General features: G+C 41.5%; 6 protein-coding genes and 1 pseudogene across 6 annotated transcripts; 2 read left to right on the forward strand and 5 right to left on the reverse strand.

Moving 5' to 3' along the window:
• Nucleotides 1-372: 372 nt before the first annotated feature.
• Nucleotides 373-17,013, reverse strand: LOC146615411 (sodium-coupled monocarboxylate transporter 1-like). Its single transcript, XM_085376113.1, has 17 exons — nt 16,725-17,013; nt 16,243-16,362; nt 16,003-16,068; nt 15,841-15,892; nt 15,681-15,748; nt 14,815-14,853; nt 14,273-14,388; nt 14,045-14,185; nt 7,858-7,987; nt 7,677-7,765; nt 7,441-7,550; nt 7,247-7,314; nt 3,657-3,743; nt 1,379-1,593; nt 916-1,013; nt 694-782; nt 373-611 (listed from the first exon to the last, which is right to left on the reverse strand). The coding sequence occupies exons 1-17, from the start codon at nt 16,947-16,949 to the stop codon at nt 507-509; spliced, it is 1,818 nt and encodes a 605-aa protein (XP_085232239.1). The 5' UTR covers nt 16,950-17,013; the 3' UTR covers nt 373-506.
• Nucleotides 17,014-18,661: 1,648 nt separating this feature from the next.
• On the reverse strand, nt 18,662-23,492 carry LOC146615412 (sodium-coupled monocarboxylate transporter 1-like; annotated as a pseudogene).
• A 17,638-nt stretch (nt 23,493-41,130) lies between these two features.
• LOC146615413 (sodium-coupled monocarboxylate transporter 1-like) lies at nt 41,131-48,377 on the reverse strand. Its single transcript, XM_085376112.1, has 17 exons — nt 48,057-48,377; nt 47,817-47,936; nt 47,154-47,219; nt 47,003-47,054; nt 46,822-46,889; nt 46,402-46,440; nt 46,014-46,129; nt 45,479-45,619; nt 44,563-44,692; nt 43,264-43,352; nt 42,976-43,085; nt 42,801-42,868; nt 42,581-42,667; nt 42,000-42,214; nt 41,725-41,825; nt 41,544-41,632; nt 41,131-41,463 (listed from the first exon to the last, which is right to left on the reverse strand). Exons 1-17 carry the CDS (start codon nt 48,273-48,275, stop codon nt 41,344-41,346), a joined length of 1,830 nt encoding a protein of 609 aa, XP_085232238.1. The 5' UTR covers nt 48,276-48,377; the 3' UTR covers nt 41,131-41,343.
• Nucleotides 48,378-50,498: 2,121 nt separating this feature from the next.
• On the forward strand, nt 50,499-74,242 carry utp20 (UTP20 small subunit processome component). The gene is made up of 61 exons (XM_085376111.1): nt 50,499-50,805; nt 50,985-51,065; nt 51,161-51,227; nt 51,331-51,463; nt 51,552-51,740; nt 52,004-52,085; nt 52,486-52,623; nt 52,734-52,889; nt 52,966-53,118; nt 53,229-53,363; nt 53,496-53,573; nt 53,651-53,829; nt 53,911-54,075; nt 54,928-55,016; nt 55,423-55,528; nt 55,659-55,809; nt 55,966-56,028; nt 56,108-56,275; nt 56,969-57,045; nt 57,296-57,375; nt 57,494-57,749; nt 57,839-58,021; nt 59,205-59,295; nt 59,430-59,515; nt 60,072-60,197; nt 60,737-60,903; nt 61,346-61,554; nt 61,671-61,814; nt 61,903-61,982; nt 62,079-62,314; nt 62,856-63,000; nt 63,135-63,222; nt 63,385-63,528; nt 64,786-64,839; nt 64,988-65,140; nt 65,246-65,401; nt 65,512-65,652; nt 65,734-65,871; nt 65,972-66,111; nt 66,198-66,280; nt 66,370-66,662; nt 66,755-66,894; nt 67,000-67,156; nt 67,504-67,602; nt 67,717-67,884; nt 68,974-69,140; nt 69,260-69,407; nt 69,515-69,631; nt 69,722-69,892; nt 69,970-70,101; nt 70,196-70,306; nt 70,391-70,540; nt 70,671-70,853; nt 72,003-72,134; nt 72,221-72,353; nt 72,440-72,621; nt 72,731-72,802; nt 72,911-73,198; nt 73,298-73,424; nt 73,529-73,674; nt 73,764-74,242. The coding sequence occupies exons 1-61, from the start codon at nt 50,755-50,757 to the stop codon at nt 73,917-73,919; spliced, it is 8,433 nt and encodes a 2,810-aa protein (XP_085232237.1). The 5' UTR covers nt 50,499-50,754; the 3' UTR covers nt 73,920-74,242.
• Nucleotides 74,243-74,329: 87 nt separating this feature from the next.
• Nucleotides 74,330-80,450, reverse strand: arl1 (ADP-ribosylation factor-like 1). The gene is made up of 6 exons (XM_085376438.1): nt 80,367-80,450; nt 78,921-79,058; nt 76,251-76,332; nt 75,760-75,871; nt 75,408-75,586; nt 74,330-75,315 (listed from the first exon to the last, which is right to left on the reverse strand). Exons 1-6 carry the CDS (start codon nt 80,368-80,370, stop codon nt 75,285-75,287), a joined length of 546 nt encoding a protein of 181 aa, XP_085232564.1. The 5' UTR covers nt 80,371-80,450; the 3' UTR covers nt 74,330-75,284.
• A 639-nt stretch (nt 80,451-81,089) lies between these two features.
• On the forward strand, nt 81,090-93,507 carry LOC146615416 (DENN domain-containing protein 11-like). Its single transcript, XM_085376248.1, has 9 exons — nt 81,090-81,477; nt 85,943-86,042; nt 86,255-86,413; nt 91,184-91,340; nt 91,432-91,570; nt 91,881-92,012; nt 92,154-92,304; nt 92,940-93,008; nt 93,287-93,507. Exons 1-9 carry the CDS (start codon nt 81,090-81,092, stop codon nt 93,480-93,482), a joined length of 1,491 nt encoding a protein of 496 aa, XP_085232374.1. The 3' UTR covers nt 93,483-93,507.
• A 2,520-nt stretch (nt 93,508-96,027) lies between these two features.
• LOC146615417 (FYVE, RhoGEF and PH domain-containing protein 4-like) lies at nt 96,028-106,155 on the reverse strand. Its single transcript, XM_085375879.1, has 16 exons — nt 106,035-106,155; nt 103,410-103,550; nt 102,718-103,282; nt 102,117-102,594; nt 101,762-101,907; nt 101,375-101,531; nt 101,156-101,294; nt 100,914-100,972; nt 99,618-99,761; nt 98,377-98,549; nt 98,227-98,257; nt 98,037-98,120; nt 97,771-97,896; nt 97,535-97,678; nt 97,296-97,436; nt 96,028-96,327 (listed from the first exon to the last, which is right to left on the reverse strand). The coding sequence occupies exons 1-16, from the start codon at nt 106,153-106,155 to the stop codon at nt 96,028-96,030; spliced, it is 2,949 nt and encodes a 982-aa protein (XP_085232005.1).
• Nucleotides 106,156-113,216: the final 7,061 nt, after the last annotated feature.

Genomic DNA, 113,216 nt, shown 5'->3' on the forward strand with positions numbered 1-113,216 from the left:
ATTTTACCACGTTAATGTGTGTTGCGGGGCGTGGTCTGCAATGCCGCTGCAGGGGAGGCGGACGCACCTGAGCGGCACCCGCAATGACGCCTCGCCGCCCTTAGCTTTGTTGACATTTAGGTTTCCTTCCCACTGTAACCAAAGTACTTGGTAATATGGGGGTCATATTGTAGGGTTTACCTTGCAATATAAAGCACCTTGAAGCTGTTAGCTGTTGTTGTGATTTGGCGCTGTACAATAAATTTGAATTGGAATGTTTATCATGTGGCTTTTTATTAATAATTTGTTAATCTAAACAATAGAAACATGCAATCATCATGTACACAAGTAGATATTTGAAAGAAGTGCTTTCTACTTTTTACTGAATCACTGGAAAAATAAAAACATTATTTTCTCGCTGACAACTCAGTTCCTTTGGTCTCATTTCTTATGAAGTCAGATGAGTACAATCCTGGATTTGAGCTTTACAGCAGCTTTGTTGTGAAATTCTTCAGCTGTATCGGTCATTAAAAAGATGAGACACGGGTATTGTTGTCAAATTTCCCTACTGCAGGTTTATTGATTCCATCCTCCTTGTTTGGCTGACCAACATTGTCTGTTCCTCCCATGACCTAAGGAAGGAAAAGTACAAGACAGAATTGAGCGCCTGTCATCAGTCGGTTGCTTTTGATACCTTTGCTCTTCAGCACGTACCCCATCTTTGACACGTTTGAACAGGTGATAAGAAAGAGTGTCTTCTTTCATTAGCATAAGTCTTGGGTCCACCGTCTCCCTCAATCCCCCTGAAATGATAAGTGGAAGAACAAATACAAAAAGTCCTTATGAAATAATAAGAAAATGAGATCACAGATCCATTCCCAAGTACAGGTAATTAATGACAAAATCTTTATTTATTTTATTTCATTTGTTTTTTACCTGTCAAGAGACTGATGATTATTCCAACAATAACAGATGTTAAACCTCCAATGACACCGAAGTAAAGGTAGGATGGAGAGTGCCACTGAACCGCATGTCTGGTGGTGAGAGATTAGTAGATATCTTGTTAACAAATGTCTTATTAATGTAATTACACCATATTATGAAAGTATTCTGAAGGCTACAAAGGAATTTGTGAAGACAGTTTGCAAATGAAAAATATATTCAACAAGACTAGGGCACATTTATGCTTTCCACCAGGTTTTTTATTATTATTATTATTATTATTATTATTATTATTATTAATGACCTCACAACATTGCCCCTTACTATATCACTTTTTTTTTAAATCATATGGCCTTTTTTTTATTTTACTATACTTTCGTTCATTATAGGAAAGCTCCGTCATCCCATCTCACCAGATAATATTTCATTCATTCAAGACAGACTGAACCACACTTACATGTCATCAGTATTCTGTCCTGGGGTTGTGGTAAAAAGACTTGGTTCTGTTGGCAGTGGGGTAGTCCAATTGAAACTGCTACCAGTAGTAAAGTTACAACCCTCAGTGCTCAGAAAGAGAGGTCGGGTCATCTCAGGAGGAGAAGGGGATATCATCCCTATAATGCTCACAGAGACAGCTGCAGCCAATCCTGTCACGAGACCACATAGACCTCCCTGTGGACAAATATCAGAATCAGAATCTTTATTGCCATTGCGCTTTTGAACAACAAAAACTGCATGTAAACCCATTCAGTACAAGTGGAAGGGGGCACTGTTAAGAGAAACAAGTATAGATGTACGATAAATTTTAAACAAAGAAAAAAAATAGTATGTACAAGTCTGTCTGTGAAGGTTCTCAGTCATCCAGGTCATCGTAGTCAAAGGAGCTTGCAAAGAAAAGCGTCTGGACTTCTTTAAGTTGCTTGAAGACGTTTCACCTCTCATCCGAGAAGCTTCTTCAGTTCTAAGGTCAAATGGTGGGGAGTCCCAGATTTAAACCTAGTGGGAGTATCCCCCCGCAGAGGGACAAAAGGACCCCCTGATGATCCTCTAATCGCCTGAGCCAAGGTGTGAAACTGGGTGTGGGTCCCAATCAGCCAGGGTTTCGGGTGAGCTCGTTGCACCGGCTACATAGGGGATGACAATGTTGTTGCGTCTGTCCTTCTTATCAGAATCTTATCGGTGTATCAGAAAAACTCAGGAGAGTTTTCTCCAAGCATGACATCCCGGTGTATTTCAGACCCAGCAACACGCCCAGACAAAAACTGGTTCACCCCGAAAGACAACACCCCAAAACACAGACTTAACAATGTGGTGTATGCTGTACAGTGCAGCGAGGAATGCCCAGACCTCTACATTGGAGAGACCAAACAGCCACTTCACAAGCGCATGGCACAACATAGAAGAGCCACCTCCACAGGACAAGACTCAGCAGTCCATCTGCATCTTAAGGACAAAGGTCACTCTTTTGAGGATGCCAATGTTCACATTTTGGACAGAGAGGACAGATGGTTTGAGAGAGGAGTGAAAGAAGCCATCTATGTCCACTGTGAGCGACCATCTTTGAACAGAGGCGGTGGTTTACGACACCAACTGTCTGCCATTTATAATCCAGTTTTGAGATCCCTCCCCAGACGCCTTAACGCCCACTTACATCCTGGGCCATCTGACCTCAGGAATTCGCATGATAAGGTGGGGCCAGGTTTCACAATGAACTCACCCGAAACCCTGGCTGATTGGGACCCACACCCAGTTTCACACCTTGGCTCAGGCGATTGGAGGATCATCAGGGGGTCCTTTTGTCCCTCTGCGGGGGGACACTACCACTAGGTTTAAATCTGGGACTCCCCACCATTTGACCTTAGAACTGAAGAAGCTTCTCGGATGAGAGGTGAAACTGTCACGGTGTCCTTCTGGATGCTGTAGGCTTTCCTGTGGCAGCAGGACCTGTACACCTCCTCCAGGGAAGAGTACAGCTCTTGATCACAGCTGATGATCCTCTGTGCTGTGTTGATGACCCTCTGGAGTGATGCTTACTCCTAAGCAATACTGCTGGCAAACCACACTGGGATGCAGTATGTCAGTGTACTTTCAATGGAGCACCTGTAGAAGGACACTAGCAGCTCCTTGGCTAAGGCGTTGTTCTTCAGGACGCTCAGGAAGTGGAGTCGCTGCTGTGCCTACTTGATCATAGCTGTGGTGTTTGTTTTCCAGGATAGGTCACTACCCAGGTGCAGGCCCAGGAGTCAGAGACCCTCTCCAAACAGTCCCCATTAATGTGTATGGGCTGGGGGTCAGGTTTGTTCCTTCTGAAGTCAACTACTATTTCTTTGGGGTTTTTTTGGTATTGACGACCAGATTGTTTCAGCTGCACCTTGATGACATATTTTCGACTTCATCCCTGTATGCAGACTCATCTCCCGTCATGATGAGCCCAATCACAGTTGTGTCATCAGCAAACTTGTTAAAGTTAATATTTACAGCATACGAATGTTGGATGGGTGGGTGGGGGGTGCAGTCGTGAGTGTATAGAGCGTACAGCAGGGGACTCGGCACACATCCCTGAGTTTGGTCATTATTATTTTTATCCTGCTGTTAACATTTTTTTTAAAACATTAAGCATTTAATAAAGTGTTTTTTAATACTGTTAATAAGAAAAATGCTCCCGTACTATGTTATACGATGATAAATTGATGTTAGGTTGATTTAGGAAAATACCAAAATGAGAATGGACTTACTTTGGAGTTGACAAATGGACAGAGGACACCCAAACTGAACAGACCGAGTAAAGGACCCCCAGTGACCCCACCAATGATGGACACTGCCTGTTTGAAGAGACCTGCAGCTCAAAAAACACTTTAAGAATGGTCGTATTTACTGAGGTGAAAAATTTACTTATTTACGTAACTAACATGCTTTCTAATAAACAACAACAACGTTCCTGGATGTCACGGTTTGCGGGGGCAAGCCGTGTGGAATATATATAGGACCAAAAGGCGGCAGCTCTGGTGCAGGTGAGTGTTTATTAACAACAAAAATGCAAACAACAAAGGCGCTAGGAACATGAAACTGAAACCTAAACTGGGTAAACTAACAACACAAACCAAGAATGACGGTGCAGGGAGGTCCGGGGAAATACATACAGGGAGACCGAGGGGAAACAACACAGACGAACCAGCAATTACTAAGACAGAAAATACAACTTAAATACACTCAGAACACAGGGAGATTACACACAGGTGGGAAACACAGCTGGGAGTGATTAACATAACGAGACTAGGGAGGCAAACTGAAAACACTCACAAAAGACGCAGACCTTCACAATAAAACAGGAACACACGGGCAGAACAGAGTAAACACTAACAAAGGAAGAACAGAACCAAAATCGAAGAGAAAACACAAAATGCTGGGTCAAAAGGACCCAGGATCATGACAGTACCCCCCCCTCAAAGGCTGGCTCCAGACAGCCCAACAAGAAACAGCCAGAAAAAACAGAAAACAACCCGACCAGGGCGGGCGGCGGGGGCCCAGGAAGGAGGGCTCAAAGCAAAACAAAACCGGAGCACCAGAAGGCCAAAAGACAAAAACAAAAAACGAGCCCAAAACCAAAAGAAACGAAGCACACCAAAACACAGAAAAAAACAGAGTCCAAAACAGAAGAGTTCAGGGGGCCGACAGCACAGGAGTCCAAAACAGTTCGGGGGGGCCGGCCAGGGGGCCGACAGCACAGGAGTCCAAAACAGTTCGGGGGGCCGACCGTGCGGATGGCAACGGCGGCGACGTGGATACAGTTCGGGAGGCCGGCCGCGCGGACGGCAACGGCGGCCACTCGGGCGATGGCGGTCCGGGGGCCGGCCGCGCGGAAGGCAACGGCGGCCACTCGGGCGATGGCGGTCCGGGGCCACTCGGGCGATGGCGGTCCGGGGGCTGGCCGCGCGGAAGGCAGCGGCGGCGCCCAAGTGTCAGGCGCACCGGCCGAGGCTTGGAGGGCACAGGACCAGGCGTAACAGAAGCACAGGCTGGACCAGGCGTAGCAGAAGCACAGGCGGATGCAGCTGGACCAGGCGTAGCAGAAGCAGAGGCCGCAGGACCAGGCGTAGCAGAAGACTCGGATGAGGCCGGACCAGACGAGGACGAAGACGAAGACTCGGATGAAGCCGGACCAGACGAGGCTGCAGCTGGCGATGAGGCTGCAGCTGGCGATGAGGCTGCAGCTGGCGATGAGGCTGCAGCAGGCGATGGCTCTGAGGCTGCAGCAGACGAAGGCTCTGAGGCTGCAGCAGACGAAGGCTCTGAGGCTGCAGCAGACGAAGGCTCTGAGGCTGCAGCAGACGAAGGCTCTGAGGCTGCAGCAGACGAAGCACAGGCTGGAGCTGCAGCTGACGAAGCACAGGCTGGAGCTGCAGCAGACGAAGCACAGGCTGGAGCTGCAGCTGACGAAGCACAGGCTGGAGCTGCAGCTGACGAAGCACAGGCTGGAGCTGGCGTAGCAGATGGTGGCTGGATGGGCTCTTCGGGCCCTCCAGCTGATGTGGCATGGTGCTGGTGCGGTTCTCCTGAACCCCCAGCTGACGAGGAAGGTTGCTGAACGGGCCCCTCGGACCCTCCAGCGGAGACAGGAGGCTGAACGGGCCCCTCGGACCCTCCAGCCGACGAGGCATGAGGCTGGTGTGGTTCTCCGGAACCACCAGCTGACGAGGAAGGCTGCTGGACGGGCTCCTCGGGCCCCCCAGCTGAAACAGGAGACAAAGGCCGGAGCGGTCCGTCGGACCCTCCAGCGGAGACAAGAGACGAAGGCCGGAGCGGTCCCTCGGGTGGCTGCTTAAACTCCAGGGGTCCAGAATCAGCTGAGGACTGGGACCTAGCCTCTGGGGAAGCCCTGGAGCGGCAAACTGTGCCAAAGGCGGCTGAACTACAAAAAGCACCTTGAGGTAAAATTATACTTTCTCCCTGCATGGAGTGAGTATGTGAGACCACTATTACTGGAGCCAGAGTTACGGGTAGCGGGGGCACTGGAGCTACTGGGGCCTGCGCTACAGGCGGCACTGGAGCTACTGGGGCCTGCGCTACAGGCGGCACTGGAGCTACTGGGGCCTGCGCTACAGGCGGCACTGGAGCTACTGGGGCCTGCGCTACAGGCGGCACTGGAGACTGAGCTGAGGGTGGCACTGGAGACTGAGCTGAGGGTGGCACTGGAGACTGAGCTGAGGGTGGCACTGGAGACTGAGCTGAGGGTGGCACTGGCTGCGGGGGAGCTAACTGGGCTGAGAGTGGCTGCGCGGGAGCTAACTGGGCTGAGAGTGGCTGCGGGGGAGGTGATATGCTGTTCACAAAGTCATCTGCCGCACAGAACACCGCCCCTGAATGAACAGTCATACAGTCCGCAAATGGAAAACAGTCCTCACTCACCACAGCCGGCGAATTAGAAGTCCGAACGTCCAGCTGTGGGGTGGCGCGCTTGCGGCGCGATCGGCGTCTCCTCCCCGCAGACGGCTCCGACGGGCCGGGCAAGATCACATCCGGCGAGTCGGGCAGCGAGGCAGGAGTGGCTGAGAGAAGGTGCGGTGTGAGCCGGAGAAAAGCCTGCATGGTCGGAGGAAGCGAGTCCAATAGCCATGGCAGGCCGGAAAAGAGCCGTTGCAGCCGGTCTTCTGCTGCGCGGCGAAGCTCTTCCGGGGGATGTTCCAGCCATAGGCTGAGAAGGATCTCCACATTGTATGTGATGTCGTCCTGGAGCTCCTCGGACGGATTTACTGCCGCTGGGTCCATGGTGGCTGGTTCGTTCTGTCACGGTTTGCGGGGGCAAGCCGTGTGGAATATATATAGGACCAAAAGGCGGCAGCTCTGGTGCAGGTGAGTGTTTATTAACAACAAAAATGCAAACAACAAAGGCGCTAGGAACATGAAACTGAAACCTAAACTGGGTAAACTAACAACACAAACCAAGAATGACGGTGCAGGGAGGTCCGGGGAAATACATACAGGGAGACCGAGGGGAAACAACACAGACGAACCAGCAATTACTAAGACAGAAAATACAACTTAAATACACTCAGAACACAGGGAGATTACACACAGGTGGGAAACACAGCTGGGAGTGATTAACATAACGAGACTAGGGAGGCAAACTGAAAACACTCACAAAAGACGCAGACCTTCACAATAAAACAGGAACACACGGGCAGAACAGAGTAAACACTAACAAAGGAAGAACAGAACCAAAATCGAAGAGAAAACACAAAATGCTGGGTCAAAAGGACCCAGGATCATGACACTGGATGTGTTTGCCTGAACACATTGACAGCTCTGCATTAACAGATCCCTCTACCTGCATCATATGTCCCATGAGTGATGCCAGTCCAGCCATGGCAACGCATACAATTCCAAAAAACACACCTGCAAAAACATCACATCACAAAATGACATTTTTATCGACTACCAGCCGCATCCATGTAGCAGTAATTAATCTAATATAACATGCAGTCTGTGTTATAAACAAACAACAGGAAACTCGTTATTTACTCAGCCCTTTGGAGATTAAGAGAAGCTTTTTCTCAGATAGTTTAATGCGTGGTTTGATCAGGTCCTCCGTGGTCACTGCAGCCATTGCGTTGATTGAAGTAGAAACTGTGCTGAACATGAAGAAATGAACCATGTTTACTCTGGACTAATGGACATAACTGACACTTCAAATGTGGCACAGCTTTAAATGTTACATGCAACATGAATAAAAATATATCAAATTATGTTGTATGAACCTCAGAGAGGCACTATAGACTGCAGCAAAAAATAGTCCTGGAAGACCTTGGTGATCTGCCAAGATATCCATCACCAAATAAGGCAACAGCTGTAAAGGAAAAAAAGATTTTTATTTTAAGATCATAAAATAACTTGAATAAAAACAAACATCCTGTGGTTTCTTTGTTTATGTGTATGGACCTGATCAGGTGATGAAACTTGTCCAGCTTTCCATGGGTCACAGTTCTTATAGAATGAATAAAGACACAGCCCTGAAATCACTGACGATGTCAGGGTGCAAGCTAGGCCTAACACGTTGATGAAGAGAGCTCTGAAAAAACACAACACGAAAAAGTGACGTATGCAAACAAAAATCAGTGTAGCATAGCAAACGAGATTATATTTCTTATCACTGTATGCTGATGATGTCTAAAACGATAACTCAATATGAAGAATGTGAATGAAGTTGGAGTTAATTGAATAAGGATCCATTATTTTTTGTTTCATTTATTTTATTTACTTATCTTTTCTCCTCGTTACTATGTGGAGTGTAGGGCCGTGCAGAGAGGTTTAAAGGGGCGGATGCTCAAAGTTAAAAAGGGGCACATTGAACCAGGTTGAATAACAACAACACACATTCATCAAGAATCTAATATGGGAAGGGCAGGGCTGTGTTGATCTGAGACTGTAGACATTAAAAAGTCCATAGGAGAGATGGTAGCTGATTAAACAAGTGTCATGAGATAATAACAAAATGCAAAGATTGGTGACAGCGCTTGGAACCATAAGGCAACAAAAAACTGTGAGAAATAATTTAGGCTCTGCCTGTGATTCACTCTTTGCTTCTCTTCTTCCTTCCATCCCATCATTTCATATATCACTCTCCACTTGCTGTCTATCTGAGAACAAGGCACAACTTGCTATTGCAATAAACTATAATCTAATTATCCACACCTAACAACTCTTGCACTTAATCTATAATAAAATGATGACAGAAAAATGTTATAGCACTGCCTTTAGTAGCCTCACACAGCTCCTGCTGTTTCCTCCTCATGTCCTTACCAGGCATGTCTGGACAATGTTATATCATGAGTAATATTTTTTTTAAAAATCCATCTAAATGAAACACACACATGCACGCACACACAATGACATTTTAGACCTTCTTCAGAATACTGTATATACTATGGGCATCATGGTGCTGATCCAGAATCTTTTTTTTTAATTTATTTATTACTAGAGCTACAATAATAAAGCAATGAGGAGGGGGAAGTAATAAATATGAAATAATGTCATTATGATGATTCCATTTGTTTCACTATCCACTCTGTGCAGGGGCAAAGCTTATTACATTTTTAAACTGTAGAGATACAATCATTTTACTGCTGTAAAATCCAAATTTTGTCTTATTTAAAATATAAATCTAATATAATCTGCTTCTTAATGTATGTTCTTTAAAATACAGCGTGTGTTTTTTTAATGTATTATAATTATTATAATGCATAATTATGTGGACATGCATATTAGATCGTTTTTTAGTGAAATATAATCCCTCCAGAAAGGCAGGAAAAGCCCAGAAACTTACTTTAAAACTAAATATGTTCTAAATACTTTAAAACTAAATATGTTCCCTAAAACGGTGACAGAGCTACAGACCCATGACAGCCTTACACAGGTAGCCAGCAGCTATGACCAGCACTACTTGTGCAGTTAATAAAAGGACAGGTAATGTTTGTCGCGCTGTTGCACACACAGCACGCTCGTTTGTTTCAGTTCGTCATTTGACACAAGACATCTTACCAACGTGTACGTAATAAGCTAATACTCCTGGGTGCTACACACTACAGTGTACGCTGTACACCTACTTACTGGTTTTGTCGCATCAGTCTGTGTCTCTGAGATAACTTGTGTTTCTCCTACAGCTCCGGACCGCTAAAAATGCGCGTGCTCTTTGTGAGCTCGTTCCCGTCTCGTAACCAGCGCGTTCTGCCGTCGAGGGCGATCATTGGTTAAATGTGATCATGTGACTGATGCAAGCCAGATCCTTTTATTTAGCAAAACTGTGATTAATAGTTAAATATTATTGTTGAGGGGCACAGACAGGACTCCACACGCACACACACATAAAAAAAAAATAATTTTTTTTAAAAAGTTGCCTTATCAAAAGGGCACTTTGGGCACCCATCAGGAAAGGGGCGGGTGCTCAAGCCCCTCTAGCCCCCCCTCTGCACGTGCCTGGTGGAGTGGTATATTCTGATTGTAAATTTGTTGTTTGGTTTGAGTTAGGACTGGAAATAAGTGTTAATTGTGTGGATGCTTTAAGCATCCACACTATTGAGTTCCTCTTGATACTTCCGTACACTTTTTGGCACTTAACTACTTCCACAATTTTCAGCCGATTTTCACCGTTCAAATTTTAAACTATTCTGCTATTTCTGCTAATGTGTGCTATGTCTTTTTGTATTTTTCACTATTATACTTTTTAAAATATTAAGTTTAATTTGTCCCATTGAAATGAATGGGAAACTTCTGCAATTCTGCTAAAATTTTCTTGTTTTTGAAACTTAACTACTTCCTCATATTTTCACGTAGAACAACCATTCAAACTTTAAAATGTTCTCAAATTATTGGGCTATTCAGGTATAAATCAGCTTTTTCAAATCTTTTACCGTTTTACTTTTATGCCTCTTAAAGTTTTCACTTGCAAAATTGTGATTTTTCACAAAATACATGCATTGTTATGGTTGCTATGCACTTGGCTTCCAGTGTGCCACTGAAGGTTTTGCAGTCTTCTCTTCATGTCCGAACAACTTCTTGCTACTTGCTCAATTTTCACTCAACTTCCACAAATTATACATCAAAACGTAGGTATTTTTGCTGGCTTTCCGAAAATGTCACTATCATTGTTGTGGGATTTATAGAATTTTGGCAAATCTCCTCAGACCAACACAAAGTCGCAAAACTCTCCATAGAAAGTCAATGGAGAGTTTGTTCAAAATCACCGCTTGATTTCTGTAATGAGAGGCATATTCGAATCGTCATATCTCCTTAATGAAGCAAAGTTAAGACATAAGGCTTGTCCCAGTATATCTTCAGACACTCCTGACGCTCACAATTCAAGAATTATTTTCTCACCTATTACCGTTCTGAAATGAGTTAGACTTGTTTGACGGTAGGAAATTCGTCCTTCGCTCAGATTTCTTCAGATTTCAAACTCTGGAAATGAACCACTTATTTCTCTCGTCATATCTTTTTAATGGATTTCCACAGAGACCTGAAAATTTCCATGATTGTTCACCAAAGCCTGCTGTCTCTTACGGTGAAAGAATGATATTGATACTCCAAATAGATTTAGAGTTAGAAAGCGTTGTTTGAGGGCAAGTCAAGGCAGTTTTTGCTTTGCTCTACTCAGTTATGGTGCATTAGAAGTCAAATATCTTTAATAATTCATATTTTAATGATAAATTGTCAACACTTTAAGATTCCCCCATCTCTTCTGAACAAAACGATGTAAGAATGACTGTTCTAGCCCCTACGGTTAGGAAATTATGGTCATTTGTTTGAGGGGAGTCGTCATTATGAGAAATAGACTGCAAAAATCCTGTGTCTCTCTGTGCTGCGTGCACCTGTTTTGGCGGGAAAAAGTGCACAGGCTCTCTGATTGGTGGATTCAAATTCAGCAGCTCCCAGGCTGCTTGACTGAGCTAGAAACTTACTTCTCTCTCCCTCTGTGTGTGTGTGTGTGTGTGTGTGTGTGTGTGTGTGTGTGTGTGTGTGTGTGTGTGTGTGTGTGTGTGTGTGTGTGTGTGACAGAGAGCGAGAGAGAGAGAGAAAGTCTTTTAATGGGATGATCTCATTGTAAGATTCAAATTCAATATATTTAGAGTGGTTGACTGAATTGGATCTTGTGTGTGTGTCTCTGTTATATTTTTTTTTGCCGATTTTTTTCATTTAACAAGCATATTTGAGGGACCCTCAGCATGTTCAGCATTTTTTCAGCTGTCCATTTTGCTTTTCCAATTTTTCTGTATAAGATATTACTATTGTGCTAAATCATACTATTTCTGCTATTTTATAAGATTTGTGCTAAATATAGTATTTCTGCCAAATATAGTATTTCTGAATAATTATAGTTTTTCTACCAAATCACAGTATAGTATTTTTGCTTTTTATAGGATTTTTATAGGATATTTATATTGCTTAATATAGTATTTCTGCTTTTTATAGTATTTGTGCTAAAACATAGTATTTCTACTAAATGTAGTATTTATGCTTAATCATACTATTTCTGCTTTTTATAAGATTTGTGCTTAATATAGTATATCTGCTAAATTTTAGTAATTCTGCTTTTTATAGTATTTGTGCTAAAATATAGTATTTCTACTAAATGTAGTATTTATGCTTAATCATACTATTTCTGCTTTTTATAGTATTTGTGCTAAAATATAGTATTTCTACTAAATGTAGTATTTATGCTTAATCATACTATTTCCATATATTACTGCCAGGTCCCCAGGCAGCCAATCCTCTGTGAGGCCTGAGACATTCAAATTTACATATCAGGGCCTCCACGGCTTCCCAGCCAGCCAATCATATATGTGGGCTGAGGCATTCAAATTTGCATATTGGGGCCTTCGTGGCTTCTAAACCAACCCGTCATCCATGTCATATATCTCAAAAAATTCATATTTTAATGATAAATTGTCAACACTTGACGATTCCCCCATCTCTTATGAACAAAACTGTGTAAAAATGACCGTTCTTGCCCCTACGGTTAGGAAATTATGGTCATTTGTTTGAGGGGAATCCTCACTATGAGAAATAGACTACAAAAATCCTGTCTCTGTGCTGCGTGTGTGCACCTGTTTTGGCGGGAAAAGTACACAGCCTCTCTGATTGGTGGATTCAAATTTATCAGCTCCCAGGCTGCTTGACTGAGCTAGAAACTTGCTTCTCTCCCTGTGTGTGTGTGTGAGAGAGACAGAGGCAGAGAGAGACAGAGAGACAGAGAGAGAGAGAGAGAAAGACCCTCTTTAGGGCAGCATCTCATTGTTTGACTGGCATAGACCCTGTGTGTGTGTCTCTCTCTTTACATTTCTGTATTTATTTATTTGTATTTCTTTTTTTCCCCACAGTTGAACAATAATTAGTTTTGAGACAGCTTAAGCATGTTCTGTTTTTTTCTCAGCTTGTCACTTTAGTTTTCCAGTATTTTCACTTAAGTTATAACTATTCTGCTCAATCATAGTATTTGTTCTAAATCATTGTTATTATGCTATATTGTAGTATTTCTGCTAAATCATACTATTTCTACTATATTATATTTTTCTTTCTAAATATAGCATTTCTGCTATATAATTGTATTTCTGCTATCTTATAATATTTGTGCTAAACCAGAGTATTTGTGCTGAATCATAGTATTTCTGCCAAATGATAGTATTTCTGCCAAATTATAGTATTTGTGCTAAAACATAGTATTAATTTAAAATTACAATATTCATAGTTCATCACAGTGTCTCTGGTAAAACACAGTATTTCTGCTATGTTGTACTATTTTTCTAAATCATAGTGTTTCTGTAATGTTTAAGTATTTTTGGCTAAATATATTCTTTCTGTTATCTTATACTATTTCTCCTAAATTCTTGTATTTTTTGAGAAGTTGTCATGTTTCTGGTAAGTTACAATATTTCTGCTAAGTTCTGCTATGCTATTGTATTTCTGCCAAGTATTATGTTTCCTCTAAGATATTGCAGTTCTGCTAAGTTATTACATTTTAGCAAAGTTCCTTTGCTTCTGCAAAGTTTTTACAATTTCTGCAACTTTTCAGCTTTTTCAGCTAGTTTTTGCATACAGCTTCAGCTTTAAAGCATCCACACTGCATTTTCGCAGGAAATGCAAATTTTTCTAGTGTTAGTTTGTTCCTTGACTTTTGGTGCCCACTTGCGAAATAAGTTGGATTGTAGATAGGGGGCAGGGTTTAATAAGAATATATTCTTCTGCCTGCTCCTTTTCACACGTGGTTGCAGTGCTTTACTGACAGAAAGTGTAGTTGGTTTGTTTGAAAGAACTAACTGTGGAAACTGTTGACCAAGTGTGAAATAAATAATTAAATTAAATTAAATTAAATTAAATTAAATTAAATTAAATTATGTCATCATTTATAATAGCTTCATAGCTATCTTTTCCGAGTTTATGATAAGAACGTGTCATTTGCCAGCAAACCCCACCAATGTAGTGTCTTTGGCTGAATCAGAATTTACATAGATGTGGAAATAGACGTGTCATATATTGTTGCTTTTTTTTAAAAAAATTTTTATTATTATTATTTTAATTATTAGTTTTGCAAGCTAAACAGGAAGGAAGGAATACATTCCTTTGAATCACTCACAATCTGGCATGTTTAATGCTCTTGCAGGAGTTGTATCTCTGAACTTGAGGTTGGTAGGTCCCATAAACTGCACTCCAACCAACTGTCCCTCCGATGACTAGTGTCCAAAAAGTGTGTCTTCTCAGAGGGTTTATGTCAAAGCTGGGATTACACAATGAAAGGATGATTTTAGTATAACACACACACACACACACACATACACATACACACACACACACATATACTCACTCCACAAAGTTAATTCTTCCTCCTTCTTGGGCATCTGACAAGATAGTGGAGATTCCTCCTTTTAAGATCACACTTTTGATTATAACAGACATGTAGCCTGCAAACATTATTCCAATCTGGAAGAAAAATCAGAGATTTGTTTGGTTGGCAGATCTGTATTCTGTAACTATGTTGACAGATTTTGGTCCCAGTTATCAAATTCTTGCTAATTTACATGAATACTGCAAAGAATCAAGACATGACTCAAACGTGGTTGTGGTGTCGATAAAATTAGACTGAAACCTGATTGCAATTTAATTCAGTTTTACTTACATAGCAATGGAATATATTTATATGGTTCCAAATCATAACAAAAGGACATTATATTGTAAGATAAAGACCCTACAATCCAGAGAAAACGCCAGCAATCAAATGGCAGTGTGAACCAAAAAACTCCCTTTTAACAGGAAGAAACGTGAACGTCAGGAAGGGGCAGCCATCTACCACAACTATTTGGAGGCATTTGTGTATTTTTTTTCGTTTTATTTGATCCAGAACCCTACCTGAACAACATCTGTCCACACCACAGCTTTCAGGCCACCCTGTAACAAACGCCACAAAACAAGAAAAATCTCTGTCAAAAAGGTTAGGAAGCTGTATTTATGAACAGAATGCATAACGTGGAAATATGTGACCGTATTCTGTAGTAGAACATTTTCAGAAAGCACAAGTGATGGGAATAACGGCGTCACTAACGACGTTACTTTTTTCAGTAACAAGTACATTAATAAGGGGGGGACAGGACAATGGACAGGCGAAGGAAAAGTGCCAGAGATTAATAACAACTAATGCATCGACAGACAGCTGTATACCTCTGTTTAATCTGCAGTGGAGCAAAGTGAAAATTTGTCCTGTCTGAAGAGTCACATTTTTTGTGGAGACTGTTGAAAAGCTGAAGTCCTAGATTACCCATGAATGAGAAAACACTGTGCTCTGTAAACTACAACAACTGGTTTCTAAGCTTTCAAATGTTTGCAGACTTTTAGAAAAAAAAAAAAACAGGTGACGCAACACATTATGCAATCACGGTTTCAACTTTTGACCCTTAGTGATTGCAGGTGAAAACATCAAATTTTAAAAATGGGCACATATTTTTCATGAAACAAAACAAATCATTTGAATTAAATCATCCAAATGAAAACGTCAAGAAATCAGAGGTGATGTTAAATGAGAGATATTTTGTTTTAAAGGGTAAATGGGAAGGGGACCTCGTGAATTTTAGGAAAATGTAAATATTCTCATTTAATCTCTGCTGAATGTGAAAGTGGGGGTCTCTTAAGGTTCCTGGCTTAGTGATGCTCGATGAGGTTCGACTGACAATGTGATGCACTGCAGTGTGTGTGTCGTATGTAATAAATGTTTTACTAACCAGTGCACAATACAAAGTACAAACAGTGGCTGTCGAAATAATCCCACCCCACAGGTTCATACCAGTCACTGCAAAAAGAAGGGAAATTCATTAACAGGGGAAACACTCTTGTTCAAGATCCCTTCACGAACTTAACTGCTGTGAACTGGAGCTGACATACCTTGGTTCAAAGCCAGAGCTGGAGCATAAATTACAAGTCCAGTGTAGAGCAACTGTGGCAAAAAGTTAGAAAGTCACAGCAACAACATGTCTCTGCTGATACCAACGTAGTTTTATGTGCAGAAGTCAAAGCACTACAAAGATTGAACCACTGGCTTCTTACTGCGTTAAAAAAGAAGATCACCATTCCCAGGAGACGAGTGGCTCTGCTGAAACGCAGCTCCAGATACTTGGCAGAGACCAGACAGAGAAAAGACGCATATTGATACTGATACATGAAACTTCTAGTTCCCCTCACTCCCTCCAATTCAAAGCTAGTACTTTGTACACTTACTGACAGGTGTAGCCCAGCCAACAGTTTAAAATATAGCAAAAATAATGTTGAAAACAAAACCACAGTTACCTCATATGTGCTGTTGATGGCCAGTCTGTAGAAAACTGGGAGAAAGACTTCGGATGTGTACACCACTGCTATTACATAGGAAATACTTAAATAGCCAAATATGGCTCCGTAGCGATACACCTACGGACAGGTTGAAAAAGATTTATGGAAACACAAAATAGCAAAACAGCTGGTTGGCTGGTGAAACTTTGCCGGAGATCATTTGAAACGCTGATGCTGCTGATACTGAACGAGCTTTGGAGCAACATATGAACAGTGCTGAACTCTGGTGAGTAACACGAAAACTTTAAATTCGTTATTTGATTTGTTTGAAATTGAAAGCGGTGCACTCAAAGTAATGCTCGGTTAGCTGACTCCAGCCGTCTTCTAATGCACAGAAATCACAGTTTTACGCATTTTATAAAATTCTAATTTAAGCTCTGAATAAATGTTTGTGCGCTGAGGAAGCTGAGTGCAGATCCAGGACAGTCCCGACACGTTACCTCGGCTGGGTTGGAGAGCACAGTGACGGATGACATGTAGCTGGCAGTGAGGGACATGGAGACAGCCAGGGCATTGAGTTTTTGGCCCCCAGTTAAAAAGTCCCTGGAGGTTCCTTGTTTCCTGCTTCTCCAGGCGTAATAAAAACCAACAGCAGCAGACAGGAGCAGAACGACAGCAAACACCACATAGTCTGCTGCCACGAGCAAGTGAGCATCCCCAGACATTTTATCAGTCGGAGCAAAACTGAAATAAAGCTAAAGCGTTTATCAGGCAGTGTTTTGTAGATCACTGGGAAGGCGGTGTCATCACCTCCAGGTAGTCAATTAAATTGTAAGATAAATTATTCCAGGCGGTGCGCGCACGTGTCCTTTCAGGTTAAGCTCAAAGTTAATGAATAAAGTTTAGAATTTCGAGTGTGAACCCAAACACATAAAACTTGGGTAACAATAGTGCTTTGTGCCACCACCAGAAAACTGGATGCATGTTTAAAGGACCTCTTTCTTGTGCTGTGGCTGGTGGATGTCAGATAGGGACGTGCTCTTTGTCCTGGGATTTGGGTCGTTTCTGCAGATTACGCTGTGTTTGCATTTGGAACACCATGTGTATTTGTTCTGGGCCCTCTGTGATATTGTGTTAAAGGTTTGATAATCAGTTATTGCAGACACACTGTTATAGTGTTAAGGTTCAAAATTGAGGAAGGAGAATACAAACCACCCATGGTCCAGGAGCTCTTGGTCAAACAATGATTTTAATGAATACACACGTGTGGGAAGAACACTCTGTACGCCGACAGCAAGTGATCTCCGACTTCCTCAAAGCATACACAGATTTTATACCGTCAGGGCTTGTTTACTGACGCCCCTTCATGCGTCACAGATACATTTTATACATAGATCAGATCAACACCACAATGACTTTTAACCCAGAAGATCATCTTCTATTTTCATGGCTGGTACTTTCCGTTCTTGTCTTAAAGTGAATTGTTCCTCTTTCTTGCCGAGACATGACTAATCTCTCCTCTAAATAAATCTAACTCATGTGTGTGTGTGTGTGTTGACCCCACATGCTCTTTGTGTCACCTCTTCACCTACTAACTGTCTGTGTCTCGTCCTCAAATGCTCTTTCTTAATTCACCTGTTGCACTTCTGACCTTTCACTAGACCAGAGGCTCACGGAGACTATGTGTATGTCTTCTACTAAATAAATGTTTTAACCAAGAACCTCTACTTAAACCTTAATATGAAATGACCTGATATATAAGTGTTTTGTAAGCATGTATTGCAATTCCTTCTATGGCTCCAAATCACTTGCACAATAGATTGTCCGGACATCGCGCCGAACAAAGCTTCCAACCCCCAATTAATTGACCGAGCTCCAACTCTTTAATAAGCACAGATATGCATTGTGTATAAAATAGTCATAACTGCACCTGAAATACAAAATTAACATCATCATAAACATCTTAAGGCCATCTTAAAGCTATCTGTTACATTGTTAAAGCCTCGTCTTAGCCTGCTGCTCAAAATAACTTCCTGCTTCTGCAAACTCTCTGCAAGCCTGTTTCCTGTCAGCCTGTGACTTTTAGCCTTTCTGAAAGACACACTGTTCAACCCCTGAATGCAATATAAACTCCAGATTATATTATTAATGCAATGGTAATGATGACAATTATTTAACAATAGCAGTAAAATAATTTCCCTGCTCCACAATAGCCTCCTAAGCGCCTTTATTGAACGTGTTTAAACATTGTGCTTCTCCGTAAAAGTAAAACAAACAGACCAAACAGGACTTCCACTGACCTCACCGATGATTATTCTTCATCAAAACATCCTAAGTGAAACCTTAAATGCTTTATATACACACGCACATGTTTAAAAAGTCCAAGTGTTTGGTAGGCCACATTTAAGATTTATGTATTTTCATGTTGTGACTTGTATCAACAGATTCTCACTACCTGAGCAAGTAGTCCCATAAGTGATGCCAGGCCAGCCATAGAAACACACAACCCTCCAATACTGCAACCTGCAACAACTTCGTGTAAAAACTGACATTTTAATCATGAAGATTTATAACTAATTCAGCTTTAGCCTCAGTCACATACCAGTGCTCAAAGGACAGAGTTCACCATGTACTGTGAACAGATCAGGTACGTACTCAGTGCTCTGGAGATGTAAAGCAATTGTCTGTCAGTCAGTGTGACATTTGGCTTGATCAGGTCCTCTAGAGTCACTGCAGCCAATGTGTTGATGATTGATGAGACTGTGCTGAGCTTAATAAAAGTTATTAAAAGGTCTGCAACCATTCACGTAACATTTGACAATCATTTAACTGATGGAACCAGCTAGGAAACAAGATGCATTAAGTACAGGATGAGGCCCAGCTTTTGATGTTGGAAACTGCAATACTTTATTAGCAAATAAAAGTATAAAACCTTAAGGTGCCACTGTAAACTGCTGCAAGAAAGAGTCCTGGGAGGCCAGGGTAGCTTTTCAGGATATCCATTACCAAATATGGCAGCAGCTATGAAGAAACAAAGATCAACTTGTTGCTTGTAAAACCACAGGCAGATCCACTAGTACTTTAAGGGAATAAGTTATGACACAGAACCTCAATACCTGATCAGAAAAAGAAATTGTTCCAGCTGTCCATGGATCAGTCCTTATAGAAAGAGTAGAGGCACAATCCTGAAAACACTGCAGATCCCAGGAACAAAGAATAACTTACCACGCTGATGAACACAGCTCTGAAAGAGACCAGGTGAAACAGTTGAAAGGATAAATTTCCATTCTTGCCAGGCTGGCATTAAGAAAAATCTACACTTGTTTATGGATGCACTGTATCCGGGTCCCATTAGTTACAAGACTGAGGGTCCTTAAATCATACCAAGTCTAGACTTTGAGTATTCTATGGTCCTGCTTGCAAGTACACTGCACTTAATAGATTAGACAAGCAGAAAGTTGACTAGCACATTTTTACACTTCCATATGCAAGCCTGAAAATTTTCCACATTTTAAGTGATATAGTATTGTTTCAGTTATAAAATCCTCCCATTAAATTATGACTCACATTCTGGCATGAGTGATACTCTTGCAGGAGTTGTATCTCTGAACCTGAGTCTGGCTAGTTCCACTGGTCATTGTCCAGCCGAGTGTCCCACCGATGGCTATGGTCCAAAATGTGTGCCGCCTCAGAGGGTTCAAGTCAAAACTGGGAAAACCGTATACCTATGAATCATCTAAAGTGAAGTGACAATTGTGCAACTTTATTCATATTTAAAAAACAGTAACTACAGACCCTAATGATTTCACGCAAATGCATCAATATGACCCGTAACTCCTTATATGACTGATGATGGATGACTAAGAGCCTACACAGATATGTCAATGAGGTTTCCAGGAAAAACTGGCCTGGTGTTTGTCACAAGACAATACTGTAGTGAAAAGGCAGAATAATATTTGCTCAGAAAAGTTAATGTGATTTTAAACCCCAGCACTGTAACATATTCAGCATCTTTGCAATCTATCCAAATAAGCCCGAGTAAGAGTAGATTAGAGTACGCTAATATGGTCAAACATGTCAGAAGTTGCTGCAGGGATGTCAAAGCCTTAGCACTGCAGGAGACATGGGCTGAACCAGTCACTTCCTTTCTGTACAGTTTAATTATACATTTAAATATAGCTGCAAATCCATCAATGGACCATCTTAAAATGTAAGAAATGTGTAAAGTTTAAAAATTGTTGGAGGTCTTTACTGTTGACCCACTTTTAAAAAAAAATAATAATAATTGATTGTTCTTTCTTATCTACTTTGGTCAGAGTCTCTGGTAGACCAATTATGGCCCCTTGGCCTTACGTTTGACACCCCTGGGCTATTGAGTCGTTTTGACTTATTCATTTAGAGCGGTTTAAAAAAAAATAAAAAAATGTTTGCCTTTACCTGGACAATCACTCCCTATATTGGGGTTCAGCCAGAGTTCTTTGGCTTATTTTCAGACTATAGTACAGAAGCAATTTGTTTCCAGAAGTTCAGTCTATCAACGTGCCTAGTTCAAGTACTGTGATTTAAATCCAAGTAAAGAAAGCAGTGCTTTTGTTGCACTCAGTTCCAACAGTGGGGCTCAAATACACACTTTAATGTACTGTACATTTCTATCATTTGAATTATGGTGCAAAATTGTACTCAATTTGCCAAAACAATTCCTCAGTATTGAGATGCAAGGGTTTGAATATGCAGGCTCTTAAAGTTACTTTACTTTCTTCCCTTATACTCACTCCAGAAAGTTCAGTCTTCCTCCTTGTGAATTGGACAGAATAGAGACTCCTAAGGAGAGACACTTGGATATGACACAGAAGGCCGGCTAACATTATTCCAACCTAGAAGATAAAAATCGGATTATATCAAGACATTTACCCCACTGCTACAACTAGAATTCAAGTTTAATTGTGATTTAGAATTAAAGCCAAATGTCCTGGCACTCGAAATTGACTCATTTGATATTCTTCTATGTAGGCTATGTAGCATTAACAGTAATCTTGCGTGTCGAAGCCTACCTGGAAAACATCTGTCCAAACCACTGCCTTCATTCCACCCTGAAATAATGAGCCCATTTAAATCCAGACAGTCAAAGCAAGAAACAGTTCAGTTTAAGGGAAATGTATAGCAGAGAGAGAGATGACTTTTGCAGCTTTTGTTGTTCCATACCAATGCGCAGTATGCCGTACAGACCATTCCTGTTACCACGATTACCACCCACAGATTCCACCCAGTCACTGCAGAGAAGTGGGAACATTTAAGATACTGGTCACTCAAGTACCCACAAGTTTACTTGTGCAGTAATGTTTCCTGAACCTGTCAGCTTTGGCCTGACTATACCTTGATTTAATGCGAGGGCTGGAGCATAAATTGCAAGTCCAGACAAAAGGAGCTGTGGTAAAAAAAAAAAAGGACAAATGGCCATCTGGTTACAGATATGTGGCCCTAGCCAAACACGTCTTAAAACTTGCTTACTGCCATACTCGCTGTTTGAATAATAGCGAGGAATGTTACCAGCAGACGGGTTACTTTGTTATAACGCAGCTCCAGATACTTGGTAGAGAAGACAGTTACTCATACAGCATCCAAACAGACTTTTTTTAAAAAACAAACAAACTAGTGGTGCATTTATTGTACCATAGAGCAGTCTAATTAAAAAACAAACAAACATTTTATTACACAATAAATCATAACTGGTTTAACCAGAAACCAAATAAGCTGATATCTTCCCTTTAAATTACGGACGCGCTTCTGGTTATTGTACACAATCTGCAAAAAGCTACTACACATACCTGAAAAGTGCTGGTAATGGGCAGCCTGTAAAAGACTGGGAGAAAGATCTCACATGTGAACACCTGGGCCAGAAAATGCCCGAAGCAAGCATACCCTATGATGGCTCCATAGCGGTACACCTACAGACAAGCAGCGTTTCCAATTTAACAAACAGGAAAATGAGCAAGACCATGACACACATGCAGGTTTATAAAGTTTTAACAATTCACACAGTCGGGCTATTGGAGTTGGTGCAGTAGACTTGAAATACTAACAGGAGTCCAACCCTGAATAAATGTTTTTATTACAGCGTGGATATTAGATATTTTAGTATTATGGGAGCATTTACTGGGTACTTTTTTTGATGATATTAGACAGAAGATTCTGTGACTCAACAAGGCTCTTTATGTTAACCGTCATTTTCTCTTGCTGTGTCAACTGAAGATTTTATGGTGTGAAAGTAGATACTAAGGTTTGAGGGAAAACACCAACAAATCACTCTTTTACTGATCACTCCCTTGCAGAAGATGTTTATGTGAAGACCATCTGGGTTGTGTCAGAACTCACGGATGTAGGAGACCTCTGTATAAGATTTATAGGCCTTGTGAGTGTATCTTTATTGCCCTTGCTGAACAAAGGATTCCAACTGTCGAAGGACACCACCCCACCCAGTGGGCAGGGTCTGAACTGAAACCTGTTGTCTGCCTATAAAAACTGCTGCACAAAAGAATAAACCGAGTTAGTTTGGGATGACAATCTAGAACAGTCTCCACGTCTTCTTGTTCTTCCAAACTGCTCCCGGTACTCCGGCCGGTGCCGTAATTAACTGTTGATCATATTTGAGTGTTACTTGAGAATATTCTAATTGTTATAGGTTAAAGGCTGAACTCTGATGATGAAAGCCCAGGCCTCAAAGAAACCCAGAATGGAGTTTCTTAAAATTATCAAACTCATTTTTCATCGTGGGCCAAATGGACTGGACCAGTTAAACTACCGTCAGTGTAAAGACATGTAATGCACATTTCATCTGAGATATTTTAAATATAAAAGTCATACTTCCAATAATACAGCTTGGAATATTTTATTAGCTAACAGAATGTTTTTACTATAAACTCAAAGTTCTATGCAATTAGTTTTTCTGTTACTTAAATGTTGTATTAATTGCCATGAGGAAGGTCCTTATACTTATGCAAGTACAGTTTAAAGTCAAATATTCACGGGGAAAGCCAATCACAGGAAAAAATGAAAGTGCAATGAGAGAATTTTAATCTGAGGCCAATCCCGCACATTACCTCTACCAGAATGGATATCAGTATGATGGACGACAGGTCGCTGGCGGTCAGTGACAGGGAGACGGGCAGAGCGGTGAGTTTTCGATCTCCGGTTAAGAATTCCTGGGTATTTTGCTGCCTTCTTCCGATCCAAGCGTAGTGTAAGCCGATGGTTGCGGACACCAGCAGCATCAACACAAAAACTGCATAGTCCGCTATGTGCAACGAGTCAGCTCCAGCCAAGTCCTCACACATTTTGTTACAAGTCAGAGCAAAACTAACTATAACGCCAGATAGGCCTTTACAAATCACTGCGAACCCTGCTCTCCATGACGCACAAACTCGCTATGTGTCCGAGCTCTTCAGCTTATATATTCCTAAACACCTATAGTTATGTTCGTTGTTAGCCACAACCTCCACAGGTGATGCTGATTAAGACTCCTGATTAAGGCCGTGCACTGATTGGAAACAGGCGGGTAATGAGGGAGAACATGTTTTGTTCGTTTCTACATGAGCTTTGTGTGATTTGATAAGTATCTGAGGCTGAGACCACAGGACTGTAAAACATGATTGCTGGGCTTCATATCTGTACTGAACAGTCATATAAGTAGTGATGGGCAGATGAAGCTTAATGAAGCACTGAAGCTTTTCATCCAATTGGTTCATCCCAGCGCAAAGCTTCTTGAAGCTTCATTTGCTCTAGTAGGAGACCTACTGGACGTAAAAATATTAGTTGGCATGAATTTGAAGAGTGTGGCCTTTTGCACACAGCCTGTAAATGTCAACAACACAAGGAGTGTGTAAAACATGTATATTGTAGTGATGGCAGCATACTGTGTATATTTATACTGGCAGTATGGAAAATGATTATTTGGAAATGCTTAAAATGGAAATGATCATTTACTGTGAGGTGTGGTTGGGGTGTGGACAGTAGTTGTGCTCCTCTTCTTAGCTGGCTCCATTCTCTCCTGACTTTCTCTCCTCACTCTCATAAACCTCCAAACTGTCTCCAAACGGTCTCCAAACTCTCACTAACCGCAACTCTCCATCAAACACCCACATTTTTGAATGAAGTCTGAGGGGTTTATATCGCTGTCATATCTCGCGGCAAAGTTCGAACCACTTCATGAACCAGTCACGTGGTACAGCCGGGCAGCGAGGCTTCGGACGTCATCATTTTCAGCTCCTCCCATAAATGAAGCAAGGCTCGATACGCGCATCGCGGAAACGCCCCCTCAATTACTCGACACAGGCTTCGAAGCCTCGATACAGAACGTCACATCACTACATATAAGATTAGCTAGTAAATAACAATTAGTTAATGTTGTTCATGTTCACTAAAGTCAGTGTAAATATGAGATGACCAATACTATAGTTATTATATTAATCATTATAGGTTATTACAGCAGTGAGTTTGAACTCTCAAATCAAATCACTTCTATTGTGACATCACATGTGCAGGTACACTGGTACAGCACATGTGAGTGAAATTCATGTGAGTGAACTCTGTGTCAAATACTGAGCTTCAGTAAAGATTCAAGTTGCAGTTATTTATATGTCCTGTCACCTTAAATCTTCACTCAAAGACAATTATCTTTGACAGTGTATATGTATATGTATTATATTTAACCTCCTAAGACCCGAACTCTTCCATGACATGTATTTTTAATTTCTCTTTGATATCTGGGCATATTGGTGCCTGATGAATGTAAAAACAGAGAATTATCAGATTTTTTTTTACCTTATTTTTGTTTTTAAGAACAATAAGAGCCACATATGAGGATATCCGTTTAAAATATTTGATAGAACAATGGCAGTATAATGTCCTCGTACGTGGATATCAGGCCCATGTAGAGCAAAATTGAGTATTTTGGTCTAAATAACCCAAAATGTGATGATCACCTTGTCAGACACACACTGTGGGAGACGTACATATTGTGGTCTTCCTGTCAGGTAATCAACAATCCAGGACACCAGAGAAGCATCCACCTGCATCGCTGCTAACTTATCACCCAGGAGGGTCGGCCTGATGGTGTTGAAAGCACTGGAAAAGTCAAAAAACATGACCCTCACAGTGCTCGCCGGCTTACATGTTCTCCCCGTGTCTGCGTGGGTTCCCTCTGGGTACTCCGGCTTCCTCCCACCGTCCAAAGACATGCAGTTTGTGGGGATAGGTTAATTGGATAATCCAAATTGCCACTGAGTATAAATGGTTGTCTGTCCTTGTGTGTTAGCCCTGTGACAGACTGGCGACCTGTCCAGGGTGTACCCCGCCTCTCGCCCCATGACAGCTGGGATTGGCTCCAGCACCCCCCGCGACCCTGAAAAGGATAAGCGGTAGCGAATGGTAACACGTTCTCACTCCCAACTCGTCAAACGTGTGACGCATGGTCAGGCTCCCTCTGCTGCACTTATGGACGCGCAGGGTACCCCTCTCGCGTCGGGAATTGACGTGAAGGGTCCTCCGATTGAAGAGATTGCCGGGAAGTGCCTGTTGTCGGTATATTTAGACATTTTCCAAATCACATTGTAGTGACGTATACAGAACACAATAAATTATATAATGTAAACAACTACCTGAAAAACAGGTAGAACGATACTTTTGTATGGTTTATTGCATTTACGGAGGGAGTGATGTATGCTGGGTAATGGCACAGCTAGCGACTGGGTGACTTTATTCACCCGCTTCGGCTGTTATCAGTCCATACATTAGCGTTATTAGCACAAACCAGTCCCATAGATATGGGCCATCTCCTGCTAGATTGTTCAGAAGGTTGTTCTCATCCATCCAGATGGAGGATCACTAACAGGAGCGTGGGAAGACTCCAGAATCCACTCTGGCTGGAATCCGGTGGATATGCAGTGTGTACAGGTAAGACCATTTAAACGGACAGCATTTATAGAATGACTATTAAAAGTCAGCGAGTGTCAGTAATGTTAATGTGGTTATGTTAGTAATACACCGAGTGCTAATATAACAGCTTTAAGATGCATTTGTAGATGTTATTACGTGTTTTACCGTCTTTATGGTGCTAGCTTAAAGTTACGGTGTAAACGTTAGCTTATATTGGAGGAAAGCTGTTACTGGTTAAACGATGTTAGCACAGAAATATTAGCTTCTGTCATGACTGATGAAGTTACTAGTTAATAAAGTTTCCAGTAAAGTGATTAATCGCAGCCACAGACTGACAGCAAATATCTCGATTAGCTTCAGTGCATCTATAATAAATATGTGCAAGTTTCAGTGCTTCGTTTAAACTGTATGATACTTATACTGACCCAGGGTCAGTGTAAAATACAATCCTAGCTGTGTGAACAAAGCCTGGCTCCTTTAATCCTGCATGACAAACCTCAGGATGCAGGTTATTATTACTCTTTCCTGCTGGCACACCTGTCACACCTGAGAGTCAGCTAGAAACGTACAGTGACGTGGACATCATGCAAAGACTGCCAGACTCTGTAATACTGCAAATGATCAGTGACTCAGGTTAACACTAAACTTTAAACAGTACCTCTGTGTCTCTGTGTGCTGAACATCTAGGATTGAGTCAGGCTGCATCAGCTGAAGCTGTTATTTGTATATATCAGTATTTTTTATTCAGGTGTGGGGAAAATACGTAAGACTGCAGTGAAGCGATGCACCAGATGAATCCCTGGCCAAAGGTATCGTACTTAAATCAGACTACTGATCCAGCCACATCAGCCTTTTGTGAGGTCTGTTTAAAGTAGACTAAAAGTGAACTGCAGGTTCCTGAGAGGTGGACTGTGAGCACAGAAACACATGTTCATACATACAGCTGCAGCAAACTTACATTAATTTTAAATAGATTTGTTACTCTGATGTCTGTCTCTGTGTTAGTCCTCTGACAGACTGGTGACCTGTCCAGGTGTGCTCTACCTGTGACTACTGGGACAGGCTCTAGCCTCTGTAATAGAAATGTTCTGTTATTCTCATTTTAAGTATTTAAGTGCTTATGCATATGCTTAGTTGTGACACTGTTATAGACTGTTCAGTGAAAGTTTCTAAAACTAGATGAACTTACTTCAGCGTCAGCAGTTTGAGAAAACAACTCCCTTTACAGGTGCTGATAAGGCCAAGGGCACAAAACAGCTTAACCATTGATCCGTTGAAGTGTGGTAGGATCAGTTTGTAACTTCCTCCCTCTTCCTTGGAATGCATAAAGGAGGAGGAGCACAACTTCTGTGGCAGCGCTGACATGACTGAACTGTGATGTTTGATGTGTGTTGGCGCAGTAATAAATAGCTTGATCACAGCTCTTTCTGTGTTGCAGACTTTATTTCAAAAATTCCACGACCCCCCCCCCCCCCCCCCCCCCCCCCCCCCACCCTCCCACTGTGAACCTGAATTGAATATTCAGAAGACATTTGTTTAAATAGAAATAGTTCTACAAATCTGAGCTGTCGGTGTGTCCTTGGATTGTGTGGTAATAATGTTAGAGCCTGCAATCTTTCTTACTGAATCTCTACTATGAGTCATGTTACCTGAGATTAATTCTATGTTTACCTGTCAGCCTGGACGAATGTGCTGTGTGAAGGAAATTAAATTAAATCAGATCTGAACTGCGTACATTTGAGGAACCTGGTCATATTTAATTGAAATATGAACCAGTGATTTTTTTGATTGCTGATTCCAAGATAGTCTTTGTGGAAATCCTGTTTGGCTTTTTGTCATTTTAATTCTCTTCTCTGTTTTCCAGAACAGTTCTCCACAGTCGCTGTCCACATGGGTCAGTGGGACCAAGAAGCACTCTGCTAATGTGGGACTCTGACCAGCAACATCCAGCAGGACCCAGACAGCGTTTTCTATCTCCCAGCTGGAGTTTTTGTTTGTCAGTGACTGGAGAGTCAGATTTTTGTTGAGCTTCACACTTGCAGAGGTAAGTCAGTTTGCAGAGATCCCTCCCACCCTGGCTTTTATGTGCTAGATTTCTTATCTGAAACGGTAATATTTCAGTGACTGCTGCTTCTACACTCTACTGATCCCTGATGGGAGAATCATCAATTTTGGCAACAAAGAAGCCTGGTGGATGTTTGTTTACAGTCTGATGGTGGGACATCATGCTCTGCATCTTCAAAGTTTGCCTCCTCATTATTATTCATACCCAGTAATGTGAAGTATGCTCATATCTACTATAACTGAACCAACCTGGTGCTCTTCATTTATGGAGGCTGTTGAGTCTGAATGTTGGATGTTGTGTATCTCGTGTTCTCTGGGCTTTGTTGTCCTCAGTCTTTTTGCAGGATCAGAAAACAAAACCAGGAGGTGCGTAAATGTTTCTTTTCCATGATGTTTCTTCAAATGTTTCTTCTGGATGATGATAAGACTGTGACACAGGATGCCACCTTTGGTCTTGTGATGAAGCAAAGCTCAGGAAGAAGTGTGATTAAATGGTACCCACATGTGTGCTGCTGAGAAGGATGTACAGGGGCACCTGCAGCCAAATCCAAGCTTCAGGTTAGTTGTAGTTGCAGAACGCTATAGACTGAGACAGCTGAGGCATCAAATGTTTGATTAAACGGATGAAAAAGAGAAGTTTCTTCCCTATAATTATCACTTCTTAAAATCTGTAGCAACTTCAAGTCTGTCAGCGTGCTGAGCATGCTCAGAATGTGACAATATATTTTTGTTCAATATTTAATTTCTTTCAGTTGCAATTGTTAAATGAAAAAAAAATAAAAATATATTCTTATAATTTAGCAAACTAATTTATCAAAAGAAATATACATATATCTGTATTAGTTTTAATAAATTAATTTGACAGCTGTATTGAAAATACCATATTGTATTCATACAGAATCAGTTTGGTATCATTGTTTGTCTGCTCACTGATTGTTGAAACTAAGAGTTGCTTTGATCTGTTTAGATCTAAAGTATCCAAAGTTGAGCTCTGATGTTTCTTCACCCTTGTGTGTGTGATATGTGATTCCTACATGCTGGCAGAGCAGCAGTTTGTGCTCACAGATGGTGACGGTGTGGAGAGACGGTGGTGTTTCCTCAGAAGAACCAGCAGAGTCACTCGCTGACTGATGCTCGTCTGCACTGCACAGAGGAAATCAGCTGACCGAGGTTTGTCCAGTGACGTGTTATGAATGTATATTTGTTTTATGCTTACAGTTATGTTTTTCTTGACAGAGGCTCTGCAGAGGTTAGACAAAGCAGAGAAAACATGTGCTTTACATTTTACTGTGATTTATTGAGATATTTGTTGCCTGATGTTCAGCAGGAATGGAGAAATGGAATCAAAGGGAGATGTTTTTGCTGTTTTTGTAATGATGTAAGTAAATCTTCAATATTATTTATTTGCTTGGTTATATTAGGAGTGTTTCTGAGTGAGGGGGGAGGAGTCATCATCCAGGTAAAGTGACGTGGATCAGTGGATACACTTGTCTCCCCTTTAAAGGAGACACTCTTAGAGAGAGACGATTAGAGTCATCCTTAAATGTTAGTGCTTTCAAATACACAAACATTTTTAAAGGACAAAAATGAACATCCAACTTTGACTGTAATACAAAATAAATCTTTGCATGTGTGTTTTCAAACTCTCAGATGGGCAGCATATCAGTCTTGGACTGTCTAACCTGCCGGAGCAGCACTGAATAACCACCGCACATGAGCATGTTCCTGCAACATTCAGCATCTGATCCTTCATCTGTGTGCTGCTGCTTTTGGTAAGTAGAGTTACCCAACTACAGTAACTCTAAACACATGCCATCCATTTCTAACGGCCTGGTTACTTCCTGTCAGTTACTTTAGAAACCAAGTGGTCACCTGACCTAACACTGTTTCTTCTTCTTCCCCTTAATGTTCAAGTGTCACATGTCAAACAGCTGGAGAGGAAACTACACCAGTGTACTGGGATGTTTCACCAACACGTGCCAGATGCTGTTCCTTCATGGTGACATCACCAGAGACAGCCCCACCCACCTCAGGACCTCGCCATTGATCATGATGATTATAATGATGACAGCGAGCGGAACTAAGACTGTAAAAATCCACGACCAGAATTTTTCTTTCTAATTATTAATGAATACTGAGAGCCTCTTTCTGTGTTTTGTCTGTTTTTTTTTTTTTACCTCATTTGTTACTAACAAAGTTCACAAACTCACACAGTTTACATTCTGTATGTTTCCATCTTTACCAGCCACACTCTAACTGCATTTAAGAAAATGATCCTTAGAAATCGTCCTTTTTCTCTTTTGTAATTGATGATAATTCAGTGAATATACTGCGCTGCTTCCTTCTATTGCGTCACACATTGCTTTATGTTTTTCAGTGTCCAGTTATTTTTTACTGCTGTTTGAATTCTCTGTATGTTTGACCCTGTAGACTGTTTGATGGACTGCTTGTCTTCCTGTTTGTAACCGCCGCCTGTTTTTTAATAAAGATTTGGATTTCTGACTTCAACACAGCCTCTGCGTGTCCTCCCTTTGTGTCCTCTTCCTCTGTGAATGTGTTGCATGTGTCACAGATTCCTTTTATTAACAGCTTTCCCACAGTGAGTTGCATCAGCATTCATTCACAGCACATTTCAGAAGGATTCAGATTAATACAGTGATCTTACAATCAGAATGATCCTGACAGAGTGCCACTGTAAATGATCTTTCATCAGGTAAATTTTAAAGTTCAGTATTTCAAAGCAGGAGTTATGAAGAATCATGCTGGCATTAGGACTAATAATATGTACTTAAAGTCAAAGTTTTTTAATTATGCTAGAATATTGGAAGACAATCAACTTTTAGTGTTTTCCACATATTAATTATTCTGAAATAGAGACGGTGACCCTAACTGTACAGAAGCACTAAACAACTGACAATCTAACAGACATCATTGGCCTGAGCTGTCATGCACAGTGAGTCTGATCCTTTGCTGTGAGAGTCTGACAAGCATGTTTCTGGTCAGTTTGGAAGAAATAATATCACAATGTTGATCTTTTTTCCAATATTCCTTCTCTTTTAAACTGTGATCAAAGGTACTTATGTTCACAGCATGTAATAATACTGACAGTCCAGGGCACTGTGGTCTGTTGAGCTAGGGTTAGGGTTAGCAATTCAGACATATGTAATCAATATTAAACGTCTCTGACGTGGGCCACTGTCTGCAGTGTTGGGAAATCCATACCAGGCTGGAACGAGTCAAGGTAAGTGAGCATCCACGAGAAGACACAGCAGATGCATCCTACTAATACTGACAGGACCAGGAGACTCCAGAAACCGAGCATCTTCTCTTCAGTGCCATCCTCTCCTGTCACCCTCTCTGCCCGCAGCTCTTTGAGTATGGGGTAGATAAGGGCGCAGAGAAACCCTTATTACTAATTCGTATTATAATTCAATTTTCATGAAATATTCATATTCAGTATCGGTCCTTTTATATTATAACCACGTATCCACCCAGGCTCATGGTGGGGCAGGGCTCTGTCCTGGGATGCTTGAGTACAAGGTAATGTACACCTGACCAGGTATCCAGTCTGTCAGAATTGTTTTCAATATTTGGTTCAAAAACACGAGTGACAACAAAAATCCAACTACGATTCTTGCATATGATGAATGAAGTCTGTCTTTGACTGTATTGTCCAGCTGATCCATCAAACCCCCAGCAGGTGAACCTTATTCATGACATAACACGGCAACAATGTAAAAAATTAAACAGCAACAGTCTAAATGTAAAGTGCATTCTAAAGTCCTCTTCAATAAATCATATGCAAAGAGTCATTCAGGACTGTAAAACGTGAACTACAGAACCCAGAGTCTTCATCATTAAATCTCTGGTTGCTTCATTTTTCTATCCTATATCAGATACTTTAAGGTTAGGTTAGGTAAAGTTGCATTCTCATGGTGAGGCAAATGCTTTATGTGTGTGTGTGCGTGTCATGAACGGCTATAAAAGGCCTATAATTACAGAACAAAGCGGGGTTTGAGTTCGAGTTGCGGCAGACTGTCACTACTTGTAAATGGAACGCAGCCTTCCTGCGGCGGACAGCTAATAACAGGAATCGGACGCGGTCCAGCCAAGTCCACAGCAACCACCATAGCAACCGCCTAGCATGACCTTAAAAACATATTCTGTCTTCATAACGATCAAAAACATGAAATGATTTGCAAAGTGTTTAAGTGTTACAGCTGCAGAGAGCTATGGCGGTATCTTTGGAAGCTGTTTGCATAGCTAATAATATACGATGTAACCATGGAGACAGTCAGTCACGTGAGCTAGCGGTGCACGTTTACTACAGTGAATAAGGTGATTGTGTGCACAGCGTCCACACGCTGCAGAGGGTAAAGACATTACTTCAATATTGTTTTATATTTGCCTTCTGTTGACCATCACCTCAGGTTCACCATTACAGTTTCAGCAGACAGATGCACACTGTGTAAATATCAACACATTCAAAAACTCATGTCTCAGAAATAAGCACAGCTGTTCATGTTTGTCATTAGAGTTTTATTTGTAAGAAAATTATGAACTTCATATTGTGCATCAAATAAAAGAACATTTCACAACTCTGAGTCAACAGAAATGTCTCTAATGTAGACGTGTACAGTGTAGTGTAAGCATTAAAAGATCATAAAGGAAACACTAACATTCATGTGAAACTAATTGTAATAAAAAAATGAACAGGTGGTTTATAGATGTAAAAGAAAGAATCTGAAAACAACACTTTTTTGGTCTAAGTGATCAAAGTAGAAAACAGAACTGATGTTCAAGAACAAACCGTAGCTGCACTAATATTACACATCTCCATTGTTGTGGTGAACAGACATGTTGCTTTTAAAACCACATGCAGTGTGTGACCGTGACTGTTCACTGAGACCATGAACGCCACTTTGCTGAAGCCTTCGCCTTCTTCTTCTTCTTCTTCTTCTAAATTGGAAGCAGAAGGAGCACGAGCTGCTTTGATCTACTGAAAGGAAAAAGCAGAACATCTGAGCTGAAACCATTAAGACAGGAACAATCATTCAATGCAGTGTCTCAGGTGGCTTAGCCTGTTACAACTGTTGATACAAGCTAAATACGGTTAACACACAGTGTCAGGGAGCTCCAGTGTGGGAACTAGTGGCTTTAGGTTTGTAGTCATTTAACTTTCATCCATTCATTCATTTAATTCAGGAGGAAGAAATGTCAGGTTGATGCAGGCTGGTTACATGCATTTGGTCCCATGCTGTCTTTAACTAAATGACTTGGTTCATTTTATGGCTGGGCTGTATGTGGGGTTATATCATGTTATTTGGGCAGGAGTACCTGTCCCCTGTTAGACTTAGAAAGTTTCTCCATAAGTAGAGTTTCTAACTCTTCTAGCACATCTGTGGCTGACAGCTTTTTGGTGGCTCTTTTTACCCCACACTGGTTGTGAGTGTGTAAATAGCCCCACTAGTTCTTTTGGGTTCCAGTTAACTTGGGAGGAAGAGGTAGGTCTGCCATGACTAGATGTATAACAATTATCTGGGATACATAAATTTCATAATGCATGCATATATCTCTATAAACCTGCCTGAGGGCTGCCATTTTTTTACATTCAGTTATTTCTTTGTTGAATCTAAATAATGAATGTGTTACAGTTAAACTGACACTGATCAGTGTGAATGGCTCATTGGGACACAGAAACCTTTAAATTAAACCCATCACCTGATATCGAGTGTCAAACAATATCAAAGCTGTAAAAGCTCTTTACAGTCAGAATTTATAAAACTATGATTGTAAATTAATTCAAACAAGTGAGCTTTTCTCTTTGTGCTGAATATCAACACTGTGATTTCTTAGACTGTAAGCTTTACTTCAGCACAACCAGTTGTAGAAGCTGCCACTCCAAATGTCTTTTGATAACAAGAAAAAAATACCTTTTCAGTCCACGGCCTGAAGTTCTTCTCCGACATCTTCTGCCATCAGCTTTGTCTGCTGGTTTGAAGACAATAAACCACAAAAAAGATGATTTAGTCACTTTGTCTGCATCATGCAGCTCGAATGTGTCGTGTAACGATGTTGAATAGCCGTCGTTATCCCTCTGCTGTGTCAGCAGGATTGTACTGTACAGCATCTCATTGATATGTGAGGAATGCTAATGTAAACAGACTTACATCATTAAAACATAAAGGACAGGAGATATTTAGATATTTTTATATTTATATTACATTTTATAGCTGACGGATATTACTAAATAGATAGAATTTACTAAATAGCTGGATGAACATGAAAAATATGTCTATAATAACAAATGACCATGAGAGCCAGTAGAATTAATTCAACTGGACACTCGAAAGACGTCCTTAAATGCTCTTTAAGTGGCAGAACAAACGAACAAACACTTAATTGCTTACTTGAGATGAAATCTGCTCAGCTACTTTGAAAACAGCTTCTAACTGGTTCCTCCTGTAACAGGATGACTGCTCAGGGGTAAGGCCATCATGCAGTCCAGCAACCTTTATGGTTCTGCTTTGATTCACCAGGAACTATTAGGGAAACCTTCCAGCGCCTCCTGTGAAAGACACAGGCATAAACACACAAACATTTATTAACATGTTCCACAGTCTTCCAGTTTGATTTTCTCATCCTGTGGACAACAACGTACATGGATGCAGGTTTATTGTTGACTTTTGGAAGGTTTATTTAGTGAACATATCCAGCTGCAGCTCCACTGTGATCCTGAGCTGGATAAGCACTTAAGAAAATGTGTCAATAAATGGACATACATCAACTTACTATATTTATCCAAACAGACGGGACCAATAATGCTTCACTGAGTTAGAGACTTTAATGTCTCTTCTATGTAAGAAGATCTCGTGCTGATATACCAGCAAACTTGACAACAAAGGTTTTTCAGACTGCATGTAGCTGTCCTCTATGTCAGCTCACACATTTACATTCATGTCACACTTATTTCTGCTTTCCCATTTTATAATTATTACTTACATTTTGATTATAAACCTTGAGTTTGTAAATGATCAGATTACATAATTGGAATACAATGTATCCAATTCAGGGTTGCGGGAGGATGAAGCCTATCCCAGCTGATACAGGACAAAGACAGGCTGCCAGTTTATTGCAGGGCTAATACAATATGTGTAACAGAAAATCCACTTAAATGTTTGATATTTCTTATAATAATCATAATTATGACTATTATTTAAAGGTTTCTTTATAAATACATTTTGATTTTTTATAACCTCTAAAATATACAGCGGGGAAAATAAGTATTTGACACATCAGCATTTTTATCAGTAAGGGGATTTCCAAGTGGACTATTGACACAACATTTCCACCAGATGTTGCCATCAAGCCAAATATTGAAGTCATACAATCAAATCAGAACATATAAGTATACAAGGTAAACCATAATAAATAAAGTGAAATGACACAGGGAATAAGTATTGAACACACTTTATTCAATACTTTGTAGAAAAGCCTTTGTTGGTGATTACAGCTTCTAGACGCCTCTTGTATGGATAGACCAGTCGTCTGCATTGCTCAGGAGTGATTCTGGCCCATTCTTCCACACAAACGGTCTTTAAATCTTGAAGGTTCCTTGGGCCTCTTTTATGAACTTTAATCTTCAGTTCTCTCCATAGATTTTCTATGGGATTTAGGTCAGGTGATTGACTGGGCCATTCAAGCAACTTGATTTTCTTTCTTTGAAACCACTTCATTGTTTCCTTGGCCTTGTGTTTGGGATCATTGTCTTGCTGAAATGTCCACCCTCTTTTCATTTTTAGCTTCCTGGTAGATGGCAGCAGATTTTTATCCAGAATGTCCCGGTACATCTCTCCATTCATCCTGCCTTCAATAATATGAAGTCTGCCAGTACCCCTTGCTGAAAAGCAGCCCCAAACCATGATGCTTCCACCCCCAAACTTGACTGTTGGTATGGTGTTCTTGGGGTGGTGAGCAGTGCCATTTCTTCTCCAAACATGGTGTGTAGAATGACTGCCAAAAAGTTCAATTTTGCTTTCATCTGACCATACTATAGTCGTCCAATAATCCACAGGCTTCTCCAAATGCTGTTGCGCAAAGTTTAACCGAGCCTTGACATGCTTTTTGTTCAGCAATGGAGTCTTGCGTGGTGAGCGTGCATGGATGCCATGGCGGTTCAGTGCATTGCTTATAGTTTTCTTTGAAACAACAGTACCTGCTGATGCAAGGTCTTCCTGAAGTTCTGTCCGAGTGGTTCTTGGCTCTTGGAGAACCCTCCTGATTATTCTTTGGACTCCTCGGACAGGGATCTTGCGTGGAGCACCTGATCGTGGCAGGTTTATGGTGAACTGATGCACTTTCCATTTCCGGATAATGGCCCCCACAGTGCTCACAGGAACATTCAGCATTCTGGAAATGCACCTATAACCATTCCCATCAAAATGCTTTTCAACGATAAGATTACGTAGATCTTGAGAGAGTTCTTTGCTTTTACCCATCATGAAGTCTTTCCTGTGTGCCTTCTGGGTAATGAGGAGCCTTTATAGGCCATCAATTAGGACTAAAGCAGCTGATATCAATTAGTACTGATAGGGGACAGGATTTCTCTATCAATACTGACAGATTTCAGGTGATCTCCTGGCTTTCTATGTCATTTTGCCCCTTGTTATCTCCATGTATTCAATACTTATTCCCTGTGTCATTTCACTTTATTTATTGTGGTTTAACTTGTATACTTATATGTTCTGATTTGTTTGTATGACGTCAATATTTGGCTTGATGGCAACATCTGGTGGAAATGTTGTGTCAATAGTCCACTTGGAAATCCCCTTACTGATAAAAATGCTGATGTGTCAAATACTTATTTTCCCCGCTGTAAACCTGAGCTGTTTCAGATTCTGACCTCTGACCTCACTGCAGCTCCCTCTTGGAAGTACGTCTGCTTCTTGTCTTCCCCCAGTGTTGACCGCCTGCCCTTGATATCACGTACTGTACCTGAGGAACAAAACAGGACAAACACTTGCCTTCATTTAAGAAGTACATTCATACAGAGGTAATCTATGGAAACACACTAGTTCAACCTTTGGGAGGAATCAGTTCCTGTGAAACATTTCTGTAAATGAACATCATGTGGAGAATGAATGAAATGAGTTCTTCAGGTGACTCAGCAGTCCCACACTGACAAATGAAATCTAGTTAAACTATTAAGCATATTTGCTCTTCTGAAATCTGTGTTAAACAACAACAAACATAAATTAGTAACAAAAATACAGCTGAGTAGAGGCTTTACAAACCACCAGCAGCCATAATGCTAAATTTTAATCTTCAAATGTTTCTGAGCCGTCTTCAACCTGCTTTTAACACATTAAAGTCCCACAGTCAATGCAGCCTGACTCAATCCTAGATGTTCAGCACACAGAGACACAGAGGTACTGTTTAAAGTTTAGTGTTAACCTGAGTCACTGATCATTTGCAGTATTACAGAGTCTGGCAGTCTTTGCATGATGTCCACGTCACTGTACGTTTCTAGCTGACTCTCAGGTGTGACAGGTGTGCCAGCAGGAAAGAGTAATAATAACCTGCATCCTGAGGTTTGTCATGCAGGATTAAAGCAGCCAGGCTTTGTTCACACAGCTAGGATTGTATTTTACACTGACCCTGGGTCAGTATAAGTATCATACAGTTTAAACGAAGCACTGAAACTTGCACATATTTATTACAGATGCACTGAAGCTAATCGAGATATTTGCTGTCAGTCTGTGGCTGCGATTAATCACTTTACTGGAAACTTTATTAACTAGTAACTTCATCAGTCATGACAGAAGCTAATATTTCTGTGCTAACATCGTTTAACCAGTAACAGCTTTCCTCCAATATAAGCTAACGTTTACACCGTAACTTTAAGCTAGCACCATAAAGACGGTAAAACACGTAATAATATCTACAAATGCATCTTAAAGCTGTTATATTAGCACTCGGTGTATTACTAACATAACCACATTAACATTACTGACACTCGCTGACTTTTAATAGTCATTCTATAAATGCTGTCCGTTTAAATGGTCTTACCTGTACACACTGCATATCCACCGGATTCCAGCCAGAGTGGATTCTGGAGTCTTCCCACGCTCCTGTTAGTGATCCTCCATCTGGATGGATGAGAACAACCTTCTGAACAATCTAGCAGGAGATGGCCCATATCTATGGGACTGGTTTGTGCTAATAACGCTAATGTATGGACTGATAACAGCCGAAGCGGGTGAATAAAGTCACCCAGTCGCTAGCTGTGCCATTACCCAGCATACATCACTCCCTCCATAAATGCAATAAACGATACAAAAGTATTGTTCTACCTGTTTTTCAGGTAGTTGTTTACATTATATAATTTATTGTGTTCTGTATACGTCACTACAATGTGATTTGGAAAATGTCTAAATATACCGACAACAGGCACTTCCCGGCAATCTCTTCAATCGGAGGACCCTTCACGTCAATTCCCGACGCGAGAGGGGTACCCTGCGCGTCCATAAGTGCAGCAGAGGGAGCCTGACCATGCGTCACACGTTTGACGAGTTGGGAGTGAGAACGTGTTGAATGGATGGATGGATGTGATGTCCACATATGTGGACGCCAGGTCCTAGGAGGTTAAGAGACAAATGTTCCTTCAGTATGTTGGCATTACTAAATTTGGCTCAATGCTTACATATATGTATAAAAAGAAAATGTACGAGCTGTGATAACTGTTTCTGATAAAATGAAGAGTAGACTGATATATTGAATATTTCTTTATTGGGTGAGAAAATCAGACCATGTCATAACTGCTTTAAGTCACACAGAATAGATATCAGAGCCTTAAACAGGCTGACTTCTGCTAAATGGGTCAAACTGGGCAGAAAGTATACAAACACATAACATCCTTATAGAATATGATGTAACACTATAGATCAACTTACCTCAGAATATATAAAGCATATAAACAATTACAGCAATATGATGCAACAAACACAGCAGTGCTACTAATCCAAAATACTCAAAGCTTCATAGAACTGGAACAAACATTTATTTTTAGCTCCATTCTGCTGCTGATACAGACTTTAGGTTTCTGAACATTAAACTTGGTGCTGCCTTTCATAGTGTGTAACTTGAAGGCCCTGAGTACTTTCTCCCACACTGAAAACACTGGAATGATGAAATCATTTGAACATTATCTAACAAGACTGATTCAGGACAGACAATTAGTTATTTTGAACTTTCCTAACAGTCCTTCACAAACAGGGAACAGTCTGTCTATTCTCTCCATCTGTCAGCTGCTGCTGGCTCTTCCTCCTCCTCTTCCTCACACACTGCTGAGTTTGTCCTGGTGGATCATCAGGGCTGCAAAGCCTCACAGATGATGTGCAGCTGTGGGTCCCTCAGTCTGTCCTCACTCTGGACACTTGCAGTTGTCACACATGGAAATCAAATGTGTGATAAGCTGCAGGATTCAAACACAAGTGTAACTTATAAACACATGTTCATACTTTTATTCCACAATCAGAGAGAAAGAAACAGAGAGAGAGTGCAGGACAGACAGACAGGTGACAGTCTCAGGTGTACACACTGCTACAAAACAGCACCAGAGAAGCAGGATTTAGTGTTTGTGTTATTACGAGTGTAAACAAGAAGAGTTCCCAGATGGTACAGTGGACACATGTGTGACTCCTGTGATTAAAGCATCTTTCTTTCAGCTTAACGAGTGAACCGTCAGCTCGTTTAAAGATGTGTAAGATGTGAGCCTCATCTTGGTGACTCCCATTTAGACCAAAATTATATGGCCAATTGCATTTTTCATATAACCTCTGGGATCTCCTGGTCTAACACCACTTTCAGTCAAAGGCTCTTGGGACACTTTTTCAATCCTTTGAGGCATCAAGTCTAGACGTGGCTCCTTAAAGAGCCAAGTTTCCAGCTATAAGGTTGCCCAAGTCTGTGATTGGTACCCTGTACAGGACATCAACTCTTACTCTCAATGTTACCATATTTATATATACATATTAAGCGGAACTTAATCTAGAAACTGAGGCTACAACCACTTTAAAAAATATTTTTAATAAGATTACAATAGAAGTGAGAATTTAATAATTTTTTATAAGCAGTCACACTAATGGCCACCACAAAAAAAATGCAGGTTTAATGCACTTACACACATTTAATTCACTTTTAAGACCTAAATGCCACGTTCATTCAGAAGAAGGGAAGAAGTAAGCAGGGTAGCCTCTGCAGAACTGCATGCACATTGGACATGGGGCTCTGCCCTATGGGCCACGTGGCACGGTGCATGTTCTGTCCTCACTAAGTGTTGTCCTCGTGAACGTAGACTCAGCTATACAGACAGCTAAACACTCTCCTAATCAAAATCCAAGGAACAGTTGAGTTGGATGATTTAATAAGGAAAAAGTGTGAAACTGTTGACAAAACCAGAAATAAACCAATAAAAATGTTGTATCAATATAAAATATAGCAAACACATATTCAAAGATATAAGAACACTATATTTATCTGCTTACTGAGTGGAATATGGTTGGAATATGGCATTTTGCAGTTAATTTGATGAATTTTCACTGGGCTCTTCTGTAGCCCAGGAAGACAGAGCTTGAAACATATCAGCATGGCATATTGGCACAATAGTAACATTTTCCACCAAGACTATGAAGATAGTTATTTTACTCCCATGGCACACAAGGGATCACACTGGAGAGAACCAGGCTGAGAACCTAGCTGTCTTTTCATGCCTCCGAAGCAATTCAAAAATACAGACTCTAATCAATTTAATTACATGTAATTTTATTACATAACAATATGTTAACTTTAATGGAATCTGATTACATGAAAAATGATTTAAAAACTTTATTACTTAAATAAATAGACCTTTGATTTTTATATATTTCTGTGGCATCATTTAAAATTATTGCTTCATATTTATTGCTGATTGATCAGTACATAATAACTATTGCACAATTTAAATTCAAACAAGTGCTAGTCTGCATTTGCAAAAAGTCCCACCACAATTCCTCTTCTACATTGCATTTCCTGTATAAGATCATAGAGAAACAAAGAAGCTTATACTTTAAAAAAGCAGCTACATTCTTAGGTGGAAATGCTGCTTTGTGGCAAATCCAGCTCAACATCACAGAAAGCAGGATTAGGATTGCCAAATGTCTTCTTCCTGTCCTTTTTCAGATCAAGCTTTCTTTTTCGTCTCATGGCCTAAAAAATGGGAAAACAGGGCAGAAACTCAGTAAGTTAACCTGTCATATATGACATTCGCTTACTGAAGCAGTACTTACTCTGTCTTTGATCAATTTAAACAAGTAGTAAAGACTTGTGTCTTCTTTTGTCAGCCTGAGCCTGGATTCTACATTCAGCTTCCGACCTCCTGAAATGTTCAATAACAACACACAAAAAGCATCAATAACCTCCTAAGAGGACAGCGTTAACCATAGTGCGCTGAATAAAGATGTTATTTACCTGTCAACACGCTGACTATCAGACCCACACTTATAGTTATCATAGTTCCAATTGGACTGAAGTAAAGGTAGGAGACTGAGTACCAGTCTGCCAGCGCAGGCCTGATGATGGGAGTCGTGAAACCAGAAGTGAAATCTTGCTCATACCATCAAAAGAACAATTGTCATCAAGATTTCTAATGTCTACTCATCAGTGTGCTAAAATTTTTTATAAATGTTCATCCAGGGCATTAAAAAAAAGTTACTTTATGGATCTTTTCTATTAGCTACACTTACTTGCTATTGATAAGTACTGGGGCTGTTGTTGTGGAGCTCTGCAATGTTGGGACATGAGTGGAGGTCCAGCTGAAGCTGTCCGTCATTGTAAAGTTACAGCCTTCAGTGGTCAGTGACAGAGGCCGACTCATTTCAGGGGGAGGAGGGTATATCTGCGCTCCGATGGCCACCCAGAGAGACACAGCCAGCCCCAACACAACACCTGACAAAGCTCCCTGAAAAACATTTTAATGAGTGCAACATGAAAAAGTGTACAGTTCCATAGAAAAAGATACAAAGGATATGCAAACGTTTTAAAGGGACGATTAAAGATGAAGCCTTATTAAATAACAGGGATATATGTAGTATGAAGGTAGATAAAGTACTGTGGGGGTTTTAGCCTCTGTTGCTCTCAATTCAACTTTTTTGAGACGTGTTGCTGCTGTCAAGTTCAAAATGAGCTGTTATTTTTTTAAGAAATGGCACATTTTCTGGGTCTCTATGGTCTAATGTGACTAAAACTTTTTCCTGAATCATTTTTTTTAATCTGAATGTTTATTGACAGCCTTTTTTGGAATTAGGTGTAACAGGGATATACTTACTTTTGACGTGGCAAACGGACAGAGAATCCCCAAAGTGAACAGTCCAAGTAAAGGACCTCCAATGACCCCGAATATACTGATGACTGCCTGTTTAGAGGAAAGCACATACCAGCTAAGCTGCAGACAGCATATTCTATCATTAACAAATGCATAGATCCTGTAATAGTTTTCCTTTCTTGATTAAATAAACCGTGGAGTTTACACACTGACAGATTTGTACCTGGAAGATCGGTCCTAGAAGTGAGGCCAACCCAGCCATCCCAATGCATAAAACTCCATACAGGAGGCCTGCAAACAATAATGGTAAAATATTGGGCGTTCATTTGTTAATAATTTTTCATAATTGCTTTTTAGCGATGCCAGTCTTAAACTGAACACAGTGATTATCTACTTACTCGTTCCTTTTGAGATCCAGGCCAGTTGTCTCTCTGACATGCTGGCATATGGTTTGATTAGATCTTCCACTGTTACTGCAGCCAGTGCATTGATGCTAGAAGAGACTGTGCTATGGGTTGGAATAGTAGGAAACCCAAGAACAGTCGAGTCAAAAACAAGGCACGATACAACTAACCTGCCTTTTAGATAGCAATCACAGCATTATACTGCAAGCTGCTACAGTAAACACACTAAATTTTCATTGTGTACTTAATCTGTTGAAAGTATTATCTTAAATATTCAATAACCTTAAAGATCCACTAAATGCTGCTGCCACAAACAGACCAGGAAGGCCAGGATAGTCTCCCAAGACGTCCATCACCAAATAAGGCATCAACTACAGAGGAACAGTGAGACTGGGTTTATGGATCAAGAGGGCCAGAGAGTCATACTTTATACAAACTACTGATAATAATGATATTAAACTGTTAGTTCAACAGTATTCACACAGTTAAGTAATTAAGTAGCTACTATTTACCATTGATTAGTAATATTCAAATTTTTGTTACTTTGTAACTTTGTTACTTTTGTAAGGTTTTATCACTGATAAGACACACCCATGATTTCAAGTACTGTTTATTCAAAGATGATAGTGTCTCAAAGATTAACACAGGGTGTACTTTGGCACTGGTGCCATTACACATTTTTCATAACAATAGTGAGTCTTTTTTTTTTTTTTTTTTAGCACATTACTCATCTTTTTATTAGTTGCAGTTATATACCATCTGTTTGTTGAGATCTTTAAAAAGAAGCTAATTTGCAGTCGGTTTGGTGTTACAAGATTGTTGCAGTCCCTGAAATACATTATATAGACAAAGTGTTGGTCCACTCTTCTTAATCTTTAAATCCAGATGTTTGCAGTCTTATTGCCACAGGTGTGAAAAACATGGCCACGAAGTGTAATTTTACTCACTTTTGAAAGAATGAGTTGTTCTTTTTTTTTTTTTTTTTTTTTTTTTTTTTTTTTTTTGGAAGTGATAGTGAGTCTAACTATCAAATGTTGATATAAGGGCCTTGGTTAGGACATTTTCATATTACAGTTTAATGAAGTGAATTCTCAGTCTTGAGACACTCCTCGTTTCTTTAAATGCTACTGGGAAAAAATGGGAAAAAACCATAAACCACGACTGTAGTTTTCTGTAGTTTCTTGGGCCTACCACTTTTTTATCATCTAACACCTAACACAGGCCTTTTGTTTCCACCCAAAAGAGCACTCTGCACACCATGCTGAGATGAAGTTTCTGACTAGTAGCTCTTTGGAAATCACCTTGTTGGTTGGAAAATACTATTTTTTGCCTGAGAAACTGTGTTAGTTTTGGGATTAAGCTAAAGAAACTAGGAAAATGATGTGTTTTTGGCACAAATTTCTGGTAATAGAGTGCCTAAAGATATCGTTTAAAATGGGTTCTTACTGGTTTATTTCTCAAATTAGGTGCCTTGATGCTTGTTGGGGCAGTTATATAAGAACTATAAGAAGTAATATGAGGTAAACTTTCTATCATGCGTGAGTGTAATTTGTTACAGTGTAACTCTCAGCTATGTCATACCTGATCAAGTGCAGAAAGCAGTCCAGATGTCCAGGGGTCGCAGCTTTTATAGATTGAGTAAAGACACATTCCCGCAAACACTGCACACAACAGTATCAACCACAGACCTAACAGGTTGATGAACAAAGAACTAAAGAAAAAAACAGAAAATAAATGTACTTGCATCCATTTATTTATATAAAAAAAAACATTTATATAATATATATATATTTTATTATTATTATTATTATTATTTTTTAATATAGCACCAAATTACAACAGGTGCCTCAAAACAGTTTATACTGTAAATACAATATACAATAATACATACAGAGAAAAACCCAACAATCACATGACCCCGTATGAGCAAGCGCTTTGGCAACAGTGGGAAGGAAAAACTCCCTTTTAACAGGAAGAAACCTCCAGCAGAACCAGGCTCAGGGAGGGGCGGGGCCATCTGCTGCGACCAGTTTGGGTGAGGGGAGGAAGACAGGATAAAGACATGCTGTGGAGGAGAGCCAGATTAATAATAACTAATAATTAAAGGCAGACAGGTATATGAACAAAAAGTGACTACAAAAGGTGACTGAAGAAGAAACACTAGACCTACTGCAGCATAGGAATGAAGGATTCGGGGTTACCTGATTCAGCCCTGACTGTGTTTTATGAAGAAGGAAAGCTTTAAGCCTAATCTTAAAAATACAGAGGATGCCTGTCTCCTGAATCCACACTGGAAGCTGGTTGCACAGAAGAGGAGCCTGAAAGCTGAAAGCTCTGCCTCCCCGTCTTTTAAATATGGATGAATTTCTATATTAGTCTCTGCAGTGTAACATATGACTGACCGCTAACTGGCATTTTTAAGGCAAGCTTTTTGTTGAGAAGCCCCCACCACCACCACCACCACCATACATACATCGTGCAATAAAACAAGACTCACAGTCTAGCATGAGCAATGCTCTTGCAGGAGATGTATCTCTGAACCTGCGACTGGTTGGTCCCATATATACTGGTCCAAAGAAATGTCCCTCCAATGGCAACAGTCCAAAAAGTGTGTCTTCTCAGAGGGTTTGTATCAAAGCTGATGAGACATAAAAAGGGAGAAATTTGAGTTTATTGATTGCTTCTGAATTAAAGAGGCTGGTTAGCTAATCTCCAATGTGCACCATTCACAAAAATGTGCTTTAAAGGAGTTTACAACAAGTGAAATCACTAGCAGTACACTAGGAATGCTCCACAGTATGAGACATTAAATTTCCACAGAACTGCTACGGTGCTTAGCTGCATTTGTGGAAAGAATTGTTCTTATTGCTGTGTATGTATATTGTTGTTGATTTAGTGATGATATACTGAGTCAACCCATAGCATGAAAACTGTCACTGTAAATTAGTGTTACTGTTCCTCTTCTGCCGACAGTTGACTCTTTTCCTGCTGCTAAATTGAACGTTCATTTTAATGTTTTGGTGAATACTCACTCCCAGAAGTTGATTCTCCCTCCGTGTTGTGAATCTGAAAAGATGTTGATGACTCCACCTTGTAGGATCACAGATGCGATGATGACAGACAGGAAACCTGCGATCATTACACCGAGCTGGAGGGAAAAAAATACCACTTTTAGTTTGCTTATTGAATGTTGATGGAAACGGTGATAAAAACTAGTGTAAAGAAGAGCAGAAAATGCTGGTGTTTTGAATGAAGCAAAACACCAGCATGCTGATGTGGTGTGCAGTTACTATTTATGAAACACCAGTGTACATTGTTGTCTCTCCAACCACAAGCAGCATGAGGCATAACGGGTGAGCTCTGATTTAGTCAGTACCACACCAACCACCTGGTGTGTTATTATTTCCCCGAGGAGCCTACCTGAAACACGTCTGTCCACACCACTGCCTTTAGACCACCCTGTAACAATGCAGACCAAAGTCAGATTTCACAAAGGGCTGCTGTATATTTCCATTTGGTGGTATGACTCTTTTAGACCTTCAAGAACCAATAACTGCAGATATAATACTGATTACAATTATTGAGTCAGACATTGCATTAAAAGAAGGTTGAAAAACTTCCACATGTGCATGAGTCTAGGGAAGCTTAAGTAGTGCACACTTTCTGAGGTTTCCTAGGTGTGCAGAAGTGTATCATCATGATGACACTGGGATCCTCTGATCGATGGTGATCGGGGCTGAGCTTGAATGAACCCATTTTCTCATTATTTAATCATTCTTGTCAAAATGCATTAAAAAATTGGGGACCGCAGAATTCATTCAATCAAATTTTGTTACATACCAGTGTGCAGTAAAATGTACAGACCACTCCCGTGGAAATGACCGCACCCCACAGATTCATCCCGGTCACTGAGGAATGAACCACTGGTCAGTCAACTGGATAAAACCGAGTACGCGTAAGTGCCCTCGTGCAGGAATGTTTTATGAATGTGACCACTGTGTTGGACCGCAAGCAAACATACCTTGGTTTAAAGCAAGAGCTGGAACATAAATGACAATTCCACTGTAGAGGATCTGTCACAGGAAAAAAAAAGTTCCCCGAGTGACTGATATGTGGTTTTACCTACACAGGTCAAAACCCTGTAATTATGTGTAGACAGGCCTCTTACTCACTGTTTGGACAATGAACAGCAGTGTGCCCAGCAGACGGGTTGCTCTGTTAAAACGCAGCTCCAGATACTTCATAGTGACAGAAGTAGAGAGACAAGATAAAAGTATGAGTAAGGTGATGCATTTCTATCAAGTCATAAAATGTTTTCGTCTCATGTTTACAAATTAACCAGCGCCTTAAAGTCGAACCCAATCACTCCCTTTACTCCTCTTTGGTTTGAATCTATCGATAATCTGTTTTTCATCTCCATGCACCATAGTTCATGACATAAAGTGAGACAAAAGCAACATCTGAAACTTGAAAACCACACACCATAATGTTTAGTAGCCGGGGCTCTCTTTACAAACCACTTTCGACTTTCTTTGACTTTTACCAAGTTACTTGGCCATATTGTATTTTATCAGTCCACAAAAACGACGTGCTCTTTATTCTTTCAGTGTCATTCTTGTTTTGTTTTTTACCAAGCCTAACACAGGCCTTTTGTTTGCACAGTAGTGCAACGGTGATCAAATGTCTCTGTCCCTTTCTCGATAACAGTTCAAAATTATCTTTCACATGTAGACATTTCATTCCTGTGTAAACAGAGTCTGGTGGAATTGCAAAACAGAAATCAGACGATCCACACAGCACAGCGCTGAAAAAAGGGGAAGAAAAAGTACTCTTACCTCAAAAGTGCTGGTGATTTCCAGCTTGTAGAAGATGGGGAGGAAGACCTCAGATGTGATCAGCATCGCCATTAAATAGGAGAGACCGTAAAATCCGATATTGGCTCCGTATTGGTAAACCTACAGAGGGATTGTATGAATTATTGTAGCTATTTAAAAAAAAAGAAAGTTCAGCCTTGCTTCCATTCAATAACCGTCACATTTTGGATTTGTCCCTTGTGAATCTGCGTTTTACCTTACCTCAGCTGGAAAGGACAGCACTGTGATGGCTGACATGAAGCTGGCGGTCAGGGACAGGGAGACGGGCAGAGCTGTCAGCTTGCGGCCTCCAGTTAAAAAGTTCCCGGGGTTTCTCCGGCTCCTGTCCACCCAGGCGTAGTAGATCCCCACAGCAGCGGACACCACCAGCATGAGAGCAAACAGCACATAGTCCGCCAATGCGAAGGAGGTAACTGCCATTTTAGTCAAAGTTGGAAACAAAGCTTTGAGATTTATTCAGAAAGTTATTCAAACCTCCCCCATGTGTAGAAGTCCTGGCACATCACCATCTCACTGAACACTGAGCTGAGAGCAAAATCACACCGCTGTGGGTGTGTGTGAGGGAGGCAGGGAGGGAGGGAGACAGGTGGATATAGAGAGAGAGTTAGTTCCAGGGAAGTACAGTAGCTGCAATATATGAAAAATCCACAGGCCAGCAAATATTTGTGATATCGAGTCTTCGTGACCGCAGAAAAAGTGTTTTTTATCAACCCCATGCTTGTGTTTCAAGAGGTTTTTTTTGAGAAAACTGTGTGTTTTTGACAATGTTTTCGCCTTTTTATACTTCAATTTGCAGAAATACACACTTAAAAAAATGATCATGCCACTAACACAAGAAAATGATTTTTTAATTAAAAATCTATTGCAGCGTGTCATAGAGACAAACGTTTATTATGTTTATCTTGCTCCTCATTGCTGCTGTTTCAGTATAAGAAAAAAGCCCCTCTTCAAATCATACTAAAAACACTACTGTCCACCAATGTAACAATAACCGGAGCTAGCAGAGCGTAACTTTTTGAGCGTGTCTGAAGAGTGTGTGGTAGTTTTTGATAAGGGATACACGGCTCAGAATTCAGCAAAGCAGATAAAAAGAGGGAAGGGACTTGAGAAGTTGTGTAAAGTGTGATTTTACTGGCAGTTTTGAGAATGTGGACTAGATTTTGAAAGTTATGGGACTGGATTTTTCTGGATTTGAATCCTTGTTGTTGCTGCAGCACCAGAGTCAGCTGGGCTACAGTTTATCAGACTTTATCTTTATCAAACCTTGTGTGGGATTCATTAATCATTTCAAAAATAGGAATATAGCAATATTCATTTTTCTAGAGTAGACTATGATATAAATGAAAATAATATCTTATGTTATTGTCTATAAATATATGCTATAGTAATGAAATGTCTGCACACGCACAGACTGTAAACACCTGGAGAATCAGAATCTTTATTTCAGACCTATATGTAATAAATGTTAATAAAGATAAATAAATGAATATGAAATAAAAAAAGAAAGACATTATATTCAAATGATGAGAAATATTGATCATTCCCTGTTTGAAACTCAGTAGGAGGTAACACATGCTTATTAAGTCCAACCCCTATTTAGCTGATTGTATATATCTGTTTTGATTATACAGTCTAATATATACATAGACATTATCCATAAATAAATTTACATTTTTTTTTTATTTTACCACGTGTGACCTTAAAAATAATGAATGTTTGTGCTACAACCCTTGTTAACTATACTTAAGCACCCTTATTTCTATTTTGTATGACATGGTGTACTTTTGTAAATGGTAACCCAAATCTCCACATAGTAACTCAAGTATGATAAAAACCAGTGAACTACATCAGGTATGCAATGATCTTTGGGGAGTATATAAATGATTATATACATATCATCCTTTATATAAATTCACTCCCAACATAGTCCTCACAAAGGGGAAAATATGTGTTTTTGTATGAGGCTGTAAATAAGTTAATTTATGACTGAAGATGAACATTTTAAAATTGGGGACTGACTAACTTTTAAAGCCATCTTCAAATAGCCACTCAAGAAACTAAACTCTTTCCAAAAAAAGCGCCACTACCATGAAAAAATAATATAACTCTAACAATTTATACATTAATAATAAACCATAAAGTATGTTTTTTTCTGTTTACAGCAAGCCTCTCACTTTTGGTAAAGACTCAGATGTTATTAGTGTGAATAGTTGCTTGAGTGGCACGTTTACCAGTCTGGTCACGTCTTATTTGGATGGATGGGCAGATATGATGATGTCCTTTATGAAATAAAAATGTTGCATCCACCATAAATATTTTTTCTCCAGTCAATTAAACCTTTAAATGAAACATAACCCATAACGCTTACAATAATGTGAAAGTTTAGTGGACACCAAACTCTGTTGTCCTTGTTAAATGTAGGTAATCGGGATATGGTCATATGATTTGGACCCAGTGGCGCTCCGTAGAACGATTTCAGGCAGGTTTCAGTTAAATTATTTCAGATAAATACTGCTTTACTATTGTTTTCTTTGTGTCGAAGTCTATTCTGGCATGTCTAACAAAGTCTAAAAAAATCCTTATTTGTTCTTTTTTTGTGCATTTAGAACCTAAATAACTTGAGAAGCAGAGAGACGAGAGAGCACAAACGAAACCGGAAGTAACTATGGGTTACTTCTCTCGCCTTTTAGCTTGTCTTCGGTCTAACCACGCGGAGAGAGGAAAACTTCCCATAATTCTTTGCTCAGCATGGCTGCCTCCTGTTGTCGGCGTGTGTGTAAACAGTTGTAACATTAGCTAAAAGAAAGAAAGAAAAACAAAGTGCAGTTTTCATGAGTCTTTTAAGCCGCACACAGATCTCTGGAAATCCGCTCTTTTCTTATCAAGCGACGAGGCCAAGATGAAGATCAAATCCAAGTCTTCGTATCACAAATCTGAGAACACCTTCAGGGTAAGAGCCCACAAACACTGCGGCGTGTTAATAGTACAGCAGCAAAGACAGAGCTGGGGAAAAGCTAGTTTGGTATGACTCTGTCACATTTAGAATAATTTGTGTACCATCTGCAGCACGTTTAAAGTCATGTGATCTGGGTTTGTTTTGTTTGTTTGTTTGTTTTTGTCTTTTTTAAGTTTCTCACATTTGCTGAAAGACTCGCCAACGTCAACATCAACGTGATCCATCGCATTGACAGAACTGGATCTTACGCTGAGGTTTGGAATCAAAATGTTCCGCTTCTTATTACGAACACCACTCTCATCCATTCATCTGTGTCTTACTGGTGAGGACTGTTTTGCTCTCTTTGCAGGAAGTAGAAACATACTTCTCTGAAGGACTGACAAAATGGAGGGACCTCAACTTGACAGAACATTTCAGTATGTATAAGGAAACATGAAGTATCCCATACTCAGGGGGAGCTTGTGTGTTAGTATTTTATTGAAGAGATTTGCACACAAAGCTAATACTTTTCCTTCACAGCCACGTTTCTGAAAGAGGTTTCCAACAAGAGCCAGTCATTCAACATGCTGGTTTTCCATCAGAAGTCCATCGTGGAATCTCTGAAAACCCACCTGGCCGTCCAAAACAGTCTGGCCTACCAACCCCTGCTAGAGTAAGAAGTATTTTATGTTATTTTTTGTAGCTGTAGGCTTGCATAGAATCATCAGGCTGCAATCTAAGCGCCTAATTTCTTCCTCCAGCCTCGTGGTGCAGCTGGCCAGAGACCTGCAGACCGACTTTTACCCCCACTTCCCAGATTTCTTCCTTCTGATCACCTCACTGCTGGACACAAAGGACACAGAGCTCCTGGAGTGGAGTTTCACCTGCCTCTCCTACCTCTACAAGTACCTGTGGAGGCTTATGGTGAAGGACATGACCAATATCTACAGGTGAGGCATTACATAAAGTCAGAGGGGCGAGTGATTTTTATTTTTTAATGAAATTTGAGATAATCAGGAATCTATTTTTAAGACTTAAAACGACCTAAGGAGCTAGTTTTGGGAAGCAAAGTGGGTGAAAATGGGTGTATGCTTTGTAATTTGACCCTAGAAGTGCTCTGGTTTTCCTTCTGCATCCTTTGCAGGTTACTTGTGTTACTAGAGATCAGATGCACATATGATGGTTAAATGTGAAACCTCTTTCCACCCCACAGTTTGTATAGCAGCCTGCTGGCACACAAGAAGGAGCACATCCGCATGTTTGCAGCAGAAAGCTTCTCCTTTTTGATGCGAAAGGTTGGTGATTTGGGTTCATGTCTCCACTTCTTGTTACTTTTGATTTACTTGTCATCTGCTGCGATACATTTCCATTGAACATCTTCTATTATTATAGACGGTTCTTGTACAGCGCTTTTCTCCTGTCCACTCAGCACTTATTTCTACCTCTAAGTGCACCTTTATCTAACACTCACACACATTCACACGCCGATGTACTTGTTGGGAGGGACTTGGGTTAGCATCTTTCCCAAGGATAGGTTGGCATGCAGACTGGAGCATCCAGGGATCGAGCTGCCAAACTTCTGATTACCGATGACCTGCGCTAACTCCTGAGCTTGTAGCAGTTTCTTTCCTTCTACTGTATTTCTTTATTTGTTGTCGTTTTCCCCGATGAACTGGTGTATCACTTTGTCTGCAGGTTCCAGATCTCGATGCTCTGCTCACCCACGTGTTCTCCGACCTAGAGGAGCACCCTGAGAAGGTGGAGGGAACGGGCCAGCTGCTGTTTGAGATGTGCAAAGGAGTGCGAAACATGTTCCACTCCTGTGCTGCTAATGTGAGTTAACAGAGTGACTGCATGGGATGGACGTCACTTAGGTTGAATTAAGCACTTTTAGGTGTTGTTTATATAACCTGATGTGTTAAGCAACCTTTTTATCTTTCCAGGCTTTCTCTGTGGCATTGCGTAAGCTTGGCCCAACAATGAGCCGTGGAGTCTCTCTCCCGTGGACCTCTGTTAGGGACGCTCTGGATCACATGGCCCAGGCAGCAGCCGATCACGTGGACAGAGAACACATGCTGGTTTTGTGGGAGTCCCTCCAGGTAAGGCTGGACTCTATTTTGTGTCTTTTCTGCGCCTTTTTCACGTGTTTTGATGGCGCCGTGTCCTCTTCTTAAGGCCAGCATGTCGGAGGTGCTGGATATTATGGAGGCAAAGGGGAAAGACGCAGACCCGGCAACAGAGCAGCTGGAGAGCCTTCTGTTCATTCTGCACACCCTGGCATCCCACAAGGGTGGAGCCAAGATTACCAAACCGGAGTCTGTCTGCCAGGTGAGAGGAGAATCTAAGAGATTGAATTATATATAGAAATGCGAGAAATTCCATGGATTATGTGCGGGCATATGAAGGTGGCGTCTCATGGTACGATCTCGTCCTCGCAGACGGTGTTGAGGCTGATTCAGAGCTCGTCTCTGTCAGCTTCCTGCTCCCGTCTTCTTCTCCAGATCACATCCTCTCTGCTCCTCGGGGAGAACGTCAGCCTGCCAAACTCACTCATCCAAGAGACTGTGCAAAAGGTTTGTGCATGTAAAGATGGGTTTTTTGCGTCTGGTGTCACAGTGTGCGTAAGGACTGCATTATAAACACGACCAGAAAGAGAAAGTTGCCCGTTGCTTACGTGCAGACTTTCTGGAAATCTTCTTTATTAGATATTTCGGAGCACTGTGGGGCACGATCTGATTCTGGAGTTCACCAAAGAGATGTTCACCATGAAACAGTTTGAGCAGGTGAGTTCACTTTTTATTTTCCTCTGTTTCTTTTAAATCTCGCGGACTAACTGGCTTCCTCCTCTGCTGTCCTCCAGCTCTTCCTCCCCACCCTGCTGCGCTTCACCACAGGGCTGTTCAACCAAGGTGATGCCCTCTCTCACCACAGCAGCCTGGATGTGCTGGTCAGTCTCATCCTCGCTAAAGCTCCGCCCCCCACAGATGGCTCCATGGCCTTTGAAACCTACCCACTGCTTTTCACCGGTCAGACAACAGGGTGAGATTCTACGGTGAAATGTTATTTTCTACTGTTGTCGTGTCATTTTCCACGAGGTAAATCTGTTTTCTCCTCCAGCAGAGTGTTTAGCAGGAAGGAGGAAATTCAGCGGAGCCATGCGGAGTCAGAGACACTAGCTGTGCCTGAGCTGGTGCTGTCAATGATCAAAATTCCCGATGAGCCGGACCAACCCGTCAGTAACCTCTCGCTGCCGTGGGCTGCACTTGTACTGCTGCCTCATCTCAGGTAACTCCTCCCTGCAGGCAGACTCCTTTTGGTCACGTGTGCAACAGCATTGGTCAAAATGAGGAGGTGGTCAGGAGAGAGCTACAACAGTGAGTGTCTACAGGCATTTGTAAAGCGTCTTAGAGGCTCTGTCATGGTTTGGGGCTTTTGTCAGCCAGTGCTGTTGGGATCTTGTCAAAATTGATAGAAATATGAACACAGAAGCACATCAGTCATGGATTGGCCTCCCCTGGAGCTCGAAGCTCAACGTTGTTTAAGTCATCTTAACCGAGAACAAAACAAAAGGCAGCCAACATCCAGAGAAGATGCCTGGAGAGGATTAGTTTTGGTCCTGCATTGTAGTTTCATACATTCCTTTTTCTCCTGTCTGTTCAATGCGTAAAACTGGCTTTTGTGCTGGGAGCCTGTAGTTTGGACAAAGGTTGCTGTGAGCTAACTTTACTAGTTGTGGCTCAAAGTTGCTGCTGCCAGGGAGCAGAAGTGAGGCATTCAGGAGCCAGGGATCCATCACTTCCTCTGGATTTTCATGGCAAACCCGACCCGAGTGCTTAAAATAAAAACCGACCACACCTCAGAGGCAACCCAGAGCAGCGGTCCCCACCTTTTTTGCGCCACGGACCAGTTTATGTCCGTCAGTATTTTCACGAACCGGCCTTTAAGGTGTCGCAGATAAATATAACAAAATAAAACCAGTACCAAAAAACAAGAAGATTTAGTCGGCGTTGGGGGCCCCTGACCCAGAGAGTTGGGGAAAGTTTCAGTTTTTTCTTTGTCAGCTTACAGTGTATTCATACACAGGCAAAAAAAGAGAGAAACATGTTAAATGTTAATATTTACACTCTTTTGCTTCAGGCCTCTGGCTCCAGCCGCTGTCGTACCTGATGTGACAGCTTTCCTAAACCGCCTCCTGTGTGAGATCGAGGCAGAGAAACTAGGGAAAGGTTTGTGATTATTTGTGTGGTTGGTTTTTTATTAACACAAATGTTTTCATTTGGTTGCAGTTTCATACGGCTCAGTGGGGTAATTAACAAGTACATCCAGAGCAAATAAAATAAGGACTGGAATTAATCATTTACCAACAAGTTAGAATGACTGGTTGTGATTTTAGTTATTTTTTAAAAGTCTGAGTTAACCTTAAACTTCATGTCTGGGATTTCTACAACCCTAAATTTGGGCACCAAAACAAAAACAGATTAAATGAAGGAAAAAATTAAAATACTTTATATATTTAATCTCCCAAAATTTAATGAGGTTTTCCCCAAAACTGGTGAGGGGTGAAAAAGTAAACAATGATTTTTTTTAAAATTGCAAATTGAGTGACTCCTTTCTTTCCTGTCCTCTCTCCAGCTGCTCTGTTCGTAGCCAGGCAAGCCCTGAGCTGCCTCCTGTCTCTGGACAGCTCTGCCCAGCTTCTCTCACTGGTCACGGTGGAAAAAGTCAACTCGATCCTACAGTAAGCTCTGCGTGTGCGACCTAAAACACATTTAGCACCCTTTCTCTGTTGCCGAATGAGTTTCCATCTATTGCATCAGATCAAAACACCTTTCAACAACCTGTAACCGCTGTCGTCGTGATTGTCACAGGAAATTTCCCACAGACCTGTCAGCTCTGCTGCTAGCAGACTTGTACTACACCCGTCTGTCACTCAGTGGGGTTTCAGAGCACCTATCCCACAATGCCTTGCTTGAACTCTACCAGATGCTGTACTGCAACCTCTCGTCCAACATTTCTAAGGTTTGTGCCAGATCACGGGACATTTCAGAATAGTTTAAAGACCAAATTTTCCCCCCTTAAAGTTAAGATATCTCACAACCTGAAGGCGCTGGTGGTTTGGGTGTTGGTGAAAACAGACATATTTAAACACAGTTTTGTTCTTTTTTTAAAATTCAGATTCGTCTGCTGACTCTGAGGCTCTTCTCTCAGTTCGATGCAGAGCTCCCTCCACAGACTGAGGTACAACACCCGCAGATTCTCATTAAACACATTTAAAGTTTGGAGTTATTGGAAATGTTGTTCGACTGTCTTCGTCCAGGGTGAGGATAATGTGGAGGTGCAGTCGGTGTTCGCAGTGTGTCTGCAGGCGCAGTTGGTGCCGGCTTCAGTGCACGACTACAGAGAGAAGCTGCTTCACCTCCGGAAGCTGAGACACGACCTGGTGCCGCGCAGCCTGCCCCGCGGACCTCCTGGCACCATCCAGCAGGTGTGGAGAAGAGCAGTGATGAAAGCATGACAGGATGAATAATGATGCGTGTTCTTTATCATGTGATAAGTTTGTTTTTTTATTGTTGCAGAGAGTATAAATACAGTATGTTGGCATATATAATAATGTTACGGTGGCCCTGAGAGGCCAAATGGGCCGCAACTTAAGAAACACCAGCAATAAGATAAACGCTGCAAAAGCACAAAAACAACGGAAATAGGAAAAAACAGTTTTCCAAAAGCACAAGGGAAGTGTTTCTGGGGAGACAGTAACCCTGACGGACCAGTTGTAGAGGATTCATCGGTTTTATGAGCAAAGTAAAGATGAGAGGCAAGTGTGTTAGCCTAACTATTAGCCTAAAAATCCATCATCAGCATTATGTGAATGATGTGATTAAAACACACTTACCTAGCATGTTTTGGTTCCTGCAACTGGTCCGTCAGATTATTGTCTCCCCAGAAACACTTCCCTTGTGCTTTTGGAAAACAGTTTTTTCTATTTCTGTTTTCTTTTTTCCTGTTTCCGCTGTGTTTTGTGTGCTTTTGCAGCGTTTATCTTATTGCTGGTGTTTTCTTAAGTTGCAGTCCGTTTGGCCTCTCAGAGCCACCGTATAATGTAGTTACAGAGAAGTTATACGAGTCCCGTTTATTTTTAGATGCTTGGGTGGATAACCTTCCTCTTGTTTGACTTCAGGTTCCTCTGCGGTACCTCATTGCAATGCTGTTTGTGAACTTCAGGCCACTGTGGGACCCAGTCATTGAACTTATTGTGTGAGTGTAAAATAATCACGCTTGTTTATACTTCAAGAACCATGTACGTTCCATCATCTATGCTCCAGTCTTGTTACTTGGGCCTTTCTAAATGAGTATGCTGCTATCGAATGCTGGGGATTTGCTCTAAGCTGGCCTTTCTGTCAAATTACAGACATTTGTCTGCATTTCCTTTAAAACTACATTGACACTTTGAGGTATCCATGGAAAACATTTGGCGTAAATGGGTTTCTGTCTTTCCTCGTTGCAGGAGCCATGCCAGAGGCATGGACAACAAGGACTTCTGGATGGTGTACCATGAACATCTGGAGATGGTGGCCGGGCTGGCAGGTAAGGCTGTTTGGTACTTGTGTCACAGCATGTAATTATAATGGCATTTATTTACCTATGAATCCCTTGAACTGCCAAAAACACGTTAAAAGGGAATTCTGCTTTCTGCATGTAACAGAGAAGGAATTGGAAGAAGAAGAAGACGATGATGATGAAGAAAAGCTCAGTGTTCAGAGCGAGCCAGGCTGTGATGTCATTGAAAGCGGGGATGTGGGGACTCTTTTCCTAGAGCAGCTGAAATTGGCCTCCGACCCCAGTGAAAGGACAGACTTCACTAACTTCCGCAGTTTACTGTGGCGTGCTATGGCCCAGTTTACCGACAGAGTGGAGCCACGCAGCCGGGAACTGACCCCGCTGCTGCTCAGGTTTATCAGGTCAGTGTCAGCTGATTGACCATTTTCCTTAAATTCCATCATAAGAATATGTTCTGTTATCTGATCTTAAACTCGGCGCTTGTTTGCAGGAATGAGTTTTATCTCACAGACCTGCTGGTGGCGCCCACTCAGGACCTGAGGAAGAGAAGCGATGCTGCCCTGGAGGATAAATCAGGGATGACTGAGCACATGGAAAAAGGGGAAGAGGAGGAGGAGGCAGAGGAAGGAAGCAAACAGCTGAGGAAGTCCCTTCCAAGAAGAGCAACGGCCAAGTAAGAAATATTTGTAATACTGCTGTCCTCAAAGCGATGACGTTGTTTTCAGGGTTCTGATTTGCAAGCTGTTTTTGATTTTACCATAATTGTTTTACCCACGTTATTGCTCTGATGTCAAAGCGATAGCTGCTTTATTATTTGTAGTTACTAGTGTCATGTCTGGTTTCCATTTTCACTTTAGACTTCATGTAAAGTGTGTTTAAGGTATTTAACTGCACAGCATTCAATTTATTTGTTGGATAATTGTCTAAAAATATCTCCCAAAAAGCCACCTAAGTTCCTTGTTATTAGAGACCACTCTCCTAGATTTCACCTTGATGTGGTTTAAAAGAGCAAGTTATAAAAATACATTTCTCTCCAGGTTTTATGGGGTTAAAAGTGACCAAGAGACCAAAAATGTGTTTGCACCAAACCTTTATCAGATGTTATTTCTGCTTTGACGTTTGGCATTTTACCATGGAAGTCTATGTGGATCGAGTCTCTTTTGGATTCAGCCTCAAGTGGCCAATCAGGGAACTGCAGCTTTTGCCACAATTTCTTTTTTTTTTTTTTTTTCTTTTTTTTTTTTAGCTCTATGGGTTACCAGTTCAATTTAATTCAGCTTTATTTTTATAATTCCAAATCACAAAAACAGTTGCCATCTGGGGCTTTAGACTCTACAATAATAGAGAGAAAACCCCAGCAATCACACTTCCCCCCTATGAACAAGTACTAGGCGACAGTGGGAAGGAAAAACTCGCTTTTAACAGGAAAGAGCCTCCAGCAGACTCAGGGAGGGGCGGCCATGTGTTGCAAGTGCTTGGGCATGGGGGTAGTTTTTACCCAGTGTGCAGAATTAAATAAAGACTTCATAGAATAGAATAGAATTCAACTTTATTGTCATTGCACATGCACAGGTACAGTGCAACGAAATGCAGTTTGCATCCATCCAGAAGTGCTTTAGTGATATAGATATATTACAATATATATTAGCAATAATAAAGATATGTGAGTATATTACAGAAATGGGTCTATTATGGTATGTTATAATGTACACGGTATGAAGTATGTTCATCAACTTATATGTACCAGAAAACTTTCATTTTTTAAATAAAACTTTGATATAACTATAATATAATTATAGTGTATTGTACAGTAAGTAGAAGAACATAATGAACTGAATTTGTCTTTTGTTTCTCAGACAGCTCATCGCTCATCTGAAAGTATTTGCCAAGTTCACCAACCCTCGAGCTCTCTATCTGGAAAGCAGCCTCCGTGAGCTCTATAATCAGGTAGTGCCCAAGTCTGTAGCACACCCTGTCCTTAAAACATACGAGTTGTTCCCTTACTCGAGTCATTTTTGAGGCAGTTGCTATTTTCTTGCAGTTGTATCACAGATTTCTTCTCTTATCTATCTGTTGTTCAGCTGCTCACCCATCAGGATCAGCAGATTCAGCAAGTGGCCCTGGAGTGTGTCATCACGTACAAGGACCCCAACATAGTTCCGTACAAGTAAGGAAACTACCTTAATCACCTCAGGAGACGGAGAGGACGTGATTACAGTGCAATTTCTCTTTGGCAGCAGCTCTCTCTCCCTCCGTCTCTTCTTCAGTGGTTTTATTGTTAAGGCTCTTATCATCAGCCCTCTGTGGTTACAGATGTAGGAATGCTGAGTTCCACCTCCGTGCTGTTTCTGTCTGACATTATGTTCTCTGCTGTCTGTTATCAAGATATCCATTTACCACACATTCAGCCAAGCTGCAGACAGACGGTCTGATCCAGGGGCCGTTAGCATTACAGACACGTGTGTGTGTGTGTGTGTGTGTGTGTGTGTGTGTGTGTGTGTGTGTGTGTGTGTTGCTTTGTTCAGGATCAGCCTGACACACTGAGCTGCTTTCAGAGTCTTAATTACATTATTTTGTAGATGGAATTCTTATTCTTTCATATGACACATGTATTGTTTGTGCTTATGAAACTTATTACAATATGGAGAAGATATTTTAGCAAAGGTTCTGCAACACCTTTACAGAGTGATTAGACCTGCGTGTGTGTGTCTGCATTTTTTCAGGGAGAATCTTGAGAGGCTATTGGATGACAAACACTTCAAAGAGGAAATCGTCCATTTCAACATCTCTGAGGAGACCGGAGTGGTTGATGCTTCCCACAGAGGCAAACTTATACCGCTGCTCATGAGGTACTGTACAAGTTCCACTGTAAAGGTAGAGGCAGCATAAGCATGCATGAGCAATATCATCATTTTAATTTACCACACAACAACAACAAAGAGAAGGTGTTTTGCCCAAAACTTCTGACTCTTGCACAGTATTTTTACTTGGTTGTTAAATAAGGTTACATATTGCGTTTTTAGTTCATAGATGAACTCTGGTGTCCTCGAGAAAAAGAGGATGTTGCTTTTGTTCAGATTCTGGCTGTTGGTCTGATAACCTCCAGTTACTGAACATTTCTTCTGTGTTTTGCTTTTTTAATAGTGCGTCTGATAGCAATTACAGGGAACAAGCTTCTTGTTCTGCATTACATCCGTCCAGTGTTTTACATAAATCAGTATGATCACAGCTTCATGCTGTGGATTTGTGGAAAAGTAGTAAAACATTTTTACTACCTTTAACTTTCATTTCTACATTTATTTTGGCTTTAAGGGGAAAATTTCTTTCAGATAATCCCGTATTTTATCGTAAGTTTGTACAGCTCAGTGTTGTGTTGTGTACGACGCAGGATCCTGTTTGGTCGTCTGCGCTCCAAAGCAGGCAGCAAGTTTCAGGGGAAGGCGAGCGCTACCTACCGGTCCTCCATCATTCTACGCTTCCTGGCAGGATGTCAGGCTGAGGAGCTGGAGATGTTCATTGACCTGCTTTTTGAGTCAGTCAGCCATCACTGCCAAGGTAGGATATGAAAACGTCACAAGTAATTTATAAAAACAGACAGAGTGTCAACGGGTAGCAATTAATCCGAGTCAGTTTGTGGTAAAATGTGCATCTTGTCTGCAACGCATCGCTTTGTAGTGAGGGACTTGATTCAACTGGTGCATTCCTACATAAAAGGAAGGTTGCAGAGTGCCTGCATCTATTTACAGTTTATATATACATTTTCTATGTTTGTAGAACGGCAACAGATGCTCGACTTTTAAGGCTTTATTAGAAACAGATGCCATGTAGTTTTGTTGAGAGCCCGAAGTAATATTGGACAACATTGTTGCACATTATCAGATAATCCAAGCGAGATCATCTAGCAAAGTGCTTCCACAGACTATTTGGGTACAACAGGCACTCGCAGAGAGCTGCAAACCAATATTTCATTCATCGTTTCCTCCTCCTGTGTCCTCAGGTTCATGTCTGGCTGCAGTTCAGAGGGCGGTAGCAGAGACCGACCTGTGTGCTGTCCTGCCGCTGGGCCGTCTTCACAGCCTGCTGAACACTATAAATGTGGTGATCCAGAAACTGGGCCACCTCATCCACGTCTACCTGCCCAAAGTGCTGCAGATCCTAGTGTGTGTCACAGCGTCCGTGTCCACCATTTTGGACCAGAGAGAACAGGTAATCAGAATTATTCTTTCAGGGTTGAAGTTGTTTAATAGTCCTAACACTTTTTAACAGTCCTTATTACTTTCTGTAAAACATAAAAATAAAGAAGTTCGTATCTGCTTCCTCAGCTGCGAGCAGGCTGCATCAATCCTCTGAAGAACCTGAGGAGACTCGGGATCCTGAGGATCCTGGACTTCTTCAATTGCTTCGACACCTACAGCTTCAGGCCGGATGAGATTGATGCTGTCTTTGAGGCAGCGGTCTGGCCTCAGGTCAGAGAAAGATTTTTGTATTCTTACTGAGTATTTCTTTACTTTGTCCCGGCTTTCTGATGAGTTTAAATTTGTTTTTTATATGCAGGTGCGCCGTCTCCCAACAGAGAGCACCTACTCCCCCACCCCTCTGCTGAAACTTATCCATGTGTGGTCCAAAGATGCCAGGTCAGCATCCTTCACAAATGTTTCTGAGTGTCGGCTGAAAGCTTCATCCAGGCTTAGTAAAGCGTGCTCAAAGATATATTTTTTTTACCGTCTCAGGTACTTCCCCCTCCTTGCCAAGCAGAAGCCGGACCACCCAGAGTGCGACATCCTTCTAAATGTCTTCGCCCTCCTCTCAGCTAAGAAAGTATCTCCAGCAACCATCGCAGTAGTAATGGACATAGCCGAGTATTTGGCAACAGCTGCAGACTTTGTTGCCTCAGAAACTGAGACGGAGCTCAGTGTCAACGGCTGTGTGTTTCCACAGCCTGCAGAGGGAGCTCTCATCGCAGCAGGTTAGCAGATCGTGACAGGAATTTGATGGCGTTATTTTTGTGCTTCTATTCAGAGCGCATGTAAAAAAAGTTTGCAAGCACAAATGTTGCATTTTGAGGAGAAAATTATTTTGCGTGAAGAAAAGTTTAATTTGAGCAAACAAAATTAATTTCCGCGTGCAAGAAATGCATTTCAGTGTTTGCTATTATCCATATACACACATATACACACACAATAACAGCCCCTCTCGCTCAGTTGTTGCCACAAAACTAACCAATCACAGACTGGCAAAAATTCTGATTGGCTGTTACAGTCTCCGATCAGCTCGCTAGCTACTGCATTCCGGAAAGACGGTCCAAAATGCAGCTAAGTCAATTTTTTGGTTAATATGTTTAATTATTTTATTTTAAAGTATTCTAATTTTTTTAAGAGGATTGTTAGTTTTAATCTAGTTTAAACCCAACCACTCCACTGGACTTAGCTACATTCTAGGATGTAGAATAGGATTCATTTCCCTCTGCTGCTGATCACCGTTAAACGTGCACATGTTGTATCCTCCAGATTCACTTACTCAAGGCTCCAGATTGCTGCTGCCTCACATTCCCATGCTGCTGCGCTACTTCAGCGGAATTGTACGCAACACAGACAGACTCAAGAAGAAGAAGTTCAGGGCACAGGTGGCCAAAGAGCTCAACATCCTGTCCAAGTGAGTTGAATGTCAAGTGACTCATTTTGGGTTGAGATAAAGGTTATGATTATGATTGTGGTTGTGGTTATCGTTATACACGCGGTTGACTCTTCCCCAGCTAACAGTAGGATGTGTTACTCTCTCGCTGCCAGGGTCAGCCGATTCGTGAGCAGCAAGGAGCAGAGCTCGATGCTTATCAGCCTGCTGCTTCCTTACCTCCAGAAAGGCAACAAATCACAAGTAAGACTTACAACTGAGTTTGTTGAACCTTGAAATTACAGTCATTTAACAATCTGTAGTAATTAATTAATTAATTTATAAAAACTTTTACATAAAAGCCAGAGTTTTGCAGTGTTATGGTGTGTGCTCGAGAAGTTCCGCTCAAGATAAACTTTGTTTCAGGAGACAGAAATCGACCTCCTGGCCACCATACAGAACCTGCTGAGACAGTGTGACAAGCCCTCCGCCTTCCTCCGGCCGCTCAGCAAACTCTTCTCCATCATTCACAACAAGCTGCCAAGGCAGGCCCTCACCAACGTCTTCAAGGTACAGCAGAGAACTAATGCAGCGTTACGCTGTCTGGAACTTATAATATAGGCATGGTGAGATCAACCATCAGCCTGTGGACAGATGCAAAGCAGGCCAGAGCACTTAATCTCACCATTTTCTCCACCACAGTCCTGTTAGCCACTGTGTTGAAATGTGTTTGGCTTTGGGTTATTTTTATTTATTTATTTATTTATTCTTATTCATATCGGGGGGAGGTGGATGACTGTATTTGAAGTTACCAGCTAAGAGTAAATGATACTCAGCAAAAATAAAATAAAAATTCGACTACTTTTCCAGTTCACTGCACACCTAGCTAGCTAGCTGCTATAGCGGCCATGTGTTGGCTCCCGCCTGTCGTTCTGTCATTCAAAGCAGCCACGCCCCTATTTAGGCCTAATTTTAAGCCTTAGTTGAAAGAGGTGCATTATGTAAAAATTCAACACCCTGTCGGCTGTTATGAACTGAGAATTTTGTACCAGACATGTGAGTTGGTGAATTTATCATGAGAGTCTATGGGGATTGACTGGTTTTTTAGAGTCAGCCTCAAGTGGTCATTCAAGGAACTGCAGGTCTTTAAATTTCTTCTTGTTTTCACTTAGCTACACCGCACTGAATATCCTTTATGTTAGCTAAACTGTTCTGTGACAGTGCATCAAGCCACATAAAATAAAAAGAGAGATGTGTTCACTCCTGTACAACATTAGCTGTGGGAATTATTGTATGTCGTTACACTGGGTGTCCAAAAATATAATAATATAATAATGAAACATAAGGCCTGGGGGCCAGAAGTGGCCCGGCACTGGAAAATGTGAAGGGGGAAATCAAATTTGAACTTTGAACTGTATTTTCACAAGTTTTGCAGATTTTTCTACTGATACAGAACTTTCCCATAACCATTCATACTACACTAATGTAATCCAGTATATAGATTTCTGTAATTTTAAATGTTTACTGCTTACAGTTTAAGCCGGTATTCCTTCATTGTGTAGAAAGTACTGCTGAAACTGCACTTCTTTTTCTAATAATAAAATATCTCAGGGATCGAATTTGTAGTTAAGCTTTTGTATACTGACAGAAAGTGGAGTTTGACCAGTCTGGTGGGCTGTATGTGGCCTGCGATGGCCAGTGTAAATGAAGAAAAATAACCAAAATAGCAAATAACCAATGTTCTTATAAAAAACAGTTAAAAGAAAGTTGTTATTAGTTTTTGTAGCCCTTTTAATTGACTCCTCCTGTGCGCTGCTCTGTTCTCAGACTCTGTCGGATCTGGACCCTTCACTCACATACATCACTGACTTGGCAACAAAGGTGAGATGACTGTGATGAGGAACATTAGAGAGGAAATAATGTCCAACTTTTCTACAGGTCTGAACTGTAACCTCTGCCGTCATGTTCAGTCTGGGTCACGATACAAAGAGCAGCAGCTAACGGGCTTTTCCTGTGCTCACCTTTGCAGCTGAACGCGTTTGACAGTCGACACTTGGATGAGATCCATTTTGACGTGCGTCTGACGGCGTTCCAAGACGCCACCAGACGAGTTAAAGGCATGCAGACTCTGGACCTGGACTACATCAGCACTGTCATGCACAATTGTTTCCACACCTATGAGGTAAATAAATATTCACTGTTACACTTTAGAAGTTGTTTACCTTCAGGATAAACATTTCATTGGCTGATGTTTTGCTTCTATTCTCATCTCGCTCCTCCGATGCAGATCGGGGACATGTCACTGGGAGACAACGCCACCTTGTGTCTGTCTGCAGTGATCGCCCAGCTGGCAGCGGTCGGGCCCGGAGAACAGATCTACAGGGACGTGGTGCAACACATCATCCTGGACGCTGTGCACAAGGGCCTCCGCAGCAAAACGGAGGTAACAGCTGTAACTATGGTTACCGCTTTCTTGTTTCTGTCAAATGACACAGATGCTGTGAAGCCACTAAACTCACTTGCTCACTCTGTTGTGCTTCTTTATCTTTCAAGAGTGTGCAGCATGAGTATACAACCATACTGGCCTGCCTGGTGAAGACCTTTCCTTCCAAGAAAGAGTTTAGAGACCTGGTGCAGCTCGCCAACTACAGCGACCCCGAGTCTGACTTCTTTGAGCATATGAAGCACATCCAGGTAAAAGAGGGAACACAAAAGCTCACACTTCTGCCTTCTCCTCCTCCTTTATCCCACTGATCACCTTTTCTCTCTGTTCAGATCCACCGTCGGGGTCGTGCCCTGAGGAAGCTCGCCAAACAGCTGACCGAGGGTACGGTGCTGTTGACGCCTCGTTCCCTCCAGAACTACATCATGCCGTACGCCATGACGGCCCTGCTGGACGAAAAGATGCTGAAGGTTACTTGATTGTGGTTTCATTTTAAAAGTTAAAGACGTATTTTTTTCCTTTTTCTTTGTGTCTAAAATCTTTCCTCTTTCTCCTCCTTCCATACTGCAGCATGAGAACATGATATCAGCATCGGTGGAGGTGGTGGGCGCGGTATGTCGCAGGCTCACCTGGTCCAAATACCTCTACTACCTCAAGCAGTTCGTCCACATCCTGCAGACAGCGCAGGCTGAACAGAAACTGGCTGTCAGGTAAGGTTGCATATATTTGTAATCTGAGTATATCTTTTTTGTCTTTTCTTTTTACACTACCTGTTGTTCTGCTTTACTTGCTCCAGTTTGCTGGTCACAGTCTTGGAGGCTTTCCATTTTGACCACCAGACCCTCAGCAGAGAAATGGAAGCCGCCAAAGCCAGAGAGGGTGAGCGGCTCTGGGGGGTGACATGAATTTTGTTGACTAACTACATGAATAAATGAAGTAAAGAAATATAAATGTGTGTCTTTGGGAAGCTGGGAGTGTGGAAATCAACGCAGACGACGAGAACGTAGCTGCGGATGACGAATCTGACGCGAGCGACGATGAGGAAGCGATGGAAGTCGATGGTAATGCTTCCACTGATGTCACCATGGAAATGGAGGAAGCTCCTGCCACTAAAGTCAAGGCGCAGGCAGCTCCTAAATTATCCACGGCAGTGAGTGGACTGCCGCAGAGCGCGGAGGAGTTGGAGTCTCTGATTGGTTTGATCCATCAGACTGTTAATGAGAGCGTCCTGCCCCGTCTCCACAAGTGTCTCAATGCAAAGGTACGATGCACACGAACGTGTGGATGTGTTGGTAGTTTTTCTAAAAACCTTCAGGAGCAGAGTGTTGGTGATAATGTGTGGGTTTCCTCCAGGTGAAGCGTGACGAGGAGCACAAGGTAGTGAAGTCAAAGGATGTGAAAGACGAGGAGGTGGTGCGGATACCAATCGCCTTCGCCATGGTCAAACTAATGCAGACGCTGCCTCCGCACGTCATGGAGGTCAACCTCCCCGGGTACGCAGCCGTGTGTCCATAAGCACAAAAAAGATCATCTGCTGTGTATTTCAAACCTTAGACAGTAATATGACATCCGATTGATTATTTCTGCTTCTGTTACAGGATTCTGATCAAGATTTGTGTTCTGCTGAGGAACCGTTTCCAGGAGATCCGTGACGTGGCAAGGGGAACTCTGGTGAAGATAATCGAGACTTTAGGCTGCAGATACCTGCAGTACCTGCTCAAAGAGATGCAAGGCGTTCTGGTCAAGGGATACCAGGTAGGAACACACACGCAACAATGCAGTCCTGCAAACATCAATAAATGCTTCAGGTCACCTTAGCTTTAATATAGCGCACGCATCATGCAGCAGTATGTGCTTAAAAGAGTACCTCAAGTAGAAGTATGCCAACATAAGTACAAGTAAGTAAAACGTGATAAAAGAGCGTGACAGTTATGTTTTTATGTGCATGCTCAGACTTGTATGAGTACATGTAATTGAGCTAACCCTAGACAGGAAATATAATCTAATGTTACAGTTGATGTCATAACAGTAGAAACCTTTGTTGACATGAGGCAAACCTGATCAGCCTAATATTTGTCTGTTTTTGTCCCTCCTCCATCCAGCTCCACGTGTTAACATTCACAGTGTACCAGCTGCTCTCAGCTCTCACTCCAACCCTAAAGAGTGGAGACCTGGACCCCTGCATGAACATGCTCATTGATGTAAGCTTGACGTCTTTCAGGAACATTTTTTCTTTTTACTTTTTTGTGTTTATATTAATCTCTGTCCCCCTATTACACTCTCCTCCTCTCTGTTATTGTTGCTCCACTGACCAGATCTTCAATAACGAGCTGTTTGGGACGGTCGCCGAGGAGAAGGAAGTGAAGGGTATCGTTTCCAAGCTGATGGAGGCCCGCCACAGTAAGAGCATGGACTCGTACGAGCTACTGGCACAATTCTGCAGCAAGGAGAGCATCACCAAGCTCATACTGCCCCTGAAGGAGGTGAGGAGGGGTTTGAACTTAGAAACAGAAGATAATTGGTAATCAGTCACAGTGGCGGATAATATTTCCAAGTGGCCAACAAGATTTTTTTGTTTGTTTTTTGTCAGTTTTAAGATTACCCTGACAGGATGAAGATGCATCTAAATGTGCCAAATAATGAATTATTGACTGATTGTCAGGTTATCAAATATAAAATGTAAAAAAATATTTTAAAAATCAATAATTATAAAAAAGCTAAAAATAAAGATGGTTACATTCGGTTAAATTTTTTAAAAACTTTCCAGCAGACTTATTGACATGAAATATTTGGCAATCAGGCGCTACTGATCACATAAATCATGTTTCTTGCCTTTACTAAGACTTTGATTAATGTACAAACACAAGGTTACCTGCCTAGCTAAATACCCTTTGTGAAGGCCTCTAATAATGACTTTTTTTACAATTAGTTTTCTGTTATAACTTATCTGCACTCCAGTAATGTTTTCGGGATGAAATCACCTGAGCTCTTTTTCTTCTTTTTAACTTATAGCTTTTAAAATCTCTAAAATCTATTATTAAGTAACAAAGTAATTAAGTAACAACTTTAAACACAAAAACATATAAACAATAATCATAGCTAGTACTTACATGGAGTTTACAAAAAATTGCAAAGCATTTCTTAACATCAGTGAAGTAACAGCCCTACTGTGTGGCTAGTTTAGCTTCATTAAAAATGCTATCTAACATACTTGAATTGTCAGCTAGTTAGCTACCTAGGTAGTTAGCTAACTAGCTGCTGGATTGAATTAAATATAACCATATATTTAATACACATCCGTTTTATATAACTCTTGTACATAAATAAATTTTGTTAGCTGTTTTAGCTAGCTAGCGTCTTTAACATTACTTAATAGTATTTCTTTCTTAATTTTTAAGTCCATGTTTTCTTTCGTTAGCAACAACATTTTTAACTAAATTGTTAATTATTAACAACAAAATTCATACGTCGAACAAAATGCCGTTGTCGATACAAATTTTGGTGAAATTTGGTGACGGGTATATTACGCACGTATATAACTTTTATTCTAACGTTTATTTTTCTCAAACCAGATCTTGGAGGCTACATCGAGTTTGAAGGTGTGTAATCGGGTGGCTGCAGTACTGCGGCGACTGGTCTCAGGTCTGCTTGTCAACAGCGGCATGACTTCGCAAGACATCCTTCTGCTGAGCCATGGCCTTGTCAGCCAGAGCCTGCCACTTCTAACAAAAAGAGACCGGTACACACACACACACACACACACACACACACACACACACACACAGTCTAATATCAGAGTGCAATAAATTATTTCTAATATTTTGTCCAATTTCCTGCCTATGTCATGTTTGCTTGTAGGGACAAAGCATCAGCTAAGCCTCCCCCAGATCCCAGACTGCCCCCTCCCAGCTGTCTGCTCCTGCCTCCCACTCCAAAGAGAGGAGGTCAGAAAGCTCCCGTCAGCAGCCGCACCAACATGCACATCCTGGTGGATGCCGGCCTCAAGGTGCGCTTTCTCCAACAATACGAATGATCTCTGTAACATGGCACCCTGTACTTTTATCTCAAGAAGGAATAAATGTGTGTTAATGTGTGCACGTGTCTAATGCTCAGCTGCTCCACCTGAGTTTGAAGAAATCCAAAGTGACATCATCCGATCCCTCAGTCCTGGAAATGCTGGATCCTTTTGTGCACTTGTTGCTCACCTGCCTCGACTCCATGCATGTCAAGGTACCAACACTTACCTGGGCATCTTTTTATTTCGTTTATCATGGATTGCTTAAATAAACCTCCATCAACCTCTGCTTGTGTCCCTCTCAGGTGATCACAGAGGCTCTGATAGCGTTCACTTGGCTGTTAAAGTTCCCTCTGCCAGCAGTAGAGCAGAACGCTGGGCAGCTGACCAAGCAGCTCTTTGTCCTGCTGAAGGATTACTCCAAGGCTGGAGCCGCCCGCGGGGAGAACTACCACCTGGTCCAGAACTGCTTCAAGGTATAAAATGCATCGTACTCTTTAAAGTGAGGTTTAAAGATGATCGAGAATGAGGTAACATGTTTTCTTTTTCCTAGGCCATGACAGTTCTGGTGAAGAATGTGAAAACCAACAACATCTCTGAGACGCAGCTGCAGGTGCTTCTGGGATACGCCGAGGAGGACATCTACGACCAGTCTCGCCAGGCTACTGCCTTCGGTCTGCTCAAGGTAAACCAGTGGAGCTGTAGTCAGAAACATTTCTAATGTAATGTGCAGTGTGCTTACGTGTGTGTGTGTGTGTGTGTGTGTGTGTACACTCCAGGCAATTCTGTCCAGGAAGCTCGTTGTTCCCGAGATGGAGGAGGTGATGAAAAAAGTGGCCAAGTTGTCGGTTACTGGCAGCAACGCTATGATCAGAATCCACTGTCGACAGGTACAAACTCCTTTTCTGCTTTCACACCGACTCATTGGCAGACTCTCAGGTGCAGCTTCTAAATGATGTTTTTATGTGGTGCAGATCTATCTGAAGTACCTGCTGGACTACCCGCTGGGGAAGAAGCTGAAACTACACCTGGAGTTTGTGGTGGCACAGCTGCGCTATGAGCAAGACACGGGCAGGGAGTCAGTGCTGGAGATGCTGGCATACATCTTCCAGACTTTCCCTCAGGTGTGTAAAAATATACAAAATAATAGAAACGGCATACTCTGCAGGATAATGAAATCCAGCCGCACTGCACATTCACAACATCGGTCCTGTTGTCAAACATTGCTTCTTCTTTTCTTACCCTCCCATTCAGAAAATTCTCTTGGGGCACAGCGCTCTGTTCTTTGCCCCGCTTGCTCTTGTTGTGGTCAACGATGACTCGGCGCGGTGCAAGAAGATGGCAGCCATGGCCATCAAGACTCTGCTCACACAGTTGGACTCGAACAACCAGAACACGCTGTTCTCCATTGTCAGCACTTGGCTGAATGCAGAAAAGGTACATACAAAAACGCTTTACTGGTTTGGAACTCATTTGCTCTTCATACGTGCTTTATTTCTTGGTGGAAAAGTTTCCAGTTCTTAGCTGAGAGGAGTGGCCCTCGCTGCGGTCTTCAGTTGCTGTAACCGATCTGCTTCATTGTTAGACGTGTGCGTTCAGAAATGCTCTTTTGCATTTTGGTTGTGTTTTTATGAGTGACTGTTTCCTTCCCATCTGTTCAAAGCACTCTGGCCGTTCTCCTGAAACAGGATGTTTTATGTTTATCGGATTATTCTCTGTAAACCCTGTTGGTGGTTGTGTGACCAGCAGCTTCCGAAATACTCAAACCATCCCTTCTCGCACCAATAACCACGCCACGTTACTTAAATCATCTTTCCTCCCCATTCTCATGCTCAGTTTGAATTTCAGCGGGTTGTCTTGACCATGACTACATCCCCAAATATGTGGAGTTGCTGCCATGTGATTGGCTGATTAGATATTTGAATTAATGAGAAGTTGAGCCGGTGTACCTAAAGTGGCCCGTGACTGTATAGATTTTTGCAGGGGAACAGTTTTACAGTTTGCTTGTTTTTTAGTTAAAGTGAACCGTTATAATAGATAATTTTTAACGTTTTGTTTATATTTTATAGTGTAGTAATGTCAAAATTAGTGCAGTCAGCGTTATTAACGCGGCTAATCCCCGCTAGCGAGTTAACGCGGATCGCCCCATTTAGCCCTCGCATGCGGTGATCCGCGTTAACTCGCTAACGGGGATTTGCCTCGTGAATGCGGTTATGGCGTTAACGTCCTATTAACGAGATTAACGCTAACAGCACTAGTCAAAATTTATGAAGGGCCAAAATCCACAATAAATCATTCATCGGTCACATTTATTTACTATAAGCAGTTAGGAGATGGTTACATAACTGACTGGTTGATGTAATTTGTTTAATTGTGCATGTAGTGGCTACATTTGGAAATAGTGACATTAAATTAATAAGCTGCATGAAAGATTACATTTCTTCAACAGAAAAACAAACTTGATGCACTTATGTCTTGTGTCAATTATTTATTTATTCAACATTTGGCAGTTTTGGCCCTCCATATATTAAAGGTCCTATTACAAAATCTGTCCTTGTATAAACTGAGAAATGTTCTCCTTCCCAGGTCAGCCTGCGGCGTCTCGGGGCACAGATATGCGGCCTGTTCGTGGAGGTGGAGGAGGAGAAATTTTCCCGTCGACTGGAGGACCTGCTGCCGTTGCTGGAGAAGGAGATCGACCCCGACAACTATGAAGATGTGAGTCATCACACAGGGAGGAGCAGAAGTGCGATTGAAGGCAGTGAGTTCAGAATAAATGATTAATTTGTAACCTTCTCTTTCAGATCGAAGAGGAGCAGGAGGAGAAAGGAGCTGACAGGCTGCTCTTCAGTTATCTGACTCTCCTCACTAAGCTGAGCAAACACTGTGGATTCCTGGAGCTCAGCAAGCCTAGTGACACACTCCGGAACATCTGGGGTAAAGAGCGCACATGTATCACCTCGCCGTTACTGACAAATGCATTCTGCACATGCTCATTAAAACATGTCTTTGCCTTATTTTAGGTCACATCGAAGCCCACCTGCGGTACCCTCACTGCTGGGTGTGGCTAACGGCCTCACAGCTTTTCGGCCAGCTGTTTGCAGCTCACCGGGCAGAGCAGCTGGTCGCCGTTTGGAGAGGCGAAGGAGATGCTTCATCAGAGTTGGCAGCCACCGACTTTATCACCTGCAACCTGGATAAGAAGGTAGAGCCAAGATGCTTGTTTTTGTTTTTTTCCCCTCTTGCAGCAGACTTCATTTCTGCATCTTATATTTTAAATGAAATCTTCTTTCCCTTTGTTTTCTGAAATCTAGATGAGAGAGTTGGCGCTGTCTTTTTGCTATCAGCTGCAGTCCAAGTACCTGGACACGGCGTCAGGAGAGCAGGTGCGCAAACCCCACCGAGCCACACACCTGCCTTCCTGCACCTCATACATTTAAAGATCAGCTCATACAGGTGTTTGGCTAACAGAGGCGCTTCTGCTTCACCCACAGGTGATCAAGAACTTGCTGTTCGTCGGCAAGGTGATCTACCTCATTTCCCCCGAGTCCCAAATCATAACTCCTCAGGAAGAAGAGAAAGAGGGAGAGGATGAGCAAATGGAGAATGGTGATGAGGGAGATGAAGAAGAGGAGGAGAGAGAGGAAGAGGGAAAAGAAGAGGAGGAGGAGGAGGAAGAAGATGACAAAGAAGACAGGCCTCCTTCCCTGCTGTGGCTGATGAAGAAGCTGTCTCTGATGGCAAAGAGAGAAGCTGCATATGCTCCCAAAGTTCCCCTCAAGGTAAACTTAGAAACACTTGTCTTGTTTTTTTTAAACCCAGTGATGATTTGAAGTGCCCGTAATGTGACACTGTTTGTCCTTCACTGTGATTTCTCTCAGAGAACGTGCGTGTTTAAGTTCCTGGGAGCAATGGCCATGGACTTGGGGAAAGAACGGCTCGCCCCGTATTTGACCACAATAATCACGCCACTGTACAGAGAGCTGGACAGCACATACGCAGACCAGGGTAACTGCTCTGAACCAGTGTTGCCAAGAATAAAAAAAAACCATCCTGACAAAAAGTGTTAGATACACCGAATGACCCCTGTTGTCTCCTAATCTCTGATCCAGATCCCACACTGAAGAACCTTGCTCAGGAGCTCATCGAGCTGATGAAGAAACATGTGGGCCTGGAGAGATTCTCCCTGGCCTTCTCTGCCGTCCAGAAGGAATTCTCACAGAGACGAGCGGCACGCAAACAACACAGAGCCATGCAGGTATGATAGACATCGCAATGAGACACACACGAGAAACAGCTTTAATTTGCCATCGATCGTCCTCACAATTTCTCCTCCGGTCTCTGCAGGCGGTCGCAAACCCAGACATCGCTGCAAAGAAGAAGCTGAAGAAGCACAAGAACAAAATCGAAGCCAAAAAGAGGAAGATCGAGTTCCTCCGGCCTGGATATAAAGCCAAGAAGCAGCGAAGCCACGCGCTCAAAGACCTGGCCATGGTGCAGTGAGCCGAGGACGCTAGGAGGGGATGAAAGCTAGGCCAGCTGATGCAGAACAGACTCAAAAGGAAGCATGGATAAGAGTATACCCAGAATCCTGTGGGCTTCCGATTCAACTTAACACAAAAGACCAAACAGAAGCTTGACTGTGTGTACAGAGCAAGGACGCTGTGGAAAAACCCAGAATTAACGTCTGTTACACGTCACGGCGCAGCACTCATTCATGTGAATTGCAAAGCTGGAATCTATTTTATATCTTCTTGCTGTGAACAGGCTACAGTTTTGCCCCAATTTCTATCCCGTGCAGTTAAATGTACATGTATTTGTAATTAAAAAAGATCCATCTGTTTATTGTCATGTCTAATGTCACTCGATGAAAAGCAAAAAAACAAGTCTCAGTGCTGATACAATCACTGAAAGCAAACTTTACTGAGAATAAGTTTCACTGTACAAGCAGATACAACCATAAAACTTTGAGCATACAGTTAGTGTTCAGTAGCTGAAAGACTAATATGCCAAAGCTGCACCCAAAAACTTAACCCCTAAATTATTTAAAACAAATCAACAGAAGGAAAAATAGAAACTGGTGACAAACCATCTGCCTGCTATATAGTACAAAAAATGGTCAGGCTGCAGTAACACTTGGCTAGACGATGGCTGATACAAAGAAACGTGTTCTTCCACATTCTGAGTCAAAATTATTTTTTTGCGATTTAGTGAATGTTGTTTTCAACGAGGAATGGAAAATCAATGCGAGTCCAGTGTACTATAAACATTCTGCACTGAGGTGGACGTTCACCCTCTCAGGAGCAGGACTGTCGGGTCTTGTAATGTTTGTGCCTTTAATGGTCAAACGCTGCCTCCTGGTGGATATTTGCTGGATCTTTTCAGTGACTGTAGTGCTCGTCACATGGTAAATGCTGTCTGGCTGCAAAGCATCCTTCAAGAGGATTTAAAACTGAAGCTGAATGAATATTTTTAATCCATGATGACTTCAAAACTACCGTAAATGTATTAATAAAATTAGCAACATTTATTTATATATGTCACAGTTATCAGCTGTCACTTTGTGTTGCCAAGATATAGGAAAATGTTGACACCACATTTAAACTGTTGCTCATCCATTGCTGCAGTCTTACAGTTCTCCCAAACCTTCATTTGTCTGTGTCCAGTCCACATGTTACTGCAGCCTCTGCTGCTCGGTCCCAGGCTTCAGAGGCGTTTGGCATGGGGAGGACTCGGCCAAAGGCTTCAGATGGGTCAAATGTAGGGAAGGTGATGGGGAAGGGTAGGAGTGCAATCACCTGTCCAATGTAAAAAGGGAAATGGGGAGCAGTCCATTACAAGACTTCTGACAGAACAGGTGCCAGCCTTTTACTGCCGACTCTTCAGGGAATCCACCAACCTGCAAGCAGTGAGAGTAAACCGAGTTCAGAGGAGAACACGTAAATGATATCCTTCCATTAGTCTCATTGCTCTGTGTGATTAGCAGCCTACCACTCCATAGCCTCGTCCAGCCCTGTGCCTTTGGTGGCTGAAGTCTTAAAGATCTGCCATTTTCTGTCTTTAAGGGCAGGCAGGCCCAGGGCGTTGGCCACCTCGGTCGGTGTCATGGCCTGATCCATGTCCTGTTTGTTTGCAAACACCACAAGGATCGCCTTCTTCAGCTCCTCTTCCTGAACAAGACATGGTCACAAAACTCCAGCGTGAAAAGTGGACCTTTTTGTTCCAACTTTCAATAAGCAGCTGCTGCACATTATCAGACAAACGGAAACAAATGACGGAAGCCGTTTACAGCTCCAGCTGCTGGGTTCATTATCACCTGCTAGCTGACAGTTAGCACACTTACCTCCAACATAGCAACCAGTTCAGACTTCGAGATGCCCATCCTGTCACGGTCACTGCTGTCGACGACGTAGATGACTGCGTCTGTGTTTGAGTAATAACAGCGCCAGTAGGGCCTGTGAAGCAGAAAATTAAATAGAAATGCTGATAAACTGGAGACAGGTAGGATGAGAGGAAGGAACTCCATCAAAGAGCGAGTGAGAGGTGGAGACTGAGTGCAACAATCCAAAAATAAAGATGAAGGCAAAGATACCAAACACTTGGAAGGTGAAAACACTGAGAAAATAATGAAAATGAATGATGGCGAGCTAAGAACACAACAGCTTCTTACAGCAGTAATCTGTGTATGGTCTCAACCAAAGATGAAATTGTTTTGCTTATTCAAATGAAAAGAAAAATGTAAATCTCCAGTTAGAAACACACGCAGGCCTCAATTCTCTACTCTTAACAAATCCACAGGAGGCTGTTTTCTTGCATTTTCACAGCACCACCTACCTGATACTCGTCTGTCCTCCCAGATCCCACACCTGGAACTTCAGGTTCTTGTACGTGACCGTCTCAACGTTGAAACCAATTGCTGCCGACAAAAGAAAATATTATTCATATAATCAAGTTATGCACTATAATAACGAGATGAGGAGAAAATGCATACTGCAAAGATATTTGTGGTGCAGTTTAAAGATGACATAGAAAGACAAATAAGGCTCAATATTAAAACACTTTATTTAGGAAAAGAAATATGTGAAAGCAGCTGAGTAGCTCCAATCACTTCAGGTGTATTAAAGGGTTTTTATTGTAATGTTTTATCCAACGGTTTCCTGTTTGTTATGGGAAACAACAAAATACCCTTATCTTTAAATAACAGGTAAATAAGTCAGGTATCTTACAAAAAAAGAAATAAAAAGATTCTCACTCACTGACGCAACATGGCTTTGAGGGAAGTTTGGGTGGAACTGTGATTAAGAACTACTAAAAATGTAAACAACCTGTGAAGTGAACTTCACACACAGAAGATAGTTTGAGTTCTTAAAACTAAATTAACCAAAATCTGATTAAAACCAGTCTCGAGGTCAGCTGAACATTTTTGGATATTTATGGTGTTGCTCTCGATTGGTTTATACAGACACCTCTGTCTCCATAGCAATACATTTAAACCTTTTCTGTCCCAGCCACAACTCAACTCAAGTCAAGTCAAGAGGCTTTATTGTCACTCCAGCCATGTGCAGTACACAGTGAAACAAGACAACATTCCTCCAAGACAAGACCACGGTGCTACATATAACAGACAATCAACACAGGACTACATAAAGTGCAATGTGCAAAAATTGCAACAAAAAAACCCCAAACCTGTATTCATATCTACTTACAGTAGCTTACATGTCATCTGACATGATGCCAAGTCAAATCCGCTGTGATTGCATAAAACAGGTTTCTCACAGAAGGGATGTTTGGGGTCAGAGTGCTTCGTTAGTTTGCTCGGCTCGCTGGCCTTTGATGTGTCAAACTCTGATAACTCCCACTGTCTGGCAGTTGATTAAAGGCATATTACACGAATTACACTGGTTCTCTCTTTTTCTCTCACTGAACCACATTACATTTTCTTATCATTCGCCAACATAAAACCTGAGCCATGGAAATCAGTCAGGCCATTCTTTGCCAAATGCACTAATTTTATCTGGCTGTGGATCAGGTCATCTGTGCTGGAGATGCTGGGTTATCTTAGCAGGGAGGTAGGGCTGCCATGATTAGTCGACTAGTCACGATTACGTCGACGACTGATTTAATAGTCGACGCATCGTTTGAAGCTTTGTAAGATCACAAAAGACGCAGGAATAAGTAGCAGGATTTAAGAGTGTAATAACGGACTGAAACAGAAGATGGCAGCACTGCACGTACAAGGATGCCAGCTCCCGTTAAACCCCGAAGAAGAAGAAGAAGAAGCAGTGTCCCAGAATTCATAGCGCGGCCCTGCTCAGTAGTGATGGGATTTCCGGCTCTTTTTAGAGAACCGGCTCTTTCGGCTCCGAACCGGCTCTTCAGGTTGTTTTGTTGCTTTAATTAATTTATTATTAACAACAATATAAAATTATGCACAAAAGGAATTACTAATGTAAAAAAAAAGTGGTTTTATTTATATGTTTATATATAAATATATGCGGTGGCCCCTAAAGACAAAGCACGTACAAATGAAACACTTAAAGCTGTAAGCTAATGATAGTTATATAAGAGCAGATGCATGCTGGTGCAATAAGCTGTACATTTTCCGTCCAATGGATGCATGATCTGATTAGTCGACTAATCGCAAAAATAATCGGTGACTAGTCGACTATCAAAATAATCGTTTGTGTCAGCCCTACAGGGAGGCACTTCATGTAACAGTTAAATCCACCTATAATATCTCACCACTGTTCCAAAATCACAGTAGAGGTGACCAATCATAAAACGGTTTATGTATTTCCACCAGCACAGCGTACCACATAATTGCTGGGCCCAAAGTCAGTGGCACAGTTCTTTGCTGCATGATTCATCTCACATGGATATCAAAGCTACTTGTGCAAGTAATGCCATGTACAAATCATTGGCAAACCTGTCAAAATATTGGCTGGCTTTCAAAAGACACCAAGGCAGAACAGGCTCTGCATCAGCACCGCGCTGGTGGAGCATGTCTCATACGGGTACAGGTGGAACAGGCACTGCAGCATTTTTCTTCACAATAACAATATCGGTAGCTTTTTTTCACTTTGAATTACTGGAATGTGGGAGGAGGGGAGGGGGTGTGGTATTGCTTATACAAATATTTCTCGAAGCAGAAAAACAGCAGGAGTTTGGAGCTCCTGAACGTCAGGCACACGAGTGTGAAAATTTAAAGTTGAACTTGACACAGCAGGAAAATGAAGGCATAAAGACATTCAGCTGCTCCCTTTTTTCAAAGGCGTCACTATAGCAAATCTATACATGGAGACCCACATTGTATATGGCAGATTTAATGATGGATGCCTCCCAGGCTTGGGAATACCACAGGAGAACACTAGCTTGTGACTCCCTTGAAGCTGGGTTTGACTCCCCTCTTGATATCAGTCTAGAATCTCTAAGGTGAATACGTTAACCCCTACACTATGGAGCCACTAAATGTGCAATCGAGATACAGACAAAACAAATACGTACTGGGAATTGTGGTCACCACCTCTCCAACCTGCAGTCTGTACAGAATTGTGGTTTTCCCGGCACCGTCCAAACCCAGGATCAAAATCCTCATCTCCCTGGTGCCAAACAGGCCAGAGAAGAGACTAGAGAAGAAACCACCTGAAGAAGAAGAAAAAGAAAGGAGTAGTGAGAAAAAAGGATGAATGTGCAGAAATATTTACTTTTCATCAAACACCTAGTTTCCTTGGATTTTTAGGGGTAGTATTGCTTTTTCTTTTTTAACATTGACAGTGCTGGTGTTGCGCCAAAAAGTCATTTCCGATGTTTATGTGTTTTTTTTTAATGTGTAATGTCTCTGCTTGCATTGGTTAAAAGATTGTAGTCAACAGGATTTATATGGGGTTTTATGAAAAACAGAGAAATTAACTCGAAAGTATCTTTATGACTTTGTGACATTGTACCCACATTATAACCGATCCAGACCTTTTTAGCCACTTCAAATATCTTTATACAAATTTTATGTTATATTTGTTGCAATTTCTCCTACCCCTTTATCCATATCCTTCTTAAAGGAGACAATTTCAATGTCAATGATAGTTTTTAACTGGGTAAATAAAGGATATATAAAAATCACTTTGCCAGAAAGTGATTGCAGCTTCTCCCTTGTGACAGGAATATTGTTTGTATCTCAAGATAACTTAACTTCACTCATGGCTATGGATAAATTTGACATATGTTTAACATAGTTATTTATCTAATTGTAATGTTATTTAATCATTTTTTGACAGACGATCACTTTTTGGCACAACACCGGCCAAAATAAAAATCTTCATCGACAGAGACCAAGCTAGCAGTTAGCAAAGCCCGAGATTAATTGAATATGAATATGAATGAATATGAATGAATATGAATATGAATATGAATATGAATGAATATGAATATGAATATGAATGAATATGAATATTCTTTATGAATATTCTTTATTGTCATTGTCACAGGTACAATGAAATTGAAAGATGTCTCATCTTTCAATTTCATTGTACCTGTGACAATGACAATAAAGAATATTCATATTCATTCATATTCATATTCATATTCATACTAACCGATTTACTGTCACTGTCAACCAGGCAAACTGCAGTTAGCTTAGCTACACACAGTGTTATGGAGTTTTGGTATTAGCAGAAAATAAAATGCATGTCATCATTCATGATCAATGCCAGTATGTTCATGTTTTAATTACAACAGAAATGTTTGGTCGGGGAATATTAACAACATGCTGTTAATAAAGAGCAAAACATATTCACTGTAAGTTGCTAATTTTGGCAGGCAAGCTAACTGGCTACACTCGCACATTAAATTAAACAAACAAACAGGGATATACCGGGATATAATCATTAATACACACGAAGATTACATGTAACTACACAAAATCACGTTTTGCTGAGCAATTGTGAAAATACTCACCCATTTTGATAAAGCCAGGGTCCTTATTTCCACACTAAAGTGCCAGATTTCACAGGATGCGGATCTTCTTCCGTGTGGTTGACGTGTCGCTGAACGACGTCACCAACTTGTCGCTTGGAGTTTGCTTAGCAACATTCGTCACACACAAAAGCGCTAATAAAATATAAAATAAAGAAATCGCGACAAATGGAGCAAACTTCAGTAACTCTGGCTAATAAATTAATAATTTGACCGTTTATAAAAAAAAATATTACTATAAAATGTGTCGTATTGGCTACGCTGCTTTATAAAAATATAATCGTAGTGATCGAAAGTGCGGCACGCGAAAAGAAGACGTTAAAGCGCAGGCTACATTCAAGAAGACAAAAAGCAGTCGCGTTCCTAACTGTTTTGAAGCCAGTCTCAGCCAAGGGAATGTGACAAATAAAATTGCGAAGAGTTTTGAACGCAACTCGCATTAGACGAAGGAGTTGCCCTCTCTGAACAGCATCAAATTTATGATCACCAGATACTGGAAAGATTTTAAAGCTAGGCTTTCAAGCTGCTAATACGTAATGTTTATTTAAAACGAGATGCAGCCGTTATGAATAGCCGTTATGAATTAGGAGTAACTTCGCTGTGAAGAAATTGCTCTGAGTTCTAGTTATCCACGAATGGACCTGGTCACTGTCGGCTGAGACATCATTTACAAATCCGCGGTGAGACTGAGGCGGGACCGCCAGGATGGTGGAGCGGTCGGACCGAGCCCCTTTGCTAGACTGGGAAGAGGTTCCGTCCGCGGAGAAGACCGGAGGTACTTCTCCGACGAAGGAACGACTGTCGAGTCCCTCCAACAGCCGTGCCTTAGGATGCTCCGCGCCCGGGTTTGGGTGGAGCAGCGGACCAGGGGGTCCCATTGCCAGCAGGTCTGTCTCCAACGCAGACGGCTGCAGCGCCCCGCCCGCGACCTCCAGCGATCTGGCGGGTACAGACGAAGCGCTGCCACCCGACAAGGAGGAGCATCTCTCGGATACAGGACCGAGAGAGGTGTCGCTAGAAGACAGGATGGTGAAATGGGAGGAAAAGGACCAGATAGTGTCGGTGTTTGTGGTTACATTCAATACCAGATCAGGTGGGACATCAAATGTACTTATATGGAATTTATTTAACCTTATAAAAACAAATACAGGCAGGCTTGAAAAGAAGGGCAATGATCAGCTTATAGACAGGTCAGAATAAACAGATGCAGCTGTTGTGTCTGACGCTCAGAATGACCAAGTCTGCAGACCACCACAGGTGTGGCTTTTTCTGACCTGCAACAGTAGTTTGGAGACATTATCTAAAGGCACGACATCTTCTGCAAGCCTAGTGGCAGAATAAGCCATGACAAAATGTCAGGAAGAGTGCTGTGGTAGAAAATCAATCAGCTGGTGCTTTATGCACAGTAGAGCCATACATTTTTAATGACAGATATGTTAAAGACAGGGGCGAACCCACTATGAAACAGTTACTTAGGAGGCAGGAGATCAGGTTACGATTCACTGGATTTAAGGCTTCATGATGATGCTTTGGAGGCATGCAGTGCAGGATATTCCCTACAGGGTGGAGCTGGCCACTTTATGATTTTGCGGTGTCTGGTTGAGTGAAGACCAGGAGCATGGTGTGATGAGCAGTTTTATTTTCTAGATTTGACGAAAAGAATCATAAGTACCTGTGTTACAGGGGCTTCACTGAAAGACCTCAATTAGAAACCAGCAAGCTACCAGATAAGCTGAAGCTGAATCAGTTCCCAGTTCCCACTCATCAGTGTTACCGTGGACTTCCAGGCCACTCATGACCCGATCCCACATGCTTGCTTATTGCTGGAACCACGTGATAATACATTTTTATCTCCACAATATAATTTCCAGTTACATCATTCTGTTAAGGAGTCTAGTCTGTGGTATGATAAAAACAGGATGACACAAAAGATGTTCATTTGTAGGATTTTAAAAGAAAACCAGATCAAACGAGCAGCGGCACATTGGACAAATTCTTCTTTAACCACCACTTAGAAACATCAGTGCCCTTCTAAGTCGAACGCCACCCAGATATGTTTATAAAGGAAGGATGCATCAATATAGAAGTATAGTGTCTTATAATGGTAGAGTTGTCACAACATAATATAATGGCAAATATTTTTATATGAAGTCAAAGGAGCTTGCAAAGAAAAGCGTCTGGACTTCTTTAAGTTGCTTGAAGACGTTTCACCTCTCATCCGAGAAGCTTCTTCAGTTCTAAGGTCAAATGGTGGGGAGTCCCAGATTTAAACCTAGTGGGAGTATCCCCCCACAGAGGGACAAAAGGACCCCCTGATGATCCTCTAATCGCCTGAGCCAAGGTGTGAAACTGGGTGTGGGTCCCAATCAGCCAGGGTTTCGGGTGAGCTCATTGTGAAACCTGGCCCCACCTTATCATGCGAATTCCTGAGGTCAGATGGCCCTGGATGTGAGTGGGCGTTAAGGCATCTGGGGAGGGAACTCAAAACTGGATTATAGATGGCAGACAATTGGTGTCGTAAACCACCGTCTCTGTTCAAAGATGGTCGCTCACACTGGACATAGATGGCTTCTTTCACTCCTTTTTCAAACCATCTGTCCTCTCTGTCCAAAATGTGAACATTGGCATCCTCGAAAGAGTGACCTTTATCCTTAAGATGCAGATGGACTGCTGAGTCTTGTCCTGTGGAGTTAGCTCTTCTGTGTTGTGCCATACGCTTGTGAAGTGGCTGTTTGGTCTCTCCAATGTAGAGGTCTGGGCATTCCTCGCTGCACTGTACAGCATGCACCACTGATTGGGACCCACACCCAGTTTCACACCTTGGTTCAGGCGATTAGAGGATCATCAGGGGGTCCTTTTATCCCTCTGTGGGGAGATATTCTCCCACTAGGTTTAAATCTGGGACTCCCCACCATTTGACCTTAGAACTGAAGAAGCTTCTCGGATGAGAGGTGAAACGTCTTCAAACAACTTAAAGAAGTCCAGATGCTTTTCTTTGCAAGCTCCTTAGACTATGATGACCTGGATGACTGAGAACCTTCACAGACATTTTTATATGAAATAATCAAAATCATTATTTGTAAGATGAAATTATTTACACATACATATACAGTTACTTACAGTGAATATATTTATTTTTGTCATTACTCATATTTTGAGTGTTATTCATTATTCATCACATATCAAACAAAGCAAAGTTACTGGGGGAGTTATTATGATTATTTACCATGATTTCTTTCTTAAAGCTTCTATGCACATTACTGTAACATTGTTAGAATATCGATGTGTATATATATTTTCTTGTGACACAGCTATCTATACACTACACCAGTGAAACTAAAGGATTCCCCATGCTGGTTTGACCTACCACCTGGTATGGCCCGGATCTGGCCCCACACAGTGTGCTTACACATGGCCCACATACTGCGAAGAATGACGGCCCTTTGGTGGCCCAGATCTGGTTTGACAGATGGGGCCCACACATGGGCCAGCACAAGGCCAGTTGCAGACAAACTGGTGGTCCTGTGCTGGCCCATATGTGGACTACTCTGGCAAACCTGATCTGGGTCACCAAAGGGCCGTCATTCTTTGTGGTATGTGGGCCATGTCTAAGTTGTGTGCAGCCACGGGCCAGTTGTAGACACACTGCTGCTGGCCCTGTGCCGGCTCAGAATAGTTTCAGCTCTGGTCCCAGATGTCAGCCTAATGTGTACCTTAATCAAGCCATGTAAAAACAACATGTGCCAGAACATGCAAAACAGTGCAAAAGTAACATGACAAAACTCTGTTCACACAATGAATGGACTGATTCTTATATAGTGCTTCTAGTCTCCCTGATTACTCAAAGTGCTCTATACAACATGCCACATTTACCCAATCACACACTTTCTCTAAACTGAGTTCTTCCTGACTACATTCATACTCTTGACATGCAGACTAGAGGAGCCAGAGATTGATCCACCACATATGTCTTATCATGCCAGAAGTCAGCCAGCAGTGCCGGCTTGATACCAGATCCGGGCCAGACCTGCTTGCTATGTGGGCAGACTCACTTCGGCGTGACTCCCATTGGCAGCACTTATCAGATGAATGAGAGCGAAGGGAACTGAAGTGAAAAAATTTGTACTGGATAAAAAGGTTAATAATGGAAAAATGGCAGACAGTGAGGAACAGCAAAGTAGAGCTAATTACTTGAACTGATATACCGTTATAATTGGAAAATAATAACACGTATACAGACAAACAACATGGTGAATAAATACATATATTTCTCCTCCTTAAGTTATAGAAATATATGTGTCCTCTGGATCTTGTGGTACTCTGCAAATATCTAATTTTAATACTTTATAATGTTTTTTTAGAAAAGGCACTGAACTGAAGTTATATAACACGAGTTCTTCATCAAGGTTGTTTTCTGATACACAGCATTTGATGTCAGATACGAGATGAAGCGCCGTTTTATGACTCATTCCTTACATCGAAATGAAACATAATAACACAGAGGCAGATGGACACATGAAAAAAAAATCATCATTAGTTTGTACTTGAAGGTTCAGGCCCTGAGCTCATATGTGCTCATGTTAGTAAATAAAGCAGTTTATCGCAAATATGCTTATGAAATTTGATTTAGATTATCATGCAATATATTGAGCATCACAGAATCGCTGTATTGTCGTTGTGGGCAAGTGTTCGTGGTTTTCATTGCTGAGTAACTTCTCTCGTATTTGTATCTGGTATGTGGATGTGTTATTTGGGCAAATGTGTTCCTGGAAAGTGTAAGTGTCCTAAGGTGCACCAGGTCCTAGACAGAATTCAATATAATTCAATTTTAGTCATATAGCATCAAATTACTGCAACAGGTGTCTCAAGCTGCTTTATAGCAGCTTTAGGCACTCAGACGACCCCCTATGAGCAAGCACTTGGCAACAGTGGGAAGGAAAAACTCCCTTTTAACAGGAACAAACCTCAGGCACACCCAGGCTCAGTGTACAGGGATTTTGTTATTCCACCTATAATAATGCTGTAGGATGCTGTGAGAATGTTTAGACAAAATTTGGATTTTAGGATAATTCCTCCCGGATGTTAGTTGTGCATCCACACCCATAGATCATAGATCAAAGCAAAACCAGATGTTTGTAAAATTACTTTGACTTTCCATTCTTAGCAAGACCCATGAGTAACATCTGGTCCATACACCTAGCACTGCATGAGAGTCAAAGTTAAACACTTGAAGTCACTACCAGCTGTCGGTAAAGCATCTTTTCTTCGTGGATGACAGAAACCAGCAACTTCATATTAAGCACTGATCAGCTCATATTTCAGCAGAAACTCTTACGCAGAGATCTCATGATGAGATTGAAAGGCACACTGGCTGAGTCACCTTCGGTTTCTCAGCTCCTGTCAGCTCATATTTGCTCAGCTGCGTCAACCAACAAGTAATGAATTCCAGGGAATATAGTTGGACTCCTGAAAACACACTGTCTGTTCCTGTATCAGCCTATATCCATTTATTCAAGTTTTATCATTATTATTGTCTCTGTGCTGTTTGGGTGTGATAGGAAACATGCTGGAGTGGTGTCTGCCCAAAGACATGGACCTGGATGGAGTGGAGTTCAAAGCCATTGCCAGCGGCTCCCACCGAGTCAGCACAGACTTCATGTAAGGATCAGTATCTGTGTCTCTTACACTCTTACACAGCCGAGTCGCTAATTTTAAGTATTAGGATGCACCCCCATGTCCTCATCCTGGCAGGACAGAGCCGAGGAAAGTGTTGCCTGACAAAAAAAAAAAAAAGGAACAGCCATCTGGCAGCATCTTTGCTTTTTCATGATTCACGGCCTCATCTGTGTCCCTCTCCCCTCTTTCCACAGCTACTTCCGTAAGGGCTGCTACTTTGGCCTCGCCTGCTTTGCCAACATGGCAGTGGAGAGCACGGTGGAGAGGGGGGCCAGGATGAAGTCGGTTGGGATCCTGTCTCCCTCCTACACCCTGCTCTACCGCTACATGAGCTTCCTGGAGCACCAGGTCAGGTAAGAGCACTGAGCTTGTACAATGGAGAGCTCTGCTCATCAAGATCTATGACTTTCTATCAACGAAACATTTAGACCAACCAACTGAGTGTACTTTTTAGTTTTTTAGTAAAGAAAATAGCATATTTTTGGGAATTGTGGGTCACTCTTATTTATATTGCATGTTTAAAAGCAACAGAAGTTTACCCAAAGTGCACATGAATTAACAATGTAATTATCCCTGCAGTGTGCAAGCAGGGGGTGGGGAGGGGGGGCTGTTTTCCTATCTGTTTTTGGCCCGGCACCTATCCCCTTTCTTTGGTAGGAGTGTGCATGTATTTTTCTAGCTTTCATAATATTTTGAATAGAGAATACTTCAAAAACAGTAATGGCAACAAAATAAGATGAACATCAAGCTACAGTTGAGAGAAATATAAAACCCCTACCGAACGGACACAAAATGCAAAGGAAACTTTTTCAAAGACAGTGGAAATTGGAGTTATGTGATGTGATGCCTATTTTGAACTGGTTTAAGGCCAGTGAGTGAGTGACTTTTTGTTTATAATGAAAAAGAGTTGACCTTCGTTTTAGTCGACTGTTCAAGTTGAACTCTAAGAAAACTGGTTTGAAAATTTAAAAGGACCTAAAATAGAACCCTGTGGTACACCTCAATTAATGTTACTTGTACACAACATGTAATTACCTGTAGTGACTGAATGCAGTGTTGATTAAAAGTCTTGACCCCCCCCCCCCCCTCTGTTTTTTTTCTTCCTAATAGCCAGACTTGTAATTTTTTAATGTCTGCTTAAACAATAGTTCTGCAGGGTTTCTGAAGGTCTTTCAACACATTTCCTTTGGAGTTTCACTGCTTTTTAACTCATTTTTAGTCCCTGTGCCCATCCGTTTCAGGGGAATGTTTTAAAGCCACTTGACACTTTTAATTACTCAACTATCTAAACAGAATAACCAGAGTTTTGTCTAAGCATAACACCCATCTTCAGATACTTTTGTTATCAGCAGCACGTCACATAACACATATTTTGTTCACTTTTTTTTTTTTGTTGAATCTACAAAAATGCCAAAGATAAGCTTGAAATAAGTTTGCAAACTAAGTCAATCACAAAGGGTCATTAGCTGAAAATTTGGCATATCATGGCACTGTGTGCAATGCGTCCTTAAAAAAATCTGGGGAAACTGGATAAGTGAAGGATAGGAGAAGAAGTGACAGGGCTAAAAACTAAATGCAGCAGACAAACGGAATCTGAAAGTCATGTCCTCAAGGTCAGTGTCAACATTTTCAAATTCCAGATGACTAATCAAACAAATGATAAGAAAGCTTAACTTAGAGAGTTCAGGCTAAATAATAAAGGTGGGCATACCAAATATTAACTTTAAATCAAGAATTTGTATTATATAAAGTATTTCCTGTTATGATTGGATGTTACAATAAATTCCTGCACCTATTACCAGCTGTTCTATTAAAAAAACTATAAAGAAATGAGTACGCAGTACTGTAGGTTCTTTTTGGTCACTTGTTAATAATCCAGATAAATGAAAGGATAAATATATCAGAAGAAGGTTTTGATCAGACCACATGTCTTCTCCCAGAGAATAAGTATGTCCTGATCTCAGATCAGATGTTTAAATGTCCATGTTTCAAGTCAGTGTTTCTCTCAGTGCTGAGATCAATCGATAAGATAGTGAGAAGTCATAAATTCAGCAAATCTTCCACTTTGAACAAACTGCAATGAGTTATTCATTGATCGATAAATGTTTAGTGTTATATTGTGTCTTTATTAGAGATTAGACTCACCCTGGGTCAGTATGATTATTCACAACCAAATGTAGCATTAAGAAAATGGCAGATTTTGGCCAATTCTGAGTGAGTTTTGCTCACTAGAATAACAAACGGTTTAAAAAGATTATCACTAAGTGTCCTACAAAGAGACAACATCAGTGTCTCTACAGCTATTTTTGGTATGTGGAATGGAATCTTGTGCTTGGCAGCAATGAAGTGCTAATTTTCACCTCTCTTCACTGTTAATCTGTGCAGTTGTGCAGAGTGCCGTGCAACTTGCTCTGAACAGAGATACCCTGAGTCCACGTGCACAAAGACTAAATTGGCACAGAACCAGGCTTCCTTGTTGATCCTCTGTCATGTGATCTGCACCAGTGTATCCCGTACAGTCTTATCGCCTATAGTTCACCTCTCATTGTTATCACACAGTGCAGTTTTGGTAAGGAGCTGCAGAAGAGCAGTGACACTGAGACTAAAGGCTAAACGATCATTTCTGTATATCATTATTTCATTAATCACCAAAAAAAAAAATCAGTAGCTTAACAGTGAGCATTCAGTGTCCATGTTTCCTTTCTGTGCTGAAACAAGTCTGAAAAGATGTAATCATAAGAAATTTCTGCCTGATGTGGGTGTGCAAACTTGGCTAGTGGGAACACCCTTAGCACACAGACACACCTGGTGCAGACTGGTGTGTTTGCTGTCGAGCAGCTGCACAGGGAGCAGTTTGGGGTTAAGGACAACGTGGAGGAGCCGGCGGCGCCGTTTTACTTCCACCGCTCAGAATCGCTCGATCTCTTCTATACAAATAAGTGAGAGCTCTACATGCAACAGAAGACACCGGCTTGCTTACAGCAACAGCTCGCACTTTCCATGCTTCCTGTTTTCTCTGAAAAGAAGCACATTCCTCCAGACAACACTTCACTTCCCTTTATTGTTACTAGTGGTGTGCACAGGCCCTTTTACTCCAGTGCCTCATCCCAAGCCGTGCCACACTTCCTCCTCAGCAGCTCCTCGAACACGTCTCCCTCTGTTCTCGGACTCTCTTTCTCCCTGCTTTCCCTGACAGTCCTCTCTTCCTCTTTCCACAGTTCCTACACCCTGGCCTCTCCTGGCCTCCAGTCATGCAGCGGTCATGCTCTTTACTCACCAATTCCAACATAGCTCACACCACATTCCCCATCTGCTGGCTGCCATTGTAGTCGTCTGTTTCTTACATAATGGCCTCTCTTGCTGGTCACAAGGCAATTAAGATATTTAGCAATTTGCGAAGAGTTTCCCCCCTCGCTCGCTCGATCTCGCTGCTTTTTTAAACATGTTCTGTTATTTGTTTTCTCTTTGCACTCGCAGCTTGTGGAACTCATTAGTTTTGCAGGGAAAAGCTAAAAAAAGAAAGGTGTGATGAATGAAATTGTGTCTTGGCATAGAGTAACTGCAGCCTGAAAACTCTAAGCAACTCCCACTGCAACACAAAACACATTAAAAACATTTACAGGTGATAAATGTGACCCTTTATCTTGTAGTAAAACCCGACAGTGGAGCCAGAGCGACTAGAATTCTACCTTGATTTGAGATTAAGCACAAACAGCTACTTGATAAGTACTTACCCTGTGTGATGAACCTTTGAGGCCTTTAATAAGATTCATTGCTGAAACTACTGTTTTACTAGTTGAGTCACAGAAAATGGATCCACAGTAGGTTTACAACAACAATAACAAAAAAGATTTATCAGGCCAAAAAGGAGCATTTGGTAATTTTAGTTTCTAATTTGGAAGAAATAAAATTTGAAAAAAAGACAATATTAAATCATTTCTGAGGTTCAGGAGTTAAGAAACATGATCAACTTAAAGTTTAGCTCAAATCCATGAGGAGTAAGCTGCATATTGGGAAAAAAATTAATGAGCTAGCGTGACTTTCCCCCTTTTTTGACAGAATGGTAGCTTTGGCAGCACAGAGTAAGAGTTTAATGCAGTTTATTAATGTTAAAACTGAATATATTACATTGCTGTTCCAATCTAGTTTATCAGTGAAAACTCAATGAAACTCATAGACTGTATATAAAAGATGGATGCAGTTGCCCTAACTTTACCCACGACCCCTGGTAAACGTCAGCATTATCATTTTGGCTGCTGCAGCTGAGGCAGGTGCTAAGTTATCAGATAACACCAGCTAGCTGATGCAGACCAGATGAGTGCACGATAAAGTTACCAGTTGAGGGATTACAGATTTTAGCATTTCTGCAGTGACTTCATTTTACAGAGGTTCCTGCCACCAACAACACTACAAATTAAATAATCAGCTGATCTGAGCAGGGTAAACAATTTAATAAATCACTGAACATAACACGTTTTTTTTAGATAGCTTTTATTTCTTTCATGTGTGAAAGAAAAAGATATTGTCTGAAATATCAAGATATCAGACTTTTAAATCACCAAATATTGGTATCAGTATCAGGCTTCCAAAAATCCGGTTGGGCTCTATTTATCCTGATGTGCTAGACTAAGGTTGATACTACTTGGAAAGTAAGTCCTGAAAAAAATGTGAATAGCTTTCATTTGGCAGCTTTAAGTTAGTTATTGAGACTTCTTGGTAGCATTTTCTTTCCCTCAGACTGACGTCCAGTCCACCGCATATTGATGGGAATTTGAGCCACATTAAAGCATGATTTAAGGGCCATACAGAAATTCATTTGTGTAACAAAACCCTGCAGATGATCATTTGTTTAACAACACCGCTGCACTAATGAGCGAGAGTTATGTGTTCCACATTTTATTTTGAAATCACGGCTCGCTCTGATGAACAGTGTTTGCGTTTTAACTTAATTAGCTGATGGCCTGAGCAGCACCATCTGTGCAGACACAGAGCAGTGAACTGATTTGAGACGGTGTCTGTTAAACTGATCATATGGTATCTGCATTTCTTTTTAATAACCCGCTGTTTTTTTGTTTTTTTTTACCTCTTTCTTTTTTTTGGATGCCATTGTTACCTTTCTCTAGGCTCCAGCTTCAGTCCCCGGGCCACTACTCTCACCTTGAGGCCTTCTATGAGGACAAGAGAGCACTTCTGCCCCCTAGTGGAGACGCTGTTGTCACTGCGTTACCAGCCAATGCTTGGAGTGCAGCAATCAACCACAGCATGCATCCTGAGATGAAGGTGGGATGGACCATTTTATTCCTAAAACAGCTTAAATGATTATTTGTTCTTCAGTAATGCATATTTCTTCACTTGGATACATTTGGAGCAGATCACCCACCCGGCCGGCTGCATGTCCCACTTCATCCGCTTCTTCGGGGAGCAGATCATGGTACTGTGGAAACTGGCTCTTCTCCGCCGACGCATCCTCATCTTCTCTCCTCCACCCGTGGGTGTGGTCTGCTACAGAGGTGAGAAACATCTGGATGAAGGTTGACTTCCCTGTTATTGCTTGTCATCTGGTCCTCAGCAAGGTAGTGAAAAATGTTTCTTTCCGGAAATGTTAATCAAGTCCTTAAAAAACAGAATCAGCCAATTAAATCTTTGTTGTTTACTAAGCTGTCACGGTGTGGGGATTTCACATCACAGGACAAACAGTTCCTTTCCAGCTGTAGCAGCTTTTGTTAGCCCACACATCACGCGCACATTACCTGCTCTGCTCCTCTCGGTCTCCCCCACACTCGTGCATCATTTCTCTAATTTCTCCCTCCACCCCGTCAGTGTACTGCTGCTGTTGCCTGGCAAACATCTCTATCCCCGGGGTGGGCGTGGCCGTGCCCGAGTTCCGGCCCTTCTTCTACGTTAATGTGGCTGATATCAGCGCCCTGGAGAACGAGCTTTCCTATGTCGCGTGTAAGTAGATGCTCAAAATAAGTTGACGTTTGTTAAAAACAAAAAGCCTCACTAAAAAAACAGACTCATCGGGCTGATGTGTAACCAGGAGAGCTGAGCATGTTTTTAAATTTGAGGGATTCTGCATGTTTGTATGTTTAGGCACCACTGAGAAGATCTTTGAGGAGAAGAAGGATCTGTACGACGTGTACGTAGATAACCAGAATGTAAAGACCTACAGAGACGGCCTGAAGCCGCTGCTCCGCCTCAGCACAGCCGACAGGGAAAAGTATCGTAAGCTCACCGAGCAGAGGTAGGCTAAAGTCTGCTTTTTAAAACATTAACAGGCTCAAAAGTTTGAGTTTTGTTTTGGGTTTTTTTTTTTTTACAAATATTCTTCTTCACTTGGTAAATCTTGCTAGTACGCTTTTAGCTTCAGAACGGCCTTAGTTTTTCATGGCATACCTTCATTAAGCTGACAGGAGTGACTATCGGTGCGGTCTTCTGCTGCTGGAGCCGATCTGCTTCAAGGTTCAATGAATTGTGTGCACAGAGAGGCTCTTCTGCATACTTTGGTTGGGCCCAGCAGGTATTTGAGTAAGCTCAGAGCAGTCTGGACATTCTCCTCTGACCTCTGACCTCCGTACGGCATTTTTGCTCACAGAACTGACCCACTGCTGCCCCTACTGTACTTACATGTAGCAAAAGTTAACATGATAACCCAGGAGAAACAGTTTGCAGCTGTAGCGTTATGATTTAACTCTATACATTTAGTCGTGCTAATGTTGGTGGTTCGGACCTGCTGGCTGGTGGGGTTAGCATGTTAAGCCTACATACAGCCTCACAGGGCTGCTAGCCTGGCCTTCGTTTTACTGCTAGCAGCTGCATGTGTGCACGCTGGGATGACTTTGTCTTATGAGAACCTCTGTAAATTGTGTGTGTGTGCAGACAGATGCTGCTGTACTCCCAGGAGGAGAATGGAGACTGTGTGTCCAGTGAAGAGGATCTCTTTATTCTGTGAGTACAGAGCAGTTTATTTAATCGGTCTAGTGACTAACTACAGTACTCGGAGCAGACACGGCTCTATCTTATGAAGATTGTAGAGAAAGAACAGTGAACAGGCAGTGAGCCTGCTTTATTATCCTCATGGTAGCTATTACGTGTCACAGAGGGTCGTTTTGTGCTGATTTTGTGATTTCTCCACAGTTACTGTTATGAATAGTGGAGGAAAAAAGAACAGATTGAACAGATTTCAGTGACTGACTCGTCTGCCTTGTCTGCCTGGTCTACCCGAGGTTTTTCCTGGAACAGAACAACAGGATTTTCCAGACGCTGAGCGAGGTGGCAGGAAGCCCCGACCCCACCGTAACCCAGGAGAGCGTGAGGGCCATGGGCCTGGATCCGCACGGAGACAGGCTCTTCCTGCTCCACCTTCTGGAGATCTACGGCTACGACACCCTGCTGGTGTCAGAGCAGCTGTGCTGCAGCTGAGAGTCGCCACTGCTGGTTTTAGAAGGTGGGCTGACTTGCCTCGAGCCAACTGAGAGTGCTGCACTTCATGGAGTCTTCAGGACAGTTTGAGCGTCCAGAAACATCTCTGGAGCTTTTGTTTCGTTTTGTTTTCTATCTCCACCTGCTTCTTTTGTTTGCTGTAGTTTTGCTCCTTCATAACCTGTTGGCAGGATCAACAATAAGTCAGCTGCTGTGGTACAAACGAAAGTAACGTAGTTAGTTTTACTCAGCACAGCTTCACAGAGGAGATAAAGTCACTGTTTGAATTTCTCAAACTCGGCCGAGGAAAGAAACGCGTCGTTTGAACACCGTAGGAAGCCTCTCCGAACCCAGGATCGATGATATAACTGATGCTAAACTGGAACAAACAGAACTGGGGCATCTAGTGGAAGATGAAGACAGAGAGATGGAAACTTTTATTCAAACTTGTTCAAACTGAAAATTAATGTATCTAAGTAAAAGAGTTAGGGTTGTTGTATAAAATATCGATTTTTCCTTTGTGTCGTGTGTCCATGTGTGTCTGGAGGGCCAAATTTCAGGCCACTGTTGCTCTCCTTGTATCAAGTGCTGGATTTAAACATCCAATTAAGAAGCCTCTTTGTCGATATCAGGGCCTCCTTTTTTGTATCCTCACTAACAGGTCAAACTGCCTTCCTCTTAAGTCCGTAAGCATAAGCGTTTAAGTGGCATTTAAAGCAGCTAATGGAAGATGTTGCTGAGTAATTTCATTGACATCTCCCAGGCAAAGCTAAGACTACAGATCATTTGTCTCCATGCACACAGAGGAGTTTTGCAATGGCTTGTTGGCACCCAAAGTCTCTTTCATTTTTCATTTTAATTTACCATCTCCAGTGTCAAGAGAAAGTAAGGAAGAGAATGAACTCACTATATATTTTCACCTCCAGCAAGTCAGGGGGTGAGTGCTTTAGCTTTTTATTGCCTCCTTTTCTGGATGCTGAGTATGGAGCTTGCTGGCAGGAGGAAAAGAAGGAGACAAAGAAGATTGATGCAGAGGGTTGTTGTGACAAGAGGATGCTAGAGATAGGGTGAAATGGAGGCAGACGATTCGCTGTGGCGACTCCTATAGAGAGCAACCGAAAGAAGATGATACTGTGAAATACTGAGGTCAGTGTACGTGCAAAAAAAAAAATCGCTTTAAACAAAAGCTCAGGTCTTAGACTGATCCTGGCTCTGTATGATGTCAGTAAGAGAGGATATTCCTAATATGGTAGCAGATGCCCCACCCACTTGCTGTCCGGAGGGGCAGCCAATCAGAAGAGAAGGTGAAAGTGAGCTAAAACTTCAAACACAGGATGAACTCAAGGGCTACACCAAGGCCCCTTATAAGTTGAGCAAGGATCCTTCAAGTACATCCTAGTCCTAGAGCTGAACCATTTAGCTGGAAATGAGAATATAGGTTCACTTTATTTAAAACACTAATGCATTTTTTATAATTATACATTTGTTTGTTCAGGTTTTTGTTTTTTTGTTTTTTTTTTTTTAAAAGAGTTCCTTTGTCTTCAAAAGCTCACTGCTAAAATAGCACGAGTTAGCTCTTTTAGCAGATAGGACCACGGCACCAGCTAGCAGCAAAGTTTGTAGAGCTGTTTTGTAAGCTGCACACTGGATTGATCAGTTTTTGGTTAAAACAACTGTTGATCGTAGATAAAAGCTGGCTTAAATGTGAGGTTCTACTGCACAACCAACATGTATAAAGGACATCAGAGCTCTGGTGGCAATTTTATCAAAAGTAAAGCTTTTCCTGTCACAATTGTTCATGTAAAAGTGAAAAACTATCCTAATGGAGCTTCAAATCTGCTTTCCTTCTTGTGGGATGTTTTCAGGTTTAGCCTGCACGTTTCCACAAGTCAGATACAACTGCCATCAAACACTACAGCCAATGTGTGAGGAAGTTTCTTTATTGTCATCACATGACCGCTTCATGGACATGCAGTCAGACAGGAACATTTGTATTCATCATCTCAGTGACTGAAACACACTGTACAGTAAATGAACCTGGTGCTTTTGGTTTCTATGTGCTGCAGACATGACAGGATGTAAACATTCCTTTTCCAGTTCTTTTCGTGTTTTTGTTGCTTAGCTGTAAACTGTTGAGTGTAAATATCCACTTACTGTAATAATATGTGAAGAAATGGGATCAGCTGAATGTGTTTTATAAGGCGATCGTGATCCCGCAGAGCCTCTGTGTGTCACTGGAACTCTTTGCAATCGTGTGTTCTACTGTCTGCTGTAAGAAAATAACCTTGAGCACATTTTCTCTCTCCACTTGGCACCTTAGCACTTGTACAGAGCTAAAGCAAATGCAGTCGTAGTTGAAGGGATAGTCTCACTCACGTTAAAACGCCTTCACTTTATTTATTTTACTGTAAACCATTTCTGAAATAAAGTGCACAACACTTTTAAAGACAGTTTTCAGAGTACTGTAACCTTTGTATTCATGAACTTTCATTTTACAACAATGGACATTTGTTCTGCTGTTGCATACGTGACACACTACAAACATTCAAGAGCGATGTTCCTTGTTGCCACTGACTACAAAGTTCTCACCACTGAGACTCCCATTAATGCCAGACCTGATTCCTCTGCTGTTGTCACAAACAGCCAGTGAGCATGCTGTACGCCATCCTGTCACAGCAACTTTCAGAGCACTCAGCCAGCTGCGTTTGATGTCCCGAGAATCGCAGGTGAAAGTGTGGCTGGTTTTGGACTGGGTCAGACAGAAGCAGGACTGACCCTGAAACGCCTGGGGGAAAGCCTCTACGCTGCAGCCCAGTAGAGGTATAGTGAAGAGGGGCTTTAAATCCTGGAAATGTAGGGACACAAACAATGATTCAAAAAGGGTTTGTTTTAAATGACAAGACCCATAGCAGGGCTGCAATAAAAGACTGGAGGCTGAACCCTTTTATAACATGACACCATCCTTCACCTGTGGGAGGGGCAGCACACCAACCAGCAGTACATTCGTTAAGAACAGAAAGAAAACCATGTGCACCAGGAGACCAAATGACTTGTGGAGGGATGTATTTAAAAGCATGTTTGGCATAGGTAGGCTCTCTTTGCCTTCACTGGTTTAATAATAACAGAAGACTCCAGTCAGACACGAAGGACGTTTGTCATCAAAGGGTTCTGTTGTACAGTAAGGAGTGTTTGACCAATTATCCAAACACTGGTGGTGGCCAGTCATACCCCTCAACCCCCTAGTGCAGGGGCGGGGGAACTCCAGGCCTCGAGGGCCGGTGTCCTGCAGGTTTTATATGTGTCCTTGATCCAACACAGCTGATTTAAATGGCCAAATTACCTCCTCAACATGTCTTGAAGTTCTCCAGAGGCCTGGTGATGAACTAATCATTTGATTCAGATGTGTTGACCCAGGGTAAAATCTAAAACCTGCAGAACACTGGCCCTGAAGGCCTGGAGATCCTCACCCATGCCCAAGTAGATGCACCTATGGTATCAATTTAAAAGTCCTACATTACTTCATTCTCGAGTTATCACTTTCGCAAACTTTGTGTCCGTGTTGCCCACCTGCCCGGCAGGGTGACCGCAACACCCCATCAGTCTTTTACAGCTGAGGGGCAAACACTGCTTGTACCATACCATCTTTACAGTCCCAGCTGCATTTCAAGTCTGTCTTCATTTGACTGTATAAAGTATTTGCTGTGTTGCAACATAATATCCTGGTGTCCCAAAGAAACACAGTTTTACCCTTATACGTAAAAGCAAAATCCCTTCAACATTATTATTATTCCTGACTTTTTCAGAGCACTTTACCTGTGGAACGGAGTACAGGTAAAGAACCGGAGGCTCAGCCCTGGTGAGCACGGACCACACTCGCTGCCAGGTCTGGGGGTTGTCCCCATACTGCAGGAAACCACTCATTACACTGTCAGTAGGCCCTGGAGATGCTTTGGACTGTGGAAAAACAAAAACCAATGATCAAAATTTGTTAGGTGGCCTTTTTGATCTAAAACAACCCATAAAGTTTAAATAGTTGAAACGACAAGGCTCACATCCAGCATTCTTCTCTTTTTTCCATCCAAGCCCTCCCCTCTCGGGCCAGTCAGGATGGCGTAACAAGCTTTACACACTTTGTTCAGCTTGTAACCGTCATACTCTAAAGCCACTTTGTAGTCTGAACACTTCCAACACACCACCTGTAGAAACAGAGAAACCATCATGTGTGAGCTGTTCTCAGATAAAGTTCAGTTTTGTGTGATACAAAGCTGCAGTTTATCATGTCACCCACAAAACCACAGGCACGGCAGTGATGTCTTCTTCTGGTAAGGGCGTTAAAAGGCTCCATGCAGGACATACACAGGATCACCTCATTGTCTCTGATCCAGCGAGGGGCTCGTTTGCCAAGCTCCTCTGTCTGTGGAACACATTTTGTTTTAAAACAGTCTCCAGCCCCCCGGCAACCTTGAATTAAATAAGCTGAGGAGAATGGATGAATAAACATTGAGGAAAGAAAATCCTCCTTTACTCCATATTCCTAGAATTGATACAACTTACTGGTTCTGCTACAGTAAGCTCCCTAGAAGCCAGTCTGAAGGTATCATTTTTCTTCTGAAACACATCAATGGCTTCACGAATCACCTGGGGACAAAACTTGCTTTAGAAGATGAGAAAACTCATTTTTTCCTAATCAATGTATCGTTTAATGTCTAGAAAATAGAATTTAATAAATAAAATCTGATTATACCTTTATCCATTCATCCCGATCTTGCTTGGAGCTTGGAAAACCAAAATTGAATGCATTTACAATTAATAAGTGTAACTGTTCAAAACAATCTAAGTAAATAGTTAAAAACATAAACAAGAAGAACTGATGTGCTTCAATCATGACATCCACCTGGCCTGCAGCTCAAGGATCCTTTCCCTTCCAGATATTTGGAAGGTGTATGGATGATCCTCATTGGTGGTTTGCTGCACCTGCATCCCATCCATCCCGATCCTGCAGCGCACAGTGAAACGCTGACCGACCAGGCTGAACTTTGGAGAGCAGCACAGCAGGAAGTTGTTAAACTGTAGATAAAAGTTACCAAGCAATCAGTTATGCAATGAACTAGTGTTAGACTGATGACAGCTGGAGTGAACCAAAGATATCCATTTAAGCAAGTTAAGTCTTCATGCAAGCTCAATCATCCAGGTAAGGAAATCCCAAAACGTTCATTCTGTTCATCTGGATGTAACATTTTCAATGGGAGAAATGTTTCGGCACTCATCCAAGTGATGAGTGTCCAGGATGTGAACATCCTCATCATTGAAAGAGTGTCCACTGTAGGTGTGAATAGACTGCAGAGTCCTGGCCTGACGAGGTGGCTCTTCTGTGCCGTCTGCTTAGCCAGAGATTGTTTGGTTTCCCTGATGTAGAAATCCTGGCAATCCTCCTGCACTTAACAGCGTACACTATGTTATTCTGTTTGTGTTGGAGGACTGATTCCTTGGGGTGGAGGGATAACTAAGAGTTTTAGCTTATGGAGCAGTTGTCCTTTTCTCCTCGATCGGCTGGAGCTTTCTTTAGGTGCTCGCTCAGCTTTGACAAATGTCCAACTAGGATAACCACATTTACTCAGGGCCTTCTCACCAGGCCAGGACTCTTCAGACTATTCACACCTACAGGCCAGTGGACGCTCTTTCAATGATGAGGATGTACACATCCTGGACAGGGAGGAATGCTGGTTTAAGTGAGAGTCAAGAAGGCCATTCAAGTGAAAATGGAAAGACCATCTCTGAATTGGGGAGGGATCTAAGGGTGCAGCCATTCCCCAACTCTGAATGGTACTCATGGCCATTGATCAGTGTTCATGAGAATTTTCATAATCATGAAGAAGGAACTGACCTCCCAGCCCATTGTTCCTTCACTGGGCTGGTTTCAGTCATTACTGTACTGTTTATAAGATTGAAACCTGCAGTCAGCTGAGACTGAAGACGTCACTTGGATGAGTGACGAAACGTTTCTCCCACCGAAAACGTCCAGATGAACAGAATCAACTTTTTGGGATTAAGCCACTTATATTACTAACTTTACGACAGAGGTAAGAGAAAAATCAGTCACAGATAGGGTGTGCATGTGTTTCTATATACACCAACCAGGAACAGGTGTCTCTCCATGGCTGATGTGTTCCTGGCAGCAAGCTTGAGCAGACGACCTTCCCTGAGAAACTCGTTGGTTGGATTCACGACTTCCTCCTCTCCAACCATCTCATAGATCTCCAAGAGTCGCTTCAGACCCTCCTGTTAAGGAAATGTTCACAGATAAAATACTGGAACAGTTCAAGACAATATCAGGAAACCTTAGAGGTGGGACCAAGTCATTGTTTTGCAAGTCTCAAGTCTTTATCCTCAAGTCTCAAGTAATGTCAGGCAAGTCAGAGTAGAGTCTCAAGTCACTGGTGTAAAAGTCCGAGTAAAGTCACAAGTCTGAAACTTTGAATTTCAAGTCCTTTCGAGTCTTTTTTAAAAAATAAATAAAATAAAATATAAAAAAGAAAAGTAAATATTAGACCATGTAATTTTTAAATCTTTGTTTTTCTCAACACATGACGAAATAGTGAACTTAGAAAATATACACAAATTGTGAAATTGCACCTCTATAAAATGCAGCTCAATTAAACCTAGCTCCTAGAATAATTTTCACCGACAGTTCTGAGATAAGCTGCATGTTATTCTTGGATGCGCTTGTAGGACCGGCTTTAAAATCGCATGACAAAAATATCATACACATTTAAAAACAAACAAAAAAAAAACAAAAAAAAAAAAAACAAACCCCACACGTATCACCAAGGGAGCCTGGACAACATTTGCTAGTTAGATGAAGTCAGCCATCTCATCGTAGCAAAAGAAGCACCACCTACCGTTCTTTATGCAACTTCAACTGTCGGAGAAAGTTGGAAGTTGTTCCATCTGTCTGTGATTCTCTTCTTGCATGTTTTGCATATTGCATTTTGGTTTTTTGTTCACTACTTCATAGTTTATGTACCTGAAAAAAAATAACTCCTTGCAGCATTTTTGAAGTTTTTTTTTTTTAGTTTTTTTTAAAAATCTGGTTAATTTGATTGGCTGTGCTACAGCTCACGCACACATATGTATGGAGTGTGGTTTGAATAAATGAAGTGAACTAATGGTGCACACTTTCTATATAATATGCGTGTAAAATTTTATATTTGGGGTGAAATATCAAGTCTTTTCAAGTAAACCGGTTCAAGTCCAATTCAAGTCCCAAGTCATTGGTGTAAAAGTCCAAGTCAAGTCACAAGTCTTAGAACATTTTTTCAAGTCAAGTCTAAAGTCATAAAATTAATGACTCGAGTCCAAGTCATGTGACTCAAGTCCACACCTCTGGAAAACCTTACAACATTGCTAAACAGTATCAGTAATGTTACATACGGCTTTTTGGATGGCACTGTTAGAGTGTGTGGCTGCCATGGAAATGGTCTGCAAGGACTCTGTTGGAGGAGACAGGAGGCATTACACACAGTAGGCAGAAAAATGGGGGACAGTGATGATGAATGTATAGTAATTAATAAGGCAACACAAAAATTCAACATAAGCATCCATTACTAATGGTGTGACAAGACCATCAATAACAAAATGAACAGGTCAATGGTATAAATACACAGACAACTTGCTCTGTGTAATCTCATAATCCGGGTCATCTTCAGGCAGTTTCTTCAGGTAAACCTTCAGCAGCATCTCATAACGTGGAACCCTCTGGATTGGCTCCAACATGTGGTGCTGCAGGGTGAGTTTGCCACAGATCCCCTGACTCTAAAACAGACATACAAAACCTTGTGATGAGAGAGGAATATGAATTTGCGATGATGTATACCGTGCAGAATATTTCTTACCTGTATGTCCTGGATGATGTTTCTGAAAGCAGAGGAGCGTTCGGTCCAGGTCCTCACCAGCTCCACTGCATGGTCGAAGTTTCTGACGTAGTCAGCGTACATCCTCAGGAAGGGTGCGTGCTGTAGAAGAACCTTACCCAGGCCTGGGCTCTTACACCTACATTTAAGCAGATGAGAGGGCAAATGTAGGGAGCCATTACATGTTGGTTCACATTGGCTTTAAAATGAAACAATAATTTGGACAAGAGTGCAAAAGCATTTAGCTTTATGATAATATGAAGGTTATGAGCTTCTCAGGTTAACTGTATAAATAGCAATAATAACAATAAGGCAGTTTGTATTTGGGTTGCAAGTTTATGAAGTGTACCAACTCTCTGAAAGACTCACCAGTGTGTGATGCAGTTCTCCAGGTCAGGCAGCAGAAACTGGCTGTGGAAAGAGTAGATTGAGGAAATGTTCGCAAAGATATTTCTTATCACCTCGGGAGGAAATGAGCCTCGACCTGCTTCTTCTGTTAGGCGTGAACAGAAAACCTGAGGTGGGAGGCAGCGAAATGCAACATCACATTTAGTTTCACAGATATTAATCTTCTACACAGCAAGTAAACGTCACTTATGAACAGCAGTGATAACATGATTATTCTACAGGACTAAACAGTTTTTAAGTTTCATTTCAATAACTCTCCGTTTAAGCATTGTGCACATATTTGTCTTTTAGACGTGCCAACAGCATAAACACTCACCTGGTCTAGCAGGTGGAGGCGGGTCACATAGGCCTTCTCTGTTTGCAGGAGTTCAGTAGCGATGTTAAACAGCTTCTGCTCTGTGCTCTCTTTATTGTTCGCCTCATCTCCTTCCCTCTCTTCTTGCTTCTGTTTCTCCTCCTCATTTTGTTCAGCTCTCTCATTGTGAATCTTCTCATCTTCTGTGGTTGCCACTGTCCACTGGCAGCAAAACTTGGAGCCATACCCTGTAGGTATCTTGCCTTCTTCCATTTTGTCATTTTGCCTCATCCCATTTGCTGCTGGCTGTTTGTTCTCCTGCACAATGCCATTCATTTGTCCTGGGAAATGCTCTATGCCGCTGTGTAACAGATGCTCTTCATTTGTGGTAAGACTGCGTCTATGCTTAGCTGATGCTTTGACGGTGATGGCAGGTATATTAAAATTGGGTGAGTGCAGCAGTTTGAGTGGAGAGCGCTCAGCTTTATCTGAGGGAATCCTAGAGGGGAAAAAAATATAAATAAATAAATAAATGTAATCAATTAAAAAAAGAAAAAAAAAAGACTTTTACACTTGCTATGCAACACGCACTACAAGAACATATCACAAACTGAACAACTACCTGCTCTCATCCAAATACACAATCAGGTCAGGCACACTCAGAGACTTTCCTGCTCTCTTCTCCCGTCTTTCTATTTTCTCGCTTGAGATTCTGTGCAGTCCTAGCAAGGATTTAGAACTCTTGGCAGGGCTGTAGCTTCCCATCTTCCCTTGAACAGGGCTCGAAGCACGTAGTTTTCCCGTGAGAGGTCTATAGTTTCTTGGGGACAGCTTACCGGGGCTGTGGCCTTCTTCTCTCAGAGGGCTACAGCTCTGAATGCCTCTTTTGCCTGGGCTTGGAGATCCTGATAGTGGCCTGCTTGTAAGATTCAGAATCCCCTGAGGATGTCTGGCAGGGTTGATGTGTGGATCCAAAACCCCATTCAGAAAATAACGTCCCCCTTCTTTACTTGGAGAGTCTAAACAATTCTGTGGGCTTACACAGGAAATAGAAACGCCATTGCATCTATTCTGGTTCTCCTCTGTTCCATTATTTTGCTGGGGTGGCACTTTTCCTGGAGTGAGACTGCAGGCTTGATCTTGTCCTACCCTCGGAGGGCTCTGGAGGTGATCTGGTTGAGGAGGCACTGCAAAGACAGACATTGTGGTTGCTGAGCATCTTTGCAGAACAATGAACAGCTACAGTAACAAATTTGCCATGTGAGGCAACAACATTGCAAGTTGTGTATGCAGTTTGCAGGATTTTAAACTTACCTTGGGGTTTAAAAGGTGATCTCTTCGTTGGGCTTTTCTCATCATCTTTTTCTGTAGCAATTTTTGCGATCAGTTCTGGTCCAGAAACTCTGCCATGAGCATGGCCACCGTTGTATGAACCACTCACACCACTGCTCACATCTGAAAACAAACACTGTTATTAAACCACACATGCTTTCTGCATGTTGTAGTTATTGTAGTCAGTTGGTTACACATTCAGAAAACTAAACATTTAAACATTGTAAAATCATTGAGCCACAATTTAAACTTTTCACTAGTATCAGCTACAGCCAACGACCAGGAATCTGCCTCACAGATCCTCCTTTTTGCTTTCGGGGAACAACATAAGACATCTCTAAACTGAAGAGGATGATTCAAGGTCATTTTCCTTTACCAAAATTTCTACTATAGTTGCATTATTAAAAGCTCTGATTTTGTTTTTTTAATCTCATTAAATGTTTTTATGCATGTTCACTGGACATTTTTCCTGGTTATTTTAAAGCATTTCTTCTTCAGCTGCTAAAATTTTTATTGATTTATGAAGAAGAGTGCAAGTGTCATTCAAATATTCTTAGCTTTTTTTTTTAAGTTTTATAAATCAAGAAAAGTTGTTTTTATTTCTAAGTAAAAATTGCCCCCTCCAATTCTTAACTAACGTACTTAAAGGTTTTATTTAAAAAAATAATAATAAATTTAAAAAAAAAGTGTGCTAGTCCATTTCATGCTTTCTATCAGGTGGTGATTTTCCCACAATGATATTGTTATTAATAATCTTGTTAATATTAAAAAGTCAAGTACCTAAATTCTCTGCAGTGACTGAATAAAGCTCCCTTTTCATGCATGCACACACAGTAAGGATTCTTTTACTTTCCAAATCCTCCACAAGCATTTTTCATTGTTAGTTAAACTGGTCGTAATAGTTACGACCAGTTTAACTACCCCCCCCCCAAAAAAAGTCCCATTAAAACAAACAAAACAAAACAAAAGAAACCACACACAGTATTTATGGCTTCATTGAAATCTGACCTCTAACTGTATTGACTGACATCCTTACCCAACAACAACTACTTGTAATTGTGTAACTTATCGTTTCCTTACCTGCACATTATAGCCAAACCTACGCAGTAATATTAGCTACTTGTTAGAGAGTGTAAAGCTTTCCAACTAACGCCTTGCTGAAGTGTGGTGGATTGATTGGTCACGTGGAGGGGCTAAAGCCGACATTCTCTATGTAATACTTCCTCTTCTTACTTCTGGGTATTTCATCACAGAGTCTAACCTTTGCCAGTTTTATTAGTTACATCAGCGTTTACAAGACAACATGAATCTGAGAGGAACTGCAAAGAAACACACTGACTTTTTTTTTTTTTTAAATAAACTATCATAAAGTGAAACTGTGTCTATGAGGTTTTTAAAGGGCACGTAGGTAGATCATTCAACAATACAATTCTTAATAACAATCAACAACTAATTTGGGAAATTTGTTATTTTTTCCTCTACCAGCTGAAAGCTACTGTTAGGTTTTCTTACCTTTAGATAGAGCCAGAGTGGGTTATTCTGCCGTGCAGAGGGCATGGCGCTGAGCATAATTGCATCATACAGTAAAGGCAATGTTTTAAGTTATCTTAAGGAAATCTTTGCCTTTTCTTCCCATTTCTGAACATGCAATAAAAACTACTCTATGCAAAAAGCTGTGTTCTAAAACACAGCTTTTTGCATAGAGTGGTAACCTAAAGAATAATTTGCATTCAGAATATGGATGCCACTCTTGCATGCGACAGTACCATTGACACCAACATACTTCTAAGCACATAATTCTGCCTCAGTGAGGGAACAGTAAGACTTTGTGTGGACGCTTTTGAGTGGAACTGACAAATGGTGGTCTCAAAGCACAAACTGCCAAAGTCCAGGCTGAATCAGGGGGAAGAGATTTCACATCAGTAATCCAACAAGCTACGGTGCCAAATGTCGCTAAAAAAATTCAAATACACACACAGAGAGAACAATCCAAAGGGACTGGATTTACAAAGCAACCAAAATAGTATTAACTGATGTAATCCGTGCATAACAAGGAGGGTCAATGCCCTTACCCTGCTGCCCTGGTCACCCTCATACAGAGCCAAAACTGCCAGTGTTAGCTGTGCCTTTTTATTTTCAATGCATTTTCTTTGCTCTTAAGCGTTTCGACTTGCAGACAAAATATTAGAAAGCCCTTTAAAGTATAAATATTATATGCACAATTACAGCACCACAAACAATGGCCTCCGGAGGCTAAACATTATAAACTTTATAGCATGCAGTCTCTACTGCTGGACTGATAATTTAGAGTTCACTAGTATTAGCTTATAAATTTGTAACTGGCAACTACACATAGAAACGGGATAATACAGAATACAATAAGTACTGGTTATGAGTATGAGTGTAATATGAGTTTTATTGTGAATATTAGCGTATATCTACCAGCTTTCACTGCAGTTTACATTTGCCCCTTGAAAGGATAAACTACTAGCATCAACACAAAAGCTAAACTCTCATCTGTTTATTTATTTTTAATTAACACCCAAAGTTGATGCAGTCTAGAAGCCAATAACATCATAAAGCCTTCCAAAGCGCAAAGTATCTCACCTGAGGTTTGACAGTCACCCACAGGACCTTGGACTTTCCGTCTGACCGCCACTCGTCTGAACTCCTCCGTCCCACGGCTGTCCCTCAGAGTCAAACTATTCCTCTTCTTCAGGTCAAACATGGTGACAGAGCAGCCCTGCTTTCAAATTCTGCCCACTGAAGCAGACGCTTCACTGAAGTCCACGAGCTCTTAATCAATCGGAGAGCAAACGCGAAATACCAGCAAATACAAGATCCTGCTTCACCTGTTTAATCAGCGTCACTAACGTCACGTACAGCTGCTGATAAATCCCCGCCTCTAATTGAAGTCCACTGGAGGAGGACGCAGACCAATCAGAGAGCGCAATCACTTTCACCACTGTGGATGGAACCGCGGAACTGAAATGACTGAGCAAGCAGCCAATGACCAAAGCAATATTGCTTTGGTCATTGGCCATCTATATATATGGTTGGTCATCTATATATATCTATAGATGGATCGATAGATGAGGGCTGCATTTCACCCAGTGCTATTGGGGGTGTTGTCAAAATTTATGGAATTATTAATGCAAAAACTGCAAAAAAAGTACAATCATGTTTTAATCGACCTGGACTGGCCTCCCCAGAGCCTGGAAGTAAACATAAGCCATTTGTATTTGAAGCTGTTTATTGACACGCTGCCTTAAACACACACAAAAAATGTTTTTTACAATGAGTCCTGAGGCGAAGACAGGGGGATAAAGTGGCAGTAAGCCCTTCTCCAAATGATGTAACACAAGGTGAGCTCATAAAGTGGCAAATTTATTTTAAGCAGTCATTTGTAGCGATAGCAGTTACAAATGAAAGTGCACTAACAACAAGCCGCCTTCAGCTTTACTGCATGTTGGCCCAGTAAGACCGTGAGATGGGCGAGGCGTTTTGAGGAAGCCAGTGGGTTTAAGACTGATGAAACAGCATCATACCACGATGACAGTGCTTATTGATTACAACGTATTTGTTTGTAAGTATTACCAATACACCCACGAGAGCATTAGAGCGCCATACATGGTATCTGTAATTTTTGTGTTTAATAATGTCAAAAGAATGCTAACAGAAAATGGCTACTAAATGTCGTCTAAGGATCTTGGAAAGAAAAGCATCTCGACTTCTTTAAGTTGCTTGAAGACATAGATGGCTTCTTTCACTCCTCTTTCAAACCATCTGACTTCTCTGTCCAAAATGTGAACATTGGCGTCCCCGAAAAGTGTCCTTTAGTGTCCTTTGTCCTTTAGATGCAGATGGGCAGCTGAGTCTTGTCCCATCGAGGTAGCTCTTCTATGTTGTGGCAAGCATTTATGAAGTGGCTGTTTGGTTTCTCCAATGTAGAGGTCTGAGCATTCCTCGTTGTACTGTACAGCATACACAACGCTGTTAAGTTTGTGTTTTGGAGTTTTGTCTTTGGGATGAACCAGTTTTTGGCTGAGTGTTTGGCTGGGTCTGAAGTGCATCGGGATGTTGTGCTTTTCCACTGTGAGCGACCATCTTTGAACAGAGGCGGTGGTTTACGACACCAACTGTCTGCCATCTATAATCCAGTTTTGAGATCCCTCCCCAGACGCTCAATGCCCACTCACATCCTGGGCCATCTGACCTCAGGAAATCACATGATAAGGTGCAGCCAGGTTTCACAGTGGGTTCCCCTGAAACCTTGGCTGATTGTGCCCAAACCCGCATTAACACCTTGACTCGTGTGATTAGGTAGAGGATCAATAGGGGGTCCATGTCCCTCTTGTGGGGACACTCCAATAGGGCTTAAATCTGGGACTCTCCACCATCTGAAGAAGCTTCTCAGATGAGAGGTGAAACATCTTCAAGCAATTTAAAGAAGTCCAGACGATTTTCTTTGCAAGCTCCTTAGGTTGCGATGACCTGGATGACTGAGAACCTTCACAGACACTATTAAATGTCATATCACTGCACATTTCATAAACCTAGAATAGAAAAGCCATTGTCATTCAGTAGATTTACCAGTTTCTGTGCATTGACACCTGCACCCCCCATGTATTAAATGAAAAACTGTCCAGTATCTTTTAAATAAATATATTGAACAGCAATATAGGGGAAAAAACCAATGCACCAGTTTACCCAACTTATTCTAATGCAGTGGTTCCCAAACGTTTTTTGCTAGGCCCCCCTTTGTTTTTACAATAACCCCCCTCTCCGGCACAAAGACATCGTCCAACCACACACACCATGGTTTGTTTTCAAACTCCATTGCGGTTCATTTCACACCTCGAACCTTTTGTAAACAATGAAACACATAAAAGTAAACTGTAACAAATCACAGGTAGCAATAAAATAAAGTACTACCTCTTTTAAATAATGGAAAAGCAAACCATCTTTATGGTGTAATTATTTTACGTGTAGTTGTTTTGTTTGTTTTTTTACTGTGTAAGAATATTCAACATTGCATTTTTTTTTTTAAAATGGGTTTAAAAACATAAATTTGGACAGCCCAGTTCTATTCGGGATTCCTACCTTGGCACCACCGTTGTGCAGCCAAAGGCAAGATATGCTTCATCATATTTTCTAGTCTTTGGCTTGGAAGGACGTTGGTTTGGAAGCATATTTGGCGATGCTTCATCTTCTGCTTTGCGGTTGTAGGAGCCCCATTAAAAACCTGTCCATTATGCTAGCAGTGTCCAACCATTCTTTTTTTTTAATCATTCATATAGGGCTCCCCTTGCGCCCCCCACTATGGGAACCAATGCATTTTAACACACACTGTAATTATAGTGCTAGTGTCATAGATTTGGACACTTATTTAAACTTTCACAGTTATCAAGATAATTACACTATTTTAAATGTTTATGTTGTGCCCTGGTTTTACCTCTGATGTGCTTTAGCACCAAACGTGCTGTAAACAGTATGAGAGACAGCAATGACGATGCAGGCGTCCCTGAGGGTGACATTTTTTGCCAGTTGTGCGTTTGACCCATGACATTGTAGGTCAGGAAAGCTGATGCTTTTCAGTATATGCCAGTATAAAACACTTTAACTTAGTGGGGCCAGAGCAAGTTTAGTCACAAGTATGGGACACAGGCCAGTGTTGTCTCCATCTTGGACCTCGCTTGATTTCTCAGTGCTTTTTATTTCTGATATGATGACAAAGTTACGGATCTCCTGAGAGAGCTTTTTGGATCAAAAATAAATTTGCCTTTTTGATCACAACAGCTGAAGCGTCGAGAGCTAGTACTAATCCATAAATGACAACAAAGAACAGAAGTTTGACAGAAGCAGCAGAAAATGAAACAAGCACCCAGAAAGAGGGCTGAGATTTCTCTGCCTGGTAATAACATGTGTAAACAGTAGACAGAGTGGAAGACATGGCTGTTAAAGAACATAGAGCATATATAAAAGACACACTCTAGTTTCTAGATCTGAAAAGTTCAAATTCAAATTCAAATTTTATTTGTCACACACACACAACCATACACAGTATGACATGGGGGTGAAATGCTTGTAGCTGTACAATGCCCGACCATTAAATGACAGAAGAAAAGTTTTACAATATTTACAATTTACTACAAAAATTTACAAATTAACTTAGGAAATTACAGTAAAGAATGTGCAAATAGCAGAAGAGATTATAAAGATAAGGATTATAAATTATAGGAATTATAGGATTATAGGAAATGTGTGGTGGTGCGTGTGGTGACGTGTGTGAGAGTCCAGTCTTATAGTGACGTGTTTGGGAGAGTCCAGTCCTACACCTGGTTCAGGCCCCGAATAGCCTGGGGGAAGAAGCTCCTCCTCATTCTCTCTGTTTTGGCCTTAAGGGAGCGGAAGCGCTTCCCAGACCTCAACAGTAAGAAGAGTCCATTGTTGGGATGGGAGAGGTCCATCATAATCTTCCTAGCTTTGGACTTGCACCGCTTGGTGTAGATGGACAGCAGGTCAGGGAGCTCTGATTGAATGATGCGTTCTGCCGAGCGCACCACCCTTTGCAGATCTCGTCTGTCCTGCTTGGTGCTGTTCCCAAACCAGGTGCAGATGTTTGACGTCAGGACGCTCTCGATGGTGCAGGAGTAGAAGTTCTTGAGCACCTTCAGTGGCAGATGGAAGTCTCTAAGTCTTCTGAGGAAGAAGAGACGCTGACGGGCTTTCTTAACCAGGGTGTTGATGTGACAGGACCATGACAGGTCCTGAGTGATGTGGACACCCAGGTAAAAGTGCCGTCATTACAGTGCATTAAACCTGAATTCTTTCCAAAAGCCAGCAGGGGGCAGCTCCTAACGGATTAGGATTAATTAAATCTCATTGTAAAGAAGTACGTGGCATTCAGGCATCTACTGCCTAGATCTGTGATTTAGAACAAGCACTTTGTGGATAAGTTGTATTGTACTGTTTGGTATACAGCATGAGGATTACTTTGTAATTGATGGTCACCTCTGGACTTAAAATGGAGGGTAAACTTCAAAGTAACGTCGTGATTAACACATCACTACCATATGAGACTTCAGTAGGTCAGGATCAGATCCAACACTCGCTTGTCATGTCCATCTTTTATATACAGTCAGTGTCAAGGATCAAAACACATAATTAACTTACTTTAACAGTGAAGACCAACAGATGCTTAATACATGCAGTAATTACCAACAATATTGCTATTTTTTGTTTTTCTTTAGTGCTGTTACTGTTTTCCACCTTCATCTGTTATTGTTATTATTATTGTTATTGTTATTATTATTGTTATTGTTATTATTATTATTATTATTATTATTATTATTATTATTATTATTATTATTATTATTATTGTTATTGTTATTGTTATTATTATTATTCATCTGTCCCGTGGTTGTCACTATGATTCTTTGTTCCCGAGTGGTCTTCCATGTCCTCCTCATTTGCTGCAGCATCATCATCACAGACAGCTGATGATGAAGATCATCAGGAGTGTTAAAGCTACATTCATCACACATGTCTACTAAACTGCAGCACAGGAAATACTGTAATACTCAAAGGCTTGTTTAACCCCCTTTGGGATAAATGTTCTTCTTCAGTTATACTCAGTAAATGACAATAATCAGTGATGATTCACTATTTTCATTTGTTATCAATAATCTTACGAAGTTATCCTTCTGATAAGGATTGTATTTGTACTGTACTGCCAGATGAAGAAACAAACAATCAAAACAAGTGCTAATCAAATGAATGTAACCGAGCTAATTTTACTGCCAGTAAATAGGGTCTTTCACTCTGGTTTTCCCTGCCCTCTAGTGGATTTATTGGTTAAGGGTTGAGGAAACATGAAGTTATATTACATTATATCGTGAGATTATATCGTGCACACCTTTGAAACTGCTCAGGAATTTAATGGCAATACCGTCAGTTCAAGCTTGTATAATTTTGCCTTGGTTCTAATAAAGTTTATTCAGTCAAATTACTAGTATCACATTCATATCTCATATGTCCCCTTTAAAGCTTCTCTTCAGGCTGATGTCATCAGAGGTTCGACTGCTGTACCTAAAAAAAGAAGCTGCATCATCAGCTAACTGACTAGGCATCCTCACGTTAGACAAAACATGCTTCTTCTCCTTAAAATATACTTCTTGTCAGAGGTTGTTAATAAGGCTATAAAATATTCAGACAAAAAAATGCATCTAAACTTGTGATGGAAAAGGTGGAAATTACATGTAGTGAGCTGGTGATTGAACTTTTAACACAAAGCTCTTGTCCCTTGCTGAGAGTCTTTTTTAGTATGTCTTAGACCAAGTGCACAGATGTCAAGCTGCTTGATATGGGGTTACAGGCGTTGAAATCAAAAGTTCTAAGCAACAGCTTTATAATCAGCACAGACTCTAAATATCTACTTACATAAGAAACACTCCAGCTTCTAAACAGCCTGTGTTTCTTTTCTTATTATGAGGTTCCACTGAAATTTGAACTCAAATCATTGGATTCAGAGTGCCGGGAGCTACTCATTACACCACTAATGGCCCACTCAGGTTTGGTCTTCTTTATAAAGGCGGAACACGTTCCAGTCGCTCAGACTCAGTGTAACTCATGAGGCCCTGATATTATTTTCAGTGGAAGGAAAGCTGCTGGACTTGCGTAACCACGTACATAATTGGCCACACAAGATTTAAGAAGTAAGAAGCAAAGCCATTGCTTTGTATGTGTTTCCCAATAAACCTTGAAGGCCTATAGGCTGATATATGCTAGACAAAAGCAGATAATTCATGGCGTTACATTCAGCAACCTGGTCTGTAAAAACAGTGATATGCAAAATAGGTTTGTCACTGATTTTTGTGGTGAATGCACCATTAAGTAGGTTTCCTCAATGGTAATTTACAAGGTTGTTATGACCAAAAATAACTGGCTCATAAAGAGCTAGTTCTCCTTTGGTGCCATTTGAGAATCTGGTTTTAGCAGGTTTGAGAAGTGAGCATAACACATAGAAGCAACACACAGAGAAGTCAGCATAATATCAGAGAGATATCAGCTGAGGTTTCACAGAGCAGCATTGCTTAAGCAGTCTTTTTAGAAACACATCAAACATTTACACTGCTATGGAGATGAAGCCAGACAACATAAATGAATCTGTTAATCTACAGCTACGTGTGGGCCTGCCTTCTTTCATTTGAGCAATATTGTCAAAATTGTGAACATGCTGTAGAAGAGTGTATTTATTACTTGCAAGTCTGATTATTGTTATTCCTTAGCGAAAAGCCTTCATTTGATCTAAAATGCTACAAACATATCCCTCACAGATCATCTGCTCTTTGTTTACTCCCGGCTACATCCAGAATTGAGATTAAAATCCCATTTTTTTCATACACAAAGCTCCGAATAACCAGGCCCAGACATTTCAAACACATCATATCATCAAAACCACCCAGCCGAACACATTTCTCACAGACTGCAGGCTAGCTTGTGCTTCATAGAGTGTCTAAAAGTAGAAAGGGAGGCAGAGTCTGCAGCTACCACCCCGCTCCTACAATGACTGATCACGTCTCCCTGTGTTTTTAGACCCCATGCATTTAACTTTGGTCTTCTCTCTCCCATAGACTATGTTTTGTCCTGTTTGTTGCTTCTGGTCTTTCCACACTTCTCTTTTCTGTCATCATCAAACCAGTTAAAATTGATAGCTGCCCATCCCTGAGCATGGTGCTACCACAGGCTGTAAAACGAGAGTTCTTCCTCCCTACCTTTGCCAGGGTC

Source organism: Diplotaxodon limnothrissa, linkage group LG17 (assembly GCF_057381915.1).
Source record: "Diplotaxodon limnothrissa isolate DT_005_m linkage group LG17, D_limnothrissa_male_GT1.1, whole genome shotgun sequence".
NCBI classification, from domain to species: domain Eukaryota; kingdom Metazoa; phylum Chordata; class Actinopteri; order Cichliformes; family Cichlidae; genus Diplotaxodon; species Diplotaxodon limnothrissa.

Bases quoted from the DNA above. Each gene is read 5' to 3' on its own strand.
- LOC146615417 (XM_085375879.1), bottom strand. From the start codon at position 106,155: ATGTTTGACCTGAAGAAGAGGAATAGTTTGACTCTGAGGGACAGCCGT. The intron at 102,595-102,717 runs GTAGTTGTTCAG...TTTCCCCTCTAG, and splicing joins GTGTATTTGGATGAGAGCAG to GATTCCCTCAGATAAAGCTG. The intron at 98,121-98,226 runs GTATAATCAGAT...TTTTGTCCCCAG, and splicing joins ATCGGGATGAATGGATAAAG to GTGATTCGTGAAGCCATTGA.
- arl1 (XM_085376438.1), bottom strand. The intron at 75,587-75,759 runs GTAAGTGTGCTA...TGTCTTGTTCAG, and splicing joins AACTGGTTGCTATGTTGGAG to GAAGAGGAGCTGAAGAAGGC. The intron at 75,316-75,407 runs GTAGGCTGCTAA...CACTGCTTGCAG, and splicing joins CTGGACGAGGCTATGGAGTG to GTTGGTGGATTCCCTGAAGA.
- utp20 (XM_085376111.1), top strand. From the start codon at position 50,755: ATGAAGATCAAATCCAAGTCTTCGTATCACAAATCTGAGAACACCTTC. The intron at 61,815-61,902 runs GTCAGAGAAAGA...TTTTATATGCAG, and splicing joins AGGCAGCGGTCTGGCCTCAG to GTGCGCCGTCTCCCAACAGA. The intron at 72,622-72,730 runs GTAGAGCCAAGA...TCTGAAATCTAG, and splicing joins CCTGCAACCTGGATAAGAAG to ATGAGAGAGTTGGCGCTGTC.
- LOC146615413 (XM_085376112.1), bottom strand. From the start codon at position 48,275: ATGGCAGTTACCTCCTTCGCATTGGCGGACTATGTGCTGTTTGCTCTC. The intron at 46,890-47,002 runs GTATGTTTGCTT...TTCATTCCTCAG, and splicing joins AGCTCTTGCTTTAAACCAAG to TGACCGGGATGAATCTGTGG. The intron at 43,086-43,263 runs GTTATTGAATAT...TCCAACCCATAG, and splicing joins GCATTTAGTGGATCTTTAAG to CACAGTCTCTTCTAGCATCA.
- LOC146615416 (XM_085376248.1), top strand. From the start codon at position 81,090: ATGGTGGAGCGGTCGGACCGAGCCCCTTTGCTAGACTGGGAAGAGGTT. The intron at 81,478-85,942 runs GTGGGACATCAA...TGGGTGTGATAG, and splicing joins TACATTCAATACCAGATCAG to GAAACATGCTGGAGTGGTGT. The intron at 86,043-86,254 runs GTAAGGATCAGT...CTCTTTCCACAG, and splicing joins CGAGTCAGCACAGACTTCAT to CTACTTCCGTAAGGGCTGCT.
- LOC146615411 (XM_085376113.1), bottom strand. From the start codon at position 16,949: ATGTCTGGGGATGCTCACTTGCTCGTGGCAGCAGACTATGTGGTGTTT. The intron at 15,749-15,840 runs GTATGTCAGCTC...TTCTTTTTGCAG, and splicing joins AGCTCTGGCTTTGAACCAAG to TGACTGGTATGAACCTGTGG. The intron at 3,744-7,246 runs GTAGAGGGATCT...CTCTTCAAACAG, and splicing joins TCATGGGACATATGATGCAG to GCAGTGTCCATCATTGGTGG.